General features: G+C 35.6%; 7 protein-coding genes, 2 long non-coding RNA genes and 4 pseudogenes across 12 annotated transcripts; 10 read left to right on the forward strand and 3 right to left on the reverse strand.

Moving 5' to 3' along the window:
* Positions 1-93: 93 nt before the first annotated feature.
* On the reverse strand, positions 94-1,532 carry LOC120128708 (clathrin light chain 2-like). Of its 3 annotated transcripts, none has more exons than XM_039146338.1 (4): positions 1,099-1,532; positions 801-954; positions 322-697; positions 94-240 (listed from the first exon to the last, which is right to left on the reverse strand). In XM_039146338.1, exons 1-3 carry the CDS (start codon positions 1,449-1,451, stop codon positions 347-349), a joined length of 858 nt encoding a protein of 285 aa, XP_039002269.1. In that variant the 5' UTR covers positions 1,452-1,532; the 3' UTR covers positions 94-240; positions 322-346. The 3 variants fall into 3 exon arrangements, with proteins under 3 accessions (XP_039002269.1, XP_039002270.1, XP_039002268.1); XM_039146339.1 differs by having other exon boundaries at positions 94-697; positions 801-975; positions 1,099-1,308; positions 1,342-1,519; XM_039146337.1 differs by having other exon boundaries at positions 94-697.
* A 920-nt stretch (positions 1,533-2,452) lies between these two features.
* LOC120128767 lies at positions 2,453-3,255 on the forward strand. Its single transcript, XM_039146400.1, has 3 exons — positions 2,453-2,530; positions 2,643-2,969; positions 3,080-3,255. The coding sequence occupies exons 1-3, from the start codon at positions 2,467-2,469 to the stop codon at positions 3,238-3,240; spliced, it is 552 nt and encodes a 183-aa protein (XP_039002331.1). The 5' UTR covers positions 2,453-2,466; the 3' UTR covers positions 3,241-3,255.
* A 1,606-nt stretch (positions 3,256-4,861) lies between these two features.
* LOC120128760 (laccase-7-like) lies at positions 4,862-7,399 on the reverse strand. The gene is made up of 5 exons (XM_039146391.1): positions 7,276-7,399; positions 7,012-7,163; positions 6,360-6,733; positions 5,314-6,270; positions 4,862-5,068 (listed from the first exon to the last, which is right to left on the reverse strand). The coding sequence occupies exons 1-5, from the start codon at positions 7,372-7,374 to the stop codon at positions 4,932-4,934; spliced, it is 1,719 nt and encodes a 572-aa protein (XP_039002322.1). The 5' UTR covers positions 7,375-7,399; the 3' UTR covers positions 4,862-4,931.
* Positions 7,400-30,012: 22,613 nt separating this feature from the next.
* LOC120128617 lies at positions 30,013-40,268 on the forward strand (annotated as a pseudogene).
* An 8,805-nt stretch (positions 40,269-49,073) lies between these two features.
* LOC120128948 (tropinone reductase homolog At2g29150-like) lies at positions 49,074-56,657 on the reverse strand. Its single transcript, XM_039146551.1, has 5 exons — positions 56,541-56,657; positions 56,169-56,376; positions 55,840-56,056; positions 55,562-55,668; positions 49,074-49,103 (listed from the first exon to the last, which is right to left on the reverse strand). Exons 1-4 carry the CDS (start codon positions 56,627-56,629, stop codon positions 55,655-55,657), a joined length of 528 nt encoding a protein of 175 aa, XP_039002482.1. The 5' UTR covers positions 56,630-56,657; the 3' UTR covers positions 49,074-49,103; positions 55,562-55,654.
* Positions 50,823-55,043, forward strand: LOC120128949. Its single transcript, XR_005516679.1, has 3 exons — positions 50,823-50,881; positions 50,958-51,079; positions 54,895-55,043. It is a non-coding gene; the product is annotated as an uncharacterized LOC120128949 (long non-coding RNA).
* A 1,612-nt stretch (positions 56,658-58,269) lies between the features above and the next one.
* LOC120128618 lies at positions 58,270-60,475 on the forward strand (annotated as a pseudogene).
* Positions 60,476-63,356: 2,881 nt separating this feature from the next.
* On the forward strand, positions 63,357-65,447 carry LOC120129027 (L-type lectin-domain containing receptor kinase S.4-like). The gene has a single exon (XM_039146626.1). The coding sequence runs from the start codon at positions 63,402-63,404 to the stop codon at positions 65,370-65,372; it is 1,971 nt and encodes a 656-aa protein (XP_039002557.1). The 5' UTR covers positions 63,357-63,401; the 3' UTR covers positions 65,373-65,447.
* A 573-nt stretch (positions 65,448-66,020) lies between these two features.
* On the forward strand, positions 66,021-67,540 carry LOC120128975 (annotated as a pseudogene).
* Positions 67,541-81,854: 14,314 nt separating this feature from the next.
* LOC120128783 lies at positions 81,855-82,385 on the forward strand. Its single transcript, XR_005516658.1, has 3 exons — positions 81,855-81,899; positions 81,994-82,089; positions 82,309-82,385. It is a non-coding gene; the product is annotated as an uncharacterized LOC120128783 (long non-coding RNA).
* Positions 82,386-84,556: 2,171 nt separating this feature from the next.
* On the forward strand, positions 84,557-86,352 carry LOC120128891 (protein FAR-RED-ELONGATED HYPOCOTYL 1-LIKE-like). Its single transcript, XM_039146500.1, has 3 exons — positions 84,557-84,701; positions 85,417-86,039; positions 86,138-86,352. Exons 1-3 carry the CDS (start codon positions 84,574-84,576, stop codon positions 86,209-86,211), a joined length of 825 nt encoding a protein of 274 aa, XP_039002431.1. The 5' UTR covers positions 84,557-84,573; the 3' UTR covers positions 86,212-86,352.
* Positions 86,353-92,540: 6,188 nt separating this feature from the next.
* LOC120128890 lies at positions 92,541-94,412 on the forward strand. 2 transcript variants are annotated; one of them, XM_039146498.1, is made up of 8 exons: positions 92,541-92,645; positions 92,911-92,992; positions 93,081-93,146; positions 93,230-93,327; positions 93,410-93,535; positions 93,630-93,965; positions 94,062-94,127; positions 94,221-94,411. In XM_039146498.1, exons 2-8 carry the CDS (start codon positions 92,932-92,934, stop codon positions 94,371-94,373), a joined length of 906 nt encoding a protein of 301 aa, XP_039002429.1. In that variant the 5' UTR covers positions 92,541-92,645; positions 92,911-92,931; the 3' UTR covers positions 94,374-94,411. The 2 variants fall into 2 exon arrangements, with proteins under 2 accessions (XP_039002429.1, XP_039002428.1); XM_039146497.1 differs by having other exon boundaries at positions 93,630-94,127; positions 94,221-94,412.
* Positions 94,413-96,381: 1,969 nt separating this feature from the next.
* LOC120128892 lies at positions 96,382-108,501 on the forward strand (annotated as a pseudogene).
* Positions 108,502-144,179: the final 35,678 nt, after the last annotated feature.

Raw genomic sequence — 144,179 nt, forward strand, 5'->3', positions numbered from 1 at the left:
ACTCTTCTAGTTTAGGGGGAGTGTTAACCAATCTCTTTCTAGTGTTTGGGGAATTATGTATTGCTAGACCAGACATTGACTTCCAGAGAAATGTCCAAAGTAAAGTATAGAGCATATATTCACATAGATTCATATGCCTAGTAACGAAATGTTTGGTTCACATGCCCAAAAGAAAAAGAAGGTTTAGTTCACAAGCACACAACCGCTCGATGCCTAATTTGAGATGATGCCCATAACTACCTGCAAACAGAACGCAAAGCAAGGATTATACAAACTAATTAACGTATATTACAATGATGTACTTGTCAAACTAGGATCCACCAATCAGCTGCTTCATTCTCAACCCTCAAGCAGAAGCAATCGACTCCGGATTAGCTGCAGCAGCCACCTGTGGTGGAGGAGGAGGTCCACCGGGAGCATCTTTCTTGGCCTCTGGTGTCGGTGGCGGTTTGGTCTTCATGTGGGGAGGGGGATTATACTTGAGCTTCACAAGTATCTTTCGCATCCTTGAGAGATCAGTTGGCTTTCCCGGCTTAGGTCCCTGGATAACAACAATGGAAGGTTGCTTTAATTCTTTATCCTTCTTTCCCTTCTTCTCTATAGTTGGCAACTCGTGCGGGACGCTTCTCCCGGCAATTGCATTCCAGTAATTTTTCTCCGCCTCGCCATGGAACTTCTCCCGGTTTTGTACATATATCTGCAATTATATCATCCGAAATATGTAATTGATGGGCAAAACATAGAGTAAATTCAGTGGAACAAACACATGGGAGTATAAGAATTGCGATTTTGATCATCACCTTCTCCTTATCTCTGTTGGACGCTTTGTTATTTTCAATACCTATAGTTATCTTCCTATAGAATTCAGCTTTATACTCATCTGCTTCCTTTATTATTTGCTCCACCATCTCCTTCTCCTCCTTCTCCTTCTCCAGCAGTCGGATCAGATTCTCTCTGTGAATCAATAAATCCAATCTCGGTAACGTCCTTTTGAAAATATAATAAAATGATAAAAAGTCTTCCATATTTATTATAGAAAGTTTGAGTTGACCAAATGAATAGAAACGAAGTTCAATTCAGTAGCTTATGTAAACTTACCTGCGCCACTCTCTCAAAGCAGAGCCTTCTTCTGGCACCATCTCAACAGGCGGAGGCAAGGTCGGCCCGTCCGATCCTCCAAAATGATATCCGTTGACTACCTCTCCGTTTTGCTCCGATGAGAAAGTAGAGTGTTCACCGCCGCTACCGTAGATCGGAGGTGGAGAAGGTGTTTCGGGTATTGATTGAGATGAGAAGACGTCATCTCCACCAGCACTCTGGGATTGATTGTTGAACATCGGAGCGGGATCGGCCACTGAGTCCTTGACCGAGTCGGTGTCGAAGGACTGGGATTGGTGGGAAGCGAGGCGAGGGTCGTAGCCTAAGTAGCCATCATCATCAAAAGACGACATCGATTTTTAGAAGGCTCTATTTGTCTCGACCAGATCCAGCCCGATAGCTGATGTTTCTGCGAATCTCTATCGCTCTGTATATGTTTCTTGTTCTTCTTCGCGGTCTCTCAAAAATGGCATTCAAGTTGATGACGAACTGACAGATGGCAATCCACAAATGGCTGTAATCTACGTTTTCAATAAGTGAACCGATGTCATGCAAGAAGAAATTCTTTGATGAAACCGACTCTATGTTTTTATGATCCAATTAATAATATATTGATTGTAAAATAATATTTGTTTAAGAAAATTAATTATTAATAATATATACACTTTGCATAAACAATTACTCGAACTATTCAACTCATATGCCAATATGCACGTATAAAACGATAGGATACAAATAAGATCTGTATTTGTAAACGTTACCTCTCTTAATCAATAAACGTTTGATTAGAAAGTTTATCAATGGAACTCAAGATCTACCTGCTTGAACCTTGAGTGCATGGATACATACATTGATTTTTGTTTGTGTGTGCAGGAAGGATACATGGTACCAAGAACCATAGGCAGAGGTGGAATCTCAGCTATTGAAGTTGCGAAGTGTGTGCTGTCTGAGACACTGAGATTCATTAGGAAGGACAAGGGCTGCTGCAACAGATGGTAGTGTTTAACGGGAGAATTGTGTTCATTTAAAAATGATCCCAACATCGAACATCAAAAAGAAGTTGACCCATCTAATCAAACTTCAATTAAAACTTCTAGGGGGGAAATACTTAATCATGCAAAAAAGAAGGAACACGTGTATCAAACAAATGGACGCGAACAAACCGCGAGACTGGTAAAAGGCCAAACGCGTGTTCAAAGGCAAACTAGAGGCTTTAAACAAAGACTGTTTTTACTTTCTATATATAGAAACTGTAACATTCCCCTTTTTGTTTCATACAGCACATTTCACATTCCCTCGACCAAAACATTCTCAACTATCTTCAAACTCAATTCCCAAAGAGAATTAGCCTACATCTCTAATTTTACTATGCCTTCCTTCAAATCCCCTTTCTTCCTCTTCCTTTCTTCTATCTTCCTCCATGCTTCTCTGGGTACGTGATTGTACACGGAAACATCTCTTTCACATCTATGTATATGTTCATGTATTGAGCCTTTTTTTTATACAGTTATACTATATCGTATTCATGTTGTGAATTCCTGCAGCTGAGATTGTCTGCGAAGATTTGCCCCATGATGTCTGTGCGTTTTCGATATCGTCTTCGGGGAAGAGATGTTTGTTGGAAACAGCGGTGGACGAAGATGATAAGGTAGAGTACCAATGCCGGACGTCGGAAGTGGTGGTGGAGCGAATGGCGGAGCATATCGAGAGCGACCAATGTGTGCGTGCTTGTGGTGTTGATAGAAACGCCGTTGGAATTTCATCCGATTCCCTTCTCGAGCCACAATTCACCAACAAGCTTTGTGCCCCTGCCTGCTCCCACAACTGCCCCAACATTGTCGATCTCTTTTTCAATTTGGCCTCCGGTGAAGGTACTGAATTAGGTCCTTCTGCTATGCTTTAATATGATATTTAGTCCCTACAGTGTTTTATTCAATCAATGGAATAAAAATGAATGGTATATCCCGATTGTTGGTTGCAGGAGTGTTTTTGCCAGATCTTTGTGAGGCTGTTCGCATCAACCCGCAGCGGTCCATGGCGGAGTTCATGTCGAGCTCTGGGGCTGCCGTTGGTCCCGGTCCCATCGGAGCAGAGTTATTGGAGGGTGATGCTTTAGCTCCAGCTCCAGATTCCATGGAATGATCAAATTCATTTGTGGTTTTTTGTTATCATTGAATAATCAGTTCCATCAGAATGGCATTGATTCGAGATGTGAATTGATTTGAGGAATAACTGCTGAGAAAAGAGAGAAATCGGGGTTTGTTTATAGGAGTGGAGTTTGCTCACAGGGTTACTGCGTATTGTTTCCCAGAGAGATTTTTTCGACCACAATGACATTTTCATGTCTTCCATTCCATTCATCGTAAATAAAACAGCTATTCTCTCTCAATAAACTGGAGTTTCATCCAATTCTCCCATCATTCATTTTATTGCATTCTTTTATACAAGTATGTAATCGATTCTAATTTAATTAGTCTAAATATATAAAGTTATGAATAATTTAAATACACAGATTTAAGATTGTTGTAGGATAGAAGTGAAAGGTTAAGATTAACTCTTTACTCTTTTTTTCGATGAATCTCTTCTCATTTTCTGATATGAATCTCAATCTTTTTAATTTCACTCTAACGATCCTAAATTTATGTAAAACTTTTTAATTTTTCACTGTGTCATGGATCCTAACTATTTGTGTAGATATATGTGTTCACATACTTCAATCTCGTGACTCTAAGACGTGATGTTTTTCTCTACTTAATCTTATGGTGTCTTTGTTATGTGTCATTAGGGATGGCAATGGGTCGGGTCGGGTTTTTGGGCCACCCGACCCGACCCGAGAAGAAAGGGTCCTCCACCTGTGACCCGACCTGATCCGAAAAAAATTAAGGTTTCACCCGACCTGGCCCGAATATATGATTTAGAAATCCGACCCGACCCGAAATAATAATAAAAAATATTTTTATTCAATAAAAATAGTGATTTAATTGAAAAAATTATATATAGAGGGGTATTATTGTAATTATCCTTAAATATATAGGGTAAAATTATATATATTTTTTGGGTCGGGTCGGGTCGTATTTTTCCACCCTAAACCCGACCCCGAATTGTTTTTAAAAAAATCCTACCCGATCGAGTCGGGTCGGAACCCTTCGGGTTCGGGTTGAGTTGCCATCCCTATGTGTCATAGTCATGGTTGTTCACATTCGATATCTCACACATTAGAATACTTAGTGTGAAATTATCTAATTAAATCGTTCAAATATCACTTATCACGAGATGATTATTTTCTTTCAAAAGATACATATGATATGATATATAACGTTATATTTTTAAATTATATCATCTTTCTTTCTTTTTTAATATGTGATTAATGTCGAAAATTGTTTCTAAGGCATAATGTTAACACTAACTATAATAAAATTACTAGCAAAATATTATATAATTAAGTCGTGAAACACTCAAATTACTCACTCGTTAACTAATAAATAATAATGAGAATAAAATAGAATCGTATTCCAAATTGATTGAGACTTAAAAAAACACGAACTAGTATCATGCTATTTGTGACATTTCTCCAAGGATAAACGACACAATTTTACTCCTATAGTTTTTTATTACAACAGGTTTTTGACGTTTGGCAACAGCCAACAGGTTAATGAATAGTAATGTATATATTATTACATCCACAATATCTTATCTTGTCTTGAAACGATGAAAGTGAAATTAAAAACTAAACCAAAATAATTTTTAATTAAAAAATCCATATTAAATGAAATGAAAAAAAAATGTATTGTCATAAAAAAACATTTCCAACAACGATTTTCGTTGTCAATTAATTATCTCCAGCATTGTGGTAGATCCGCCGGCGGAGGAGGCAAGATTGTTTCCGGCGTCGGTCCATTCTCAACTAGGAACGCAGTAGCAAGGCCCACCGGCAAGTGCGCGTCTAAGTGACAATGCAGTATCCATACACCTGCACAGTTTGAGATCATGTATTAGAAACCAGAATTTAAAGAAACCTCTTGGTCTAATTCTAGTTTAGTCCTTCCACTATATTAATGTTTGAGATATAATCCTTTTAAGATGACATGTAAATATTAACTAATTATTTCAGGAAAAAAAAAGGATTCGTTGAACTTTCATTTTCATCACCACTGTTACCCTACAATTAACAATTAGAGTTGACTAATCTAAGTTTAGAAATTAAGAGAAACTAACCTGGATTATTAGCAACGAATCTGATGACGGCCCATCCTCCTACTGGCACAGCAACTGTGTTGCGTATCTGTGGGTTAATCAAATTGAATTTCTTTCTATCGGTAATAGGGCTGTAGTTCCCGAATCCTTGAGCCAATATATGGAAATCAAAGCCATGGAGGTGCATGGGATGATTCTCTGGTCCGAGGATATTCGTGTTTTGAAATATTATCTCCACGGTCGAGTTGAATTTAAGCTCGGTGACCTTTGTACTTTTTGGAGCGAACAGCATCGGAAGGTTGTTGTTAACGGTATCGTTGGTGTAGTCGAATTTGATGGGGGGCTTGACGGGGAAATCAGTGGTGTAAACGCCTTTGACGTTTTGGTAAAAGGCTTGCAACAGGGAGATGCCAGTAGGTTCAACGAAGGATTCATTGTTCATGCTGGCCGACAGTTTTGGACCATTGCAACTTGTGTTTGCCGGGCAGGGAGCGAGCGCCAACCCGATGGTGACGAACATTTCGTGGTCTACCTTACGAGGGACCGGAACCCAGAAAGGCGCACCGACTAACGCTTTAAGGCCGGAGTAAAACTTGTTGGCAGTGGGGGTATCGTTGAATGCGGGGAGGGCTGGCATTAGCGGTGTGGCTTGTGACGGACAGCCATCGTAGATGAGGACACCCCTTGTGGTGGTATTAGCAAATGGTACAAGTGCACCGCCTACAACTGCAGTTGCATATGGTCTAGCAGCCATGTAATATGACCCAACCGACTGATCCGTGGTTAACAGAACATCGACCGTCTGACCGGGGGCGGCTACCACGACATCGGTAATGTAAGGCTCGGTATAGCTGGAGTCAACGGCAACGACCGTCAACTTATGATTGGCTATCTTGTAGAAGAGCTGGCTATTGAGTGCAGCATTTATAATTCGTAATAGATAGGTTTTCCCTTGCAACACCGTAAGCTCGTACATTTCTGATCCAAAAAACATGATTGAATCATACTAAAATAAGAATACTTTTACTTAAAGCAACTATATATAAATATAATCATCGTTGACTTACGTTGTTTAGAGCATGGGTAGAGGTCACCAGGCCATCCATTAATGGTAAAAGCATCAGAAAGGTTAGGGGAAGCGCCCGTAGCAGCTGCCAGTCTCTGCACATCAACGACATTAGCGTTCCACAACTCACCTAAAAGGACCGGAACTTCCCTGTAGGGCTTAGGGAATGGATAGGAGTGGCCGTCTCGGGGGCGGATGATGAGTGCACCGTAGACGGTGGCCCGGAGAAACGAGACGTGAGCATGCCACCAAAGGGTTCCCACTTGTTTTGTGACTGTGAATTTATACGTGTATTTGCTTCCGGGTTGAATCGGACATTGAGTGATCATGCTAGGTCCATCTGCCCAGTTGCTCAGAATCTGAAACACTCCATGCCTGCTCAAACAACAATCAGTAATTAATTACTCCATATAATTATTTTATGTGTATTAGCAGTGGTATTGAAAACCTATGAAAGTGACTGAATATTATACAAATAACTAAAAAATAATGGACAATAAAATTAGTTGTAGTAACATCAGTAGCAGCTGGACTTGTGCAATCATTTTTATACTAACAATCAAACTAAAATGGATGGACCACGTCGAATAAAATACAACCAAAATCAAACTAAGCTTTTTTAAAAAAAAAAAACTCATGAGAAACTAATTTACCAGTGAATGGTCATGTTGTAAGGCGAGAGATTAATGACATGAACAATTAGTGTGTCCCCCTCTTGAACGCGAATCGTTGGGCCAGGATAGCTACCATTTACTGCAGTAATCACGTGCCTTTTGCATAGCCTACTAATGGTCAAATTTTTCACCTGCCAATAAAATTAAAATAATAACTAATGTAAAAATCATATGAACGTACGTGCCATTAACACACTCCTTTTTGCTTCAAAAAACATGGGTTAAATTACGTAAAGAGATTACATAGAATGTGTGCTCCACTATTCCCGTAGCTGAAGCTGCGGAAGCAGCAAAAAGAAGAAAACTGCAGGCAAACAAGAAAACATGGCGCCCCATCTTCATGGGAGAGCGAAAAAAGAAGAGAGTCGGAGAATGAGATGGTAAGAAAAATGAGAGCTTCTATCTCTCTATATATACATGTCAACTACATCCAAAATAATAAATAAAAAAAGGATGGAGCTTTGGCAAACCGATTGCGTAACAGAACTAGCTAAATATTTTATGCTTTTAGAAATTTGACTATAAAAAGAATAAGCATGCATAAATCCATATATATAAAAAGAATTCATATATATGTGATTTGCACAAGATCCAAAAACCTTTAACTTCACCATCATGCCAATGCAATTATCCATATATTTAATTGGAATGAAACAAAAGAAATTTGTAGCAGAGTGAAATTATAAAGTGTTGAAAGTTCAAAATGCAAACTTCTAGAGAGATTAAATTGAATTTTTATCAAAAACCCTGGTGCCGCCCTGACATTAAATCAAACTACTTAGCCAACCTACCACGGTATGACTATATAAATATTGTTGGTTCTTTTAAGTTGAAATTAAATGACAAATGGAGATATCTTTGAGAAGTACAGTTACCCAATCCGCGTGAACTCCAATCAAAATACAGTCAACAATAATTAATTAGTATACAGCCATTAGCAGGAACAACATTCTTCCCTTCATCAAAATGCAAAAGTAATCAAATCAACTTTGAACTTAATTACTCGTTTTACAGCTGCAGGACATGGACGTCAATTAATTTTAAAAAAAGACTACTTAAAATGGCTAAACCATTTATTTGCAGGAGATGCTGTGCTCTTGGCATATACGATGGGCTAAGTTTGATTAAGTCCTGAACGGAAAACGAAAAGCTCAGTGGATTTTTGTGCAAGTTTCAAGGAAAATGTAACTTATTGCCGCTGGGACCTAAACATTCCTCCAAAGCCTGGATATTCCATTCTGATTCTGATATGGTACTAGGGCTACAGTTTCAGCATTGATTAATGTTAAAGTAGCTGAATTATTGAACCCATTAAATAATCTTAATGATAAAAATTATTGTTATTCTTCTTAGATAATACAATGTGTTATTAATGGTACATTTTTTAAAATATATTTTTTCTCTTGTAATTATCATGTACTAATAAAAATTATATGAATTATCAAAACAATATGGTAGAGTTTGGGGATGTTGAGATGTATTTTTCACAAAAAATATATTTAATGTATCGTGATGGGAATGTCTTAACCAAAACTGATGAGCTTTGGATTAAAATCCTGCACGCAAAGTACAAAGTTAAAGAGACCTACCAAACTCTATTCAAAGACAATACAGCTCACACCTTTGGAAGGGATTAAGCAAAATCCGGTCCACATTCAAAACAAATATCATTTGGAACCTCATGAACGGGAAAGAGATAGAATTTTGAAATGATGCTCGGATAATTGACCTAGGGCCTCTCTAGTACCATTGCATGTAACCGAACAATAATTTTGAAATACCCATGCATTGATCGAGGTGTGAAGACAGATTAAAACCAGTCTTCAAGTGGGAGATTGTTGAAAGTAAACAAAACATGGGCGGCTGATTTGTTTAAATCAAGTGGGGCGACTTGAATTCAAAGTTAGGCAGCCCATTTTTTTTGAATTTAAGCAATGATTAATTACATTTTAGTCATTGCACTTTATGATATTTTCAAATATTAGTCCCTAAACTTCAACTATAAATACCCTAGCTCATTTAACTTCAAAATCATCCCAAATCATTTCTTTATCCCAATACTAGAGAGCTTTCTTGTGATTAGTGAGTGTTTTGTTAACATCTGTAAATTTTCTCACTAGTAAAAGATCTGCAGCAGTCCAGAGACGTAGGCATAATTGGTTGAACTCCGTTATCAATTTTGGGTATTATTTTTTCGCTTTTATTTCGCATTCTCACTAATTTGATTATAGGGAAATTACTCGTTTTATTTCCCTATAACCAAATTAGTGAGAATGCGAAATAAAAGCGAAAAAATAATACCCGAAATTGATAATGGAGTTCAGCCAATTATGCTTACAACTCCGGACTGCTGCAGATCTTTTACTAGTGAGAAAATTTGCAGGTGTTAACAAAACACTCACTACTCACAAGAAAGCTCTCTAGTATTGGGAGAAAGAAATGATTTGGGATGATTTTGAAGTTAAATGAGCTAGGGTATTTATAGTTGAAGTTTAGAGACTAATCTTTGAAAATACCATAAAGTGCAATGACTAAAATGTAATTAACCATTGCTTAAATTCAAAAAAATGGGTTGCCTAACTTTGAATTCAAGTCGCTCTACTTGATTTAAACAAATCAGCCGCCCATGTTTTGTTTACTTTCAACAATCTCCCACTTGAAGACTGATTTTAATCTATCTTCACACCTCGATCAATGCAGTAGCATTTCTAATCTTGTTATTCTAGCATGTCCACTGAAGCTGAACACAACTTCAGTTTGTCCGTAGTCACTGTCTTTGTCAACATGTCTGCCGGATTTTGAGATCCACTAATCTTTTCAAGTCTCAAAATCACATCTTCCAGAAGAGACTGAATAAAATGATATCTCAATTGTATATGCTTCGTCCTGGAATGAAAAGACGGATTCTTCGCTAGATGGATAACACTTTGACTATCGTAATACAACACATTGTTTTCTTGTTTCCTGTCTAACTCTTCCAAGAAACTTTGGAGTCAAACCATCTCCTTGCTGGCTTCCGTAACAGCGACATATTCTGCTTCAATTGTGGAGAGAGCAATTATCTTCTGTAGTTGAGAAACCCAACTCACTGCGGTTCCTCCTAGAGTATAGATATACCATGTAGTGCTTCTTCTGATGTCAACATTTCCGACTAAGTCAGCATCTATATAGCCTGTCAGTATCGTATTTCCACCTTTGAAATAAAGTGTTTTGTTTGTGGTACCCCAGATATCTGAGTATCTATTTGACTGCTTCCCAGTGTAACTTGCCTGGATTATTCATGTACCTGCTAACAGCTCCCACTGCATGAGCAATATCTGGTCTAGTACAAACCATGGCATACATCAGACTTCCAATTGTTGAGGCATACGACACATTCACCATATGTGCATATTCTTCCTCTGTCTTTGGTGACTGTTCTTTGGAGAGTCTAAAATGAACACCTAAAGGTGTACTTACTGGTTTAGCATCTTGCATGTTGAACCTGGAGAGCACTTTGTTGATTTACTCAGCCTGTGATAACATCAAAGTCCTCGACTTTGTGTCTCTCTTGATCCTCATCCCAAGAATGAACTTTGATCCAAGCTCTTCTTGGCATACATCAGCTCCCTCTTGATGTAGCAACAATGAACTTCTTGGCATTTGGTAAAACCACTACTACTCATGAAGCTATCGAACTTCTTATACCATTGTCTAGGAGCTTGTTTTAAACCATACAAGCTCTTCTTCAACCTGCATACCAGATGTTTCTTTCCTGCCTCTATGAAGCCTTCTGGCTACCTCATATAGATTTCTTCCTCCAAATTACCATGAAGGAAAGTTGTCTTTATATCTAACTGCTCAAGATGTAAATTCTCTACAGCTACAATTTTCAACACCAGTCTAATTGTATACAGTTTTACGACTGGAGATAAAATTTCATTGTAGTCAATACCTTATTTTTGCTGAAAACCTTTGACAACCAATCTTGCTTTGTAGCGTTTGCTCCCATCGTGCTCTTCTTTGATCCTGTAAATCCACTTGTTATGGAGTACTTTCTTGCCTAGTGGTAATTCAGCTAATTCACATGTCTGATTTGACATAAGCGAGTCCATCTCATCTTTCATGGAAGACTCCCACTTAACTGAATCCTCCACCTGTATTGTTTCATCATAACAATCTGGTTCACCATTGTCAGTCAGCAACAAGTAGTGCAAATAAGGCGAGTAACGCTGGGTTGGTTTAGGAATTCTATAGGAGCGTCTTAGTTCCGGTGTGACTGGTTCTTCTTGAATTGCTTCAGGTCTGATCTGAACATCATTTCCAAAAATCTCCTCGAACTCAGCAAATTCCTTTGTTTCAACTTCAGTATTGGAGCTACTTGATTCTATGGTTGATTTGTCTTTGTACATCACATTATCATTGAAAATGACATCTCTGCTTCTGATGATCTTTCGATTTTCGTAGTCCCAAAACCGGTAACCAAACTCATCACCACCATAACCAACAAAGACACATTTATTGGACTTGGCATCAAGTTTATTTCTTTCAGCAGAATCTATGTGTACATAAGAAATACAACCAAACACTCTTAAGTGTGAAAGGTTTATTTCTTTCTTGCTCCAAAATTCTTCTGGTATTCCACCATCCAAGGGAACTGAGGGCCTACGGTTGATAAGGTAAGCTGCAGTGTTAATAGCTTCAGCCCATAGAAATTTGGGCAATCCGTCATGTATCCTCATGCTTCTGGCATGTTCATTAAGAGTTCTGTTCATGCGCTCTGCTACACCATTCTGCTGCGGTGTCATGGGAACTATTGTCTCCATCTTGATCCCATTGTTTTCGTAGAAATCTCTGAATCTACTGTTTCTGTACTCTCCTCATTGTCAAACCTCAACCGCTTGACTTTCAAACCAGTCTCATTTTCCACCATGGCCTTCTATTTTCTTAAGGTATCAAAGACTTCTGATTTCTTTTTCAGAAAATAAACTCACACATTCCTTGTTGAATCATCAATAAAGGTGACATAATATAGTGAGCCTGTAAGAGATGGAACTGGAGATGATCCCCAAACATCAGTATTAACCAACTCTAATTTTTCAGCCTTGGGTGTCTTGCCAATCTTTGCAAAACTGACTTTCTTTTGTTTGCCAAAGATGCAATCTTCACATAGTCCGGCATCTACATTCTTTAGATCTGACAGCTTCCCTTTTGACAAAATCATCTTTATCTTTTTCTCGCTCATATAGCCAAGCCTTTGGTGCTACAGGTTTGATTTTCCATCAGCATTTGCGGCTGCAATGATATTCTCTAAATTTAATGTTACATAGAGAGTACCAGTCTTCTTACCACGAGAAATGACGAGAGCTCCTTTGGTAATCTTCCATTTATAGCCTGAAAAGGTTGTGTTATATCCTTCTCCATCAAGCTGTCCTACAAAAATCAAATTTCTTTTGAGGCCAGGAATATGTCTTACTCCTTTCAGCGTCCAGGTGGTCTGGTTTGACAACTTTAATCGGATGTCTCCTTTTCTGACGATCTTCAAGGTTTCATCATCAACTAGATGAACCTTCCCAAAATCACCACCGACATAGTTCTCCATGATTTCTTGGCATAGGGTGGAGTGGAAAGATTCCCCTAAATCCAAGATCCATGATTCAATCAGACTATTGACGCTTAGAATCATGGCATCACCTGTCTCATCTGTCATGTTGGCTTCCCGTGCACTGATATCTTTCTTCAGTGCTCGACAATCTCTTTTCAAGTGACCCTTCTTGCCACAATTATAACAGGTAAAATCTTTCTTTCCCGTTCTTGATTTTCCCATTCTGGATTTAGATCTGCCACGATTTGAATTTCTTTCTGAAGTTCTCCCTCTAGACTCTATGTGCAAGGCTGAGGAGGTTGATGCTTCACCCGATTCTCTTCGTCTAATTTCTTCACTCAATACTAAATCCCGAACATCGTCAAATTTCAATTTACTGTTTCCCGATGAGCTGCTAACTGTTGTAACAATAGCATTCTAATTCTCTGGTAGAGATGATAAGAGAATTAAAGCTCGAATTTCATCATCGAATTCAATTTCCACGGAACTTAACTGGGTTGTGATTGTGTTGAGTTCATTTAGATGTTGAGCCATTTATGCCCCTTCTGCCATCCGTAAATTGAATAATTACCTCATTAAGTGAACATTATTTGAGGTCGATAGCTTCTCATACATACTAGAGAGAGTCGCCATAAGACCTACCGTGGTCTTTTCCTTTGCTATGTTGAAAGCAACATTGCGGGATAACGTCAGTCGGATAACTCCGATGGCTTGTATGTTGAGAAGAGCTCAGTCTTCATTCTTCATGCCCTCTGGTTGCTTTCCTAAGAGAGGTTGATATAGATTTTTCTGGTACAGAAAATATTCAATATACATGTAATACCCCCAACCCGTACCCGACCCGGATACGAGTCTGAGGTGTCACATTAACTTTTCAAACTTTGACTCTTGACAAAATTCAAAGAAAATTTAAATCTTTCATTAAAGTAAAAGCGGTTTAGTTACATAAATTGACCACAATACCCAAAATCAATCAGAGCATAACTAATTCAACCAATCATACCCAACAAAGACACATTTTTTGGACTTGGCATCAAGTTTATTTCTTTCAGCAGAATCTATGTGTACATAAGAAATACAATCAAACACTCTTAAGTGTGAAAGGTTTATTTCTTTCTTGCTCCAAAATTCTCTGGTATTCCACCATCCAAGGGAACTGAGGGCCTACAGTTGATAAGGTAAGCTGCAGTGTTAATAGCTTCAGCCCATAGAAATTTGGGCAACCCGTCTTGTATCCTCATGCTTCTGGCATGTTCATTAAGAGTTCTATTCATGCGCTCTGCTATGCCATTCTGCTGATGTGTCATGGGAACTATTGTCTCCATCTTGATCCCATTGTTTTCGTAGAAATCTCTGAATCTACTATTTATGTACTCTCCTCCATTCTCAAACCTCAACCGCTTGACTTTCAAACCAGTCTCATTTTCCACCATGGCCTTCTATTTTCTTAAGGTATCAAAGACTTCTGATTTCTTTTTCAGAAAATAAACTCACACATTCCTTGTTGAATCATCAATAAAGGTGACATAATATAGTGAGCCTGCAAGAGATGGAACTAGAGATGATCCCCAAACATCAGTATTAACCAACTCTAATTTTTCAGCCTTGGGTATCTTGCCAATCTTTGCAAAACTGACTTTCTTTTGTTTGCCAAAGATGCAATCTTCACATAGTCCGGCATCTACATTCTTTAGATCTGGCAGCTTCCCTTTTGACAAAATCATCTTCATCCTTTTCTCTCTCATATAGCCAAGCCTTTGGTGCTACAGGTTTGATTTTCCATCAGCATTTGCGGATGCAATGATATTCTCTAAATTTAAGGTTACATAGAGAGTACCAGTCTTCTTACCACGAGAAATGACGAGAGCTCCTTTGGTAATCTTCCATTCATAGCCTGAAAAGGTTGTGCTATATCCTTCTCCATCAAGCTGTCCTACAAAAATCAAATTTCTTTTGAGGCCAGGAATATGTCTTACTCCTTTCAGCATCCAGGTGGTCTGGTTTGACAACTTTAATCGGATGTCTCCTTTTCTGACGATCTTCAAGGTTTCATCATCAACTAGATGAACCTTCCCAAAATCACCACCGACATAGTTCTCCATGATTTCTTGGCATGGGGTGGAGTGGAAAGATTCCCCTGAATCCAAGATTCATGATTCAATCAGACTGTTGACGCTTAAATCATGACATCACCTGTCTCCTCTGTCATGTTGGCTTCCCATGCGCTGATATCTTTCTTCAGTGCTCGGCAATATCTTTTCAAGTGACCCTTCTTGCAACAATTATAACAGGTAAAATCTTTCTTTCACGTTCTTGATTTTCCTGTTCTAGATTTAGATCTGCCACGATTTGAATTTCTTTATGAAGTTCTCCCTCTAGACTCTGTGTGCAAGGTTGAGGAGGTTGATGCTTCACCCGATTCTCTTCGTCAAATTTCATCGCTCAATACCAAATCCCGAACATCGTCAAATTTCAATTTACTATTTCCCGACGAGCTGCTAACTGCTGTAATAATAGCATTCTAATTCTCTGGTAGAGATGATAAGAGAATTAAAGCTCGAATTTCATCATCGAATTCAATTTCCACGGAACTTAATTGGGTTGTGATTGTGTTGAGTTTATTTAGATATTGAGCCATTTATGCCCCTTCCACCATCCGCAAATTGAATAATTGCCTCATTAAGTGAACATTGTTTGAGGCCGATAACTTCTCATACATACTAGAGAGAGTCGCCATAAGACTCGCCATGGTCTTTTCCTTTGCTATGTTGAAAGCAACATTGCGGGATAACGTCAATCGGATAACTCCGATGGCTTGTCTGTTGAGAAGAGCTCAGTCTTCATTCTTCATGCCCTCTGGTTGCTTTCCTAAGAGAGGTTGATATAGATTTTTCTGGTACAGAAAATCTTCAATATGCATGTAACACCCCCAACCCGTACCCGACCCGGATACGAGTCTGAGGTGTCACATTGACTTTTCAAACTTTGACTCTTGACAAAATTCAAAGAAAATTTAAATATTTCATTAAATTAAAAGCGGTTTAGTTACATAAATTGACCACAATACCCAAAATCAATCAAGGCATAACTAATTCAACCAATTAGTACATGCCAACTATACTAAAAATAACCAAAAACATTTAAATCCTCTATTTTCTGATCTGAAATTTTGTAAGGGATGTGCTGACCTGTCTTACTCTTCTTCTCTTTTCTTCTCGCTTCTGTAACCTACGTGTGAAACAATCACGCGCTAAGTCGATGACTTAGTGAAGCATAAAAAAAACACATATAATGAAATTCATACCCACTAATCATGCATGACTGTTTTATGCTATCAAATCATATAGCTCATTTACATATACATCAACATAGATATACACTTGTACCATGTCACGAGAAACACACATATCATTATATCAAAACATACATATTTATGTACAATCATTTCTATTATTATCCATTTGTACATTAGTCCTTATAATTTTATACTCTTATCCATAATATCCTTAATTATCACATCATAGAACATATATCAGTTCACAACGAAATAAATATATAATCATACCAAGTTTATTTATCTTATTATTTTTATTAGCCCATGAACACATGTGAGAACTATAGATATGTGAGCCTATAGAGGTTGTGCACTAATGCTGTCACCACAGCTCGTATAAATGCACCGAAGTGCCACGTAGAATTGCACCGTAGTGCCGTGTAGAAATGCATATATAATAATATATCCACAAGAAAGTACCCGACCGTAGACCCTAGACCCTCGACTCTTGGCATGCCAACTATACCCCAAGCTCTCATGACACATAACATGGGCATTATCATTTATGTCATTTCACATGTTCACGTATTCATATTACCTGGGCACGTAGTCTCATAGTTTTTGAACTTAGCTCATTATCACATTTTCATATAATCAGATAGTCACATAGTTCACTTACACGTAGATCATTTCCATATAATTCACATGTTACATATCTCAGGTTCTTGTATTCATATAACATATAATCACATAGTTTACTTTCACATATACATGTTCTCATATAGTTTCTATCATTTCTCACACAATCACATTTATTCATGTTTAGTATTTCATCTAAACCGTATAATAATGGCATATACTCATATCACCGCATAACTTCTCCTGAATATATCTTTTGTTCATTTCAATGCTTAAATCATATAACACATAAGTTTTCCTTATGTCATTTATGCTACTTATTCATATAATCTTATGTTATCTCCTAGGTAAATACTACCTAACTTATCTCATTTTCCATTTATACCAGTTTAATCTATTTATTTAGTCAAATTTTACTTAAATCCTATATCATAATTCTCTTTAAATATACTTCTTCTCTATAACACTTATCTTATAGTTTGGCATCATCATTTATACTCAATTCCATTCACTAATATATTATTCTCATATTATTCTATAGTTTAATCTTATTTAACTCATCACCCTTCTCATGTAGTCATATAAATCTATTATATTGATTCTTATAATTGATCACATTTACTATGTAACATGTATGGTCACCTATCATATAACCTATTTCACATTCTATAATCATATAGATAATTCATATTAATTCCTATAACTTATCACACTGCATGCATTCACACAAATCATTTAATACATACTATAATATATATATCATATATACCCAAATCCAACATATGCATATAATCATACATTCAGGCCTTCTAATATAGGAAATAGACTTGTCGCAAGTCTTATTTCCATTAAACATCATAAACTAACTTGTATGCACTCACCTGGCCTCACTAGTTAATTTCAATCTCTTATCTTTCCCCTTGATCGATCTTACTTGTCAATGATTCCGGAACTTGATTAGGCTCTGAATCTACATAATTATACATTTTAAGACAATTATTAGATACATATACCTTGTAATTTGATAATAACAACTTAAACGAACTTATTAAACCAATATTCACAATTTTCCTTTAGGGGGAATCGGTTCCCTACTATGGGGGTATCGATTCCCTAATGACATTCTGGAAATTTTTGTTCGTTAGAAGGGGTATCGATTCCCCTTGAATAGGTATCGATTCCCCTTGCCCAGAAATCATATTTTTAGCTCAAAAATCGCTTCATTTTCAGATCAACACTTCATACTTCACTTCCTTTAATATTCCTAACTTTAATACACATACTTAAACTCATTTATACTCCATAATCACTTCTTTAAACTCAAAATTCTATCATTTACATGGCATTTAAGAATCACACTAAATTTCCAACATGTTCTAAAACTCATTCTATCACTTCATATCTCTTAATTTAACCCTTGACAAGTCAAATTAAACTTCAAAATCTATTAACTCCTTCTATTTCAAAAATTCACTTAAAAACTCATTTTTCTTAATTTCTCATAACTTGCTAATCTTTGAGTTTTAAGCCACCTAAAGCTTTCCTTAATCTTTTTAGAATCCCAAGAATCAAAACAAGCTTTAAAACGAAAGAATTAACCAACTGAAGACCCACTTACCTTATACAAGGCTTCACGGTGGAGAAGAGGAAGAAGAAGATTGGAGAATACTCTGGAGAAATTATCTCATTTCCCATGTTTTATATATCCCTTAAAAATAGAATAAAAAAATCTTCTCTTAGAAAAGACCATAATACCCTTGTTATTTCCAAACTTTACCATTAAATCCAACATCAACTTTCCTTAATTAAAATAAATGAACTTTTAACTTATTTCGAAATCGAGCACATAGTTTTTTTAAAATTTGCAATTTAGTCACTGACCCTGATTTAGGATGTTACAAATCTCCCCTCCTTAAAAGAAAATCTGTCCTCAAATATTCACTGCACACATTGATTAGAACATGTCTGATAATGTTCTCATGTTGTTTCTTTTACTTAATCTTTCTTTCCCTTAGTTCTTCAACTACTTTTTTTTACTTCCCTTATCATGTCACTTATCATATAACCAATATCATCAGTTCTTATCAATCAAAATCATTAATCAATCAAATTCCTTATCAATCTTTAATTACCTTGCAGTAATAATGAACTTTTATTCCATCAACGCTTAATTACTTCTTAAATTTCCTTAATACATATAAATTATTCTTTATTCCTCTGACTAAATCTCCTTGACCAAGAAACATAACCTTTATCACATCTGATTCTTTAAACTTTTTCCTTTCATTTCCTTATTCCATTATTCCTTTATTCATTCAAAAATCAAAATCTCCTTATACACAAATCATATATATTTTCTTTCATGCTCACATACTCTTTTCCTCTCACTTATGCTCATCTCCGATTACTAATCTTTATCATCTCTTCATAACTTTGATAATCAACACTCATTGCACATACCTTATTCTTCATAAAGTCCTTATTCAAATCATAATACACACATACTTGACTTCCTTCAAACATATTAATCCTTTACTCTTTCCAGTCGAACTAACTCAACATTAATTTATTTGACTCATTCAACTCAAATTCTTACTCATTCACAATGCAATTCCTAGGTTCAAACTCAGGCATTACAATTTCCGTTATCTTATAAATTAATCATCAATGCACCTATATCACTTGATCCTTTTTAAATAATTCGACTTTACCTATTTTTTACAGAACTTTTAATCCAGTCCATTACTTTCCCTTCTGAATTAACTTCATATTCATTCTTAACTCCTTATTTAATCTTCTAGTACCAGACTCTACTATTCAAGCGTATCTGTCTTTCATCAAGTTTTGATCTTTTGCTATGGAATACAACTAATTCAAATCGAGTCTGTAATTGACAATCATAATCTATGTCTCTCTTCGATAATGTCGATTTTTATGAGATACGAATTCTCTTAATTCTTCTGAGATCTCTCTAGATCTTTAATACAATTCATCACTTCTTGAAAAGAACAATTTTAACATCAATAATATTCTTTTCGTCTAGGCACAAACCCTCCATACCTCACTTACATACATCATTTTTCCTTCAAATAACTTAACAATAATTTCTTCGACTTATCAAACTACATTCATATCCCTACACGTTACGATTCCTCTGTTTCCAAACTCAAGCATTCTAACTTTCTATGTCTTATAAACTGATTGCTGATATATATTGATTCTTAAACTTTTCTATTACTTTATAAATTTCCTTAACCATACGAATCCTTATCTCCTTCACTACATCACAATTACATGATCGAGATACACAACTATATCCATATCCGTTTCATATTTGGTTAACTTATCCTAACAATATCTTCAAATCTTTTAACTCCAATACACTTTTCGTCACATAGTCTGGTTAGCCAATGCTAACCCTTTTCATCTATAATGCAAACCCTTATAATATCCACATTTTGGCTTATACACAGTACTATCTCTTTGTTTCAAATTCATCACATTGTTTGCATTTATCTTATAAACTGGTCACTGATTCACTTATTCTTGAACTTTTTCTACAATTCTAGCCACATCCTTAGATCTTTTAACTTTCTTATGGTGACACTTGTTCACCATATTCAATCGTATCCATGAAATAATAAGAATACTTCATATCACTTTTCCGATTTAGACCTGTGAAAACTTTCTATCACTATTCTAATATGATTTCAACTTTCTGAAATCAGTCTTTGATCTTATGAGGCACTTCCTGAACTGTCCGCTCTTCCCCCTGCCTGGCCAGGGCAGGTGAATTGCTATCACAATCAGGAATATTGCCTCTTACTTCACTTCGAAATTACTATAATCATACTTCTATTATAACTTAGCAATCTAATTCTATTAGCAAGACAACACACTCCTTACACTATCATATCAGAATTTTTTTCACCTTATGTTGTCATGTACACATTTTATGACACTTTAGACTTCGGTTTATGCCAAGAATCAGCTAAACCTTGGCTCTGATACCATTAAATGTAACACCTCAACCCGTACCCGACCCGGATACGAGTCTGAGGTGTCACATTGACTTTTCAAACTTTGACTCTTGACAAAATTTAAAGAAAATTTAAATCTTTCATTAAAGTAAAAGCGGTTTAGTTACATAAATTGACCACAATACCCAAAATCAATCAGAGCATAACTAATTCAACCAATTAGTACATGCCAACTATACTCAAAATAACCAATAACATTTAAATCCTCTATTTTCTGATCTGCAATTTTGTAAGGGAGGGTGATGATCTGTCTTACTCTTCTTCTCTTCTCTTCTCGCTTCTGTAACCTACGTGTGAAACAATCACACGCTAAGTCGATGACTTAGTGAGGCATAAAAAAACACATATAATGAAATTCATACCCACTAATCATGCATGACTGTTTTATGCTATCAAATCATATAGCTCATTTACGTATACATCAACATATATATACACTTGTACTATGTCACGAGAAACACACATATCATTATATCAAAACATACATATTTATGTACAATCATTTCTATTATTATCCATTTGTACATTAGTCCTTATAATTTTATACTCTTATCCATAATATCATTAATTATCACATCATAGCACATATATCAGTTCACAACGAAATAAACATATAATCATACCAAGTTTATTTATCTTATTATTTTTATTAGCCCATGAACACATGTGAGAACTATAGATATGTGAGTCTATAGAGGTTGTGCACTAATGCTGTCACCACAGCTCGTATAAATACACCGAAGTGCCACGTAGAATTACACCGTAGTGCCGTGTAGAAATGCACCGAAGTGTCATATAATAATATCCATAAGGACCACATATCATTCCTTAAGAATCATATACATATACTAGGGATCAAGTATGTGTCTCATAAGACTTCACACATGTTCCAAAGAATATATATATCCCGAAGGACCGCGTAGACCCTCGACTCTTGGCATGACAACTATACCCCTAGCTCTCATGACACATAACATGGGCATTATCATTTATGTCATTTCACATGTTCGCATATTCATATTACCTGGGCACGTAGTCTCATAGTTTTTGAACATAGCTCATTATCATATTTTCATATAATCACATAGTCACATAGTTCACTTACACGTAGATCATTTCCATATAATTCACATGTTACATATCTCAGGTTCTTGTATTCATATAACATATAATCACATAGTTTACTTTCACATATACATGTTCTCATATAGTTTCTATCATTTCTCACACAATCATATTTATTCATGTTTAGTATTTCATCTAAACTGTATAATAATGGCATATACTCATATCACTGAATAACTTCACCTGAATATATCTTTGTTCATTTCAATGCTTAAATCTATAACACATAAGTTTTCCTTATGTCATTTATGCTACTTATTCATATAATCTTATGTTATCTCCTAGGTAAATGCTACCTAACTTATCTCATTTTCCATTTATACCATTTTAACCTATTTATTTAGTCAAATTTTACTTAAATCCTATATCATAATTCTCTTTAAATATACTTCTTCTCTATAACACTTATCTTATAGTTTGGCATCATCATTTATACTCAATTCCCTTCACTAATATATTATTCTCATATTATTCTATAGTCTAATCTTATTTAACTCATCACCCTTCTCATGTAGTCATATAAATCTATTATATTGATTCTTATAATTGATCACATTTACTATGTAACACGTATGGTCACCTATCATATAACCTATTTCACATTCTCATGTAATCATATAGATAATTCATATTAATTCCTATAACTTATCACACTGCATGCATTCACACAAATCATTTAATACATACTATAATATATATATCACATATACCCAAATCAAACATATGCATATGATCATACATTCAGGCCTTCTAATATAGGAAATAGACTTGTCGCAAGTCTTATTTCCGTTAAACATCATAAACTAACTTGTATGCACTCACCTGGCCTCACTAGTCAATTCCAATCTCTTATCATTCCCCTTGATCGATCTTACTTGTCAATGATTCCGGAACTTGATTAGGCTCTGAATCTACATAATTATACATTTTAAGATAATTATTAGATACATATACCTTGTAATTTGATACTAACAACTTAAACGAACTTATTAAACCAATATTCACAATTTTCCTTTAGGGGGAATCGGTTCCCTACTATGGGGGTATCGATTCCCTCATAACATTCTGGAAATTTTTGTTCCCCTTGAATGGGTACCGATTCCCCTTGCCCAGAAATCATATTTTTAGCTCGAAAATCGCTTCATTTTCAGATCAACACTTCCTACTTCACTCCCTTTAATATTCCTAACTTTCATACACATACTTAAACTCATTTCTACTCCATAATCACTTCTTTAAACTCAAAATTCTATCATTTACATGGCATTCAAGAATCACACTAAATTTCCAACATGTTCTAAAACCCATTCTATCACTTCATATCTCTTAATTTAACCCTTGACAAGTCAAATTAAACTTAAAAATCTATTAACTCCTTCTATTTAAAAAATTCACTTAAAAACTCATTTTTCTTAATTTCTCATAACTTGCTGATCTTTGAGTTTTAAGCCACCTAAATCTTTCCTTAATCTTTCTTAGCATCCCAAGAATCAAAACAAGCTTTAAAACGAAAGAATTAACCAACTGAAGAACCACTTACCTTATACAAGGCTTCACGGTGGAGAGGAGGAAGAAGAAGACTGGAGAATACTCTGGAGAAATTATCTCATTTCCCACATTTTTTATATCCCTTAAAAAGAATAAAAAAATCTTCTCTTAGAAAAGACCATAATACCTTGTTATTTCCAAACTTTACCATTAAATCCAACATCAACTTTCCTCAATTAAATCCATGAATTTTTAACTTATTTCGAAATTGAGCACATAGTTTTTTTAAAATTTGTAATTTAGTCACTGACCCTGATTTAGGATGTTACAAATCTCTCCTCCTTAAAAGAAAATTCATCCTCGAATTTTCACTGAACACATTGATAAGAACATGTCTGATAATGTTCTCATGTTGTTTCCTTTACTTAATCTTTCTTTCCCTTAGTTTTTCAACTACTTTTTTTTTACATCCCTTATCATGTTACTTATCATATAACCAATATCATCAGTTCTTATCAATCAAAATCATTAATCAATCAAATTCCTTATCAATCTTTAATTACCTTGCATTAATAATGAACTTTTATTCCATCAACGCTTAATTACTTCTTAAATTTCCTTAATACATATAAATTATTCTTTATTCCTCTGACTAAATCTCCTTGACCAAGAAACATAACCTTTATCACATCTGATTCTTTAAACTTTTTCCTTTCATTTCCTTATTCAATTATTCCTTTATTCATTCAAAAATCAAAATCTCCTTATACACAAATCATATATATTTTCTTTCATGCTCACACACTCTTTTCCTCTCACTTATGCTCATCTCTGATTACTAATCTTTATCATCTCTTCATAACTTTGATAATCAACACTCCTTGCATACCTTATTCTTCATAAAGTCCTTATTCAAATCATAATACACACATACTTGACTTTCTTCAAACATATTAATCCTTTACTCTTTCCAATCGAACTAACTCATCATTAATTTATTTGACTCATTCAACTCACATTCTTACTCATTCACAATGCAATTCCTAGGTTCAAACTCAGGCATTACAATTTCCTTTATCTTATAAATCAATCATCAATGCACCTATATCACTTGATTCTTTTTAAATGATTCGACTTTACTTATTTTCTAGCAGAACTTTTAATCTAATCCATTACTTTCCCTTCTGAATTAACTTCATATTCATTCTTAACTTCTTTTTTAATCTTCCAGTACCAGACTCTACTATTCAAGCGTATATGTCTTTCATCAAGTTTTGATCTTTTGCTATGGAATACAACTAATTCAAATCGAGTCTGTTATTGACAATCATAATCTATGTCTCTCTTCGATAATGTCGATTTTTATGAGATACAAATTCTCTTAATTCTTCTGAGATCTCTCTAGATCTTTAATACAATTCATCACTTCTTGAAAAGAACAATTTTAACATCAATAATATTCTTTTCGTCTAGGCACAACCCCTCCATACCTCACTTACATACATCATTTTACCTTCAAATAACTTAACAATAATTTCTTCAACTTATCAAACTACATTCATATCCCTACACGTTATTATTCCTCTGTTTCCAAACTCAAGCATTCTAACTTTCTCTGTCTTATAAACTGATTGCTGATATATATTGATTCTTAAACTTTTCTATTACTTTATAAATTTCCTTAACCATACGCATCCTTATCTCCTTCACTACATCACAATTACATGATCGAGATACACAACTATATCCATATCCGTTTCATATTTGGTTAACTTATCATAATAATATCTTAAAATCTTTTAACTCCAATACACTTTTCGTCACATAGTCTGGTTAGCCAACGCTAACCCTTTTCATCTAAAATGCAAACCCTTATAATATCCACATTTTGGCTTATACACAGTATTATCTCCTTATTTCAAATTCATCACACTGTTTGCATTTATCTTATAAACTGGTCACTGATTCACTTATTCTTGAACTCTTCTACAATTCTAGCCACATCCTTAGATCTTTTAACTTTCTTATGGTGACACTTGTTCACCATATTCAATCGTATCCATGAAATAATAAGAATACTTCATATCACTTTTCCGATTCAGACCTGTGAAAACTTTCTATCACTATTCTAATATGATTTTAACTTTCTAAAATCAGTCTTTGATCTTATGAGGCACTTCCTGAAGTGTCCGCTCTTCCCCCTGCCTGGCCAGGACAGGTGAATTGCTATCACAATCAGGAATATTGCCTCTTACTTCACTTTGAAATTACTATAATAATACTTCTATTATAACTTAGCAATCTAATTCTATTAGCAAGACAACACACTCCTTACACTATCAGATCAGAATTTTTTTCACCTTATGTTGGCATGTACACATTTTATGATACTTTGGACTTCGGTTTATGCCGAGAATCAGCTAAACCTTGGCTATGATACCATTAAATGTAACACCCCCAACCCGTACCCGACCTGAATACGAGTCTGAGGTGTCAAATTGACTTTTCAAACTTTGACTCTTGACAAAATTTAAAGAAAATTTAAATCTTTCATTAAAGTAAAAGCGGTTTAGTTACATAAATTGACCACAATACCCAAAAATCAATCAGAGCATAACTAATTCAACCAATTAGTACATGCCAATTATACTCAAAATAACCAAAAACATTTAAATCCTCTATTTTCTGACCTGAAATTTTGTAAGGGAGGTGTTGACATGTCTTACTCTTCTTCTCTTCTCTTCTCGCTTCTGTAACCTACGTGTGAAACAATCATACGCTAAGTCGATGACTTAGTGAGGCATAAAAAAACACATTTTATGAAATTCATGCCCACTAATCATGCATGATTTTTTTATGCTATCAAAACATATAGCTCTTTTACATATCAACATATATACACTTGTACCATGTCACGAGAAACACACATATCATTATATCAAAGCATACATATTTATGTACAATCATTTCTATTATTATCCATTTGTACATTAGTCGTTATAATTTTATACTCTTATCCATAATATCCTTAATTATCACATCATAGCACATATATTAGTTCACAACGAAATAAACATATAATCATACCAAGTTTATTTATCTTATTATTTTTATTAGCCCATGAACACATGTGATAACTATAGATATGTGAGTCTATAGAGGTTGTGCACTAATGCTGTCACCACAGCTCGTATAAATGCACCGAAGTGCCACGTAGAATTGCACCGTAGTGCCGCGTAGAAATGCACCGAAGTGCCATATAATAATGTCCATAATGACCACATATCATTCCTTAAGAATCATATACATATACTAGGGATCAAGTATGTGTCCCACAAGACTTCACACATGTTCCAAAGAATATATATATGTCCCGAAGGACCGCGTAGACCTCGACTCTTGGCATGCCAACTATACCCTAGCTCTCATGACACATAACATGGGCATTATCATTTATGTCATTTCACATGTTCACATATCCATATTACATGGGAACGTAGTCTCATAGTTTTTGAACTTAGCTCATTATCACATTTTCATATAATCACATAGTCACATAGTTCACTTACACGTAGATCAGTTCCATATAATCCACATGTTACATATCTCAGGTTCTTGTATTTATATAACATATAATCACATAGTTTACTTTCACATATACATGTTCTCATATAGTTTCTATCATTTCTCACACAATCACATTTATTCATGTTTAGTATTTCATCTAAACCGTATAATAATGACATATACTCATATCACCGAATAACTTCACCTGAATATATCTTTTGTTCATTTCAATGCTTAAATCATATAACACATAAGTTTTCCTTATGTCATTTATGCTACTTATTCATATAATCTTATGTTATCTCCTAGGTAAATGCTACCTAACTTATCTCATTTTCCATTTATACAGTTTAATCTATTTATTTAGTCAATTTTACTTAAATCCTATATCATAATTCTCTTTAAATATGCTTCTTATCTATAACACTTATCTTATAGTTTGGCATCATCATTTATACTCAATTCCCTCCACTAATATATTATCTCATATTATTCTATAGTCTAATCGTATTTAACTCATCACCCTTCTCCTGTAGTCATATAAATCTATATATTGATTCTTATAATTGATCACATTTACTATGTAACATGTATGGTCACCTATCATATAACCTATTTCACATTCTCATGTAATCATATAGATAATTCATATTAATTCCTATAACTTATCACACTGCATGCATTCACACAAATCATTTAATACATACTATAATATATATCACATATACCAAATCAAACATATGCATATGATCATACATTCAGGCCTTCTAATATAGGAAATAAACTTGTCGCAAGTCTTATTTCCGTTAAACATCATAAACTAACTTGTATGCACTCACCTGGCCTCACTAGTCAATTCCAATCTCTTATCTTTCCCCTTGATTGATCTTACTTGTCAATGATTCTGAAACTTGATTAGGCTCTGAATCTATATAATTATATATTTTAAGACAATTATTAGATACCTATACCTTGTAATTTGATACTAACAACTTAAACGAACTTATTAAACCAATATTCACAATTTTCCTTTAGGGGGAATCAGTTCCTACTATGGGGGTATCGATTCCCTCATGACATTCTGGAAATTTTGTTCGTTTAAAGGGGTATCGGTTCCCCTTGAATGGGTACTGATTCCCCTTGCCCAGAAATCATATTTTTAGCTCGAAAATCGCTTCATTTTCAGATCAACACTTCATACTTAACTCCCTTTAATATTCTTAACTTTCATACACTACTTAAACTCATTTCTACTCCATAATCACTTCTTTAAACTCAAAATTCTATCATTACATGGCATTCAAGAATCACACTAAATTTCCAACATGTTCTAAACCCATTCTATCACTTCATATCTTAATTTAACCCTTGACAAGTCAAATTAAACTTCAAAATCTATTAACTCCTTATATTTCAAAAATTCACTTAAAAAATCATTTTTCTTAATTTCTCATAACTTGTTAATCTTTTAGTTTTAAGACACCTAAAGCTTTCCTTAATCTTTCTTAGCATCCCAAGAATCAAAACAAGCTTTAAAATGAAAGAATTAACCAACTGAAGACCCACTTACCTTATACAAGGCTTCACGGTGGAAAGGAGGAAGAAGAAGACTGGAGAATACTCTGGAGAAATTATCTCATTTCCCACGTTTTTTATATCCCTTAAAAAGAGAATAAAAAAATCTTCTCTTAGAAAAGACCATAATACCCTTTTTATTTCCAAACTTTACCATTAAATCCAACATCAACTTTCCTCAATTAAATCCATGAACTTTTAACTTATTTCGAAATCGAGCACATAGTTTTTTTAAAATTTACAATTTAGTCATTGGCCCTGATTTAGGATGTTACAATGCATCTTCCAAAAGCCAAAGTCCGCACTATCGAACTTTTCAATTTTCACGTTCCCTTCGTTTGCAGCAATCGCTCCCACTCGAATCTGGCTTCTTTGGATCGTTTCTGACAATTTCTGCGAACCGTCGTGTATTATAACACCTCTGTCGACAAACTCGTATCGCCGATGAAAATTACTATTCACGTGAATAGTAATGAATAGTAACCTCGCAAAAATTGACAAAATTCACAACCAAAAGCTCTGATTACCAGTTATAGGGAAATCTCGTACTCGTTTTATTTCCCAACAGGCCTCTCTAGTACCACTGTATGTAACCGAACAATATTAGTGATATCACATGCAGAGTAAAAGACATGATTACTCAAGATAATGATTGGAATTGAAGCTGCATCAGACATTTAATCTCCAGTAGAGCGTTGTAACACATTGAAGCCATTCCTCCCCTATTAGAAAAGACTTGAAGGATATGCCGGGATGGAAATGAGTTGAGAATAGATAATTCACAATGAAAGTGGTGTATAATTTCGTGACCATAACAGAAGCAAATCAGCATGAGAAAATATAGGTCACGATAGATAAAAGAAAAGTCCACCAAGAATCAAACCCTCGTCTGGATATCTGTTGGGCTTGAACCATCAATCGAAAACCACCAAGAGGGAGTGATTAGCTCTGATAGAATTTGGTAGAAACTTGAAGAAATAATTAAACTTTTGGCACAAATCGTTTTATACTGGTTCGACTCTCAATCAAATTACATCCACTACATTAGCTTTCTACCACTAAGAATTTCAACAAATTCATTAATTTATTTACCTTTAAGGATAAGGTAACCTTATATACTAATAAGATTTTCAAGGCTAGATAGTGGTAAACAAGAATACCTCACTAGATAGGTGTTTAAAGATTTAAGCTCACAAAAATTAATTAAAAGATATACAATAAGCTTAATACACTTATGTACAAGAGAAAGAATGAAATATGAAATGAAACTCTTTTCTCTTGATCTCTAAGCTTGGATAGGTGTAGTGTCCTTCTTTAAGTCCTTGGGTATTTTTTATTGGATGAAATGAGTTGCTATCCGTTTATAACCGTTGGGATGAGTTATAGCCATTGGAAGCTTTAAAAATATACAATTAAAGCACATCCACATGAAATTTCGAAACTTTGGGGAAAGTTTTAAAACTATTGCGAAGTATAGAAACATAATACATTGTTTTTTGCAAGTTTCAAAACTTTGATAAAAGTTTCAAAATTTTTACTTAAATAGGATCGTTGAAGAAAATCGGCCTTTGAAACAATTTCAGGAGGCAAAGTTTGAAAACTTTATAAAGAGTTTCGAAACTATGAACAATTTCAAGGGCTGTGTTTTTGTTTATTTTTTTTCTCAATGTTGGATTGACATTTCCACGATGATCAATGTGGAGCTTATTGTTATCATGATGGTCTTCCTGCTTTGGACTCTCGGATTGATTTGGATATGCGTTCGTGGATAGTTTTCTCACGTCGCTTGACTTTGATTTGTGATTTGTTGGTGATCCTTCAGTAGTTTCATCCTTTTTGTAGTTTGTTTATTGTACAGTCAGATTTGTTCGTATCTTTATTTATTCCATGTTTTTATTAAGTTTTTAATATTTCTTTCTTTAGTCCCTACGTAATCTAGGTAGCTAATTTTATCTCAAAAGTAATAAGAAAATTTATAATTATTTTAAGATTAAAGTTACACTTATAAATTTTTATTATAATTTTAAATATTTTTTATTTTAATAAAATTAAGTACTTTCTAAAAAAAATAATCTCAATCGAGTTTGTTCAATTATTCCAGGGCATACAACCAAAGGGCATACAACACCAAAAGGCTTTGAAAAACGACAAAACACTCCCTAAACTTTCTGCCAGAAATATCTGCAAACACAGTTAGTTCAATTATTCCAGGGAGTAGCCGGTCCTCCTCAGGTTTCCCCTCCCCTCCCTCCCCATGAACATATAAACAAAGAAATTTTGTCTGTGGAGTTTGAGGACCGAGATTAGTGACCGATAACTATGAGATGAATTTATTTTGTTCGTGCAAGAAAAATCAAAATATTTTAAAAGTTGGTGAAGTTACTTACTGTGCATCCCATACCGAAAATCTCAGTCTCTCGAACGTATCACCGCCACCTCCTTCCCTTTCTCCATCTTTCTCTGCATGTTTTCAGCTGCTGAAGAAAAAGATAATGATAACCTTTCATTTCATCTTTCTCAATAATCACCACCTTTCTCTTTCACTCTCTTTATATCACACAATCCAAAGTTCAAAATTCTAAAATTTGAAGCACTTTACCTCTCCTGTCTCTTTCTAATCGTTTGTTGTTGCAGTGCTCTTTTTTTGACTGGTTTTCATTTTTCTTCTTCTTTAAACTCCCTCCCTCCCTCTCCCTCTCTAGAGTTTTAGCTTTTTTTTAGTGGCTATGGCGGAGGGTTTGAGCCCTACCATGTCCCACAGCAAAGCAGAAGAGATAAGCTAAGAGTTGTGGCTCAGAACCACCCGGCTTGTGTTGAATCCACAGCTGTTGCTCTTTCAGGTTGCTCGGGTTTTCTTCCCTTTACGACCCTTCTCTTCTTTCTTCTGATTTGTTAACGGCCACTGCTGGCCACCAAACTGGTAAAAACGTCCCATTTGTGCTGTTAAAGAAGGAGGTGTGAATTTCATGGGCTTTGTTGCTGGGATCGTCAACGGTTCTACTTCTTCTTCTTCTTCGACTTCCTATCACCCTTATTTGAATTCATCGTCGTCTTTACCCTTGAACCCTAGTTCGATCCAAGACATGAATAATTACAACAACCCGTTTCTTTATGCCCCTCAAAGCCTTCAAAACCTAAGAGACTTGGACCAGTCGTCCTATACAACGGTGCCGAAGTCGTTGTATATAAACCCGAGCCTACTGCCACCGGTCAAGGCTTGTCTCTTTCTCTATCTTCACATAATACCCACCAAACAATCTGCCTATGGGGCTAAATCTACAAGGTACGAAGTTACTCCCACCGGATATGTCGCTTCCACTTCGAATGAGGTTTCCCGGAGCTCGACCCTCTCGGTCCTTTCACGGGCTACGCTTCGATTCTGCAGGGATCGAAGTTTCTGAGGCCGGCACAGCAGTTATTGAAGAGCTTTGCGATGTAGGTAAGGGAAGTTACGTCGAGAAAATCACTCCCGACTCTTCTATCATGGAATCTCCATCGCAGAACTTAAGTGCTACTGCAATTATGGATGATTCTGAGATATAGGAAGAAATCAGGCTAATTTCAATGCTTGACGAGGTATTACAACATTCAATTTATGTTTTCATGTGTTTTTTTCCTTCATCAATTTGCCCTTAGTGATATTTGGATCCGTGTCCCTTATCCTCTTCTAATCTTCCTTGAAGATTGTTCTTTGTGAAACCCGAGCATTGCTGTCAATCTCTGCTTTTTTTTAATTAAAATAAAAAATGTCAGATACTCCTAAATGGCGCTAGGTTTAGTTCAGATATGGAACCAACATTCATTTTTTGTGTGGTCTTGCTTGCATGCATTAATCAAAAAAAAAAAAAATCCTCCATATGTATACTATGAGTTGGATTCTTGTATTTGATGAATGGCCACGATGATAACAAAAATATATATTATTATGTCTTTATGAAAAGGTGAAAGGAGGCCGGAATATAGATCGGCGTTAATACAGTGTCTGACACAACCATAGGAGACGTGTAGTTTAGTGACAATGTCGCCACTTTGTGACTTAATATTCTCTAAAGTAATTTAAAGGAATCCATTTGAAAAGATTTATACTCCCAAAAAGTTTGTGGAAACCATAATTGGTTATTGCAAGCTGCCTACCCAAAGACAAGTAGCTTGCAATGTCTACTTTTTGCTGAATAGAGCTAAGCTGCATTGATTAATATAATGCTACTATCTAACAGGTGAATCTTGTGTTTTTGTGCTGAAAAATACAAATATGTGTGTGTGTGTGTCTGGACTGACTCATTACACTGTGTTTTGGTAAGTCCAATTTTAATCGTACTTAAGAAATGCGATGAATTCCATAAATTAATCAATTTTCAGGGGCTAATGCTTATTATTTGTCTGGAGTGATTACTTTTGATCTTTCTTATTGGATAAGTTTGATGTTTTATAATCTGTAAGCCAGGAGGAATGATATTCTAATGGGATAACTTCGGAACTACTATGGAATTTATTAGTAACTAGTGTTTAATCTGATAATCGATGTTTTTTTCTTTATCGGTTAGTTTCGATTTTACCTCGTGTAAGTGATTCCTTTGAAGCATGTGTTTGTTCTCAAAGCTAGTAACTGGTCTATCGGTTGGGTTATATAGAAGAATATACAGATGATTAGACAATATAAATGGGGGGCCAAATTCTGTCTGAATACGTTCAGACTACAAGTTCGTAAAGATAATTGTGTTGCATCTCAGGGAGAAGATATATGACGGTGTAATAAGGATGCACCACATTTCCTTCCCATAGGTGGTTGCTTTTGTTGGGGAAAACGGGTTATTTCCCACACGAACGTAGTTTTAAAATTGACCTAAAATGTCAAGATTAAAACCACCAAAGGTTGCACAGCGGATAAATCTGTCAAACTATGAATATTGAAACACAATGGAAAAGAACCGAATAAAAAACAATAAAGGAGAGAACACACCAAATTTACGAGGTTCGACGAGAATATCGTCTACTCCTCGGGCACCACACCAGATGATAACTTCACTATATCGCCAATATTACAACAAATGGAATTCTTTGGAATTCTCAAAGTGGGAGAATAAAGAATACAAGAGGAAGAGAGAACTTGTTTTTGGGATGATTTCTAATGGAAATACTTAGGCTTATTTATAGTGAGTTTCAAGAACAATATGTTCAAAGTTGACCACTACCAAAGAATTTTCCAATGTGTACAATTAGCAACCAAATATGAAATTCACAGTTCAAAGTTTGCCACCAACCAGATGAAATTTCCAACTTGTCAACTTAATTTCTAGACAAATCTAACAAATCTCCACCTTGGCTTGAATTACCAAGCTTACTCAACTTCTTCAACTCCCCAAATTTGTAGTGCCTCTAATTGCGCTCACAAGCGCCACAACCCGAAGGTGTTCATACTTTCAGGATGTTAATCAAGTTCAAACAATGATTGAACTTGATTACTGTTACCACCTTGGTCATCATATCGCAGGATTTTTGATGTCGTAATTTTTGAAGTAGAATCTTTCTTTCTTCAAAGATCTCGCACAAAGTGATACCTCACGTCGATATGCTTAGTCCTTGAATGGTAGACTTGATTTTTCGCTAAGTGAATAGCGCTATGACTGTCACAATAGAGACTATGTGATTTTGAACAACTCCCAAGTCCATCAACCGTTAAGCCAAATTGTCCTTTACAGCCTCTGAAACTGCCATGTATTCTGCTCTGTAGTAGACAAGGCCACTGTAGATTTTAATGTAGACTTCCAACTTACAGGGGCTTTAGCAAGAGTAAACAAATACCCAGTAGTTGATCGACGCTTATCCAAATCACCAGCATAATCGGAATCAACATATCCAACCATACCTGACCAAGTGCTTCATCCTGTTCAAAACTAAACCAACATCCACGGTTTTCTGTAGATTTAATGTAGACTTCCAACTTACAGGGGCTTTAGCAAGAGTAAACAAATACCCAGTAGTTGATCGACGCTTATCCAAATCACCAGCATAATCGGAATCAACATATCCAACCATACACTGACCAAGTGCTTCATCCTGTTCAAAAACTAAACCAACATCCACGGTTTGTTGGAGATACCGTAGAATCCATTTCACAACTTGTCAATGTCCTTCTCCAGGATCATGCATATACCTGCTCACAACTCCAACTGCTTGTGAAATGTCAGGACGCGTACACACCATTGCATACATCAAGCTCCCAACTGCATTAGCATATGGAACTTTTGCCATATACACTCGTTCTTCGTTAGTTTTAGGAGATAATTGAGAACTAAGTTTCAAATGAGAAGCCAATGGGATACTTACATGTTTGGTATTTTCATTCATGCCAAAACATTGTAATACCTTTCTCAGATACTGCTTCTGTGTTAAACAAAGCTTCTCTCTCTGCCTATCTCTGCTTATCTTCATACCAAGAATCTTCTTGGCCTCACCTAGATCTTTCATCTCAAACTCTTGATTCAACTGAGCCTTTAATTTGTCTATCTTCTTTTGACTCTTCGAAGCGATCAACATATCGTCAACGTACAAGAGAAGATAAATGAAAGATCCATCTTTGAGCTTTTGCAAATACACACAATGATCATATTTGCTTCTAGTATACTTTTGCCTCCTCATAAAGCTATCAAATCGCTTGTACCACTGCCTCGGAGATTGCTTCAATCCATATAGCGATTTGTTCAGCTTACAAACCCATTTCTTACAACTACCATCTTTGTATCCTTCTGGCTGTGTCATATAGATCTCCTCTTCTAAATCACCGTGCAAGAAAGCCGTCTTTACATCAAGTTGAGCTAGCTCCAAATTCAACTGTGCTACCAAGGCCAACAACTGTGCTACCAAGGCCAACAATATTCTAATGGAGGAATGCTTCACAACAGGGGAAAATACTTCATTGTAGTCGATTCCCTCCTTTTGAGCGTAGCCTTTAGCTACCAACTGTGCCTTGTAGCGAACATCTTTCTTGTTATGAGATCCATATTTCTTTACAAATACCCACTTGCATCCAATGGCTCTTTTACCTTTCGGTAATTGTGCCAGTTTCCAAGTGTCGTTCTTTTGGAGAGATTGCATTTCTTCATCCATGGCACTTTTCCACTCATCACTTTCCAAGCTTTGTATTGCTTCTTGGTAAGTGATAGGGATATCATCATCAACAACTGGAAGAGCATAGGCCACCATATCAACAAATCGAGCAGGTCTACAAATTTCTCTCCTTGGCCTTGTAACTGCAAGTGTTTCTGGTGTCTCCAATGGTTCTTGGGTTTGAACCTCTTCATCTTCTGATTCTTCTATTGGGGTTGAAGAATCAGTTGCATCAACTTCTGGGATCATCATCTGCTGAAACTCCACCTGTTTTGGAGTATGCTCCACCTGCTGCGGAGTACTACTTGTCTGGACAACTTCACTTGTTACCTTCTTTACTAGGGCAGATTCATCAAAGATAACATCTCTGCTACAAATTATCTTCTTGGTGTCTAAACACCAAAGGCGAAATCCCTTCACTCCATGGTGTCTAAACAGGTGGATTCCTTCACATGATAATAAGCAGTGGATCCAAATACATGTAAGGAATCATAATCAGTAGCAGGTTTTCCAGACCATACCTCCAATGGTGTTTTTCCTCCTATCGCTAATGACGGCAGACGATTAATGAGATGGCCAGCATATGTCACAGCCTCAGCCCAAAATGCCTTGCCTAACCCAGCATTAGAAAACATACATCGAACTTTCTCCAATAGTGTTCGATTCATACGCTCTGCCACCCCATTCTGTTGTGGTGTATGTCTAACAGTGAAGTGTCGAACAATACCATACTCATGGCAAACGTCAAAGAATGGGTCACTTTTATATTCCCCTCCATTGTCCGTCCTAAGACGTTTGATCTTTCTACCAGTATGGTTCTAGATCATATTTTTCCATTTCAGGAAAATTTGAAGCACTTCATCTTTAGACTTCATCGGATACACCCAAACTCTTCTGGAAAAGTCATCTACAAAAGTTACAAAATAATGGTTTCCTCCCAAAGACGATGTCTTTGAAGGACCCCATACATCTGAGTGAATATAATCTACAATACCTTTTGTATTATGTATAGTGGTATCAAACTTCACTCTCTTCTGCTTTCCCAGAACACAATACTCGCAAAAGTTCAATTTGCAAGCCTTTGCACCTTTCAACAATCATTTCTTTGCCAGAATTTGCAAGGATTTCTCTCCAGCATGTCCCAACCGCATATGCCACAACTGGGTTGCGTCCAAATCATCACCTCCGGAAGCTGCTGCAACTGCTCCAATAATTGTACTACCTTGGTAGTAATACAAATTATTTTTCCTGATGCCCTCCATCATCACAAGTGCGCCATATGTGACTTTTAAAACTCCATCTCTCATAGTGACTACTGAGCCTTTGGATTCTAAGGCTCCCAACGAGATGAGATTTTTCTTCAAACTGAGCACGTATCGGACATCCGTCAGAACTCTGGTTGATCCATCTTGATTCTTCAATCGAATTGAACCTATCCCAACAGTTTTACAGGCATTGTCATTGCCCATATAAACAACTCCTGCATTTAGTTCCATTAAATCGGAGAACCACTCCCGATTAGGGGACATATGATAGGTGCAACCCGAATCTAATATCCACTCATCGGAATGGAATGTTGTTGATGAAGCAACCAATGATATGTCAGAGTCATGTGCATCATGCTCTGCAACACATGCATCTGAAGCAGCTTTTCCTTTCTTCTTCAGCTTCGGACAATCTTTCTTCCAATGGCCTTTCTCATGACAAAAGGCACATTCATCTTTTCCCAGTCTGGACTTCGACTTTGATCTCCCTCTCCACTTTGGCTTTTGACTTTTCGAGCGACCTCTTGCCACCATGGCCTCTGCTGCTTCGTACTTGCTCTCCTTCTTGGTTTTCTTCCTGAGTTCATAACTATACAAAACAGCAGTTACATCTTTAAGGGTAACATTATCCTTACCATGAAGTAACGTTGTCTCAAGGTGCTCAAATTCATCTGGAAGAGATGACAACAACGTCAAAGTCAAATCTTCATCTTTGAAGGATTCATCCATGCCCAATAAGTCTTCCACTAGCTCATTGAACGCAGTGATGTGTTCATTCATACTGGTGCCTGGTTGATAATCAAATCTGAACAATCTTTTCTTCATGTGAAGATGATTCTGAGAGCTTTTCTTCAGGAATTTTTCCTCCAAAGCTTTCCACATCTTACTTGCAGAAGTCTCGTTCTTGTAGCCATACTTCTGCTCCCTGGAAAGACAAGATCGAATCGTGCTGCACGCCAAACGATTGATTGTTCCCCATTCTTTCTCCATATATTCGGGCTTTTCTTCCTCAATGGCGATGTCTAGACCTTGTTGGAATAAAGTGTCTAACACCTCGCCTTGCCACATGCCAAAATGACCGGATCAATCGAACAACTCCACCGAGAAATTTGCATTTGACATCACCCTCCTCACCGGTCCAGATGAAGAGCTTGATGTCTCAACTGATCCGTATTTTGGCATTTTAATTCTAACGAACAATATTCAATATCACGAACTGTATCTTTTCAGCAACGGAACCACCAGGATAACCTCAACCGAAGCTCTGATGCCAATTGTTGGGGAAAACAGATTATTTCCAACACGAACATAGTTTTAAAATTGATCTAAAATGTCAAGATTAAAACCACCAAAGGTTGCACAGCGGATAAACCTGTCAAACTATTGAATATTGAAACACAATGGAAAAGAACCGAATAAAAAACAATAAAGGAGAGAACACACTAAATTTACGAGGTTCGACGAGAATATCGTCTACTCCTCGGGCACCACACCGGATGATAACTTCACTATATCGCCAATATTACAACAAATGGAATTCTTTGGAATTCCCAAAGTGGGAGAATGAAGAATACAAGAGGAAGAGGAAACTTGTTTTTGGGATGATTTTTAATGGAAATATTTAGGCCTATTTATAGTTGAGTTTCAAGAACAATATGTTCAAAGTTTGACCACCTACCAAAGAATTTTCCAATGTGTACAAGTTAGCCACCAAATATGAAATTCACATGTTGAAAGTTTGGCCACCAACCAAGATGAAATTTCCAATAAGTTGACCACCAACCAAGATGAAATTTCCAACTTGTCAACTTAATTTCTAGACAAATCTAACAGCTTTGACTGCCTACCATAAAAAGATTAATGCAATAGATCTCACATGGGAAACGATATTAGGTCAAAATGTCCATTGTTTTACTTACTTGTAATGCATTGAGCACAGCCTTTAACAATGTCCTAATGAGGCAGAATCCTTATTTTCCTTGGATCTCTTAGTATGCTTCACTGATGATTTCTCTTTTCACTTCTTAAATTGCTTCGTGTATCACTCTTCAGTGCCTAAGGCTTCTAGCAATCTCCTGATATCCCAGGTTAGAGCAATGTTTTGTCTGAGCATGTAACTCGATCAAACTTGTAATGTTTTACAGTAATTTTAGGGTCAGTTTCTATATCCTTTTATTTTTAATGGGTTTATATTTGTCGGTATCATCAAACTTTCCTACTTGCTAACTGTATTTATCGTTCTTAGGCGTTCAGGAGGTACAAGCAATACTATCAGCAGATGCAAGCTGTAGTTGCATCGTTCGAATGTGTTTCTGGACTGAGCATTGCGGCTCCATATGCAAACTTGTCATTGAAAGCATTGTCTAAACATTTCAGTTTCTTGAAGAATGTAATAACCGACCAGCTTCAGTTCACTAACAAAGCTCATGGTCAGATAAGCCCTGGAAAAGATGAGGGTCTGAGGTTTGGAAGCTCCAACAGAAGCTTTTATGATCGACCGGTTCATAACTCTGGTTTCCCCGAGAACCAACAAGTTTGGCGGCCTCAACGAGGCCTTCCTGAGCGTGCTGTAACTGTACTAAGGGCATGGCTTTTTGAACACTTTCTACACCCGTAAGTACTCGAGTCACATAGATAAAATCCCTAATCTTGTTTACTTGATAACCTAATATGCATGCATTAGTTTATTAACATTTATATTTTATGTTTTAGCTATCCAACCGATACAGACAAACTAAAGTTGGCAAAACAAACCGGTCTATCACGTAGTCAGGTATGCTGTTAACTGTCATTCCTACACTCATTATATAGTCTTGCGAACAATTAGTTCTTTTAGTTAAGCCTCGAAAACATAAAACTTTTGAACCAGGTCTCAAATTGGTTTATAAATGCAAGAGTAAGACTGTGGAAGCCAATGGTGGAAGAAATACACATGCTGGAAACAAAACAAGCTCAAAAGGCATCCCAAAAGGACCGAAACACGAACAGGTCGAGTGATCATTTGTCTTCGGCGAACACTCTTGGATCTGAACATCCAGCTACATCAACCCAAAGGGTTCAAGATACTCCATTGAAGCGAACGAGAAGTGAACTTACCCATATACCTATGGAAAGTGAACCACTCAACTTGCCGTACAACAGCTTGTCGAGACACCCACAAGTTGGTGCCAGTGTCGGTGTCGGTATTAGCATGGCAGGTGGAAGTACTGCGGGTGTTTCCTTGACACTGGGTCTTCATCAGAACAATGGTATTGGATTACCAGAGCCCTTTCCTATAAACGCAGCTCAGCGTTTTGGCATCGGGGTTGAGGTAAACAATGAAAGGTATGTCATCGGTGGATATGAAGCGCAAAACCGACATTTCGGACGTGATGTCATTGGAGGGCAGCTTTTGCATGATTTTGTAGGTTGAGAGAAGATGGGAAAGAAGCTTCCTGGCCATATTGTTTAAATGATAGTGTATTTAGGTAGATGAAGCCAATATATGTTATCAGAATGCAAGGTGAAACAAAAGAATAGTAGGAATGACTTCCCTCTGGCATTTTCTTATAGAAATGTGTACCAAAAAAGTATTGGCGTAGAATTCTTCTGTAAATTTAGAATTTACAAGATGAAATTTTTTATATAATTTCGAGGCCATCAAATCATGGCCTAGGAATGTGCTGTTTATTGTATTCAAAGGTTGAAGTATGGAGCACGTAATGAAACAAACAGGTTTGGGAAATGATTTCGCTATTAAAATATAACGTAGTTGCATGGCCATGGATGATAAAGACAAGCGGTTTACTGGTGTTTTCTCAAATTGAAATAGATTCTTTCAACTTTACTTTGGGGGCGCAGGCCATAATTTCCCCAATTTTTATTTGGGCAGGGCTTTGGTTCAGAGCTTGAGGGGTGGTCCGAGAATACCAAGGGTCTATGAGTAAAACCCTTCACTCGTAACAAATCATGGTTTTCGTTTGAGGGGTTGCTGCACATCAATACGAGTCTTGACTTGCATAAATCGGTTATATCTCGGCGCAAGGACTAGTGAGCTACAAATCATGGTCAATAAACGAGCTGACAAAATCGTCAAATTATTTTGCAAGAGCCTTCCGCATAAAATCATATTCAAACGCTATTGATTGTTATACCAACAAAAGAGAAGAAAAGATAACTCTTAAACCCTAAAAAAATATTACAAAAGTGGAAGAAGAAAAGGTCACGAGTTAACATGCATCAAAAGCGTTTATATATACATATAAGCCATAAGAATTCAAGCTCTTTATTAATGTAACTGAAGACTTGATATAAATAGCATGTATGGAGATATGACGAGAGCAGGGGATTGCAATGGAGGAGTTTGGTTAGGCATCTAATCATGTTTATATTTGGTAATAATCAAAGGTTGGTAGAACTAAAGGGACTTACAAAAGTGGATTTCAAAAGTTCCAAGTCCATCACCGGACCCTCTTTCTGCTCATTTCTAAAAATAACATCATTCCATTTCCTTTATTTTACTTATATATATTTTAACGGCTTATATAACAAATAAGTACCTAAAGTATATCATCTTTTCATTTAAGTATCTAAAGTATTTTGGTCAAAATAAGTACCTAAAGTTATCTTTTTGGTCAAATAGGTACCTAAAGTATCAATTTTTTCATCCAGGTATCTAAAGTATTATTTAATTAATGCCACATGTTAACTTTCTTTAGAACTTAGATGAAAATGTTTGAATACTTTAGGTACCTATTTTGACTAAAAAGATAATTTTAGGTGTTTCTTTTGAGCAAAAAATAATTTAGGTACTTAAATGAAAAACAAAATATACTTTAGATACTTATTTGTGATATAAGCCTATTTTAAACTACTCATAGTATTCTAGTTCGGTTAAATTAGAGCAACAATGCCCTTTAAAAAACAGTGAAATGGTTATCTAGAAATTTAGTGTATTTACTACATTATTTTTAAATCATTTATTTATAATAAAATTGTTGTCTCTTCTTAATGAGTTTGCATTGTTTTTTTTTAATTATATGGAAAAGTTGTCCACACAGAATGGTGACTTTTCCCATTTATTGAATTAAGACCAAAATGGAAGGAAATGAGAAAAAGGTAGCTAAAATGAAAGCAAGAGAAAAGGAGTGTCAAAATGGAAAAAAGGAAAAAAGAGGGATCAAAACATTAAAATTATTACAAACTTTATCAAAAAGAAAATTTGACGTGTGTTTTCATGAGATAAGCCAAGTCAAGTGACAAATGACACATTTTTTAGCCTCGTCTTCAATCATCCCATAAATAAATATTTAAAATATTATATTTAAACTCTTAAAAAAGTTAATATCTAAATAAATGTGAGATTTGAGGAATTTTAAGCTAAAGTGGATGATTTTGAGCTATCAAAGTTGTAATTTGTGCGTTCGTTGTTAATAGATTACGAAAATTTTTAAATAAATAATATTTTGTGATCACTTCAGAATATTAATTCGTATGTTATAGATGATGTACAAGGATATAAAGAACTTCAAAGAAATATTTTCTTGCCGTTTGAATATCTATGATTTAAATTATAAAAATGAGTTTTAAAAATTATGGGATGATGAGATTCGACTAAAAACTAAAAAAAGAAATTATATATCAAAATTTAATTAATTAATCGATTTTAAATTAACAGATAAATATAATTTTTCCAAAATATCTATTAAATTTCTGATAAAAAATATTTAATGACGTATCAGTTAAGTGAATTGATTTAAGTTAAAATGGGAATATGGTCGATTGCAGAAATGGAAGCGACATGACATTGTAGCAGGTGTTGGGGCGAAGTTGTTAGGCATAAGATGCATGGCCATTGAATTTATTCCGAGCTCTGAACTCAGCATATTAGCAGAATGTTCCATTCCCTTGTCCGCTAGCCTGACATTGATGTTAACACAAACATGATTGATGATTCCTCATATTGTGCTTGCTTTGGTTGCATTAAACACCTATGCATCTAATTAGCCCAAACCCAGGGAGCTAGTAAGCATTAACCAATAGCCAAACAAGCCCTTTGTGAGTGGGACCACGAAAGCAGATATACTTCAATTGAGACCCCAAAAACTTATCAGAGCATGTGTTCATAAAGCTCAAGATTCTTCCATTCCAAGATGTAAGCTTTAAGCAGACTGCAAAGCCTTTCTGTTTCATAGTGATAGGTTTGGCGAAAGAATTTTTCTTTTTCTTCACTATTTTCACACATAATGAGGATAACCTTTTTTTATAAGAAGCCAGGAAAGATTTTTCAAGTCATGAGGAAGAAGCAGTCAAGATAGCAACACCGTCACTGTCTATGGAAAGTAGAGATATCATTGGTTTGTGAAGAACAGAATCAATGATGGTTGATACGCCATTGAAGCACCTTATTCCATTACAGTTTTGGTGGAATCAAACTTCACTATAAATTTGGGTATTCTCATGCACGAAGGCCTCAACCTGTTGACGAAAACGGGTAAAGAAAACGAAAGAACACGAGAATTTTACGAGGTTCGGCAATGTGCTTACGTCCTCGGTGCCTAGGCGGCGCTAGAAGTTTTATTCAATAATATTTTAGGTCTAGGTTACATCTCTATTTATAATAGAAAACCCTGGTACATAATTACAAAATCAACCATGTACCGTACCGCGGGGGCTACGCCCCCGCACCCCCAACCCACATAATTCGTAACCCCACAACGAGACTTTCTTTGTGAAGACAGTTGATGTTCGCTCACTCCGCTCCATCTCCTGTCCTCTTTACTGGTATATTTATGAGCCATACCTAACAAATCTCCACCTTGGCGAATATCCTGCCTCTTGAAAATTCAATGTGGGTTGGGTACCTTGATTCTTTAACAACTCGAAACATTCAACAAGTCCAAGCAAGCTTGAACTTGTCTGTCGTAACTGGCTTAGTGAACATATCAGCGGCATTTTCATCAGTATGTACCTTCTGAACAAAACCTCCAGATCAACCAACTCTGATCTTGTGGAACCTTACATCAATATGTTTAGTTCTAGCACGATACACCTGATTCTTAGCCAAGGAATAGCACTTGATTATCACAAGCAACTGAACTCCACCTTGTTGAACACCCAACTCCTTCACTAAACCAGTAAGCCATAAAGCTTCTTTGCAGCTTCAGCCGCTGCCATGTATTCAGCTTCAGTTGTAGATAGTGCCACGACAATTGAACAGTAGACTTCCAGCAAATAGCCCTCCACCAAGAGTAAACATACCCTGTCGTAGATCTTCTATTATCCAAGTCACCTGCATAATCTGAATCCCATATCCTACAACCAAAGGATTATCCCTGACTCCCAAAAACAATTCCATGTCCCACAGTACCCTTTAAGTACCGAAAGATCCACTTGACTGCATCCCAATGTTGCTTACCAGGTTTAGACATGTACTTACAAACTTGACTAAAGCATGAGCTAAATCAGGACGAGTACATACCATCGCATACATCAAGCAGCCAACAGCATTAGAATACGGAACCTTTGTCATATTTTCAGCTTCCTTATCTGTCTTAGGGCACTGTTCTGATGAGAGCTTAAAGTGATTCGCCAATGGAGTGCTAACTGGTTTCGCGCTGCTCATCGCAAACCTTTCTAGCATTTTTTCAACATAACCCGTTGAGATAGCCGCAGTTTCCTTGAGTCTCTGTCCCTGCAAATTTCCATTCCAAGAATTTCTTTGCAGCACCTAAATCTTTCATATCAAATTCCTGCTCAATAAAGTTTTCAAACCGAAACATCATCCATGTTCTTCGCAGCAATCACATATCATCAACATACAGTAATAGAAAAATAAAAGAACCATCATCAAGGCTCTTAACATAGACACAACAATCATACTCACATCGGTTGTAGCCAATCTTGATCATAGGAGTCAAACGTTTATACCACTGTCTCGGAGACTGTTTTAACCCGCTAAATGCAAATCCCAACTAGCCACCAATGCAAGTACTGCTCGGATTGAAGTGTGCCTGACCACAGGAGAAAGGAGTTCATCATATCAACTCCTTTCTGCTGTGAAAAACCCTTCGCTACCAAAGCCTTGAACTTCTCCCCCTCTTTTCTGTTACTGCTGGTTTCTTCTTATACACCCATTTGCAACCAATCGGCTTCTTACCTCAGGAAGGGGAACTAACTCCCATGTGCGATTGATTCAAAGACTCCATCTCCTCAACCATGGCTGCCATCACTTGTCGTTTTCCTGACTAGTAACGGCATCATGAAAGTAACTGGATCATCACGCTAACAGTAAGTGCAAAAGATACCAAGTCTTCAAAACCCAATCTGTTCGGAGGCTTTATATTCGTCCGTCTCACCCTGTCTCTGGCGAGACTATAATCCGCAAATCATCCGTAGTGGAACCACCAGAAGTCGGTGAGAAGTTTCTGGTTTCTCAACTGGAAACTGCTCGAATCTACCACTGTCGTGTCTTGCTTCTGCGCAACATAGATGTTCATCAAAAACGACATCTCTACTAATCACAACTTTCTTCGCAACTGGATCCCAAAACTTGAATCCTTTGACACCTTTCTGTAACCCAGAAAAATGCACTCCTTCGATTTTGCATCAAGTTTGGATCTCTCATCAGCAGGTACATGCACATAAGCAGGACAACCAAAATCCGTAAGTTATCAAACTAACATCATGACCAGTCCATACCTCTTCTGCAACTTTCCAGCCAGCGATTCCCTTGGCGATCTGTTGATAAGGTAACACGCCATGTTAACAGCCTCAGCCCAGATGTTTGGGAAGCCCCGCATTCAACCGCAACTCTGGCTCTTTCATTCAACGACCTGTTCATTCGTTCCGCAACACCATTCTGTTGTGGTGTCTTGCGCACTGTAAAATGCCTCTGAATCCATGCTCCTTACAGAATTGTAGGAACTGTGATTCTGTGTACCCGTACCATTGTCAGTGAACTTCTCAAAAACTTCAGATTTCTGTTTCAAAAAACACCCAAATTTTCCGTGAAAAATCATCAATAAAAGTAACATAGTACCTAGATCCATCCAAAGACGATGTGAATCCCTTGAGTTGTGTGCTTCGCAGTCTTGAAACGGACTTTAGTCTGTTTACCAAGAACACAATACTTGCAAAAATCGAGCTTACAACTTTTGACACCATGCAACAAGTTTCTCTTGTGTAATTCTGCCATACCACGTTCACTAAGATGAGCAAGGCGCATATGCCACAATTTTGTCGTATCATCACAGGACTCAACAGAGTGAACTCCACCTGCAACGGTACTCCCTAACAATCTGTAGATATTCCCTGCAGTCATCTTGCCTTTCATCACAGTCAATGCTCCTTTAACAATCCGAATGGTTTCCCTATCCTCGTCAGCCTTAGGGATAAAACCATTCTTGTGCAAAGTGCCCAAGGAAATCAAATTCTTCTCCAAGTCTGGGATATGTCGAACACCACTCAACGTCCGAACGGGTCATCGTGCATCTTAATTCTGACATCACCAATACCAACAATATTGCAACATCGATCATCACCCAAAACCGAACCAGAATTAACCGGCCTGTATGTCGAAAACCATTCCCTATTTGGCGTGATGTGATAAGAACATCCAGAATCAAGAATCCAAGCATCCGTCAATTGTGTCGTTGAAATAGAAAGCATATCACCCTCACTGCAATCAGAAGTATCATCCTCGACCACGTTCACAGACTTGGATGAGCCATCACGCTTCTCATCAGTCTGCTTTTTCAACTTCGGACAGTCTCGCTTCATATGTCCGCCTCCTTGCACTTGTAACAGTGAATCGTCTTCTTATCCCTGGATTTGGATCTGGAATTCCGCTTCCCGGACCCACCTTCTCTGGCTTCCGTCCATGATCTCGATTACCCTTGACATATAAGCTATCGGCTTGAGAGCTTTCCCTGCATTCTGCTTCCGCTGTTGTGAGCCAACAAGGCTGCGTCTCCTCAACGTTGATAGTCTCTTTCCCTATGTAAGTAGTCACCATGTTCGTAAGAGGAAGGCAACGAACACAACAGAATCATCGCTCTGTCTTCATCCTCAATTTCACATCAAGCCGAGCCAGATCAGAAACGATTTGATTGAAGACATTCAGTGTTGCGCCAAATCGTGTCCTGCATCTTCAGCCCATACAGTCGCTGCTTCAGATACAGTTTTGTCGTTAAGGATTTGGACATAACTGACTTTCCAACTTCCTCCAAATTTCGTTTGAGACGATAGATGCATGACGTGATACATGACCTCGTCCGCCAAGCATAATGGTTCCTGCCGCTCGCTGCTGCAATTCTTCCCAATCTTCCTCATCCATCGACGCCGGCTTTATAGGTCGCAAAGCCTTCAAGATCCCTTGCTGCGCCAATAGATCCTTCACCTCGTTTGCCATAATCCGAAGTTACCCTGACCATCGAATTTCGCGACTTCGAATTTTGCTCCTGACATCTGATACCAATTGTTGACGAAAACGGGTAAAGAAAACGAAAGAACACGAGAATTTTACGAGGTTCGGCAATGTGCTTACGTCCTCGGTGCCTAGGCGGCGCTAGAAGTTTTATTCAATAATATTTTAGGTCTAGGTTACATCTCTATTTATAATAGAAAACCCTGGTACATAATTACAAAATCAACCCTGTACCGTACCGGGGGGGCTACGCCCCCGCACCCCCAACCCTAATTCGTAACCCCACAACGAGACTTTCTTTGTGAGGACAGTTGATGTTCGCTTCGCTCACTCCGCTCCATCTCCTGTCCTCTTTACTGGTATATTTATGAGCCATACCTAACACAACCTCATCCTCTTTTGTCTATGCATTCATAGAGCTGGTAAGGACTGGGTAATCTGCATCCTGAGGTTTGGATCAGCATGTTCGTTTGCTTCATCTAGTCCTTGGGATGCAGATTACCTCTTCCTTTCTGGCAATCCAAAGCTTCTATTTTTGTTTCAATTTTCAACCCTACATGGAAGACTCCACTTAACCTTCAAACTATTTCTCCTTCTCTGATGTTTGTGTTGCTTCTGCTATTTATTAAGGCATCCTTTTTGTAGGTTCAAGTTCTCGAGCAGTGGAGTTTCTTCATATACCAGAAATATAACCTGGTGGCCACAGCCTGCACTACACAATAGGAATGTGGCTAACAATAAGAACCGGAGTGCATTCTTATTAGACTCGTTGTATTTCCTTTAAAACCTTACCATGTCTGACATGCTATAAACAGCCTTCAACTGATATCCTCGAAAGTCTCGTTACTATGATTTCAAGAGAAATTATTCTATCAACTCTTTCTGTTACGTAACTAAGCATGGGATCCAAATCCGACGGATTCTGATCGGGTCGGGTCGGATTTAAAAAAAAGTCGGGTTTGGGTTTGGTCGGTTCAGAATTTGGTTTAGGGTGAAAAATACCAGACATGAAAAAAATTATAATTTTACATTATATATTTAGAAATAATTACAATAATACCCCTCTATATATTATTTTTAATTAAATCGTTGTTTTATTGAATAAAATAATATTTTATTATTATTTCGGATCTGATCGGATCGAATTCGGATTTTATCTCAAAAAATTGAGTTGAATTTGTGTCGGGTGGAGTGTATATATTTTCGGGTCGGGTGAAAGATATAAAATTTTCGAGTCTAATCGAGTTGACGAAACCCGACCCATGCCTATCCCTAATCCCAACTCCACAATAATTTTCCCCATATCATTTACACATAAAATTTTTGTTTGTCAAATTAGTTTCTCCATTTCATTAATGCATATCAAAATTAAATTTATATTTCAAAATTATTTTTAGAATCTTCGTTAATAGATTAAAAAGTTTTTACCTTTGTTTATCCAAATTTTTTTCTTTATAATCATTGAAGTTGAAAATTTGAAAATAAGAGACTTGTATTCTTAAGAACTAAAATGGATAAACAAAGGGTTCAACTAAAAAACTAAAACAAAAGCACTCGACCATTCATCATTTGACGACCACCATTTAATCTGCAAGACTTCCTCTGATAAACTGACAAGATAGACGATCGAGAGAAAAAATGACCATCTCAGCTGTAAAACTGTTAAACTAACAACATAAACTGTTATGTTGCAATCATTGACTATCCATGAAAAAGTCATTAGAAAAAAGATTTCCACAGCACAGTTTCCACTAAATCAAAATCTTTTTCATCTTCTTTCCCCTGTCCATAATTAAGGGTTATATAAACAAATGAACTTCATTTTAATTGCAAAATGCGACCAATGAGATTGCAAAGGTTAAAAAACATGAAGAAAAGATGTTCAAAAAAAAAAGAAGAAAAGAAACGACAATTATTGTGGATAACTTCACCGACTTATATCAATTACACTGGACCATTAGCAGCCTTATTTATTTCTGCAATTATTTCCAAACTTATCTCTCTTTTCGGGGAAAAAACATTAGATTTCATTACTTCAAAAGGAAATCTCTTACAATCAAGGTTAAGGTACACAACGTTACAAGAATGAGGAAAAGTCTAAATTTTGTACACTTACCATGCCGGGCAGTGTCCAGTGTTATCATGTTTTGAGCCCCAGTTTTCATTATTCACTATGATAAGCACAAATTACAAAGTCGTTACACCCTAAGATCGCCTTTCTTTTAAATTTGAGAATAGAAACCATTTCCAGAACATCTGAAGCTATATAAGCACATAAAACTGACAATCAAAGAACATGGGTGATCTCAAGTTGTGGAACCAGCAACCAAAAAGTTTACTTGCAATGTTGCACATGTGGTCAAATTGACACATCCAAGGTTAATGCCAATGGCTAGGAGGATGGAAGCGTACATTTTCTTCACAAAGATTCCTTAATAAAAGATGTAAAATTAGAAGGGGGAAGAAAGCACCCTACAAGTAGGTGGGTCAATGTGATCATTTACCTTGCAATTCCAAAATCTGCAATCTTTAAAACTGCACTGCCGTCATTTGTTGAGAGAAGAAGGTTCTGTTCCAGAAACAACAACATTAGAAAGAGAACCTTTTGAAAGAAAACTTTTCAACATGAACAAGGCTAGTCTACACCAAAGGATATTTACGCAACTTCATCACATTCCATGATATGGTTGAAGTGCAAACCCGATTTAATGGGGGAAAAGGTATAATCTCTTACAACTAATTCCTATTTGATCACAGTAACAGTAAGGAAATAATGTTTCTTTACGAACAGGCTTGCCCTTTTCCTTAATAGGCATAAGTAGACATAAAGTTATATCCTAACTCAACTTGAACCACAGAGAATGAATTATACCTGAGGCTTTAGATCCCGATGTATAAGATTATTGTCACGGTGAACTTGCAAACCAGCCGCTACAAGAAGATAATTATAGAAGCGTAAGAGACCAGATTCAGTGGTTAAGGAAAATAAACGGCAAGACAAGGTCTGCAGCATACCTAGTTGCTGCATGAAATGCTTTGCAGTTGCCTCAGGGACATTTCCATGGCGTGTAATATACATGGAAAGGTCACCCCCCTTGCAGTACTCCAATACAAGGTGTATCTTCCCAGGAACCTATTTAAACCAAAAAAGATTTAAGATATATATCATATAATGGCTGATATATCAAGTAAAAAGAAGAAGAAAATGGCATATCAACATTATCTAACAACTTTAACTTCAAATCAAAATTATTTTACAAGTGACGTTTTCCAATCCATGGATCGAAGGGCACAACATAAAACTACTTCAGCAGAACGCAAAATATTTTAGATAGATATGAAAGCCGAAGCTTCACAAACAAATACATGAAAAATAGCGTCAGCTTCCCTTGACCACTGAAAATTTACCAATTGTTTCTCAATGATCTCGAACTTCAAAGCTTCTCTGTTAGTATTAGTTGTTGTGGAGTTAACGGAAAACACCATGAAATTCCATCTCATTTGGTCTTCCAAACAGGAAACTCTCTACTTAATAGAAGCTTAAGTAAAAACAATATATAGATTGACTGAACATTCCACCATTGTTAATCCATTCATTATCTGCTTCTACCAAATACAAATGTTGCTAAATAACACCCTTTTTAACGGAAAGTGAGCACGATTTTTCAATCAAAAATACATTCTTCTACCTAATACTCGTTAGGCTCCCACCAAAAACACCTTGGTATGTATCCTGTGGTCTCTTTACTGTGATATGGAAACTTGCCGTAGCACTTCTTGGTAAATCACCTTGTGTATTTCTTCTCATTTCCTACCTTAAGCTTGTTATTGTTAAATCTAAATCTCTCTCTTTCAGCCATTCTCCTTCATGTAAGTTTTAGAACACCAAACCTGAAGGCTCGTCTTAACACTTTTCGTGAGGAGTTTTGTGCAGTTTGGCGCAATTACAGTGAGCTATGAGCTCACAGTCTATATCATGTGAGTATGCATCCGATTTTTATGTTGGTTTAGTTTATATTTGATATTTATTAAGGTTTTCATTTGATTAAGAGTTTAGTGTTGTTACTCTTGTTTTACTTTTATACTTTTAAGCTGTTAACTTGTTCATGTTCACCTCTTTCTATTGATTATGGAATATTGTGTATATTCACATCACATGTTACTCATATATTCCATGATTGTGGACTTTTTAGTTCATTATCATGATATGCACATGGTGCATTAGCATCTCCTTCAAATTCTCTTATTTATTTGTGTTCTCTTTTCCATACATGCTTGATGTTACGACACCTCTGAATAATGTCACTAGTTGCCGCATCTCTTTAACCGTCATTTAGTGCTTGATTTCCATCCAAGTAAATCTGTTATTGAAATGGAACCTAGTATTCTATTTCTAGGGTTAATACAAGTTGATAAATGGTGTCTTGATTAATTGAAAAGGGGTACTCAAATGATTTGTCTTTAGCTATTGTTGATGTCTTTGGGCACATCCTCGACAAAAATATGGCTCTAGCAACCCCCATTCCTGTCCCAAGGTTAAAAAAGGAGAACAAGACATTGAGTTGAATATAGATACGCAAATGAGTCATCTTTAGCTGTTCTTGAATGCTTTGGTCGTCACTGCCACTGGGGTTCTACATTATGATAGTACTTGGCAACTCCTTGCATGTGGTAGAACAGTTTTACGGACTAGAAATCAAACTGGTTGTTGAATATTCAATATTGGCAGCCATAATTGTTGAAGTTTAGTGGCAGCCGACGGCTAAATGAAGAAAACATGAGCTGCTAATTTGTTCAAAATTATGCAACCACTTTATTTGAAATAAAAATGAGGAAAATGTAATTTTAGTCATTGCACTTTAGGGTATTTTCAAAGATTAGTCCATAAGCTTCAACTATAAATACCCTAGCTCATTTAGCTTTAAAATCATCTCAAACATCCCAAAATCCCAAATCATTTCTTTCTCCCAATACTAGAGAGTTTTTCTTGTGAGTAATGAGTGTTTTGTAAACACCTGTAAATTTTCTCTCTTAGTAAAAAATCTGCAGCAGTCCGGAGACGTAAGTAAATTGGCTGAACTCCATTATCAATTTCGGGTATTATTTTTCAGCTTTTATTTCGCATTCTCACTAATATAGTTATACGAAAATTACTCGTTCTCGGTTTATTTCCCAACAACTGGTATCAGAGCTTTTGGTTGTGAATTTTTCAGTTTTTCTGTGAGGTTACTATTTACGTGAATAGTAACCTCGTGAATAGCAAAAATTTTGTCGGCGATACGATTTTATCGACAGAGGTGTTCTAATACACGGTGGTTCGCGGAAATTATCAGAAATGATCCAAAGGAAGCCATATTCGAGTGGGAGCGATGGATTTGAGAAACGAAGTTGATGAGCTCAAGAGGGAGATGCTCAGATGCAAGGGAGCAATGAGTGAATGGGATGCGCTCAAGACCTTCTTGGAAGGACTTAGACTAGGGGCGATGCTCGGGGAAGAGCAAGGAAATGCCCAGAGACTTTCGGAGGCCATAGCTGTAGCTGGAAAGCTAACTGAGCTTGCAGGTGACAAGCCAAGTTGCGATGTGTCATCCAGACCCATGTCCAGAGATAGTGGCAACGATGGGGGAGACCGGGAAAAGGTGCAGCAGGGAAATGGTAGAGAAAGCTCTTCGAACGGCCATAGTGAGCCAACGACTGTTCGTAGCCAAGGAAAGCCATTGAGAAAGAATGGCAAGGTTAAGTCCGGTGTAAAGAAGAAGAGAGCAAGGAAAATTTGAAATGCTACTTCTGTGATGGTCCTCATTTGATTAGAGGATGTCCGAGAAGCGTCGCCTTACAACCATCATGAAGAGGATGGAAGAAGGAGAAGGAGAAGTAGCGGGAGTTAGCGCGGTCGCAAGTGTTAAAGATACCAAGCCAGGAAAAGGACTTGGTCAGTTTGAGGGGATCAATGCGGCCAAGCAAGGATCGAGACGAGACAAGGCTATTGATGTTGAAGCAGCCGAACCCGGAAGAAAATGTGACGAGACTGCGGGTGTCAAAGCAGTCAAGCACAAGAAGGGACCCAGTGCGATAACAAGAGATAAAGCTGTCAAGTTGAGGGTGCAAAGTGAGCAAGTCTACTCACAGTATGTCAGGATGGAGGCGTGGTCCAAGTTGAGGCGTCTCAGACATAAAGGGACCCTTAAAGAGTATGTGATCCGATTCAGAAGACTCATGCTCAAAGTCCCAAGTTTGACTGAAGAAGATGGGTTCTTCACCTTCATGTTCGGATTGAAGCCATAGGCGAAGAAAGTGTTGGAGCGAAGGGAAGTCAAGGAGCTGTCTAAAGCCTTGACAACCGCCGAGTCCATCAAATAATTTAGAGTCAAGAAGAACAAGACTTCCAAAGCAAAGCCCAAACCCAAGTGTAGCAGCAAGAGATTCCATGATGAAGGCAAGTCAGAGGATGATGATGTTGTTCCTCGAGTGGCAGAGAAAATCCACTCAATGATGAACCAGATGGTGAGTATGGGGAAGATGTGTGCAATCTTGGCACAAGTTCGAGTGTCAAAGATGCTAAGCCGAGGGTAAGAGTCGAGCAAACGAGGGGGCGCAGACTTAAGATGCCAGAAGTGTTGCAAAATTACTCGAGGGGAGCCGAGTCATCCAAGGTGATGGATGAGCCCAGGATCGAGTTGTCCAGAGAAGAGGACGAACCCAGGATCGAGGGAGCGTTGAGAGTTGGCTCAATACGGTTAATTTCTACCAAGGCAAGTAGAAGCCAAGTGCAAGAGGAGTTAGCCATGTCCAAGGAGTTTGCCGAGCATGTTCGTGTAGTGAACATGGCTTCAGAGACCATCCTAAGAGAATGATCGAAAGAGGGGCTTACCGAGGATGTTTAAGTGAGGAACAATCCTTCAAAGACTAGTAGACAAGAGTCGAAGGGGGCCAAGACGTTGAGGGACAACGCAACCGTGGAGAAACTACCCATTTGCAAGGTGGGAAGTAAACTCCAAACTTCGTGTTAGAATGGAGGAGGCAAGAAGATGCATCGGACTTTACCGTGAGAAAGCGTTGATGCATGATGGAGCAAAGAACTCCAATGAAAAGGGTTCAATGCGAGGAGTGTCAGACTTCAGGGAGTAAGAAGGTCTGACGCAGATCTAGAATAACAAGACCAGAAATACTGTTGCATCGATCGAGGTGTGAAGACAGATTAAAATCAGTCTTCAAGTGGGAGATTGTTGAATATTCAATATTGGCAGCCATAATTGTTGAAGTTTAGTGACAGCCGGCAGTTAAATAAAGAAAACATGAGCTGCTAATTTGTTCAAAATTAGGCAGCCACTTTGTTTGAAATAAAAATGAGGAAAATACAATTTTAGTCATTGCACTTTAGGGTATTTTCAAAGATTAGTCCCTAAGCTTTAACTATAAATACCCTAGCTCATTTAGCTTTAAAATCATCCCAAACATCCCAAAATCTCAAATCATTTCTTTCTCCCAATAATAGAGAGTTTTTATTGTGAGTAGTGAGTGTTTTGTAAACACCTGTAAATTTTCTCTCTTAGTAAAAGATATGTAGCAGTCCGGAGACGTAAGCAAATTGGCTGAACTCCGTTATCAATTTCACCATGGTCTAGTCAAAATACTTGGTCTCCATGTCAAATGATCGTCTGATCAAACCCTTCCAAGTTTAACCTACCTCTTTAACCACTGACGTAGTAAAACTTGGGAGAGCTACTTGTCCCAAAATTTGCTACAAATATCATTTCTGAACTCTGATATATTTCTTCTCTTATGACTTCTAGCTTCAACAGCCCTTCTCTAATTGATTTGTGTTAGTACAAGTTCATCGAGTTCCATTTTATGATCCTGATGGTCGATGTTCGATTTCATGCTGCTGTTGAAGATTCTGCGAAATAATTTCTTTAGCTGGGTTAAGATGAAGAAGGCTTCCAATCTTTTCATACAAGAGACAAGTTGTAAATTGCTGGGACCTCTTGTCTCTGTAAATCTGTTTTTAGTCCTTTTCGAAGAGACATGGAATGAGTATCTTAAAAGTTCCACTCAATCCATGACGATAACAAGTTAAAAACAAAGGTTTTAATCCACGCAAGGAAAGGTTCTGGACAAAGTTCATGTCGTTACAGGCAATGCTTACTTACAATTGAAATGATTAAATACATCAAAGCTGAAATTTTGAAATGGCCAACAGCCACCTGCTGTGTACCCTCCATCCGCGGAAATAACTTGTCCGGTAATGTACGAAGCAGCCGGTAGGCAAAGAAACGCCACTAAGGACGATATCTCTTCAGGTTCCGCCATTCTCGGCATTGCTGTTCCGGCGATGAGCCTGCAGAGTTTCTCATGATAATGTGCGTTTGTATTCAGAGTCTGAAATGTTAAAACCAAATCAGCATCAAAAAGATGTCTCTGCAATTCTAGATTAAGATAAAGATTAGAAGGTGAATTTACTGCTCTTTCGATCGGGGTTTTGACACCCCATGGTGAAACAGTGTTGGCCCGAATGTTATCCTTTGACCACTCGCATGCCAAGTTCTTTGTTAATTAGTTGATAGCTCCTGGAATCACAACACAATGGTTAATCTGCAAGATTCTAGCTAACATCTACATGGATCATTCGATTAGACTGGCCGGGTTGGCTTTGAGTCAGATTAGAATCGAACTCGAGTTATACAAGTTGAATTTCGGGGTCACATGGCTAGACTACATCCAATATGGAAAGTAAAAACCTTTAGATGCAGCATAGGCAGATAAACCAGGGAGGGCCAATGAACCAGCTACAGAGGAGATAAACACAATGCTTCCATATCCAGATGCTTTTAGGAAGGGATACGCAGGCTGAGAAAGATGATAAGGAGCGTCAAGGTTTGTACTCATCACTGTTGTGTAGTCTTCCAGATTATGTTCCTCGAAGGATTTGAGTTTTGTAATTCCTGCATTATTCACCTGAGGAGAAGCTAAGTGCTTTCAATTTGAATACAAAAACTCTAAAATCGAATCGATTCAACCCTTTGATCGGATCTAAAAGAACAAATTCTTAGAACTAAAAACTACTTACAAGGATGTTGAGTTTTCCGTGGAAAACAGAGGAGACAGTCTGCATAAGCTTCTCTCTGAGATCTCTAGATGAGAGATCACAAACAGAACCAGTCACTTTAAACCCTTTGGTCTGCCATTCTTGCAACCTTTCATTAAGCTCTGGCTGGTTCCTGGAACATGTGTGAACTACTGCCCCAAGTGCTGCCAGTTCTTCCACCACAGCAAATCTGAAATTATACAATTAAAAGATTAAAATCATTGTTCAATCACTGACTGCATAATTTTAACTCGTATATTTCTTAGTACCAGAATGAACTGAGGCTTCATATTATGCTTATGAAAAAATAAACACAAAGAAGAAGAAGAAGAAGAAGATAGATGGAGGTCGAACCCTATGCCTCTTGTTCCACCAGTCACAAGAGCCGTCATGCCCTGAAGAGACCATCTCTGATTCTTACAACCTGCTACTGCTCCAGCCATCTCAGCACTGCAACTTTATTTTCTTCTTTCTTCAGTTTTTTGAACGAATAGAAACAGTAATTAGAGACGAATTTTAGAAACTTAAACATAGAATGTGGATTAATAGTTTATTGTATTAAATTATTCATCGCCTACTGTCAACAGAAAAAGACAGCAGACAGGTCGAAAACATTGAGCTGCATGCTTTTTTTTTCTTTTTTAAATATGGAGGTCCTGGAATTCTATCTCAACACTTGATTCCAGAAACTTGATGGGGGTGAATTTGAGAAGAAAAACCCTTTTACCATGATTTGATTCGGAAGGATTCCAAGAACATAACATATTTTATTCTGAAATTGTATAAGATGACAAGATTGAAGATCTAATCATCACATTTCAGAAAGGCAACAGCATCTTTGACCTTGTAATTGGATCAAAATTTTAAATTACAATCACTTCTTTTTTTAATTTTTACCACTTACTTTTCTAAAATTATATATATTTATCAATTTACCATAAAATAGTCAAATAATTAAAAACGTACAACTTCTAAAAGCTGAATATCAAAATAACCAAATAAATAAAATTACTACAAATGTAGTTTATTAAAAAAAACTTTGTTAACGAGCACTGAATTTTTATCACTTTCAGAATACAACATATAATATATGCATAATTATTAAGTTATAATTAGATACTATGACATTTTACCTAATGGGGTTGACATCAGTGCATTTTTGTTTGATAAGGTTTTTTTTTTATCAAATATCTTCAGTTCTTTTTTTTTTTGAATTTAAAATGTCAACCATTTATTAGAAGATATGTCTGGTACATCTCATAAGCTAACCACTAGAAAACAAAATCAGCTGGACATCAGTAACCGAAACCAAAACACCTTTATAAGAAAACTAAATTAAAATCTATACTAAATGAACAGATGTTGGCCTTTTAGACTTCCCGCACACAACAGATAAGGCTGGAGAGAATCGTTTTGAGAAAGGAACAAATGTATAAATAGATCCTAGCAACTCACCACGCAACATGACTTATCTTTATCAAGGGGGTCTAACCAGCGACGATCCTCCGATGCTTATGACTCCACTCGCCAAGGAACTTCCTCCACCCAAAACAGATCAGTCAAACCCAACGACTTCTCAGTAGCTAGGATATGGGTTGCCATGTTTGCACTTCTTCGAACGAATCGGTATGTACACAAACGGAAACTTTCTACTTTGCCTTTTGCTTCCATGATTAAAACACTAACGACTGATGAATCTTCCTATCTTGTTTTTAATTTTTCAATGATGGTTTTGGAATCACCTTCGACGGCAATCTCGACCATAGTAAATGTCCTAGATCTTTAATTAAAATATGAGGATGCGTAAAACCCTAAATTTTTAATCTAAAAACCCTATTTGGAAGGAAAAAAAGCGGCCATATGAAAGCCAGTAATAAAGCCCATAATAAAGTTGACTGTATTTTGTCCAATAAGTAGACGACACATTATCCAAATGGAGGAACTTTCTGGGCTTATGCTCCGAAGTTGACCTTTCAGTTTTCCTTTCCATAATGTGACCAAATAAAACAAAAGTGTTCCTTTCCATAATGTCAAGAATCACCAAAACTCAGATTTAGAAGAAAGAAACGATCAGAGACTTTACAGGGATTCGATATCTTCCTTGTTCGTTCCAGGACCTCCAAAATCTACATCCAAACAATCATTTCTCTTCCATCAGAGGAAACGATGTTGGACCCTTTGAAAACCTGGAAATTCCTTGTTTCATCCATCACCATCAAACCTGTTGATCTCTTAGTTTTCTTGTTCAAAACAATTCTAGCTATTCTCACCCTTGCTTCCATTTCTCACTTTTTTCACTTTGCTTTCTCTAATCAATCTATTTGGTTCTCTTCTTCTATCTTCAATAATAACCAGCAACAAAATTTCTTTGCCGGTCAGTCTTACGCAACCACCAATTTGTCCCATGTCCTGTTCGGCATCGGTGGTTCAGCCAAGACCTGGAACGATCGACGCCGTTACTCCGAACTCTGGTGGAAGCCTAACGTTACCCGCGGATTCGTTTGGCTCGACGACAAGCCTCCTGGCGGTGAAAACTTGCCGATAACGTCCCCTCCTTACAAGATCTCCGAGGGTACTTCCAGATTCAAGTACACATGCTGGTACGGGTCACGGTCGGCCGTACGGATGGCTCGGACAGTGAAGGAAAGCTTCGAGCTTGGATTGGATAACGTGAGATGGTTCGTGATGGGAGATGACGATACGGTGTTTTTCCTGGAAAATCTGCTGACCGTTTTGAACAAATACGACCACAACCAAAAATGTATTACGTAGGTGGGAACTCGGAGAGCGTGGAGCAAGACGTGATACACTCTTACAACATGGCGTACTGCGGCGGCGGATTCGCCATAAGCTACGCTTTGGCAGCCGAGCTCGTTAAGGTCTTAGACGGCTGCATTGATCGGTACGCGTCGTTTTACGGATCGGGCCAGAAGGTTCAAGGTTGCATGAGCGAGATTGGAATTCCGGTCACTAAAGAGCTTGGTTTCCATCAGGTTAACGTTAATCATGAAAACAATGGTCTAATTCGGATTTTAGTCCCTTAAACAAATAATATGGATTGAATTATGCAAAATTAACATAAAAGATCTGATCTCAAATGTCACTGACTTGCGTAATTACAGGCTGAAATTAATAGGTGGACTAAAGCCGTAATTAGTTTAAAAGGAAACAAAGTCATTAACTTGCTGAATTACAGGTTGATATTCAAGGGAACCCGTACGGTTTATTAGCGGCACTTCCTTTGGCAACATTGGTGTCACTTCACCATCTCGAATACGTTGAACCCATATTTCCGGGTATGACCCGAATCGAATCAATTAAGAAGCTAATAACCGCTTACGAAAAGGATCCAAGTCGGGCCCTACAGCATAGTTTCTGTTACGACTTGAAGCGTAACCGGTCCATTTCAGTGTCGTGGGGCTACACCGTGCAGTTGTACCCGTATCTAGTGACAGCCAATAAGCTTGAAACGGCGTTTTCAACGCTCCAATCATGAAGGACATGGAAAAACGGCCCCTTCACTTTTAACACCCGACCCGAGAAAGACCCGTGTGACAGACCCGTCACGTATTTCTTGGATCATTCGGAGAGCGTCAATGGGGATAGGACCCTAACCAGATACGCAAGGCACGTTGAAGAATCGGTCAAAGAATGTGAGTGGCCGGACCATGCTCTGGCTTCGGGCGTGAAATTCATCGGCGTCTCGAGTGCCAAGTTGAACTCTCAATTTTTAGTTGGCTAAACACAATTGCGGTGGCATCTTGTTGTCGTGGAGTAGTTGGCTGCCATTTTAATTAACTTGTTAAATGGGGTTAGCACAAAAATGGGTGACCAATTTGGTCCACTCACCACACGACACCGGTCCACGGAATGCCAAAAAAAACAAATCTTGACTTTGTGTGGGCTGCCTTCCACTTTGTCGATCTTTTATTTATTTTATTAAAACACTTCGACGTCACGAGATGAATTTTGATAAAGTCTTAAAGCCTAAATGAGACTTTTCACCTCGATCGTGTAAAGAGGGTTAAAGTTTAGACAAGACGTGGTGCACGTACAAAGCAACAAGGGAACGTGTGCTTGATTTTATGCAATATTTGTGGTGTCCAACAGTTTATGCGCATAATATGTTGAAATTTTGATATGTGAATGACACTGACACATTTGGTTGAAATAAACAGGCACCACGTAGACAATGTTGTGAGGTCATCAACGGCGGAGAAGGGGCGGATCACCTGGTTCAGGTCAAGATCAGAGGCTGCCATAGGTTCGAGACGGTGATTCCTCCGTAGAACGTGCCAAATTAACATTGACCACAAAGGGGCATATGTCCAAGGGGTAATGCCAATTGCCTGCCTTGTAAATAAGAGATAATTCTGCAGTTGGACTATATCTCCCCAGTTTTACTTAACCACTTAACCCCGAAGCCATTTTTACGTTTTCAATAGTTATGTTGTTATTTTCATACTATAATTTTACAAACTTTATGAAAAGTAAATTATGAGAATTTCATTTATTTTGTTTATTAAATATAATGATGAGAACTTTTAACGTCCTGGGGGCTTATATATATATATATCATAAAAAGTATTGGTTTAAGATTCAAAAAGTCCTTAAAATTTAAAAATAATCTATCAAGTTATTGAATATTTTCACTCAATTAAATCCTTAAATTCAAAATTATTTAATGTGTTCATCTGATGAGATCTAAATCTAATAATATCTTAGGTCAATAGAAAAATCAACACATTTTGAGCAACCACGCTCAAAAGCAAATGAATACGATTCCTAAAGATTGTGTTTGACAAATATGGTTCAACACATATTTGTCACTTCTTCAAGCTTCTGGTTCGAATGAGATAATGATTTTTATTAAGGCAAGAACTTTCATAACAAGTGTTATAGAGACCCCATCATGATGAATGTAGAAAGGCATTTGGTGCATGCTTTCATGTGGTGCAAAGGACCATTACCTATAAGATTGTCCAAAACATAGACTAAATTTGTAGCTCCAAAGAAAATTTCATCAATATCAAGAGGTAGTAGACTCACTATAATACTTTTTTTTTCAAGATTCAAATGTTTTTTTAGTAGATTTTTGAAGTATGTGTGACATCCATCGATTTGCAATAAATTTTTAATTCGGGATTCAAATGTTTCTAAGGTATAATGTTCTCTTAAATAGAATCGGCTTTCAATTAATTTTTTAATGCATTTTGAAACACCTTAATCGAATATCGATGACTCAAAATATGATTATTTTAGCGAAGACATCACGTGTAGAATATTGAATACGAGTCTACTATGAGATTTTAAATTTATTACGATTTTTTAATTGTTTTATTAATTATTTATAATTAAAGTAAACCTATAAATGGATGTGTAATGGAGAGGAAGAAAAAAGAATAGGAGAAACACTAGAAAGAAAGAGATCAATAGAATTTTTATTTCAAAATTATTTCTTGATGATCTTTTTTATTCTAATATTTAGATCGATTTCTACTTCGATTCTTATAAATTTTTATTTTAGTGTTAATTTCATATAGATAAGTATTGATGCATCTTTTAATTCTTATCTCCTTTTATTTATTTTATATAGTATACTATTAATATATAAGACATTACATGCCCATTTTCTACTACTTTTTATATTTTTATATTATTATTAATATTCAGTTAAAAAGATTATTTTTGTCCCTGTAGTACACTCAATTTATCACTTTAGCACCTATCATATTTTCACTTCAATTTAACATTCGAAGTTACTCAATCGCATCATTCTATACTTTACCCTAACTTAAAACCCTAAATTATAAACCCTAAACCCTAAAACATAACCCCATAACCTCTAAATAGTGGCGGATGTACACTTGTGTGAGGTGGGCACGTACCCACCCTGAAATTTTATTGAGTTGAATTTTTTTCTTAAATTCAAAAAAAATTCTCTTAATATAAGTGTGCCTACCCTGAAAATTTGCGTGTCTACCTTGAAAATTTATCGTATCTATATAGATATAAAAATTTTAAATCAATTTTATCCTAATTTGAATTAATTAGATTTGTGACTCATATTTTATTATCCTAATTTGATTTTATTTTTTTAAATCAAGCTGAGTTGCATACATTTTTCTAGTTCAATTAAACGTAAATCAATTTTAAGCCTAGTAAAAGAATACTGTTAAATTCCAAGTTAGAGTACATACGTTTAAAATCATAAGTTTTTGAAAGCTCTTTTAAAATAGAATAAGATATTGTAGTATGTCAATCTTGATTTTATGATTTATTTATTTAATATCTCAAATTTATCAGTTTTGAAAATAAAATTATTATAATTTTATCTTAATTTATAGACATCTAAAGAGAATTTAATGTTTTTAATTTTTTATTAAAATTTTAGTGGAAACTTATTGATATTTTTTAGGTAGCGCTTTACATGATAAGTTAACAAATCCGATAAAGCGTCTAATAATAATAAATTCGGTAGAAATAATAATGTTTTAGGTAATTTTTATTAATTTTATTAAAAAAAATTAATAATAAAACCAATAATATTTTTTAACCGTATATTAGCCCGTAATATTTTTTTTAAGGTAGTAATTGTTAAAAAGAAGGTTCAAAAGAATATTGCAATAATTGATTTCACGTCCAATGTTTACAAGCCAAGTGGGGAATGGAAGAATCTGTGATTGCCAAACGACTTCTTTCAGAGAGTGCTAAGAACTCATCACTTCCGTTCGTTGACTCGGTCCACCCCGCAAACGTGGGTTACTCATCTTCATAGGGTACGTTGAAGTGTTGAACACTTCAACTACATATTTATGATTGTTATAGTAATCGACTAGATATTATCGATTGAACTATGATAGTTATGAAATTATATATTTTTCTAATAGTTTAAATTACTATAAGACGATATTTATTTAAAATATTTTTTTAATTTATTAATAATACATTTTATAACATTACATGTTTAATCATAAATCTTTTAAAGAAATTAATATTTTATTTTATAGCAAAAGTAATATGCTTTTTAATGTATTAAATGCGCAAAAGGAAAAAACTTTGAACCGTTTCCACACTCGTTACGTTGGCCATGTGACCATTGCTCAAATTGTCCCAATGTTACATGTTTCTTTGCTTATAAACCCACAAGACAACTTTATCATTACATTTCTTTCAAGTTCCACCAACCTTTTTCTAATTCAACAAAAGTCATTAATGGCACCTTTCCAACAAAAAAGCATCCTAAAATGCTCATATTTTTATCACCAAAATTATCCAACCATGGTTTACTTCCTTGCACTCTTCTTCCTCTTAGTCCAAGCTTCTACATCCCAACCCACCGAGCTATTCTTTCCCGGGTTTTCAGGCACGAAATCCGACAACTTAACACTAACGGGAGCTGCAAAGATTGAAGAAAATGGCATCCTGTGCTTAACCGATGACACCGGTCCTTCACTTGGTCACGCTTTTTACAGCTACCCATTTAGACTTAAGAGTTGGACAAAAAGCAAAGCTTTTTCCTTTTCTACCTCCTTTGCTTTCGCTATAGTTCCCGAGTATAAGGGGATAGGCGGTCACGGCCTTGCTTTCGTAATCGCCACTTCTAAAGATCTCAAAGCACTTCCGAGGCAGTATCTCGGAATCCAAAACGCGACCGAAGTCGAAGACAGCCCCTCGAACCATGATGTCGTGGCGGTCGAGTTTGACACGGCTCAGGATCTTGAGTTCCGAGACATCAACGACAACCATGTCGGCGTCGATATCAACAGCTTGAACTCGAATGCCTCGGTTCCTGCAAGTTACTACACGCATGGTTCCACGAAGCAAAATCTTACTCTCATGAGTGGAAAAGCAATCCAAGCTTGGGTCGATTATGATTCGGATGAAAACATGCTCAATGTGACGATCGCACCAAATTCAACAAGACCGAGATTCCCCATCTTGTCGTTTCATGTAGATCTTTCACCGTATTTTCACGAGTTTATGTACGTTGGTTTCTCGGCTTCGACCGGGTTGCTTGCTAGCTCGCATTATATCTTAGGTTGGAGCTTTAAAATCAACGGAGAAGCTCAGGGTCTTGATCTATCTTCTTTACCTTCACTTCCTGAACCGCCAAAGAAGCATACAACTTTAATTGTGGTTGTCTCGGTTTCATCAGCCATTCTAGTTATATTAGCCGTATCCGCTGCCATTTATTTCGTTATCAAAATCAAGAACGAAGATGTTATCGAAGATTGGGAGCTGGAGGTTGGACCAAAACGGTACTCTTACCAAGAACTCAAGCTAGCAACCAAAGGCTTCAGTGCCCAAAACTTACTCGGCCACGGTGGTTTCGGCAGTGTTTACAAAGGGAATCTTCGAGATTCAAGGACAATGACTCAAGTGGCTGTCAAACGAGTTTCTCATGAGTCGAAGCAGGGTTTACGTGAATTCCTATCGGAAATCGCTAGCATCGGACGACTCCGTCATCGGAACTTGGTTCAATTATTGGGTTGGTGTAGGAGAAGAGGTGATCTCCTTCTTGTTTATGACTTAATGGCTAATGGCAGCTTAGATAAGTTTTTGTTTGACGAGCCTAAAACGACCCTGAATTGGGAGCATAGATTCAGGGTTATAAAGGGAGTCGCTTATGGACTTCTCTACTTGCATGAAGGATATGAACAAAGTGTGATCCATAGAGATGTTAAGGCCAGTAATGTTCTACTAGACGATGAATTGAACGGAATATTAGGAGATTTTGGCCTAGCAAGGTTGTACGAACACGGTTCGAATCCTAAAACAACTCGGGTCGCCGGCACGTTGGGGTATTTAGCACCGGAGGTATCCCGGATGGGAAAGGCGACAACAAGCTCGGACGTATATGCCTATGGTGCACTCTTACTCGAGGTTGTGTGTGGACGTAGGCCGATTGAGCCTAAGGCATCACCTTTAGAATCAGGGTTGGTTGATTGGGTACGGGAGAAGTACAGAGAAGGCAGCGTCTTTGATGTGGTTGACACTAGGCTCAATGGCCAATACGGTGAAGATGAAATGTTGATGGTGCTTAAATTAGGCCTAATTTGCTCAAATGACGTGCCTGTTGCACGGCCTAGCATGAGGCAAGTAGTGAAATATCTTGATGGGGAATCCGAGTTACCGGACCATTCTGTTTCTGTCTCGCCATCGTCATATGGTATTAGAGTTTGAAATCTATTAGATTGTTTCCTTGTCTCCTTCTTGTTTTCACCAAATCTAATGTGGTTTCTCGTGTGCGCATTATTGTATTCAATGGAATTATAAATCAGTTGGCTTTTCTTTGAAAAAAGAAGGGTTTTTTATACCACATATTCCATAATATTTGAACAATTCAAACTTCCCCTTGAGGCTTTTGGACCATTCAATACTTTGACGATGAGATTTTGGGGACCACATTTCTTAGGTTATTTTCTTCAGACTTCTATGCCAATGGCATGATCGCTCACTGACATATTTTTAGGATACGTTATGGCATGTGAATGACATTAATATATTTTAAAAAAAGTTACCAATATTTTCATTATTTTTTTAATTATTTTTTAATAGTAAAGAAAAATATAATATAATATTAAGTATAATTTAAAATAATAATAATAAATAATTAATCAAAACAAAGTCAAGTGACTGCATAAAAAAAGGAAAGGGTAATTGTAATAAGCCAATGAGTAACAGTGCGGGGATGTTTTCAACGACTTCCAGTGCCGCTTCTCTGACGCCGTTAATAACCCATTAAGTAAATTATATTCTGTTAATTAATCCGTTTCCAAAAGTATTTAAAGCGCATAATCCACGCTTAATTAAACTCCACGCGCGCCTCCCTCCCATTTCATTTTATCATTTCTCTCACATTTCCCCCTTTTTCTTTTCCTTTCTAAGCTCAGACTCAAATCCTAGGGTTTAAAATTGTTTCGATTTCTCCAAGTTTTGATTTCTTCAGGTATTTTAGGCGTTTATCCTTCGATGGAATCAATTAGATCACCCTATTGGTGCTACAGATGTACCGGTTCATCCAGATCCGGGTCCAATTCCCCCAAGATTCGATCCTTTGCCCCGACTGCGGCAGCAGATTCATCGAAGAATTCGAAACGCCCTCCCGTTCTCCAATTCACCACCATTTCCCCGCCTCCGCTATGTACTCTGAGACGCCCAGCCCAGGTCTCAGCCCCAGTCCTACTGCTACACCTCGTTTCCGCCGAGCTCGAAGGAACGCTGGCGATCGATCCCATTTCAATCCCGTCGTCGTTCTCCGTGGGCCTACCTCCGAATACGACAGCGTAGTTACTGAAAGAGGAAATAACAATTTTTAGCTTTATTATGATGATGGATCAGGGTCGGGTCTTAGTCCCTTACCTCCTAGCATGTCTGACTTTATAATGGGTTCGGGTTTTGATCGGCTTCTTGATCAGTTATCTCAGTTAGAAGTAAACGGAGTTGGCCGTTTTGAGCAACCGCCTGCTTCCAAAGCGGCGATTGAATCAATGCCGGTGGTTAAGATCAGTGGCGGTCTTGTAAGCACGGAATCTCAATGTGCAGTTTGTAAAGAACAGTTCGAACTAGATTGTGAAGCTCGGGAAATGCCTTGTAAACACATTTACCATTCGGATTGTATTTTACCCTGGCTTTCGATTCGGAACTCTTGTCCAGTTTGCCGCCTTGAGTTGCCAAGGGAAAGTAATGGGAACAATTTAAGTGAAAATGAAGCAGCCGATGGACTGACAATATGGAGGTTACTTGGTGGTGGGTTTGCTGTGGGGAAGTTTCCCGGTGGGAGAAGAGCTGCGGAGAGTGAGTTTCCAGTAGTTTACACTGAGATGGATGGTGGGTTTAATAATGCAGCAGGTGCACCTAGAAGGATTTCATGGGCGCCAAGTGGGAGAAGATCACAAGAAAGTGGAGGATTGGGGCGAGTTTTTCGGGGTTTTCTTTCATTTTTTGGGAGGTTTAGGAGCTCCTCATCTCGTTCAGGTTCAGATTCTGGGTTTACGAGGAGAAGCAGAACAACTTCAGTGTTTGGTAGGTCATCTAGGAGAGAGAGCAATTGGAATTTCGAGGATTGAATGGTTGGACAATGGATTCTTTGTTCATTTTTAGGCTAACCTGTTTTCTTTTTATCTGATATTATAATGTGGCAATTTTCAAGAAGGAAGGGAATGTGTGTAGATTGTATGGTTTTACTCAACGTAAATACCGACACTTTGGTGAAGGAATGAAGAACTACTCGAGCTTAGATTTTGTTGAAAGAGAAAGAGGCTTTCATGAGTTGATATGTGCATCAACGAGGAAGAAGTGGAAGAAGAAGTTTTTGTGGTTGGTTAGAATGATCGTTTAGTGGTTCAGGGATTTTCTTGTTTATTTGCAACCCTTAATACAAATTATCGAGTTGTTGACATTGCTTCTTTTCGGTTTTACTTGAGTGGAAGCCAATCCGCACGCAACAACTGGTGTTAACAATCGTTATTGAAGTAATGAAATGTTAATATGCCAGGTTAAACCAGTTAACTTAACACGTTTGACCGACTGTTTTAATTAGTTACAAATCAGTTACTCATTGTTAATAGTCGTTATTGCAGTAATGGAATATTAATGTGCCACGTTAAATCAGCCGACTCAACATGTTAGACCGACCGTTTGACTCTTCTTAAAATGAAGCTCTAGAGTGTTCATGATCCATATCTAGTTGTAACATTTAGCATGTTTGCATTTGAAACTTAAAATCTACTATCTTTTCTAGTTATCCTTTGTTCAAGTTGCATGTTTCATCAAATGAAGTTCCAGAGTGTTCTTGATCCATATCTAGTGGTAACATATAGCATGTTTTTTGCATTTTAATCTTAAAATATGCAATCTTTTCTGGTTATCTTTTGTTCAAATTGCAATCTCAATTAAGCCAAAAGAGAGAGAGAGAGAGAGAGAGAATGAGATTTAGGTTTCATTTGGATACTTTGTAAATCATTGGAAGAACAACATTCAATACATTCAATTCAGTGGCACGAGGAGAGCAATTCATGGTTAATAAGTTCTAAAGACATGGGGCTATAGTAGGTGGAGATTTTAAACTTTAAAAATTTGTTTACACTTTCATAGTAGTATTATGTGTCTATTCAGTAATTAACCTAAAATTGTATTTTTTTTCTCCATTTCCTGACTAAGCTCGTTAGGGACAATTCCAACAACTTTTAAATTAAACTCTTTTATGTTTTTATTCTTTTTCTAGATTTTTTTTCTCGGGAGATTTTTAGAGGAAATTAGAATGGAAAATAACTATGAGTACCTGGTGGAAAGAAATTTTCTACTTCATAATGAACCCAAGAAATGAAGGGAAAAAGGGAACCCTTTTAAACTTTAAATGTATAAGATTTATTAGTAAGTTTAGATGAGATAATAAGACAACATGAATGCAGGGGAGTGAAAGAAGATTTACCCAAAAATAGAGGTTGATGGTGGACAACAACCATGATCAGTGGAGGTGAAGAAAGGGCTGCTCTAGTATTTGGAGTCTGTTGAGGAGGAGGAAATAAAAATTAAGTACTTCAATGGAAAAAACAAAAAATTAATCAAACATTAGTGACCATTTGTATAGTTTACCCTTAATTTTATCATATCAATTCAATTTAGTGGATTTTTTTTATCAATTTGATTAGTAAGCTCAATCTGAAAATAATAAGACCAAAAGGGGCATCGGGGAAAGAAAAAGGGCACGGCACCATCTACAATTTTAGATATATAAAATTATAGAGTTAATATACTAATTGAACTCTGAATTTGGTAATTTGTTTGGACTACTTTGACATTTAGCCTTGATAATTGTTTCCAAGGTGATACCTATACATATACTTTTGAAAGGCAATATATAATAAATTAAGAGCAATTTTATATTAAAATGATTTTAAAAAATTGCGTAATATTTTGAGAATAATGGTTAAATTCAGGTATCGAAATGGTCAAGAAAATAAATGCCATCAGCCATAGGTACCATATTGAGAATAATTCTCAAGTTTAGGCCTTAAAGTGGTAAATGAAGTACTAATTTGAGAAAGAGACTATAAAGTTTAAGGGCAATTGATATATTAAACCAAAATCATAATACAACAATTGTTTCCCAACAGAGACAATCCTCCAAATTAATAGCTTCAACTTTTCCGCAAAACATCATATTTTTTTCAAAAAAAAAAAAGATCAGCTATCAGCAGCAGCGTAAACGCCGACGTCTTTCACGCCGGCGCATCCCCCACTTGCCCGAACATTATATTGTAAGCATCTAAACCATGAGGGAAGGGTCCAGATTTTCCTTCCACGTAGCTGTAGTCGTTTCCATCATCGCTTCTGTTTACTTTTGTACGTTCTTCGTTTTCATTGACCGCTGGTTCGGTCTAATGACCTCCCCTGGTATGATTAACGCCCTCGTTTATACCGCTGTTGCCCTCATGTGTGTGTTTAATTACGCCGTTACCATCTTGGCTGATCCGGGTCGGGTGCCTTCTACTTACATGCCTGACATCGAATATTCCAAAGTTTCTATCCATGAGATCAAACGCAAGGTACGTTCAGCAAATTCCATGTTTTTCCTATGTCTTTTCAGGTTCCTTATTTTTCCTTTCTGATTTTGTGTCTGTATTTCTTTTTTATGTTTTTAACGAAATGATTAATGTTTGCCATTTGGATTTGCTGGAAATGATCAGAAAAATGTTGGGGTTGTTTCATTTTTGGTGATTATTGCATGCAAGTGTCCAGGGATGGTTTGTTTGAACATTTGAGAGGTTAATAGACTTATGTTTTCTGTAGGGAGGGGACTTGAGATATTGCCAAAAGTGTTGTCATTTTAAGCCTCCTCGTGCACATCACTGCCGTATCTGCAAGAGGTGCATTCTGAGATGGTATGTGCAATCTATGCTATTTATTCATGCATGTCTTGAATATCCCTGATAATGTATGTGCTAAACTGCTCTTCTCGGTTTTAAGGATCACCATTGTGTTTGGATTAATAATTGTGTTGGCCATGCCAACTACAAGACCTTCTTCGTCTTCGTCGTATATGCCGTAATCGCTTGCTTCTATTCTCTGGTACGTCCTATCATGATAACACATTTATCTTCACCCTGAGATCTTGAAACCATCATTGGCCGAGTTCTGATGAGGTGTTTTGGTCGTTTTTTCTCCTCTAACCGTCAGGTTTTACTCTTCGGTGGCTTTAATAGCGATTCCCGAATCGAAGAGCAACAGAGAGATTCTTTCATAATCATACATGTAATGTCAATGATTATTGACCTTGTAGACACTACAACAAAATTTTCAATTTATGACAAAATTTTTATATGACGTTACTTATATCGTCACAAAATATGCTATAATGTGACTTTTTTTATTTTCGTCATATTTTATTGATTAATGGTATATCTTTTATGATAATTTTAAAAATGGTCATTAATTTTTGTCACTATATATTTGGCGTCAAAATCTTCCTACTAAATTATTTGGTGGGAAACCTTTTAATGACATTTAGATAAAATAATGACGTTGTAAAATCGTCTCCAATGAAAAACAGGTATTAGTGACGATTTATTATAATGACGATTGAATTTGAAATAGCGGTGTTACACATTTGCCAGTAATAAATTTTATTCGTGCCAATTTAATTTGTCATATTTTATAAGACACTAAAAGTGATATTTTATTATTGTCACAAAAAATAGTTTTAGCACGACGAAATCAATTATTAGTCACTTGTTTTTATCTCTATTTTTTATATGACGATTTTAAAAGACATCATGAAATTATGTCAGTTAATGTTAAAAAGTAAGATAACCTAACAACTTTATTAAATTATACAATTTATAAATTTTTTATGTTTTTTTATTTTATTGACATTATTTTTATATTAAATTATCTCACATTCAAATTTTTTTTTAAATTAAAACATAAAATAATAAATCGTTAAATTTACTCATTTAAATTCGTCACTACAATTCCGAGAACAAAGTCTTACTTATTTATATTCTGCGTTCCCCAGTCCTACTCTTTCAATCGCTCCACGACTTTTACAATTTACAAAGGTCTTTGGAAACCCTAAAACATTAAATTTACTCATCAAGGAAGGACGAATGGCGGTCCATTGCAATTCCGCTCCTCTGTGTTGCAAACCATTGAGAAACAGAGGCCCCAGACCCGTATCCGCTCTCTTACCCGCTCGTCTATCCTTAATTCCTCGAACCCATTCAACTTCCGTTCAGATAGATTAAAGCTCTCAACCTGCAAGTATTCATTAACTTTTAAACCAAAACCTACGATTCTTTCTGTATGTTTTAGTCTTTATATGTATATGTTTTCGTTTTGGGTTGGTTTCACAGGTGGGATAAGGGGGTTTCTGCTGTTGTTTCTAAAGAGAGTGTTGTTGGGTCCAACTCTTCTGGGACTGATGTATTCAACCTCACTTACCTAGAGGTGGGTTTCTTTTTCTTTTTGATTTATCAGTTAATTTTCACCCTCTTTTTTGTTGTTGACATGGTTTAGTTTTTGGTTTTTAGGGGAATAGTTGGCTGTGGGATGTAAGTGGGGTTAAACTTTTGGTTGATCCAATTCTGGTTGGTAACTTGGACTTCGGCATTCCATTGCTATATGATGCTGCCAAGAAATTTATTAGGAATTTCAAGGTTTCTTTTTGTACCCATGTTATATATGTATAATTTGCTTTGTTGTTTAATAAGTGTGTTTGTTGTAATTGCGGTGTAACTTCCTTTGTGCAGCTTTCTGATCTTCCTCAAGTTGATTGCTTACTGATTACACAAAACCTTGATGATGACTTCCATTTAAGGACCATAAAACCGCTCTCGGAAATGTCCCCAAATCTTAGAGTCGTCTCAACTCCAAATGACAAGCCTTTGCTGGATCCTCTTTTCAGAAATGTGAGTTAAATCGTTAATTTAGTTTTCAGGGGTTCTACTAGGCATCTGTTACTGTTTATGGTTCACGCTCCACTGCATTTTTGTGGTTTGGTTCATTGAATATACCATCATAAATTGATGATAGTGTTAAATGTAATCAATTCAGGACAACTTGTCATTTTATTAATATATTTAGTTGTAGAGCATCTGGTTTTAAACTAATTTTCAACCGAATCATCTACCGTTCGATGTATCCATGCATATGGCTTTACTTCCGTTCACTGTTGCATTAGAATCTTTCAGGTCACATATCTAGAACCTGGTCAGGAGTCTGAAGTTGAACCAAGCAATGGTTCCAAAGTCAGAATTCAAGCTACTCCTGGGCCAGTTCTCAGTCCTCCATGGCAACTACCTGAGAATGGGTAAGGCTCTCCGAGCTTCAACTTGCGAATGTGACTTTAAGTATAACGCTTGTGAATAGTATATAAAAGAGATGAGATTTAGGAGTGAATTAAGAGAAGAAAGGATGGCAGTCTTGGATTGATTGCATGTGCATATTTGGTTGTGAACAGTACATGAAGATAGATGTAGAAATTCAGGAAAAGCATTAGAAAAGGAAGAGGAGTGTTCTTTTGTTCAAAAAACTGTTGAGGAATTTTCCAATCAAGTTCCTCTACGTTTTATCTCGATGTAAATAAATTTCCTAGGTCAAATAAAGATATGTAGTTTGAGCATTTTTAGAGGCGAGTCATGTGTTGTGCGTTTACATAAGATAGAAACAAATATTCCACAAACCATATTAATATTAGTAACTCCATTGATATTGGGAATTGGAATGTATATTGTTCATTTTCACTTTCATCTCTGTAAATACCTTGGCAACATTAATGCTATTATTGTTTAAGAAAAATCCTATGGTAAGTTGGACACTTTTGATATTTATTATAAAGTTTATTTTTTATTTTAAAGTCTAATTTTTATTTTTGAAATCATATAGCGCAAGGATGATGAAGAACCAAATAGGATGGATTTCTTCAAGGCAACTCATTATTCAAATGACAAAGGATGGACAACATCTGAGGCACAAACAAAATATGTAAGACCTCACAAAGTTAAGTATTAAATTGTAATTTTCATCTAAGAATTATTTTATTTATGAATGACAAAGAATTGTAATTTTTTTAGGAGCAGAACCTAAGAATATTGATGATATAATGGATGAGGTACTTGGTACTAGACCATGATACATTTCGGGGCTTGGATATGGGCCAAAGCCTAAAAAATTAAATTCAAGTGCAGATACAATCGAGTTAAAAAAGAGTTTGAAGAATAAAGAAGATGAACTTAATAACTATAAGTCAAATTTTGAATTGATTCAAACTCAAATGGAAACTATGAGATCTGCTTTGTTAGCTGTTGGAATTCAAGTGCCATTGCTTCAATTTTTAGTTAAACAATATGGTTAATCAAATAAAAATTATTATATAATATTAATTGTAGTAACTAATGATGATTATTTTAATTTGTAGCTTTAAATTATAACACGAACTCAAAATCAACATAATCGCAATCGACTCAAGGTTTGGATTGAGATTTCTACCACGAAATATTCCACAAGTCATATTATTATCATATTAATTTTATTTTATGTAAACATTTAAATATTTTTATATTTATAGAAATGAAATTATTATGTTTTTAGTGAAATATTTGTTTAAATCTTATTATTTTGCAATAAGTGAACTATTTTTTTAATTTAGATTTGTATAAATAATATTTTAATATATATTGTCATTAAAAATGTGATAATTTTAGTTTTGCCACTATGACCTTATATATGGTGACGTTATGCATAATCATCATTTAAAATATTATTAGGTAATTATATATTATGTCACTAAAAATGTGACAATATCTCTTTCATCATATATAAGTTAATTTTAATGCATTATTTGTAACGATATAAATTATAAATAACGAAATTATACATAATTTAGTGACATAATTATTTGTCATTGAATATTAATTATATAGTGACGTTATATATAAATGTCATTCATGCTACTATTAGGTGACGATATACTACGTTACTAATAATGTGGCATTTTCTTTTCGTCACGTATATAATGAAATTATTGTGTTATTGGTGAAAATATGATTTATTAATGATGGTGGGTGTCGAATCCAACAAATAATAATACTTGCTTTTGGAAATAGAAAATTGTAGTAGCGATAAGCAAGGTCGAATCCACAAGGATTGGGTAGATTTATTTTATTGAAAATTAAAGCAAAGAAAAGGGGTTTTAAAATTGAGAAAAATAAAAATAAAAAACAGATCTAATCAACTAAAAATTGAGAAATTAATATTAAGCAAATATCCAACTAAAGATATAATTTCAGAATTAGTTCAGAGAATTGATCATAGATGCAATGATTCTACTTTTCACTAAATTGGTTATGGTTATTGAGAAGCTCTAACAACTTGTCTCTCCTTAGTTTCTCGATAATCAAGAGAAGCTCTTTGATTATTTCCCTAGTTAATGAACAACCCTAAACAAGCTCTTAAGATTTTAATCCACCAACAACATTAATCACTAGAGGGAACACCAATTCTAGCCAACGAATGCACAAGCTCGATTCATTTAGACTAGGTTATATACCTTCATAACATAATCATAATCAACCATGTTACTTTACCACTAATATTAGAACGTTTAAACAATTACGGAATTAAAGTTCTAAATGGCAATTTATCAACTTGATAATTGAACAACGGATCCTTTGCACAATCAATCAAGACAATAATTCTTAATAAAAACAGAAGATATATAAATAGCAAAGAAGTAAAAGAGCAATGAAAATTATTTAGATCTCACAATCCTTGAAGAATCAAAGCTTCAATTATCCTCCAGTTGGAACAAAAGTATTTAGCTACTCATAATTAAAAGAAAACCAAAAGAAAATAAAGAAAACTTAATGTAAAACTTGATGTAAAACTAATGGCCCTAGCTCCCCTTTTATAAGGATTTTCCTATTCTAGATAAAGAAGTTTCCCTTAAAGAAAATCCCACAAAAATAGGAGTTTTAAATACCCTCATCTTTTTATAAAGATAAAAATAATTCAAAAGAGTCTTACAACCGTCATTAAACTCTTTTTCCCTTGTAAATTCGTAACCCTAATTTAGGATTGTACGGACTGATAAGGCGCGCCCACGCCTTAATTGAAGACTTCTTCTGCGGTTGTTCAGGATGAATAAGATGTGCCCACGCCTTACGCGAAAACCTCTTCTGGTCTTGATAGCTTCTTGAATTCTGATTTTTCCTCCTTAATTCGGGGATTTTGTGAAGATCATGCTAATCATAAGATTTTGAACTTGTTTTATCCAAATCTTCAACCTAATCCATAAAATACGAAATATAATCAAAATCCATAATTTAATCAATTTTAGTTATTCAAATATGAGGAAAATATCATAGAATATATGTCTAATATGCATCTTATCAAATTCCCCCACACTTAAACCAATGCTTGTCCTCAAGCATACAATAGTTCAAATTCATAACTCTTCTCAACATCAATCCTTCTTCTTCCTTTGTTCATCCTTCCACAATTAAAATTGTCATGCCTTAAAGACTCAAATCTAGACATAAGTAAGGAACGAGCAATTTGTAGAAGAAATTCTCATAAACCAACACACATGAATAATCACTCCATCAATCTTTTCGAAATCAAAATGCAATGGGATCTAATACCCTCACATTGGATTCACTCAATACGCTCAAAGTGTTTAAGGGTGTCAACAAACTCTCAAGCTAAAACATAGAAAATTTTTACCATAGGCTTGCTAACCTATCACATCCCCGCCACTAGTCAATGAATTGAATGGATAAAAACCTAAGGGTCTTAAACAGGGTGTAATGGGGCTTAGGTGAGGTTTGGTAAGAGAGGAAATTTGAGCTGTTTTATTGAATGAGTCATACAATCTTATCCACATGGAACTCAATCTTCAAATGTCTCTTCAAGCCATATAACTTTTTTTTTCATTACACAATCTCTCATTCTTTATTTCCTTTGTTCAATTTTTGCTTCTCTTTTTTTCTTTTTTTTCTTTTTTTTTCAATGAAAGAGATTGTAACTCGAATCACTATATTCCAACATCTTCCTATCTTCTTAAGATAATTTAAATTCTCATGTGAAGAAGCTCATACAATCCTTTAATTCAAGGTTTAAAAGAGGGGAAATTAACAAAAAAGATTTGATGTTTGCTTGTTCCATGGTTAATTTCAAACAAAAAGGCTCAGGCTCAAAATTGGCTTTCTAAGAATGATAATTAGGGTAGGCTCTTTACGAAAGCTAAAAGTGGTTTTACCTATATGCCCTTATCGTTCTTGATGCATACAATTCTAAAATGTGGTCTTCGACATGTATAGCAAAGCAAGTTTTAGAAAAAGTAACTATGTATGGCAATCACTCAATCAAGAAATGGAGCATGCTGAAAGTGAGTGCTCATTGGCCCAAAAACTCACAAAAATGTTAAACATATATTAACTCCCACACATTTTTCATTCAATCAGTCATCAAGAGTAATCAACCAGTGTGTAGCAAATAAGAATTCAACTACTCAAGCTAATCCCCTATTATGCTTCAACTTAATTCGATAAAAAAAAATTGAAGCAACATTATGTTCAGAGCAAAACCATGTATGAAATACTCTCCCTCACACTTAATCCATACATTGTCCTCAATGTATCAAAAGTAAATGCTCAAAAACCATAAAAGAATAATAGCAGAAAACTCCCCTGAAAATATTGAGCATCTATTTGTCATGAGCTGGGGGTGAAGGTGATGTGGTCGGCTAGGTTGATTCTCGGACTGAGTGGAGACGTGGGTCGGGTGGAGCGGGTAGGAAGGCTGGTGGCGCGCATTCTTCTGATGAAGCAAAGAAAACAAAGAAAAGATAAGGCACATTTATATTTTAAAAAAATCTTTGAATCTTGTTTCCTGAACTAGAAGTGGTGTTGAGTTTAGACGTGGGCACGTCTTATACAAAAAGAACTTCTGAATAGTGAGAGACTTTAAGAATAATTCTGCTATTGTAAGGCCTGCCCACAGGTTACAAAAATTCATCTTCTGACCTAAAGAGGAGAACAAGATTAATTGTACTCTGAAAAATCAAGGAAAAAATTAAAATAATATAAAAATAAAAAGAACGAAAATAAAAATTGAAAAAAAAGAAAAAGAAAAATTGGGTTGCCTCCCAATAGTGCCTTTCTTTAACGTCTTTGGCTAGACGTTATAGCTTCTTAATCATCCTAATTTGGGTATTCCAAAATGGTTTGACCAGCAGTATGTTCATAAAAAGGTTTCAAACGATGATCGTTGACCTTAAACGTTTGACTTGTATCCAAACTTTGTGTTTCAACAATAAAATTTTTTTTCTCTCCACCCAATAGCTTCCTTGTACTCTCTAAGCATTCGAATCAACTTTTCTTCTTCTAAGCGAGAGAGTTTGTTGGGAATGATCACCGGAATAGTTTCCGCTTCTCCTAAATATACATGTTTCAGATGATTTGGCAAATGCTTCATTTCCAATTTTGGTGCTTGCACAAGAGAAGGAAGAAGCTTGGTGTAAGAAAGAGGTGACTCAATATAAGATACATCATACCTCTTGGGTTTGAGTGATTCTAGTTCTTGGATTGTATCTTGCAAATCAAGATCCAACACATACTTTTTCATGATTCCCTGCAATCCTTCAGAAGTGAAATTCATGTTGAGTGTATCTTTCAACTTGTCATCTTCATTTTTATTAAAAGTTCCCTATGCTAAAGGGTCAATAAGATCCATGAAAAAAACAGAGGACACATCACTAGGACATCTCATGGCATCATAAATATTGAATTTAATAACTTCACCATCAAATTCCATGGTAAGTGTACCATCATCTACATCAATTTTTGTCCTAGCTGTTTTCAAAAATGGTCTTCCTAACAAAATTGATGTTGACTTAGAATAATCATCTTCTTGTATATCAAGCACATAAAAATCTGCAGGAAAAACCAATTCATTAACTTGCACCAAAACATCCTCTAAAACTCCCTCAGGATATACATTACATCTATCAGTAAGTTGAAGAATCACTCATGTTTCTTTCAAATGACCAACATTCAGAGATGAGTAAATAGAAAGAGGCATGATATTTACTGAAGCTCCTAGATCTAACATTTCTCTCTCAATCCTAACATTACCGAGTTTACAAGAGATAGTAAACATACCTGGATCTTTGTACTTGGGGGGTAGTTTTTTCTGGAGGACAGCTGAAACATTCTCCCCCATACTTACCTTTTCATTACCCTTGAGATTTCTCTTGTTGGTGCACAATTCTTTAAGAACTTTAGCATATCGAGGTACTTGTTTAATTACATCAAGTAAAGGAATATTTTATCTCGATCTTGCGAAACATCTCAAGAATTTCTTTCTCTTCTGCTTCTTTCTTGGATTTAGCGAATCTAGAGGGAAAATGAGGTTCTATGACAAATTTCTTTGGTTTTCCACTTTTGAGTCCTTTAGGTTGGTCTTTATGAGTTTGAGGAGCAACAACTTCCTTTTCAGTTTTTTCCTCTAAGGCTCTCCCATGTGCTAATGAACTAGGTTCCTTCAACTCCTTTCCACTTCTCAATATGATTGCACTAACATTTTACTTTGGATTAACAATGGTTTATGAAGGTAACTTACCTTGGGATTCTAACCGACTCACGGAAGATGCCAATTGACTCATTTGATTCTCCAAATTTTGTATGCTTGTTCTTGTCTCTTGCTGAAATTGTTGTGTATTAGTTGCAAGTGATTTGACAATTTATTCTAGGGACATACCTGGCTTTGAAGAAGACTGCTCATGTGGAAAATGCTGGAATTGTGATGGTCTTGGTCCATAGTTAAGGTTAGGATGATCCCTCCATCCTGGATTATAGGTATTTGAGTAAGGATCATACTTCCTTTGTGGTGGATCTGGAAACCTTCCAACTGCATTGGCGTACTCATGAGAATCATGTTGAAGTGTAGGGCACATGTCAGTTGGGTGACCTATCGTAGCACATATCCCACAGGCTTTCACTTGTTAAGTTTTTTCTACAACTAGTTGTTGAACAAGGGAGGTGAGATGTGATAGTTGATGTTTAATGGAGGACGAACCTACTTCATTCACCCTTCTTGAAGATGTGTCTTGCCTAAAGCCAAATTGTTATGAATTGGCAGCCATGATGGAGATCAATTCCCTAGCATCGTGAGGAGTCTTATTCACTATAGAGCCTCCACTAGCTGCGTCCATCATCTTCCTCTCCATGGGTAGTAATCCTTCATAGAAATATTGGATGAGAAGTTGCTCAGAAATCCCATATTGAGGGCAGCTGGCACATAGTCGTTTGAATCGTTCCCAATACTCATGAAGGTCTCAGTATCTTTTTGTTTTATTCCACATATCTCCCTTCGAATGCCAGCGGCTCTTGAAGTAGGGAAAAATTTATCAAGAAACATCCTCACCATCTCGGCCCAAGTAGTTACAAAACCAGGGGGTAAATAGAAGAGCCAATCTTTAGCTCTATCTGTTAGCGAGAACGGAAAAGCGCGCAGTTTTATCTGCTCTTCAGTCACTCCTTGCGATCTCATACTTGAACATACCACATGAAATTCCTTCAAATGCTTGTGAGGATCTTCATTCTCAAGTCCATGAAAAGTAGGCAACAAATGAATCAAACCAGATTTTAATTCAAAAGCTACCTCCAAAGCAGGGTAGTCAATGCAGAGCGGTTGTTGATTCACATTTGGTGCATCCAACTCTCTTAGAGTTCTTTCTTCGTTGGCCATTGTTCCTTCTATTTCAGAATCGCTGGATGAATCAACCAAGTTGACTGCAGATTCCGATTCAGGGGATGAAGAATAAGAAGCTTGTTTGTTGTGTAAGTTAGGTTCTTTTCTTAACCTGCGAGCGGTCTTCTCGATTTCAGGATCGTATTGGAGTTCACCTGCACGAAAAGAACGGGGAATCAAAATAAATCTAAATAACACCAATCCCCGGCAACAGTGGGTGTCGAATCCAACAAATAATAATACTTACTTTTGGAAATAGAAAATTGTAGTAGCGATAAGCAAGGTCGAATCCACAAGGATTGGGTAGATTTATTTTAATGAAAATTAAAGCAAAGAAAAGGGGTTTTTAAATTGAGAAAAGTAAAAATAAAAAGCAGATCTAATCAACTAAAAATTTAGAGAAATTAATATTAAGCAAATATCCAACTAAATGTATAATTTCAGAATTGGTTCAGAGAATTGATCATAGATGCAATGATAAAATCTTCTACTTTTCACTAAATTGGTTATGGTTATTGAGAAGCTCTAACAACTTGTCTCTCCTTAGTTTCTCGATAATCAAGAGAAGCTCTTTGATTATTTCCCTAGTTAATGAACAACCCTAGACAAGTTCTTAAGATTTAATCCACCAACAACATTAATCACTAGAGGGACCACCAATTCTAGCCAACGAATACACAAGCTCGATTCATTTAGACTAGGTTATATACCTTCATAACATAATCATAATCAACCATGTTACTTTACCACTAATATTAGAACGTTTAAACAATTACGGATTTAAAGTTCTAAATGGCAATTTATCAACTTGATAATTGAACAACGGATCCTTTGCACAATCAATCAAGACAATAATTCTTAATAAAAACAGAAGATATATAAATAGCAAAGAAGTAAAAGAACAATGAAAATTATTTAGATCTCACAATCCTTGAAGAACCAAAGCTTCAATTATCCTCCAATTGGAACAAAAGTATTTAGCTACTCATAATTGACAGAAAACCAAAAGAAAATAAAGAAAAACTTAATGTAAAACTTGATGTAAAACTAATGGCCCTAGCTCCCCTTTTATAAGGATTTTCCTATTCTAGATAAAGAAATTTCCCTTAAAGAAAATCCCACAAAAATAGGAGTTTTAAATGCCCTCATCCTTTTCTAAAGATAAGAATAATTCAAAAGAGTCTTCCAGCCGTCATTAAACTCTTTTTCCCTTGTACTAATTTAGGGTTGTACGGACTGGTAAGGCGCGCCCACGCCTTAATTGAAGACTTCTTCTACGGTAGTTAAGGATGAATAAGCCATGCCCACGCCTTACGCGAAAACCTCTTATGGTCTTGCTAGCTTCTTGAATTCCGATTTTTCCTCCTTAATTCGAGGATTTTGTGAAGATCATGCTAATCATAAGATTTTGAACTTGTTTTATCCAAATCTTCAACCTAATCCACAAAATACGAAATATAATCAAAATCCATAATTTAATCAATTTTAGTTATTCAAATATGAGGAAAATATCATAGAATATATGTCTAATATACATCTTATCAAATGACGAAAATGTACATCATTTAGTGACAAAAGCAATTGTCACTGAATGCAAATTAAACTGTGACGTTATCCATTAGCATCACTATATATTTAACAATACATGACGATAACACATACATCATCACTTTTGACATTTAGTGACATATTTAGGGTGACGATCGTCGTGACATTGACTTTTACGTCACAAAATACATCTAGTGACATAAATTGAAGTTTTAGTGACAATAACCTAGATGTCACTAATAAGAAATTTTTTGTAGTGAGAGCTACAACTCACCATAATAGAGCTATACTTATGACTTGGCATTTTCAGGTTATTTCTGGACTGTTGCTACTCCCATTAAGTGTGGCCTTGAGTGTTTTGCTGGGTTTCATATCTACCTCATTTTGCACCACAAGACGACGATCGAGGTAACAATAATTTTATATGAATTGCATTTTGTTTATTTCGATTTTGTTTATAAATTTTAAACATTTCCTTAACTTTTTTGTTCAGATTCGTTAGTATCATGAAGGGGTGAGAGCTTTGTGCCTTGCAGAGAAAGGAGGAACCGTGTACAAGCATCCGTATGATCTCGGGGCCTATGAAAATCTACCGTCGGTAATCACTAATAATGGAATTGTGATCTTGATGAATCCCAGAAGACCATATTCTTTTAATTGTTAGCTTTAGAGGCTTAAGTGGCCTCGATATGCCGAGTTTTATTATTCTAGCTGATCTAGACTAGATTGAACATCATGAACTTGGTGCATTCTTCGCGTTGTTTCCTTGTAAATATTTACGATGCTTGTTTCATCTGTTGTGACCTTATTGTTTCAGGTTTTGGGTCCAAGTGTCTTCTGCTGGATATGCCCCACAACGGGACACATAGGTGACGGCCTCCGCTTCCGAACACCATACGATACCATATCCGCCACATCAACATGAAAAATGAAGTCTCGGTTATATATATCGAAAGCTCTCGATGCTCGAGGGATTGATGAACGCCTACCTCGCGATCACATCAAAGTTACCATAGCACATAATCTATCTCCTTGCCGTCGTACGGTAAAGCGAAACTAGGAACACGGTTCATCGCTGTCTGGCAACAGTTGGAGAGCTTTTGAAGCTGTTGCTGCAAGTGGCAACATGGAGGAGGATATTGAGAGGTCCACTGCCCATAACTAGGTAATTCAAGTCTCTCCAAAGCAATTAGAATTAGAAATATTATTTGTGGGGTTTTACTTTTACCCTTGTTTTTCTTGTTTACTTTTTACTCATTGTCCATTAAAAAGGCATCAGTGTAGAAACTTGTATAAATCATGTACAAGGAAACTGTGAAATCCTTGTAACTCTAAAATACAAACAAAAGTATTGGTAATAATTGGCAAATATAAACACAGTTCATAAATTTAGACCTTTTGTTCTTGTTTTTTTTTCTTCATAAAAAGTTCTTTTTGTTGAAAAAGTTTTCAACAATAATAAAATAAAATAAAATGTTTTACAAGTTCACACTTTTCATCTTAAATATTTGTTTTCACCTTCTATAACTAAATTACTCGATTAATTAATTTTCAGTTCAACTGATTAATTTGAACTGAATTTTGTGTTCTTCATATTAAAAATTAGTTTTATCTATCTTATTTTTCTCTCAATATTTTTTTGTCGTCTTTTTTTAGTCGACAGCAGCACCCATCTTAATATTGGTTGCCGACCACAGGAGATTATTAGTTCTCTTGTTTTTTTTATATTACGTCCTTTATTTTTTTGAGTGTTTTTAATTTTGAATAAAAATATTTGTCATTGTAACACGTTTTTCTATGCTCTTATAGCATGCGTTTCATATGCTATTGTGGCATGATCCTTATGATTTTTGGTACGTTTTTCATATACCTTTGCAGTTGTTTTGATTCTCGCACAAAAATTATCACGACTGTTATTTTTTGATTGGTTTGTCGCTGGTCATGTATAGTATGATCTCATCTTTTGGTAAAAGGTTGTTTGCCGATGTAATCTAAATTGTATAGCGAAACAACCTACCATATTGTTTGGTTCGCACTGCACTCCTTTATCACTTCGTAAAGCGTCTCATTTGTCAAAGACAAGGTGTTTTTATTAAGATTATTGGATTTTGATTTGATCGTCATTCTCGATAGAATATTTTATATATTTTTTTCATATCTTTAGGATTAATATTTTTACTTTTCTACGAGTAATTTGGGGATTATTTTCTCTATATTTTAATGAGTTGTAATTTTGATTTCTTCTATTATTAATAAAATCAATTGTCATTGTTAAAAAAATAGCTTTATCTTGGTATAATATCAAAATCTACCCTTGGTGTTTGTTAAAGTATTTATTTTGGTCTCATTCTTTTTATAAAAAAAATAATTTATCCTTTAAACTTTGAATTTTGACCAAAATGATTTATTTGAAAGAAATAATTAGTTGAGTAAAGATCCATACTTCTTGTTTACGTGATACATCTAAATATACTTATTTATTGACGTGATATTTCTTTTTAAAATTAAAATCATCAACTTTAGAAAAAATATTTAATAAATTAATATCATCTAATAAGATCACGTCAATATTTTTATTAAAAATTAATATCATCCAATAAAATGATAACATATAATATCATCTTATTAATAAAAAAGTATATAAAATATGTAATACATAAGGGAAGCTCAAGCCAAAGACTCGTTGAACAAAAATCTTGCACCTAAGCACCAAACTAGAAGGAATTGATAATTTAGTGATCAACTTATAACAAATTAATAACTTAAGTGATTGAAATGTAATTTTTATTTTTAATGATCAAATTTGGATAAAATTAAAACATAAGCTAATAAGTAATATAAATAGTAATATTTGTGGATAGTGGTCAATTTAATGTATTGAACATCGAGCCACCTCCGAAAAACTCACGTGGCCTCAGCATGGTCCTTGTCTGAGTGATCAGCTCACTCGCTCCTTCGACGATGAAGAACGATAACAACGTGTCAAAATATAATTGGAGGATGTTTCCCACGCTCAAACACCGAGAATCGATGAAATTTTCAACTGTATGAGAAATGAAAAAATGGCGAATATTAACGAACAATGGAAAAAAGTAGTCCTTTAGTTAAAGTTTCCTCTTTATCCTCACCTGAGAGACGAAGATTTTGCCGGCGGTGCTGTCAGAAAATGGAAATAGATAATAAAAAACCCAACCCGTCTCAGATTAAGAGGTTCGGTTTTTGTGTCTCTAATTTTCTTGCCTTATTTGATTGCCAAGTACTAATTGTTAGATAATTTTCTTTCAAATCATGGGATCTTTGTTTTGATATCATAGCATGCTTTTCAAATTGTTTTCTTTTTGTTTGTGAATAAGCTAACAACTTGCTAATTCGAGAGGGGTTTGGTTATGAAAGTTATGATTTATGGGTGTCAGTTAACAGTTTGATCTTTTGCTGTTTATTTAGCTTTGCAACTGTCATTTACCAGCTATGGCTTCTCTATGCTTTTAACCTTTTAGTTTATCGGTTAGGCGGGTCGGATCGGTTTTGGGTTAGACGGGGTTTGCGCTAGTTTTTCCAGGTAAGGTCATCTCGGGTACGGCGATTTTAGGTTACTTATTTGGATCATTTCGGGTTTACTTTTGGAATCGGATTGTTTGGTTTTGCGATCGGATCAGAATTGGGGGGTTTATCCTTGATACATGTTTTGAGGTAGCAGTTGACTGTTTCTGTAAGTAAAAAAAAACTGTATAACTCTTGGATGGTATTATTTCTACGGGATTTTAATTACTCTAACTTGTTGATCTGGTTTGAATCGTGAATGAGGCAAAACGTAATCGTTAACTACTCTATGTTTTAACTTTTGGTTGGCAAATGAGAAAGAAAATCGATCTTCTATGTAGGGTACGTGCCGACTTCTTATTCCTATTTCTATTTTCATTTTCAGCTTTCTTGACAATTCGCTCATCGATGTTGACCTAAACAAGAAAAGGAAATTAAAGGCCGAGCAATTGGGCTTGCCATTACCGAAGCATCAATGTTGGAAGCAAAGCTTGTCGTTGAAGCCTCCTCCTACCTTAGGCAGCGTCACAAAAATAGAAGGGTTCAGTCCCTGCATTTTCAAAGGAAAAGGAGGGGATGACTATGATGTATCCGAAATTGAGTCAGCAAAAGATAGCAACAGCTTATCTGAAGATTCCGACACCTCAATGTCTATGCATGCCGATGCCAAGTATTCGCTATTCAACAGTGTTTCCTCCTGGTCACCCGATTGGGGATCCAGCTCCCGAGGTTCCCATTCTGATGGTACAACTGTTGCATCAAGCAGTGTCGGAAAAGATGTGCTATCTTCTCCTGGTGATGAGCTTGAAACTGCCGATGCCAGACTAGCTGAGAATCTTCAGGAGACGCTCGCTGAGTATGGAGACGATATAGATTACATCTACTCGGGATATGGAAATTATACCATAGAGCAATACCAAGATAAGGAAATTGAAGAAACTATTAAGTCTGACGGGGCAAATCCAAATGTTTATGTTCTTTCATCCGGACGATGGAGCGTCAACCAAGGTAGTTCCTAAGACTTTGTAAATACATACGCATTCCTTGTACAATCTGACCATGGCGTCTATTTAATTTGGGTTTCCTTCATATATACTTTACTGCAGAGGCCCCGGAAACCAAAAGGAAACCGACCATTGATCAAGAATTTGAGCAGTATTTTTCCACGCTTATGCTCTAGAGCTGAGTATTTAAATCTGAACATCTCTTCTGTTCATAGTAATGTGGCTTGAATGACATTAAAGTCGAAATGTAAAACGTGGCTTGCTTTTGGGATTATTTTGAGGGAACTCTACCTTTGTCTTTTCCCTTTGTATCTTCAAGTCGATCCAAGTTTGGTTGTATATATTATTTGATAGTTATAAAATATGGTATTATGCAGCTATTCTAATTGCTCCTTTTCATAGTTTTCCATGCATTTTTTTATTTTATTTTTCGTGTTAATCATTTTATTGTTTTTTTGCTGTTTGTTTGGGAATATGTTCAGAATCATGTGAAGTGATGAATATGTTTGATCGTTAAGCAAGTTTTCTAGAATGCATGCAACATTACAGCATGTGATTTCATGCACAGTCCCATGCAACGCATTTCTATATGTTTTGTTCGCTTATGCAGATTTTATTTATTTGCCGAAGGTTTCATTAGTTCTTGTTGCATATGCTTGATTATTAAGTCATTTCGATTATAGATAAGGAGATCGAGTTCGATTATAGATAAGGAGGCCGAGGTTGGCCAAAGCTTTTTCTTTAAAGCTGAGGTACTGAATCATATTATAAACCAAGGCCGTGGAAAGTGTAGGTGTCTTTGAACTTTGGAGTATGGGTTCATAACTTTTGATGGAACTCCCTGCATGATGGGATATATAGGGTAAGGCATGGATAATAATGTAAGTTTCTGAGTAGACCTGGACCATTTCAAAGTTTGATTTTTTTTGGGTTCGGCTCATTTAGGTTTGACATTTGAATTCGGGTCATTTCAAGTTACCTATTGCAATCATTTTAGGTTCGGGGTAAAAATTGATGGCTACCAGGACATGTGAAAGTGGACAACATTCTAGTGTTGCTTTAGAGCATCGAAGACTGGTACCAAAAGCTTTATACCATAAATCAACAAACTAATGTCCTCTTTGATCGAAACCGAAATGCCATTGCTATCCAGCAAGACATCACCCCAATCAATTATAGAAAATGACATCATAATCTAGCCCAATACCCTAAACAGCGCTAATTATAAGATTTATGTCGGAATTAACTTCAAATTATAAGATTGTTTTGAAATATAAAATGGGAAAAAGATGAGATTTCTAAGATGACTAAGGTTTCATGAGGTGTTTGATGCTTGATTGCATGACAGCAAATTGAATGATAATATATATTCCCTCTGATTAATTCAACTTAACTAAATGATATATCTGCCTTTGATTTTACCAATGTGTAGATGAATATTGTCGTAATCAAATTTGAATTGAAGTTCAATTTTAAAAAAAAACTTGGAGATTAACTCAAAGATTGGATCCAATCATTGAGAAAAATATATTTTTGGATTAATAAAAATTATTTAGTTTGACTGCTACAATCGTATGATTGTAAATCAATCATTCAATAAAAATGATTTCAAAACTTCCGAATAAAAACAAACAGTTTCGTTACGTGAAGACCCAAAGCATCCAATAACCGCAACGCAGTTGAAAAGGAAACATAAATCTATCTATGAACTTGAATTTCTAAGTCCAACTTCGTTTAATTTAGGGGTGAGCATTTGATCGAGTCGAGTCAAATTTTTTTGAGTTATTCAAGTTGATGAGTCGTATTTTACAACTCGAACTTAACTTGAAATTTTTTCAAGTTGAGTCGAGTTTAAGAAATTCGAATTGAGTTATTCGAGTTTATGTACTAATTTTATTATAATTATTTATAGTATTATGTCAATGATTTCTTCCAATTTTTTGACTTTATCTAACCATAATATATATATATATTATATTCTTTCATATTATAATGTTATTTAATATATCAAATACAATCTAAAATTATGAAATATATTCATAATATTATATTTTAAAGAAAGTATTTTGAGGGTAAAATATGAATGAGAGTATAAACGAGTCAAGGAAATTGATGAGAAGAAAACAAACAATTGTAGTCAAAAGATCAAATTGAGTAAAATGCAGAGTTGAGGGATTAAATAAAAAAGATAGTATATATTTAGTAAAAAAAATAAAAATTAAAGTTACATAGGTATTATATTGTGGTATATAAGCAGGTGGTTCAAATTTGATAAAAAAAAAGGACTTAAAATAAATCAAAAATTGAAGGAATAAGGAGGTTATGAAAATTGAATGATTAAATTGGAAAATAAAAATTTCTTATCAAAAAGAGGAATTGAAAGTACACATGTATTCTTCTATGGTTTAGGATCATGTGGCTCAAATTTAGTAAAAAAAAGACTTAAAATAAATGACGAATTGAAGAAATAAGAAGATTATGAAAAATTGAAGGACTAAATTGAAAATACAAAAAATGTTATCAAAAAGAGAAATTGAAAGCACACATGTATTCTATTATAGTTTAGGAGCATGTAGTTCAAATTTAGTAAAAATGGACTTAAAATGAAGGAGGAATTGAAGAAATTATGAAATCGGAGACTAAATCGTAAAACTGTCAAAGACTGGGTCAAATTTTTGGTTTTTCAAGTAACTCGAAAATTCAAATGTTCAACTCGACTCAAACTCGAAAACCGAATTTATAATTCGAGTTGACTCGAATAACTCAAAATTAAAAAAATTCGATTTTTTGAGTCGAGTCAAGTTTTACTAACCCTTAATTTAACTATATCATTTGCTTGAAATATTTGAACATTTAATCAGATTTGGTATGATTCTTTCCCTTTCCCAGTCAAACAAACCTCACCTAATCGAAGCTAACAATATTCCATTCACAATTCAAGTTAAATATTCAAAATACAATTAAAACTATATTTTAATTGATAATATCACTTTAATAAATTCCAAATATATTAGTCAAGGAAAATAGATATAGATCAATAGAGCAAATTGAGTTAATTTTGGATTAAATTAATTCGAATTTTTAGATTTTAAAACTTTACATGGGCAGAAAAAGAAACAATACATTAAACTAAAACCAAGGATTCTTTATTTCCCCATCATTTGAACATCTTAATCAGCTTAAACTTTATCACTTATATGTTATTTTTCTTTTATAATTGAAAGTACACATATATTCTTCTATGGTTTAGGATCATTTTTCTTGATCAGTCATGACGATGTCAAATCAACCCTTAGTAAAAGATAAATGAAAAAAAGGTCAAACAAACGAAAAATATTCCAAAAGACAAAAGAAGGCATGTCCCAAAAGCAGATGAAAGTATGTCATAAAAGCATATGAAAACGTGTCATAGAAACAGACTTATCGAAAAAAATAAAATAAAATAGAAATACGATATAAGAAAGGAAAAAGACAATAAAAAAAATACCGTCAGTCGGCAACTAAATTAAAGTTGATGCCGTCGTCGATCAACAAAGACGAAAAATAAAAGAGATAAGCGGCACACTAACGAGAGAAAACTAGTTAATGGTTGATTTATGATATTGATTAAATCGTTTCATGTTAATATATTTTTTGGTATAATTATCGGTATTTGATCTATTGATCAACTAATTCGAACCGAATACCACAGAGACAAGGACGACACTCCCAACTCAATTTATTCTATTCACATACATCAATATTCAAAATATTGACTTTGCTTAATAAAATTTGTCTGTGATCCAACTAAATCACATGTTAATGATAATATATATAATAGATAACAGATCAAAGTACTTAAAACATATTATATTTATATTAATTTTAATATACCAGTAATTCACATATAATTTAAAACATCTATATCATAGTTGTTATTCATTTATATATAATATTATATTTTAACATATTTTTATATTTCTAAATATCTTTCTCAATTCTCTCTCTTTACTATTACATTAAATTAAAACAAATTTGTTTGTAAGGTTTCTGTATTGGGCTACGTTAGGGTTAGTCATTGCCACTTAGTGACGGCATTACCTCCAATTATATGCACATACCAGACATGAATTATTTATTTATTTATTTCAATTATTATATCATCTACACATATTTTTTAATAATATTTTGTATGGACTTCCTTTCTGCAATAAGCTCAACTAGGAAACATTTTTGTTTGTGGAAAAATTAGAATTTTATTACCTAAAATAGTAAAGTTATGCTACAACCAAAACCAATCAGCAGACTAAATAAAATGAACAAGATACAAAAAATCAGTGATTGGTTATACAATTCTCCAAGCATTACAAAGGAAAAAATTAATACAATTTAGTCTATTAATAGGTTTCCCCCTAAGATGTATACTAACAACTTCGATAATTTCCTTAAGCAAATTGTCGGCAGTATACGATCGGCCTTGGTACATTCTACGATTTCGTTCTTGCCACAGAAAGTAAATAAAAGCATATAAGAATTCATCTTCATTTATATTCTGTATCATGGAAGCATTTTTCCAATATAAAAATATATAAGAATTCGTCTTCATTTAAATGTATTATTTAAATGTAAATTTTTATATATACAAATTATCTAATTTGATTTTAAATCTTAAATTTTAAATCATAAAATCTATTATCGTAATCATTCTATGTAAAAATAGACCTAGACAGGGCTATCGCCCCCTAAAAATTTTATTACGATCATTATTACTCGGTTCACACTTTTATAAAACCTAAAATTATTAGTAATTCTTTCTTTTTGTTGAAAATTTCAAACCAACGTCCCCATAGACTATAATTATATAAATAAGGAATACTCATCAACATTATTAATTTAATTTATAAAATTTTAAAATATTCAATATGTAATTATAAATTATTTAAAATCTAAACGTAAATTATTTAAAATAAAATATTGATTATATTATTTTTATAATCTTATTTTAAATAATAATTAGATCAAATATTAACCTTAAATTAAATAATTTTAATTTTTTTCTTGTTTTGACGCGGCGACAATAGCAGTGACGGCAACGATAGTAATAGTGATAGCATCAGCGACAGTGACAATGGTAACAACAGTAGCAGCACTGATGGTAACGTCGATCGTGACAACGACAGTAACGGCTACTTCAAAACAAAAAAAAACAAGGATCTAGGATTTTTTTAATTTAGAGTTTAATATTTGATCTAATTATTATTTAAAATAAAATTATAAAAATAATGTAATTAATATTTTAGTATAAATAATATATGTTTAGATTTTTAACTACGTTAAGTACTCTATAATTTTAAAATTTTATAAATTAATTAAATTAATGATACTAATCTTTAATGATGTTCATCGGTGCTCGTCAATGTAACATAATCATCCTATAAATAATACAGAGAGTTTTAAGTTCCGGGCTTTAAAAAATTTACATCAATTAATAAATAAATAAAAGTGAATACATTAGTGATTTGGATTAGTACATAATATTAATAATGATATAAAAATAAATTATATAAAATGAAATAAAATATAGAGACGAAAGCCGTAATTTAACAAAATAATATTAATAGTATTCTTATATTTGTGTATATATGGATTGTCAGTTGAATAAAAAACTGAGATGAATGAACAAATAATGGAAGCTCTTACTTAAAAGAATTCTCTAGATTGGATCCAGGTGGAATAAAAAACTGGCATCTTCCCTTTCTATCAATTATTACTTCATATTCATATATATATTGTTTGATTCCAACAGTGATAAAATTTGGTGATAGAGTTGGGAATAAACTTAAAATTTTAATTTTTTTAAAGGTTCAATTTATATTTTTCTGGAAAATTTAGGTTCTAACTAATTTTTTTGAAATTTGAAATTATGGGAGGGATTTAGTTAATAAACATAAAAAAATTAAAAACTTAATAAGAATTTCTAAAATTTTTGTGGGGGTATATTATTATTTTTAACTTGAATATAAATTATATTTTTTTAAAATTTTAGAAGAGCGTGACCCCACATGTTTATATTGTATTCCACCTCGAAGATTATAATCCAAATCTTTAAAAAAACGACATTTGAACTTAATTAATGTCACTTTCAAAAATTAGTTTACGAGGTTAGAATAACAAATTTTATTGATCTCATCACGTTAAATTTTGCAGCAAATTTAAGGGATTTTGCAGTAACAATAAGCAAATGAATAAATTTGGACCGTGGAAAACAAAACAACAAAAGGTAAAGATTAAGAAAGTCCCATAGGACAGCTAACTCTGCTTTCTTTTATTTTTTTGCAGTAGAGAGGATTTGATTTTTGGCTTTGGGTTGCTTCTTTTTACTTTCTACACATTTAATATAGCAAGAAAAATATTGATTTTTTTCAACACAAGTTAATTAAACGTGATTAACTTGAATAGCCAACTATCTTTCTTTGCCTATAAAAGCCCACTTCAGCCTCAGTTCTCCTTCCTCCTCTCCCTTCGATTTTCTCTTCTTCATTGAGAACAATATTACAATCCCTCTGCTTCCTCTGTTTCATAGCCTTTCAAAGACTCTTCCTTTCATTAGCTTGCCTTGTCTTTGAAACCGGTATGATAACTTATTCATTGCAGGGCCTTAAAATTTTTTCTTGCATTTTAATCCAATTCTTTGTCATGCTTTTACTAAAAAGCTCTCAGCTTTCTGGGTTTTTGTTCATGAAAATTATTTCAATTTCTTATTTGTTTGTAACATTTGAAAGTGCCTTTTCTTGCATTATCTAATACATGTTCTCGAAACTCGATATTCAAGTGGTGGTTGTGGTGTTTCCACTCGTGAGCTAATCAATGTCTCTCTTATCCATCGCTTAATTTAGGTCATTTGTTCAAGTTCAAAAATGGAATACGAGAATAGATACAGTCTAACTCAGAGGCCTAAATACGATTGCCTTTTGTTTGGTAAGCTCCTTTACTATAGAAATATGATGAATTTAGACTCATTCAATTGAAACTGCAAATATATTTAACAATTTGGTTGAATTTGCAGATCTTGATGATACCCTCTATCCAAAAAGTTCTGGCCTTGCAAGAGAATGTGGGAAGAATATTAGAGGTAAAGAAATGTGTTATGATGCATGGCTACTACCATTTTTACTATAAAGATTTCATGGTAATCTGAATTTATCTTTTTTGTAGATTACATGGTTGAAAAACTGGGTGTAGAAAGGGAGAAAGTTGTTGAATTGTCCAACCTCTTGTATGAGAATTATGGGACAACAATGGCTGGCCTTAGGGTATGATTTGCTTCCATTAAACCTTTCCTTTTCAGTAGGGGGAAAATATAATTTTAATATATATTTTTTCTCTTATTTGCAGGCTGTTGGTTATGACTTTGACTATGATGAGTACCATAGTTTTGTTCATGGAAGACTTCCATATGGGAACCTAAAACCAGATCCTTCATTGAAGAGTTTATTGCAGACTTTGCCTCTTCGAAAAATTGTTAGTTTGATTACTTGATGCACAAGCAAGTATTGATCATGCCTTTTTATTTAATTGTCTCCTGACAGAACTTGATGTCTCTTGTTGTTTTTAGATATTCACAAATGCAGACAGGGTCCATGCCGTTAAAGCCCTCAGTAAACTCGGATTGGAAGACTGTTTTGAAGGGATTATCTGCTTCGAGACACTCAATCCTACTCGTAAGAACACGGTTTTGGATGACGAGGATGACATCGAGTTCTTAGGATCCACCGCTGCTGCTGCTACTGCAACCGGTGCTCCTAGAAGCCGTCAAATTTTCAACATAATCGACCATTTCGCTCACCCCAACAATGGTGCAACATTACCCAAGACGCCCGTCGTTTGCAAGCCACAGGAATCTGCCATAGAGTGCGCCCTCAAGATTGCCAAAATTGACCCTCAGAGAACAGTAAGACGATCGATAATTCACCGTTTTGCATTACAAAACTCATTGCGTTTTTACAGTTTACTAATGTTTTCCTTCATTGGATTTTTGCTGTTTCAGTTGTTCTTCGACGATAGCGTCTGCAACATCCAGGCCGGAAAATGCGCCGGTCTTCACACTGTGATGGCAAGTCCTTGAAAACCTTGTTGTTTTACTTGGCATACATAATCCCTTAAAAACAACCATGAAACTAACTCATTGGATTAAAAATTTATGCAGATTGGCACTTCCCAGAGACCCAAAGGTGCAGATTATGCATTAGAAAGCATTCACAACATCAAGCAGGCAATACCAGAGCTGTGGGAAACTGGTCGGAAATCCGAAGTCAGTTATCCCGGTCAGGTTGCAGTTGAAACATCCGTCACAGCTTAGATCCCATGTTGTTGTCGCAATTGCTTGTTATTATTTAGCAGACGATGTATATTTATATAATCTAATAAAAAAAAAGGAAATTTTCCTTTTCTGAGTAAAAAGCGTTATCTTTCCCCTGTTTCAGATGGCTTAATCAGTGTTGTCTTAATCGATCTCAAAGGCCGTATTGAATATAATATATGAGAAGTAATTTAATAATTGTCTTCAAATAATGGAGGTATATATTTCAAGGGTCAGCTTGATGCATGAAAGTACAATGAACTTGACTTGTTACGTGATTAACGTATTAATTCAGACAATGTATGTGTTTTAAGCTTATCTCGAGGGATAAGCTCGAAGATGTGTAAAGTTGCAGCAAAACAATATTCAGATGCATCTGGTTTAAACAAGTAATGGGTAAAATTGCATTAAGATTAGCATCCGCAAGGACCCTAGCCATGTTACCTCATCTACGAGTTATAGGCCTCAAATGTTCGAAAATATATTAAAGTACATTCAAATTTAAAATCTACAATGTCAAATGGTTAAGAGTTATATTTAAACATATATTATGTTATATTTATCTCATGTTAATAAAAAATTATAATCTTCAAAAATATCAGCTAAACAAAAATTCAACTATTCATGTTATTTATTTTTTGCTTTTAAATCTTAAAAAGTTAAAAGTTTTCATTTTACCAAAGAATTTAATAACAATCCACACTCAAATGGGCTTGGAGAAGCAAATTATGTTGGTTGGGTCCGTGGTTGGAACCAACATTAATTAACATTTTTTATAGTGGTGTTCATAATTCGGTTAAAACCAAAATAACCGACCGAATTAAAATTTTGATTGACTAAACAGTTGGTTAATTTTAGGTTTGATCGGTTAATGATTAATGAATTTTTAAATTTTAGTTTTGGTTAATTAGGTTCGAAATCGATTAATTAATCTAATTAACCGAAATTATTAAATATTTAATATATTATTTAACTTTAGGGGTGTTTAAACTTCGGTTTTAACCGAATTAACTGCAAACTAAAAGATTAAATATTAATATTTAAAATATATTATTTATAAATTTTAGTTAATTTGATTAACCGACCAATTAACCATACTTAGTTCAATTCAGTTATTTTTTTAAAAAATTGGTTCGATTAAAATTTATAATAAAATAAAAGATAAAATACATAATATAAAAAAAGATATTTCTTTTCAATTGTCTATATTTCATAAGTTTATATATAGCCACTAAATCATCAATTGTTTAGGGTTATAAGAAAATAAAAAATTTGTTTCGCGAAAAATATAATTATCAAAGGCAATAGTCTTTTTTGGAATTATATATAATTTTATTAATTACATAATTCATTTTTAAATTATATTTTAAATTATTTTATATAAAAATTACGTAAAATATAAATAATAATATAATCATATTAATATTAATAATATACTTTAACTAAATTAACTTGTAATGAAAGAATAGGTTTTTTGAATTTAATACAAGACATAATGATAAATTTACTTCTCAATATTTTTTGTCGTTTTATTATTATTTTCATGTTTAATACTTAATTAAATTTGACTCTTAGTATTTTTCTAAAAAAATTGAATTTAAATAGTTATTTTTAAAATGAAAATATTAACTAGAATGATCAATTCTTATTGAGATTGACATAAAATCTCATATGTATGTATATTTTATCATTTTAAATATTTTTATAATTATAAATTATGTATCAATATAACACGAAACAAATAATTTTATATCAATATGAAATATATATATATAAATTATTATTTTAAAATCATAAAAAATAATATTTTTATTAAAAATGATTAAATTATCTTCTGATGAGTTAAAAGTCAAATTTAAATAAAGAAAAGAATAAGAATCAATTTCATAAGAAAAATATAAATATTAAAAACTGATTTTGTCGATGTGCATAAATGCAATAACGAAGAAGGTTTTAGAGAAGTGAGAAAGGAGATTAATATAATTATTATCCAAACAGACGACAGCAGGAACACGGTATCCCTCATATTATTCCAGACAACCTAGAACCACTGCCTTGAAGAAAAAGAAGTTAAGGGAAGAGTGAGATAAAAATTATTGATAAAAAATCAATAATTATATAAAGTATGAGAGAAACCGAAGGCCCTGTTTGGTTCATTGCTTTGCCCAGAGTGAACGACTAGTTGAATGAGTGGGAATCAATCGCCAGCGATTCAGGGACTTGATAAATATCTGGGTTTTCTTTGGATTATCTCAAATTAGATAAAGATTTCATCGAAGAAGTAAACATGGGGAGTGAAGGAGGCTCCAGATTAGGGCCATGCTTGTCTTGCGCAGATTGGCTGCTTCGTTACTGCCATTTAATTTTCCGTAAGAAAATGAAATCGCCTGCCGGTTCTTTGCCGAGTAAGCCCCGTGATCGAGTCCTACGGGTACGACCTTTATTTATTTATTTATTTATATTTAATTTCCAAATCATTCAATGAGGTGAAATGTGAAAAAGTTGAAGTTAAATTTTATTTTTAAATTTCGTACATTGCAAATTTGTTGATGCTGAAATGAATAAGCTGAAAAGAACTATTGATTTTGCAATCAGAGGTTAGCTGCTTTAGGGATTCCAATGGAGTACCTCGGAAGGTCTTATGAGGGGATAGTTGATTTTGTTAATGGTAATGACTTATTGTTGCCGGAAGTAGTTTCTGCAATCGTACCTGCAGACGAAGATGTGGCGGAGTCTATACAAGATAGTAGTGTAAGGTCTAAGAAATGGATGTGTTTGAATATGAAAAATCAGTTCCGAGAGAGTATGCTTTGGTTACAGTGGCTGATGTTTCAGGATAAACCTATGAATGCTTTGAAAAGCCTAGCGAATTCGGGTGTTGGTCAACGTGGTGTTTGTGGTGTGGTCTGGGGATCGAATGACATTGCATATAGGTGCCGGACATGTGAGCATGATCCGACTTGTGCTATTTGTGTTCCCTGTTTCCAGAATGGGAATCATAAGGATCATGACTACTTAATTATATATACGGGTGGTGGTTGCTGTGATTGTGGGGATGAAACAGCTTGGAAACAGGAGGGGTTTTGCTCGAAGCATAAAGGTTCAGAACAGATTCAACCACTTGATGATAGCATAGCAAATTCTGTAGGTCCAGTCCTTGATGCACTCTTTATTTGTTGGAAAGACAAGCTTTTTGCAGCAGAACGTGTATTTCATGAAAATATGAGAGCAACCGATCGTGGTGCTGAACAGAGGAAGGCTGCAAATGAACTTACTTATGTGGTCGTTGAGATGCTAATAGAATTTTGCAAGTATAGTGACAGTTTGATCAGTTTTGTGGCTAGGAGGGTAATTGCTCTAGATGGTTTATTGGATTTTCTGGTCAGAGCAGAGAAGTTTGTTGGTGATGGTGTTGCAAAGAAACTCCATGAATTGCTGCTGAAATTGCTGGCAGATCCTGTCTTCAAAAATGAATTTTCGAAAGCATTTTTAAGTTACTACCCAATTGTTATAAGAGAAGCCATAAAAGAGGGAAGTGACAGCATTTTCAAGAAGTACCCACTAATCTCAACTTTCTCTGTCCAAATATTCACAGTGCCAACACTAACTCCTCGTCTCGTGAAGGAGATGAACCTATTGGACATGCTACTGAAATGCTTGGGAGACATTTTTCTTTCTTGTGCTAGGGAAGATGGGCGTTTGCAGGTAATTTCTATTGTTCTTATTGAAATAGGTCATAATTTCAGGACATACAATTTTGGCATAAAAAATAACAGAGCCTGAGATTTTCACATTCTGTCATTTTGGTTATTGCTATAAAACATAACTCCTGAAAATGGTTATTGAAGAATTTATTTTACTAGTAGCGAGTTAGAATTTTGACGGTTTATATAAGTTTTTGTGTTTTTTTCTTTTGCAGGCTGCTAAGTGGGGAAGTTTATATGACACCACAAACCGTGTAATTGAAGATATTCGGATTGTCGTGAGCCATGATGTAGTCTCCAGATACGCAATACATGAGCAGAAGGACAATTTAAGAACTTGGCTCAAGATTTTGACTTTTGTACAAGGGATGAACCCTATAAAGAGGGAAACCGGCCTCCATATTGAAGAAGAAAATGAATCTATTTTGCTTTTTGTTTTAAGCTATTCTATTTCCAATATTCATTCCCTCCTGGTAGAGGGGGCGTTTGCTGTTGCCTCAAGTGAAGGCGAAAATATTATTTCTTATGCTTATAAGCAAGATGTGGATGATGGAGATAGCATAAGGCATGCAAAAGTAGGAAGGCTCTCCCAAGAGAGCTCTGTTTGCAGTGGAACAGGAAGGAGTGTTACAAAGAGTAGTGAAATTGGATCTGACTCCGTTTCTCATCTTTTAATTCCCTCCTCTGCCATCTGGTTAATACAGGAGTGCTTAAGGGCTATAGAGGCTTGGCTAGAAGTTGAACACTGTACTTCTGCTGCTCTTCAGAGTTTATCTTCTCCAAATAGTAGCGGCAGTTCTGATAGCAATTTTCTGGCAATAAAGAAAACATTGTATAATATTAAGAAAGGAAAATACTTTGGGAAGCTAACTGGTTCAAGTGAGAATCATAGCTCACAATGTTCTCCTGTATATAGTGGAAATCAAGCAAGTGATGATATGGACATTGCTAAAAGTAGAGGCTCAGACAGTAAAAGCATGCCAGCTGAAACTGATCCAGTTGCATGTGGTTACATAGGGGAGACAGAATGTGGCGTAGGACTACCTACTTTGCGTGTTTTGAGCTTGTGTGAATGGCCAGATATCGTTTTATGATGTTAGTTCGCAAGAGATATTTGTTCACATTCCATTATATCGATTATTTTCCTTGCTTCTGCAGAAGGCATTGAGAATTTATTATGGTGAGCCTTCACTGCCAAATATAACAAATGCTTGTTCAGCAAGTTCGTTATCAGTGCATGCAGATTTCTTTGGTCACATCCTCAGGGGCTGCAATCCTTTGGGGTTCTCTGCATCTGTTATGGAGCATCCCTTAAGGATTAGGGTATTTTGTGCTCAAGTTATTGCTGGAATGTGGCGGAAGAATGGGGATGCTGCCCTAGTATCTTGTGAGTGGTACCGCTCTGTTCGCTGGTAGGTTAAATTTGCTTTATTTGTTGTGCATAACTAGTGGGAAGAAGTCCCCTAAGTTTCCATTTCTTAGTTGTCAAGTTCTGATGTTCTATACTTGCAGGACTGAACAAGGTTTGGAGCTTGATCTATTTTTGCTGCAGTGCTGTGCGGCACTTGCTCCTCCTGATCTCTATGTTAAGAGAATTGTAGAGTGCTTTGGGCTTTCAAACTACCTTTCTCTGACTCTTGAAAGGTCAAATGAGTATGTATTTACACCTTCTTTTACATCATTTAAATACTATCCTAGGATGCTACTTTTGTTACTTGGTTGCCTCTCATAGGGTAAATACCTTTTGTAATTTGGTCTAAGTTTCTTGCTTTGGCTTCCTTTTACATTCTCAAATTTAGCTATTAAGTAAATTTAAATATCAAAAACCAAAATTATATCCCTGTTGTATAAGTTCATCAGGTGCATGTTGAATCCCTTTTGAAGTGAAAGCATTCTTTTGCATGCATGAAATGTCATTTTTTTTTGCTTTGGAAATGACATCAAGTAGCAAAGATGGTCCCGACATTCTCACTCCCTTGCGCCACCCATAAGGACACTTATAAGATTCTGAATTTATGTTTGATATTATGAGACATTATTAGTATGCTAAATGGTAATGTCTTTCAGGTATGAGCCAGTTCTTGTTCAGGAAATGCTCACTTTTATCATGCAAATTTTACTAGAAAGGCGATTTTGTGGACGCAACACAGCTGACAGTTTGAAAAGAGAACTGATTTATAAGTTAGCCATTGGAGATGCCACTCACAGTCAACTAGTGAAATCTCTACCATGTGACCTTTCTAAATCTGACCAGCTTCAAGAAATTTTAGATAGGGTTGCTGTATACTCTAATCCCATCAGGCTTTAATCAGGTTGGAGTTTGTGGTCTTATATATCCTTTCAGTGTTATGGGTTGTCAAAATACTTTTGACCTGTTAATATTTCATGATGTTGATGTTATGCTAGGGAATGTATTCATTGCATTGGGCCTACTGGAAGGAGCTGGATTTATATCACCCTCGTTGGAACTCGAGGGATTTGCAAGTCGCAGAAGAAAGATACTTGCGTTTCTGTGGTGTTCCAGCGATGACTACTCAGCTTCCTAAGTGGGCAAACATATATCCTCCTCTTGAGGGGGTTGCTAGGATTGCAACATGCAGAGAGACCCTTAAGATTATTCGTGCAGTGATGTTTTATTCTGGTTTCACTGATAAATTTGCTGACTCACGTGCTCCTGATGGTATCCTTATGACAGCACTGCACTTGCTTTCATTAGCATTAGACATTTATTTGCAGCAGGATAGATCTGTTGGTGTAGAACGTCCTATTGGAGATTTAAAATCTATTCTAGCTTTCGCTAGTGAAGAAATTACTGAGTCATTAAACTATGGTGCTGGCAAACAGAGTTTGTTATCACTACTTGTTGCACTAATGAGAATGCATCGGAAAGACAATGTAAACAGCTATACTGAATCCAGCAACTGCAGTTTCTCTCCTGTGATTGAAAGTTTATTGAAAAAGTTTGCTGGAGTTGATTCCCAATGCATGACCATACTGCAACAACTTGCACCTGAAGTGGTCAGCCACCTATCCAAATCTACTTCTAATACTGAGAGAAGTACATCAGGTTCAGCCTCTGATAGTGAGATGCGCAAGGCGAAAGCTCGTGAAAGACAAGCAGCCATAATGGTGAGTGAAGCAATCTTGAAAAAAGTCTGATAGGATGCTGGTGAAAGATCTAAACAATCTTGATTTTAGCAATATGCTTCTCTATTAACATAAACTTTAATGTTTCATACTTGGCCGTATAAAAAAATCATCTGTGATTCTTCTAAAATAAGGATTAATTAAACCAGAGTCCAATATCTCTTTTCTGAATCTTGTACTTTTGTGGAAGTGATCTGGGTTTCACCTCAGAATGGGGGATTGCTACCTGGCCTGGTGAGAAAGCTTGTAGTAAATGCTAAATGGACATTTTCCTGCATTTTAAGTGTTAGGTGTGTTGCATGACTGTTAATTAAACAAACTGAATAGATTCTTTAAATGTGCCAGTTCCTCACTGCTATCTTTGGGTAACAGTGGAGTCAATCAGAATGTGGAAGTTGAAGAAAAATGAAACATAATCTCGGTGTTAGTTTGTGGTTTTGAATCTGTAATTCTTCTTGCAGGCAAAAATGAAAGCAGAGCAGTCTAAATTTTTGTCAAGCATCACTTCAACTGTGGCTGATGATACAAAATCTGAAGCAGAAGTTTCTGATTCTGACACGAAAAATGAATCAGAAGGTGCTGTGCAACAGAGTTGCTCCCTGTGCCATGATCCTACTTCCAAAGATCCAGTTTCTTTCTTGATTCTTCTCCAAGTAAGTGTCTAGACTTTAGTCTTCAGGTTACCCATCACTTTGAGACAAACAGTATCTTCTTTTTTCCTTAAAGAATTAATATTTTATTATTTCTTGAAAAAAGAAATCTAGGCTTTTGAGCTTTTTTGATAGAGGACCTCCATCATGGGATCAATGTTCAGACAAGCAGCAAGGATATATTCCCACAAATAGGTTGATCAATCAGTCGGGATCAAATTCCTCTGCCAGCAGTTCAGGATTGGCTTCTTTTTCAGTGCGGTTGACTAAAATTTAGTTGTTGAGTCTAACAATAATGAGCAGGGGCAAGATAAGGAAGTAAATGCCATTCTTGAGTTTTTCAAGTCTCGATTTCCTTCAGTGAGGAGCATTCAAGCACCTTTCACGTCTACTGATGCGTGGGACAGTGGTGTATATAGTTTAGGGAAGGTGGAGGAAGATATGTACATAGCTATTCGTAACGAAATGCATGACATTTCGTTAAACTCAAGGTTTAGAACAGATGAAGTATCTTCTGCTGTTGAATGTTCCCCAGAAAACCGCAGGGATGCTGAATCTGACATACTTGGAAAATACATTGTTGCACTCTCAAATGAGACAATTGAAAACTCTCTGGGAACTGAGAATACTGATATCGATAGAGAGTTGACGGAATCTACTTCACATCCTCTTGTTTATGATGGATTTGGCCCATTAGATTGTGATGGAATTTATCTGTCTTCCTGTGGGCATGCTGTACATCAGGGTTGTCTTGATCGCTATTTATCATCACTGAAGGAACGGTTAGTCTTCTAAAAAAAATATCATTTTAGTTCTTATTAGATAGATTTGCGTTTTTATTTTAACATTATTCTGAATGTAAATAATAGAGTGAGAAGTCAATGGCTCATGCAACCATATTCCACTGATCTTTCTCAAAGCAATTATGAGAAGAGGTGGCAAACGGTTCATTCGGATCGGATTTGATTCGGGTCATTTTGATTTAGACTTAATTCGGGTCAGATCAGATCACTTCGGGTTTCGGATTTATTCGGTTCTATAGTAAGTCGGGTCAGGTCGAGTTCGGGTTTCGGTTTTATTCGGTTTATAGTAAGTCGGGTCGGTTTGGGTATCGGGTAGGATCAAATTGGATCAGTTGATTTTGTGTAAGATTAAACCGAATCGATTGATTTTTGGGTCAGATCAATATCCGATCAATTATTTTCGATTTGGGTCAACTTTGGATCTTCAGATAAATTCAGGTTGAGTTAGATATAAGTCAAATCAAGTGTATATAAAATTATTGATATATTTTTGTAAATTTTTTTTTTAAAATCTTATCATTTGTGTTCAATGTGATTCAAATTCAATTATCATTTATGAATTTCATCTTTAAATTTTAAATCTTCCAATTTCATCCTTAAATTATGATTCTCATTCTAAATTAGTTCTTAAACTTTCGAACATTCAAAATTTATCCCCAACTATGAATCTTATTCTAAATTGATCCCTAAAATTTTAAATCTTTCAATTTCATCCTCAAGAAATTAGGGAAATTGAAATATTCAAAAAGTTTGGGGACCAATTTAGGATGAATATCATAGCTTGGGAATGAAATTGAAATGTTCAAAAGTTTGAGGACTAATTTAGAATAATAGTCATAGTTTAATGATGAAATTGAAGTGTTTAAAAGTTTAGGGACTAATTTGAAATGAGGTCATAGATTGGGGACATGATGCAATTAACTCATTAATAATTATTCATAATTTGATTTAAATAAATTGAAAACTAGGTTAAAATAAGTTATTTTAGTATTTTTATACACTTTAACTCAATTATTGGGTTAAAATCAGGTCAATGTTTTGTTCAAATCGTGTTTAGATAAATTAAATTCTGGTTACTTTCGGTTCGGGTTACTTTCGTTTTAACTAAAATTCGGGTGGGTTTTGGTTCAGTTTGGGTTACTTCCGGGTCGGTTTCGATTCGGTTTTTTCGGGTCTAGTTCGGGTATCGGTTCGGTTACGGGTCAAATTTTTCAGGTCTAATTTATGTGGTGTTAACTTAAACTTTAATTCATTGTTTGGACTTCATATTGTCCTTTTGGTGAAGCGTGCTCTACTGAAAAAGTATAGATTTGGAGCTTAAATCACATTGTGCCTTTAAATCCTCAAGCTTCTCTTTCCTACCTATGGGTTAATTTCGACCTTATCATGCCTTTTATATTTGTGAGTCTGTTAGTTGAGACCTGAGGACGCCTTGAGGAATCTTGAGTTTATTATTTGGATAGGTTTTGAAATTTTTTTGTAATTTCATTTATCAAGGAACCAGAAGGTACAGAAATGCCTTTAGCTTGGAGACTTTAAATGATGCCTGCCTAGAAGTGATCTGGCATAAAAATGCATAAGATATCTTGCCCTGTGGTTGCAGATTTGCACGGAGGAGTTTCTTTGAGGGAGTACATATTGTGGATCCTAATCAGGTACTAGCTTCACAAAAAAATATTCTTTTGCAAAACCTTATCTTACATTTGATGTTGAACTTGTACTTGTTTACTTTTTACAGGGAGAGTTTTTGTGTCCTGTGTGTCGTAGACTAGTAAATTCTGTCTTGTCTGTAGTGAGTGGGACTTTACAAAAGGCCGGAAGGAAGCCTACGATTTCAACTGTTGATCAAATGCCTTCTTTTGGTTCTCAATCTTCAGTAAGCAAAGAATTTGGTCCCCTTCTGCTTGAGCCAGGTTTATGCCTTCTAAATACTGCTGCCAAGATGGTTGGGAGATCTCATTTCCTTGAAGCTCTTTCTCTTCAAAGAAAAGGAAGTTTAAGTCAGGATCTGGAGCCAGTATCTCGTGTGCTGTCTAAAATGTATTTTTCAAAAAAGCGGGATAGATTCTTAGGATCTCCAAGGTTAAGCCTCCCAATAATTTTGTGGGATACTCTCAAGTATTCCCTTGTGTCAACAGAAATTGCTGCTCGCAGTGGAAAGATGTCTATGGCCACAAATTATACTCTTACTTCTTTGTGTAAGGAGTTTAAATCTTCTAGTGAATTTATATTTTCCTTGTTGCTAAGGGTTGTCCGGAACCTGAGCAGTACAAATTCCCTTCTTGCTCTTCAAAGATATAGAGGTCTTCAACTGTTTTCAGTCTCTATTTGCTCTGGGGTTGTCCCTGATAACCACAACACCACAAATAAACAAGGAGGTATGATTTTAACTAATTATTGCTTTGAGATTCACTTGAAATGTCGAACATTTATGAAGAATTTTTTTATACGAAGTTATTGATGCTGTAGATATATTTAACAAATAGAAATCATGGTTTATCCGAGTTTGATGCTGCTTATTTATTTTGAAGGATCTCTAGTTTTTTTATGGTTTGAGTCACAAAAAATTGAAATAGGACATTGCTAAAACTGAAGCATGATGATAAAACTTCCCATTCATTCTAAGGAGATGACCTTTTTCTTCTTAACCAATAGCAGGGATAAAGGGACCAAAGAGGGAAGAATGTTCTTAAAAAGTGAATGAGAGGACCACAATTATCTTGTGTGTTCTTCTTAACCAATAGCAGGGATAAAGGGACCAAAGAGGGAAGAATGTTCTTAAAAAGTGAATGAGAGGACCACAATTATCTTGTGTGTGTGTGTCGGGCATCTGATCCTGTTCTTGCTCGTGACCCTTTCTCATCATTGATTTGGGTTCTCTTCTGTCTTCCCTGCCCGTTTTTCTCATGTGAGGAGTCCTTGTTACCCCTTATGCATCTCTTCTATGTTGTCTCTGTGATTCAGGTTTGCTACTATCTCCCTTCATGTAGGTTCCTTTACTATATTAGGATGATTTTCTTTTCTGAAATTTCTGATGTCCAACATGAACAAGAAATTTTGATTACAGACAATGTTTCTGGTCAAATGAAATAGTATGAAGAAACATTGACGCTTCTAAACTTCTTGGGAAATATTTGTATGATTTGTTCTAAGAAACATGTTAAGCATCTTACCTAAACCTATTGGCAGTGGGCGAAGAGACCCAATTTGAATATAAGGACCACTGGAAATTGAAAACTTAATCTATTTGATTCAGACCACTTTAATGGGCACCAGCACAGGTAAGTGAAGATGGAGAACCTACCGCGTGACAGTTGGAAGGGGTATTAGGCAGAACTACATGCAATAACAACGTAACAGAACCTGGGGTTTGATATGATAAGCATCCAACCTAAAACAAATTGGCAAGTGGGGAGGCCGAACTTGAATATAAAAACCATAGGAAATCCAAGACTTTATTGCAGTGTAATATTTTTCCTTCAGGGATTTGTTTCAAAGGACATCATTGACCATTTGAAAATTTCCTTAAAGCAGTCATGTTCTATGAATGAAATTATTAGTCACTATAACTTGGCACTGCAATAAAATTTATGAATTTGATTTGCTCATTTCAGGCTTTAATTGTATGTTGTCGGAGACCTGGTTGTAAGATCAATGGATTAGATTCTCATCATCGCCTAATTACTCATATCTGCGGTGTTCTTGGAGAATCTGACTCTGCTCACTGGTATTTTGTGTCAAATGGTGTTGACCGCTCTTGTGATATTAGAGAAATGATTCGAAGATTGAGTTTCCCATACTTGCGAAGATGTGCATTGTTGTGGAAATTGCTCAACTCTTCTGCCCTGGAACCATTCTGTGATAGGGATAATGTGTGGGAGTCGTCTCATGTGACAACTGATATGATGGATACAATTGAAAGTACTTCAGTGGAGCTTGGTGAAATACAAGAACTAGAGAAGATGTTTAAGATTCCTCCCATAGATGTTGTTCTTGAGGATGAAGTCTTGCAATCATTTGCATTAAAATGGTTTCATCACTTCAAAAAGGTATATGGAAACCGCAGTTTCCAAAATGTTTTCTACTGCAATCCGGCAGTTCCATTTAAGTTGATGAACCTGCCTCATGTATATCAAGACCTATTGCAAAGGTTTGTTCCAATATCCATTCTTAGACATGCAGATATTGTTCCTCTTCCAAGAATATGAAGTTCATGAGAATATATCCGTTCCAACAGGTACATAAAGCATTCTTGCCCTGATTGCAAGGCTACACTTGTTGAACCTGCATTATGCCTTCTGTGTGGTAGATTATGCTCTCAAAGTTGGAAATCATGCTGCAGGTTAATTTTCAACTTCCTTTTCTTTTGCTAATTCTGTGCTTAACATGTGCATTTATCCATTATTCTCCGGTATTTTGATTATTTAGATTCTTTAGTAAGTCTACAGTACTGATCTCTTTATTTAATATTTGCCTTACTAGGGAAAGTGGATGCATGGCTCATGCAACGAACTGTGGTGCTGGTATCGGTGTATTTCTGTTGATAAGGGTATTGATCTCCTAGTTTTTGCTTTTGGAAGTTTCACCTTTTTTTTTTTTTTTGAAGTGGCTAATAGTTTTTTATTGTTGTAACAGAGAACAACGATCCTGCTGCAAAGATGTGCACGTCAAGCTCCTTGGCCTTCTCCATATTTGGATGCTTTTGGTGAAGAGGTAAAGCATTCTTTTTATTAGCAAAGTTTGTAACAATCATGTATTTGGTAACTTGAAGTTGAAGCGGATAAAATATCGGTTAGTGTTAAGTGTAATAGAAACAGACATGTTGCACTTTCATCCTCTTCTACTGTAACCGGCGAAGTGTGGTTATGATTGTGTTATCCCCTTATCAGTATCGGCCACACTAAGTTTAGTTATTCATGAGCCATGGGAAATTTTGCACCTTGGATCTACTTCGTTTGCAATTCAATGTGAATCGACTTAGGAAATTTGAAGGATTTATTAAGAAAGGTTAATCTACTTGATCGAACGTTACAAAATTTTAAGAGATTCTTGAGCTGATATATTTTCGTTTCTGTAAAATCATATATAGGTGTAAGTATCCCTTGGAATTATTCATTTTGTTGAAACTTATCTGAGATACCAGAATTCTTAATTGTGTCATGGAACTGAATCTTAAACTTTAAATTTGTACATGTTCATTTTAAATTTGTACTTGCATTCATATCATATGGAAAGGTTTTCTTACGATCTATTTGTGATATTCTACGTCACTTCCATATTTTAGGATATTGAAATGCAGAGAGGAAAACCACTGTACTTGAACGAGGAACGTTTTGCTGCTCTAACTTGCATGGTAATTTCTAAATCCTTTGTTTCCCTTATATATTTGTTGTCCATGACACTAGAGTTGGTTTTATATTTTCCAATGACCATGCTTGTAATAATATGTTCACTCATTAATAGGTTGCTTCTCATGGTCTTGATCGGAGTACAAAGGTTCTAGGCCAAACAACCATTGGTACCTTCTTCATGGTTTAGCTTGGTTTCATGATCAAGGTGTCGGTTTATATTTGGCTTCTTTTCTATTTCTCTATTCTCTAGCAAGACATCAAATTGCTTAGAAAATGGTTCTACAAAATTGAAGGTTACCGGTATCTGTAAGTGGCTGCACAAACTTAAGGGTATCAGACAACGATAATGGTGTGTGCCTGTTTTGGCTAGACATATCGGTAATCAGGTCAGTTTAGCTGATTGAGTGCTTTTTTTTCTTCTTTTGCCGTTTGTGTATTTTTACTCTTTGTTAATGAAAATGATTATTGAATCACTGGATTTTATGGGAGACGGTCTCTGTCGGATGCCCATTAATAATAAAAATATAAGGTTATTACTTTTTTAAAAATATAGATAATAATATTAGTTAATTTATTTATTTTTTGAATAATCTACAGTAATTATAAGGTAATCTGTTCAGAATCTTTCTAAACTATTGACAACGCACGCAAGCACTGTAGATGCAACTGTTTAGATTTAAGCTCTCTAGAGAAAAAAATACTCTATTTAATCACTGAGACCACTTGATGTGTCTCAGTTTATCTAAAATCTGGTGGATATTCACGTTGATGTTAACAAACAAACAATTTAATTAAACTAAATTTTGCATGCTAACCAAAGTAGTTAAAGAAATCGATGTTATTCTTACAGGTCACGGGTTCGAGCATCAACGATTGCAGTAGGGTGATTGAACATTCATTGTCAAATGGTTGAGAATATTTAGAACAAATATTATTTGTAATCACCCTAGCTTAATTAAAAAAAAAATTTTTAAAGAAAAAGGTATAGATTATATGTTTAGTATCTAAATTATTACTTTTGTATTCAATATTTAACGTTTAGATTATGTTTAATTTTGATATCCAACCATTGTAAATTTAAAGGTGATATTGACATGTCATCATAAGATAATGTCACATCATTATTGAAATTTTTTGAAAATATCAAGTCAACAATCTGTTATTTTTTAACGGTAAAATAGTAAATTGAAACCTAAACTAAACGTTAGATATGTTTTAAAAAATATTGGGTATCAAAAACGGAACAAAAATAATAGTTTAAACACTAAATGTGCAGTTTATCCATAAAATCCACCCTACCTCTTTAACATAAGTAGTTCTTATGGGTGTTTGTAAATAAATTTAAGGTTAACATTTTAACGACAATTGTTTTTTTTGGTAGACGAGAACGACAACGTTTCACATTACCATCTTAAAACTTTTAACTCTAATATATCTGTTTGAAGCAAACCCTTTACCGCCTCCGGTGGGTTTGTTAACAAATGCACTCTTTCTTCTTATTCCAACGTTAAGTTTGTTAGACAATCGACGCACCGATTTTCTTCCCTCCAGGTATGCCTTATTTTCATGATTCAACCTTCTTTCTTTAATTCTTCGCAGTCGCGAAAGATAGCTTCCTCATAAGCATCATCCAATCTCTCTTTGTTTAAGGTTTCAGCCAACCATTTGGCATCAGTTTCCACTATTAGTTTTCTTGCACCCGACTTTTTGGCTACCAATAACCCTTAACGGATCCCCAGATTTCACCTAAAGTACTTGTTACTTTTTCGATATTGATCATATAGGCCTTAAAAACAGAATTTTACCTTGCATATCATGACTATAACAACAATTTACAAAGGTCGAATGGCCAAAAGCACAATTTCCCTAAATTTTTTAAAAACATGGGCTAAGAAAAGTCCAATACAGTGTCGTTTTATTTGATATATACCCTATTATGACAAAAAACCTTAGCTTCCCCACTTTTTTGTTTCAGCTGTTTTTCATAGAGAAATAAGATTTTTCTCTCAACCTCTCTTCATCAACTCCCCTTATTCCTAGAATCCTACGAACTCCTGTCGTCCCAACCGATGCCAAACGCCTTTCGCCAGCGCCAAAAAACCAAAAACTACCCACTAAACGACAAGCCTCGACCCTCGTTCTAAATCTAAGGCTCCTTTTGTTCAAAAACTAGTAAATCAACCTAGATCTAAAGGCTTTACCTTTGATTTTTTAGAATATTCTGCTTCGACGAGTGAAACACCATGTTCTTCAAAGGAAAAGGGAAGTCTTATTCCTTCTCAATTTTTATTTAGTCTTTTTCTTTTCGAACGTATTTTCTGCACTCTTTTGATCTCCATTTTTTTCGGATCTCTTTTGTTCGAAAAGCCTTTTTGAAATGGTTCCACTCTTCTCCTTATATATGGCTCCAGTAATGCATGTCATCATTTCTCTGTATTTTCACTACCGATGAGACGGGATGAATTGTTCTTGGTGTCAGCTTCGAATCTGATACTTGGGATTTCATTTTGTTTTCACGCAGATAAAAAGTTTATAAAAAAATTATTCATTTTTTGCCCCTTAGAAAAAGGATCGATCCCTTTGACCAAATGATCGATACCTTGGACAACAGTGTCGATCCCTTCACCAAAAGGATTGATCCCTCGAAGAAAAAGATCGATCCCTTTTTTACAACGGTCGAAATGTTTGAAAAAGGATCAATCCCTTTTAAAAAAGAATTAATCCCTTGTGCATTAAATGTTGTTTTTGGTTGTAGGTAACAACTATAATGAACCCCAACGACTCCAAACGACTAGAATTAATGGAGAAGGTAGAAATTGAAGGTAAAAGCTTCCTAAAGTTATCAAGAATCATATTGAATCAGTCTACCAACATCAAAGCTTAGTTTTGTTTTTAATTTGTAAAATTCTTTGTTGTAAAGACACTTATGAGCTACATTGTTTATTTTGCTCAAGTGTGATTTGGATGAGAGCTTAATTAGTGCAAACTTATTTGCCTTTATGATGTTTTTCTTTAGTTTGCTAAATTTGTAATTACTCTTTGGGAAAGAGTGTATTAAAAGTTTTGGGGTATAAACCTTGAAGTGTTTGTAAGGTTACACATTGTCCTAAAAGGTAAGCAAATATAGTGGATTTGAGAAATCCTTAGTGTGGATGCTAAGGTAGTGAATCTAGACTTAGTTTAAAAGTCGAACCACTCTAAGTCGTTGTGCAAAAAGTTTATTTTCGATTGCTTCCACCAAACATTTTAAAAGGTCAATTCACCCCCTCTTGGCATCTTCGATTGTTCGTACAAGCTCAACAATTGGTATCAGAGTGGGTCTCTATTAGTTTAACAACCTTGAAAATGTCCTTGGAGAGCTCTATCAACTTTTTCAATCAACCGATAAAGACGACTTCAACCTCCAACTCTTACTACCTTGAAGATTCTTAACCGATCAACAAGTCATCTTATTTCAATGGAGCAAACTATGCCTACTGGAAGAATATGATGATGCTCTTCATTCAAACAAATGATCTAGATGCTTGGGACTCTATAATGATGGGACACTCTACTTCGGCCAATAAGATAGAAGATTGGAGTGAAGAAGAGAAGAACAAGTTCCAACAAAATGCCAAGGCCATGCACATTCTATTTTGTGCATTAGGGCCGGATGAATATGGAAAAGTCTCCTGTTGTTCAAAGCCAATGAGATATGAGATAAACTCCAAGTCACTCATAAAGGAACCGATGAAGTGAGAGAAATAAAAATTGGTCTTCTAAATCATAGCTATGAAAATTTCAAGATGAAATCGGATGAAGACATCAAGCTCTGACGGATAGATTTTTCGTGATTATCAATGATATCAAGGGATATGAAGAGATCATCCTAAATGAAAAATTTGTGAGGAAGATGATTTATTCTCTTCCAAAGTCTTGGCAATCGAAGAAGACGATGATAATCGAAGCAAAGAACTTAAAGTCTCTCAATCTTGATGAGCTTATTGGTTCCTTGCTCACTCATGAGTTGTGTAACACCCCCAACCCGTATCCAACCCTGATACGAGTCCGAAGTGTCACATTGACTTTTCAAACCTTGACTCTTAAGAAAAATCCCGGGAAATTTAAAACTTTATTTAAAATAAAATACAGACTTTATCAGAGTGCTTGTACTTAATGACTTATTACATGCCAACACTTTATACATAACCAAATACATACTTTGTCAAATATTTCTGATCTAATCTTTTAGTAAGGAAAACTGACATGTCTTGCTCCGCATTACTCTTTACTCTTCTCGAAACCTACGTGTGAAACAATCACACGCTAAGTCGAAGATTTAGTGAGGCATAACAACTTATAATGCACCTTATAACATATACCGATACATGCATGTTCTGTTCTATCATGTTATAGAAATTCCATGCATTTTTCATATCGTATAAAATCATATCAGATTAATTATAGTAAATCCAACATACACATACATCATTAACAGTTTATCATGTAATCACATACTTTTTCAATCAAAACTCTATACACACAAACATATCATTTCTATAGCATTATCATACCACTAACATATATTGTTCATATCTAGATTAGCCCATGTACATATGTGAGAACTATCGATATGTGAGTCTATAGAGGTTGTGCACTAATGCTGTCACCACAGCTCGTATAATTGCACCGAAGTGCCGCGTAGAATTGCACCGTAGTGCCATATAATGATGTCCATAAGGACCACATAGAATTCCTTAAGAATCATATACATATGCTAGGGATCAAGTATGTGTCTTTCCAGACTTCACACATGTTCCAAATATACATATGTCCCGAAGGACGCGTAGAATTGCACCGTAGTGCCATATAATAATGTTCATAAGGACACATAGAATTCCTTAAGATCATACATATGCTAGAGATCATATAGTGTCTTTCAAGACTTCACACATGTTCCAAAGAATATACATATGTCCCGAAGGACCGCGTAGACCCTCGCTCTTGGCATGCCAACTATACCCCTAGCTCTCATGACACATAACATGGGTTATCATTTATTTCATTTCAAATATTCACATAAACTTGTAATTCACTTTCACATATCACGTATCACATAGCTCTTTTCATATTATCACATAGTCACGTAGTCACTTACACGTAGATCATTTCCATATAATTCACATGTCACATATCATGTTTTCATATAATTTCTATCATTTCTCATCCAATCACCTTTATTCATGTAACATAATCATATCTTGTTCACATAAGATCATATACTTCATATAATTTATCAAAACACCTAGAACACTTTCACGTAGCTTATAGTCATAGGTCTATCTCATAACATATACTTGTTTTCACATATATATTTATATTTTTATACCATCACATAATTCATTTAACATACATAATATTATGTAACATAATAGAAATACCTATAAGTCATATCACTTAGAGCACAAATATACTTATAGTCACATTGCTTATTCTTAATCTTATGCCTTCTCTTAGACATATATTCACATGTTCAGGTAATCCACCATTCATCACATAATTATGTATTCATATAACTCATTTCATTGCATTTCATATCTATCTATATATATATCCTCAAGATTTATCCTATAAATCATATAGCACTCTTATAATTCATATTCATATTCATCTAGGGCAGACTATAAACATATCACTTCTATTATTTCTATATATATATAATCTAATCTGTTACTTAATTCAATTTCATATAACTCCTATATCTTCTATAACTTCATAAATTTCTATCATACAACCCATGTGTTATAGTTTTATTTAAACATATGAATTCCCATCTAGCTTATCTTATATGATCATCTTATCATTTATGTTCAAATCTCATAGTTAGTGTACTATTCTCACTTCATCCTATAGATCAATATTATCCAGCTTATTTCACTTATCATATAATAATAATTATTTTACTATGATCACATAGTTTATATCATATATTCATAACCTTTCTTATGTAATTACTTATACTTTATCATCTACACATAAAAGAACATATCAATCCATATAATCAAGCATACATGCATATTCACTCATGCCTTTAATCATGCATTCATGTGTAACACTTCAGGAAATAGACTCATCGCAAGTCTTATTCCCATCGCACATCATATACTATTGAATATGCACTCACCTGGCCTCACTAGTCAATTCAAATCTCTATCTTTCCCTTGATCGATCTTACTTGCCAAACGTTCCGGAATTTCTTTATGCGTAGAATCTACATAAATGTACATTTCGAGGTAATCATAGATACCTACACCTTGTAATTGATACTAGCAACTTAAACGAACTTATTAAACCAATATGCATTTTCCTTTAGGGGGAATCGGTTCCCTACTATGGGGGTATCGATTCCTAATGACATTCTGGAAATTGTTCGTTTGAAGGGGTATCGGTTCCCCTTGAATGGGTACCGATTCCCTTGCCCAGAAATCTATTTTCAACCCGAAAATTACTTCATTTCCACTCAAACACTTCATATATCATCCTATTTTATTCTTAACTCTAGTACACATACTTAAACCAATCTATTCATTTATTTCATCTTGAACCTCAAAATACTCTCTTCCATAGATTCAAAAATCATACAAATTTTCAATGTGTTCTAATTCCAATCTAACACTTCATACTTCTTAATTAGATTTATGACAAGTCAATTCATCCATAAAACTTCAACACCATACCATATCAAAATTTCATCTTAAAACTCATATTGCAAATTCCTTCAATTCCTTTATCTTATTGTTTAAATCCCATATAAGCTTTCCTAAGCTTATTTAATACCCAAAGAATCAAACTAAACTTAAAACTCCAGAATTAACCAACTAAAATTAAACTTACCTTTGCCTTGCTCTCCCACGTATGAAGAAGAAAGGAGCAGAGAATCTGGATACTTCTCAAATTTCCCACGTTTATATTACCTTAAAAAAAATTATAAAAATCTTTTTGTCAAATGACCATAATACCCTTAATTTCCTTTAATAATTACCAAATAACCTTCAATATATTCAAAAATCATTGAATTCTTTCCTTCTTCTACTTTAGTCACCAATTCTGAAACTTTACAATTTGGTCACTAACCCGGTATTGCGGATGTTACAAGTTGATGGTAAAAGAAGATGGGCAAGAATAAGAAAAGAAAGATAATAAGATAAAGGATGTTGACATCGCTTTCTAGTCCACCAATTAAGAAAAAGAGGATTCAAGTGAAGAGGAGGATGAAAAAGATGAATAGATGACCAAATTCTTCAAAAGATTTAAACGATTCACACATCCAAAGAAAAAAAGAAAATGATGAATCGAAGAAGAAAAAGGAACCCATCATATACTATTATTGCCAAAAATTGGGACACATCAAGTATGATTGTCCTCACTTAAAGAATAAGAGATATAGCAAGCCAAAGAAAAAGGCTTTTGTAGCTACTTGGAGTGATGAGGACATCTCTGATGATGAAGAAAATGAAGTAGCCAGTATTTGCCTAATGGCCATCCAAGAAGATTCAAATGTTTTCTAACTCAAATGAATTAAATTCATATTCTTTTGATGAGTTACAAGATGCTTATGATGAATTGGTTTTGGAATTTGAAACCATGAATTCCAAATACAAGAAAATAATTTCTAAATTCAAAAACGAAAATGATATTTTTTAAGATTAAATTAGATTTGAAAGAAAAAAAATGAAATTTTGGAAAATGATTTGGAGCTTTCAAACTTGAAAAGCGAAAATTTTGACAAAGAGATTTTTTATTTGAAAATTAAGCTTGATAGCTTAATAAAAGAGAAAGAAATTATTTCTCACAATTCATCAATGTCAATAATAGCAAAATGTTCACATGGCCATTATTATGGTCATAATTCCAATACTTGTCCTATAAAGAAAATATTATAAAATAAGGCATGTGTGTTACTAAGGGAACTAGAGGCATTGAAACTAACAATCAAGGACCCAAAGCAATTTGGGTACCAAAATCAAGTAAATGATGATAATTTTGGCCTTAAATTTGCAATGTTTGATTGTTGTGGTGAAATCATGTTCTCGATGCTTTTTATTGATTACATATGTTACTTATGAGAATATGAAGTTTAAATGCAGCAAAAATTGAAAATATGCATGTTTAGGATCTTTAGAGACATTGTATGTTTGTGTGACTTGATTTGGACTTTATTTATGCAAATTATGGACTATATTGATTAATAATAAAATTTGCATAATTTGATGTACCTTAGTATCATCTAAGTCATTAAAATTAATCTTCTATCAATAATGTGACTTAGGTTGCATCCATTTAGTGTCTCATGTCATCAATTTGATCCTTGAAATAAAAGCTACAATTTTAAAGGAAAAGGATCGATCCATTTGATAAAATGATCGATCTCTTGCATATTCCTGAAAAAGGATCGATCCCTTTTTGCGAATCATCGATCCCTTCAGGCCACTTTTGTGGAGAAAAGTTATTTTAAACCTGTTTAGGCGCATTTCAATCCCCGCCCCTTATATTTCGAAACATATACTCCCAAAATCTCCCAAACTCCAATTTTTACTAAAAGTCTTCAATCTGAATCAATTGCAACTGGGTTTTGTGTAAAAATCATCCTTCAAAATTCCTTTCAACGTTTCTTATCATTAATTTGAAGGAATCAACATTTTGGGTAAAATTTTTCAAAAACCATATTTAAAAAAAAATAATTTCGGTAAAATTGGATTGAACTAGGTGGTTAGAGAACACTTATTTATTGTAAAAATTATTGTTTAATTGCATAGAGTTTTACCCATATTCAATTTCTTTGAAAATCCCAAATCTTTATCTAACACCCACTAGATGTTCGATAAAATTCCCCAACCAAAAACCACCCTTTATCCCATTCGACCATATCTCATTTTTAAGCCCAAAATTCATTTTAAATCTTCCAAAATTCCTTTTTGGTCTTAAACACTTCTTAGTTCAAAAATATTTTTCATTTTTCTAATATGTCGAAAAGAAAAAGTATGGTTTCAAAGGGGCATCCTCGAGCAATCCTACAAGTGATTCTCGATAAAATTCCCCAACCAAAAACCACCCTTTATCCCATTCGACCATATCTCATTTTTAAGCCCAAAATTCATTTTTAAATCTTCCAAAATTCCTTTTTGGGATCCTTAAACACTTCTTTTAGTTCAAAAATATATTTTTATCATTTTTCTAATATGTCGAAAAGAAAAAGTATGGTTTCAAAGGGGACATCCTCGAGCAATCCTACAAGTGATTCTTAGATGAACCAATGTTTTTGAAATTCCAAAGCTCGTGAGCGTTTTAACTCATTCTTTGCGTCTCGACATATTAAAGAAACCCGAAAAATCGATTTTGATTTTTTAACCAACTTGAGTTTTCCTTACGAGCAAAACTTGAAAGATATGAAGCTTTTTACTTTTCTAAACTCAAATACTTTTGTGTTATCCGCTTCTTGTGATGGCACCATCTACCAGACCATAGTTTCATATCTTATTGGTCAGTCCATCACTATCACTGTTGATTCATCGCCCTGTCTTTTGACCTTCCTCTTAACGGCGATGATAATGAAAAAGACCCTTTTCATGTCTCGATGCGCCTTAGAAATAATAGAGCGACCATATTCTCCCTACATGACCATTTTCTCCATCTCATCGTCGAACATTGCATCCGTGCTCGAGGCACAAAATTCTCGACCGTTCGTGAGAGTGACTATTGGTGGATGTTTTGCATCCAACAAAGTCGCAAGCTTCATCTTGCGAGCATGATCTTCAACGACATAGTGAGTGTCATCAAATTAAAGGCTTGATTGAGCCTAGTCTATGACATATACCTTAGCCACTTATTCGAGCTTCTTGATGTGGACACATCTCGCGAGCCCGACATGTACCCTTCAGACAATAGGACCATTGGTCGAGGATGAGCATGACGGAGATGAGCACATAGACGATGCTCATGACGACGTTGGCGAGGAGCCCTAGAGAGTGCCTCATGTTGACCCGGCACATCATGTGGATTTCTTTCGAGGGTTTGAAGAGAGGATATTTCAGTCGATTGATTCTCTCTGAGCTCATTTCAATTCCTTCCTTAACAAGATAGTGTGTCGACAGGATGCTACGACCGAGGAGGTTTGAGCTATTTAGCGTCAGATTGACAGATTTTCTTTTTCTCCTTCGTCACGATCTTAGGCCATGCATATCATATCATTGTTATTGCATTTTTCCAGAGCCCCTCTGTCAGTACCTTTACTCTATCATTGACACTTTAGAATTTCACAGCATAAAACCCGTTGCCAAGATCAATGCAGTCGAAGTCACTTTCAAGATTCCACATCTTTGTTATCCTACTTATTAAGGCTACGTAGGCTATTGTCTTTCCCAACAACTTGATTATTAGAGCTTTTTCCAGGGCTTTCTGATTTTCTTTTTAAAATCTTGTGAAATCTTGACGGTAGGTATGTCATCTTCCAATGTTTCCTCATCCTCTTCTGATTCATATTCTTCTTCCTCGATTCTACTCGAGTTATGAAAGATGCCTGTAAAAATGGGTGAATCGGCTACAGTGTCACTCCAAGATTTCGTCCATACTCTCTTCAACAGTTGCTTCTTCACCTGTAGTTCTAAATCTTTTATTGCTAATAATTTAAACTAAATAAGAACATAGTTAAAATATAATAGTTAAATTATATCAGCATCAGTTATATATATTAGAGAAAATAACCTCAGTGACCAAAAATCCCATATAATATACGATTTTAACCAACTTTTTCCGGATTTGCCAAAATGACCAACAAAATCGCAATGCGATCGCTAATTCGCAACGCGATCTCCATTATTGCAAATCAGTTTCCAGATTTGCAACGTGATTATGACTATCGCAATGCGATTTTCCAATTTCGCGTTGCGATTTTCCCAATTCGCAATGCGAATATGTAAATCGCAATGCGAATTTGGAAAATCGCAACGCGATACTGACTATCGCAACACGATAATACAAAATCGCAATGCGATACTGACTTTCGCAACTCGATACTTAATTTTGCAACTCAATACTGACTTTCGCAACGAGATAATACATAATCGCAATGCGATTTTCAAAGCGCCATTAGTATCGCAAAGCGTATTTTATTTTCAAATTCCAAACACGAATATTAATATATTGGAACACTGAACCGTCCACAGTATATCCCGTAATCGCAACTCATAACCTAAAACCTAAAATCACAACTCAGTCCCATCTCCATCTCCATCTCTCACTCTCTCACCCATCTCCGACGAAATCCGTCCCCATCTCCGACGAAATCCGTCTATCTCCATCTCTCAGAGCCACCCTCACAATCAGAAATGGAAAATCAACCAAATCAACCACCGAGGGTTAGTTTTTTTTAATTATTTTCTTTTTGAAATTTTTGAATTATTATTAGGGTTTTCATATTGAAATTGATGATAAGTTTACTGGTAATTTCAATAATAGATTAACCATTTCACTTAGATTGCTTATTAAATCAACCGAGAATCGCAACGCGAAATGAAAATCGCAACGACAAAATCGCAACGCGATTTTATTCTCTCGTTGCGATAGTCAAATTCGCGTTGCGATTGTCATTTTCGTGTTGCGATTTTCATTTTCAGAAACTATTCTTCTTCTGCAAATTGAAACATGAATGAATTGCATTACTTCAACCAAAAAACAAAGACAAATAAGAAATTCACAGTGTTGCAAATTTAAGTTTGAAGAATAAACTACTACTCTTTATGTTTACTATTGTTTTTGGTATATCTTCACAATTGCGTCGAAGCTTTCACTGCACAAAGAAAATGTTTGAGGATACTTGCTTCGGGCCATGGCTGAAAGTACAACATCCCGGTGGAGATGCGATGTTGACACACCTGTTTCTTCAAACCATGATAGGGATCTACCAGATACTATACAACGTCGTGATGAAGAGATATGGTTTGATTTCCACCGGCGTATACGTGTTTGGGCGGGAGGAGTTTTGCTTAATCACCGGTCTACGCTTCACACGATGTAGGTTGGTACACTAGACACATTACCCGCCCATCATGGTTATCCTGGGTTTTTCCTGAGCTGGAGAGGCCGAATCTACACGTGGAAGACCAGACGATATATTGAATAAGAAAGATGGTTTTACTCGGATGGATGACGTCGATGTTGTCCGAGTATGCCTCTAATACTTTTGCATGCCGGCTTTTTAGGCAGAGGCCAGACAACCTATTCCGAATGATCTAATCAAATTGGTAGAAGACCTAAATGCGTGGAACCTGTTTCCATGGGGCTCGTATTTATGGAAAGCTACATGGAAAAGTTATCGTCTGCCTTGGATGATCGAAAAGTTTGCATGGCGATGGTTCCAAATACACTTTGACAGGCTTTATTTGGGCCTTTAAGGTAAGAATTTTTATATAAGTTTCCAAAATTATAAGTAATTATTTAACAATTACTAATGTTTGTTATTATATTGTTTGTAGATTTGGATATTGAGGCCTTTCCCGCCATGAAGACATAGTAATAAAACTTCAAATGATATTCCCAGGGTTATTTCCTGGAAGAGGAAACGGACCTGCAATGGGAAGATTTACTACGGTATACGACAATAAATAATGTAAGTTAACATAAATACTACCATATGTTTATAAACAGTTATTACTAGTACACGTTTAACTTTGTTTGAGCTTTTATATTGTTAGGAGGCCAACACTTCATTACAGAGGCTGACACCCACGGAAGCTGAGCTTGCCACTGATTAGTGGCAAGCTAGTATGCGCTTTTTTGAAGGCACGGATGATGAGCAGCCTCCACTTCGGGAGCCATCACCTCACCCAGAGCTATCACCTCACCCAGAGCCATCACCTGATCGACCCGACTATTCACCTCCACAACGACAGCCATCACCTATTCTATCACATCATCGAGCCTCTTCTCCACCATCACCGCAAGATAGACGACCGACAAAGATGCCACGACGTTTATCTCCCTGTTCTCCACCTCCACCTCCACGGGATGAGTTAGGATAGTTACGTGATGAGGTCAATGCCTTGCGTGAGGAGGTCGGTACTTTACGCAAAGACGATGGTGCATGGCGTGTTAAGGCGTCTACTTTACACGATGAGGTAGCCGCTCTACATGAGATGGTAACATCGTTGCAGAATGAGGTTCATACTCTACGCAACGAGGTAAGTTTAAGATTTTTCATATTTAACTTGATGATAAATTTACTCGTAATTTCACTTATATTAACCATTTCACTTAGATTAACCATTTCACTTAGATTGCTTAATAAATTCATTCGGTTGCTGCCAATACTGCTAAATTGTTTTTGTTAGTATTTGTTTTTTGTTTTGTTTTTGTCTTTTGGTTGAAGTAATACAATCCATTCAAGTTTCAATTTGCAAAAGAAGAATAGTTTACTTTCGCAACATGAAAATGACTATCGCAACGCGGAAATGGCTATCTCAATGCGAAATGAAAATCGCAACGACAAATCGCAATGCAAATGAAATCGCAACGACAAAATCGCAACGCGAAATGAAAATCGCAATGCGATTTTGTTTCGCGTTGCGATTTTGTCGTTGCGATTTCATTTCGCATTGCGATAGCCATTTCCGCGTTGCGATAGTCATTCCGCGTTGCGATAGTCATTTTCGCGTTGCGAAAGTAAGTTTCGTGTTGCGAAAGTAAACTATTCTTCTTCTTGAATGTTTATATATGTTGTCCTTTTAAATGTTTATATAAGTGCTTACTTCTGGAATGTTATCTGATGCATTTTGTGAACTATGATAGAATAATGACTTGGGTGAATACAATGCAAGTTTGAAACATATTTGTCTTTGTTTAATATCATGTCTGTTATTTACTGATTTATGTATTAATTTTTTTAGCGGCCCGATAAGGTGGATGCTTTACGTCGGTTTTCCTTGCACGACGGAGTTCACGCATCAGACGACGTGCACGTGCTATTACGTCTCCGTTCACCTCAATGGTACGAAGACTCCGCAAAAGAAGCCCGACTCACTTGTCATTCCTCAAGAGTCCCCTCCAATCATTCAAGAGGCCCCTATCATCCTCAAGAGTCCCCCCCACCGTTCAAGAGGCCACTGTCATCGTTGAAGAGGTCCCTCCCACCATTCCAGAGCCCGATTCACATGGGGTAATATATCGAATTATTGAGAAACCCCCACCGTTGCCGGACATGATGAGAGTTGGCTCTCGTATGAGTTACCGGCTATACCCTTCCAGTATCTGAAGTGGAGAGGAGACAACTACCGGAAACAATTCTGGATAATACCCTTTGGGCTAAGACCGCAGTTGATTTTTATCTACATGAGCGGAGCCAAGGGTGTACACTGACATAAGCAAATCAACGATGAGATGTATTTGTTGCTTAATCGGTCTTGTGGGGTGTGTTATTAGGGTTGAAGACAGTGGCTATTTCGATAGGTAGTAAGTCTTATATTTGACTTATATATGATTTTGATTAATTTTTTAAAATTAATGTAATTCACTAATATATGTCTTTTTTTTGTAAACAGCATATCGATGTGTGGGTGTCACGTCTTCTAATAATAAGGAAGCTTAGGAAAAAAAAAAATTCGCGATATACAATAATGCGGCGGCTTTTCACGCAGTTCACTTAAAGAATCAACGAGATGAATCTTTTCGTTGGGCAATGGACAAGCTAAACTTTATCCTGCATGGTGGGAGGTCGATAAGGTTAGTGTTTATTTTAAAATTTTTAAGGTGTTCATAATAAGTGCGCAAATAAATGAATTATTTCTTCTGATTGCAGGTGTTTATCCCTGTTTTGGAACGTCTTCATTGGCTTCTCGTCCAACTTCATCTCCCATCCCTGAAGATAATAGTATACAGCATGATAATTACATATCACTGTCTGATTTGAGAGATATATCAAGGGATGGAGCTCTCATTTGGCTAAATTCTTGGATGGGATTAATTATTGGACTCATTCTGGACACAAGAAGCCAAAGAAGTTCAATGTCACAGTTGTCAGAGACGAGACCGTGCCACAACAATCGCCGGGAGCCAGAGGATTGTGTTCCTCTCGTATGCATGTGCTTGGCGTTTGACGACGGGAAGCACAGAGTTTCTACCTCCCACCGATAGAGATAGAGCTGCAGTAGGCATGTGGTTCGGCATTATATGGCTAGAGCGATATATTCTAGACGCTGCCTACCTGCATCCGCGTTATGAAAGTTCCATTGTTAATGGTAAGTCAAATGCAAGTTTGTTAACATATATACTCCTTTTGGTTTGAAAAGTTTGGTTAGTACTATAATTTAATAATTTGTGTTTGTAGGTTTTAGATGTGTAGGAAGTCTTGTTGAGCAAATGTTGGTTTTTGCAGGTTAATCCTTAAGTGAGCTGCGTGAAATGGATGTACGGGTGCAAAAGTTGATTCATTGATTCATAATTGATGAGGAAATAAGAATTATTATTATTTTTGTTTAATTGATTTGTAAAAAATGATTTCTAAATGTTGATTGTTTAATTGGTGTGTACATAATTCTTATTTGTGCTTGTTAATTGATTTAAATGTAATAGTTGATTTGTTGATTTCAATATGCATTATGTTGAAGGCAAAACAGACTATCGCAACACGAAATGACTATCGCAACGAGAAAATCGCAATGCGAAATGAAAATCGCAACGAGAAAATTGCAATGCGATTCATTTCGCATTGCGATTTTCTAGTTGCGATAGCCATTTTCGCGTTGCGATTTCCCCGTTGCGATAGTCATGAATCTAATAAGTGATAACAACTGAACAAATCAGCAAGTTCAAACTCAAGTTACTAATACATGCCTAACTGAAAATTTTAAAAGTGTACACATAAATACACATAATACAACGTTTCATTGCGATTTTGTATTATCTCGTTGCGATAGTCAGTATCGCATTGCGATTTTCCAAATTCGCATTGCGATTTACTTATTAGCATTGCGAATTAGGAAATCGCAACACGATACTTACTTTCGCAACGTGATAATACAGAATCGCAATGCGATTTTCAAAGTTCGCAATAGGTTTAGTTTCGCAACACAAATTTTTTGTGTTATCTAGCAGCAGTAACAACTCATAACCTAAATCCCTAAATCGCAACTCATTCCATCTCCTATCACTCTCTCCGGCGACATCCGTTCCTATATTCGTTCCTACATCCTTCCCATCCGGTAACAGGTCTTAGTTTCGCAGCTCGTTATTTAGTAAATTAATTTACAACAATGAAATCATCTAATGTTGATCATGTTTGGATAGATTTGTGTTTTGGAGGGTCATGGGAGAATGTTCATGGTGTTTTACAATATGCCTTTACCCATGAATCTTCAACTAAAACTGTCATTAAAAAAGTTAACTTATGAAACTCTAATGTTACGTTTCAAAGAAATTGAATTTAGAGCTCCTAAGTGGATTTAGGCTATCTTATCAGAGAAATGGTAAAGTTTATTTGTAACCGACAATGAAGATGTTGAACGATCATTGCTTACATTAGTGTTTCAAGTGATGATTTACATTGTATGTTGTTGAACCTAGAAGTAGTATTGTTGGGTCAGTAGCGGGTAGTAATCAATAAGTTTTTCTCAAAACCCAAACCTTTCTCTAATCCAAATCCCAATCAACTTTCAGCACCAAATTCCGGTTTTCGTATTGACCAATTAGACGATGATGAGCCAACAGAAAAAATTGTGAGTACTAGTCAGTATTCGAAATTTGATCTTGGTCAATACCCGGACTTTGATATGGTCATTACTCGGATTTTGATGATGTTTTAGAAGAAGAAACAGACCATGCGTGTAATGATTTTGATATTGGTCAATACCCGAATTTTGATGATGAACAACCGTTGCCGAGGAAGATGTTGTTGATGATAATGAGGAGGAAGTTACGACTATGAATGAACATGTTGAACATCCATTCTGTAATTCATATAATCCTGAAGAAGAAAAAGAAGAAGAAAAAGTCTCCGAAGAAAAGAAAATGCCACGGGAGTATAACTGGAATATGCCAGAATTACTTCAGATACCGGAAGAATAGTTGGTAAAGAAAGCAGTTGATTGTTACACAAAAGTTATTCGTATCAAGAAAGATGATTGTTTTGATACAAAGGAAGACTTGAAGATAGCTTTGTATACGAAATGTGTGGAAGATGGATATCAACTAAAAGTTAACAAATCAAGCAAAGATCATTTCGAAACAAGGTGTATGATTGACAAAAACTGTACGTGGCGTATGATTGCAAAGAGGATAAAAGATTGCGAAATCTTTCAAGTTAGGACTTTTATTGATAAACATACATGTTTAAGAACCCAAGTTTTTCCTCACCATAGACAGGCAAACAAAAAGGTGTTGGGTGGTTTTCTGGCTGAGTTAATGTTTTTGAATAGCAGGGTATATCGGGGACATGAAATTATGACTGACATGAATGCTCGGTTCAAGATTAGTATATCGTATTCTCAAGCTTGGAGAGCCAAATGTTATGCCTTGGAATTGTTGAGGGGGTCGCCAGAAGCATCGTTTGCCCAACTGCCAGCTTATTGTCACAATTTAAAGCTAAAAAATCATGGGTCGGTAACTCATATCAAAACAGATAGAGATGGACGCTTTGAGTTGTTGTTTATCGCCATTGGTGCTGCGGCTAGTAAATCAATATAATTATGTTGACTCATTTTTGTTAGTTACATGCATTTCACATTTAAAAGATTATATTTCCTGTGTATATTATTTTGTAGATTCGTTCGTTTATTACTTGCATGCGCCCAGTTATTATAGTTGACGGAGCACATTTGAAAGGTCGATACCTTGGAGTAAACTTATTAGCAGTAGCCATGGATGGTAACAATGGGATATTGCCAATAGCTTACGGGGTTGGCAAATCTGAAACCTCTGATTCATGGACATGGTTTATGGGGCATCTTAGGGATTGCATAGGTCCTATTAGCAATCTGACAATCATATCCGATAGGGCAAACTCAATTGACAACGTTGTTAGAAGGTGTTTCCCAGATGCTTTTCATGGACTTTGTGGTGTTCATTTGTATAGAAATCTAAAATCAAGGTCTGCTGGTATAAAAAAACACAAATGGACATACTGGAAGGCTGTAAAAGCTTATCAGGAAGTGGATTTCAATAAGCATATAAACTGTTTAAGACGTGTTTTGCCTCAGTGTGCTCAAACACTAGAAGATGTCGGGTTTGAAAGATGGTCAAGAGTACATCAACTTGGAGCAAGATATGGTTTTATGACGTCTAATAGTGTAGAATCAATCAACGCTCTAAGTCGTCATTCCCGGAAATTACCCATTACTATGTTAATGGAGTTTTTTCGAGCCTCTATTCAACAGTGGTACTACAAGAAAAGAAACCATGCAGGTATTATTTCTTTGAATTCGTAACTTATCATATATTTTACTAAGTATTATTTATTTAAATTTACAGGAACATTGGAACATCGTGTTACACCATGGACTGAAAAAATGATAACGAAACGTGTTGTGAAGTCAACGTCATGGAGAGTTGAACCATGTTCAAACACTTTGTTTGAAGTACTGGATAATAACTTAAATGGGCTTGTCGATCTAAATGCAAGGACGTGTAGTTGTATGAAATGGCAAACATCTGGTTATCCATATGGCCATGTTATAAAAGTTGCTCTTCATCTAAACCAATATGATTCAAGCACATACGCTATGGATTGCTACACTACAGAAGTATATCGACAGACTTATGCCGAGATTATCTACCCTATTCCACATCCTTCTGAGTGGGACATACCAGATGACTTACAAATAGTTTTGCCACCAGCCATGGACAGAAGGCTACCTGGCCGACCAAAAAGTCACGATCGTATACCGTCTAAGGGTGAAGAGAAGAAGAGATCGACATGTAGTCGGTGCAAGGAAAGTGGTCATACAAGGTTGACATGTGGATCACCAGTGCCATCACAATCATCTTTTTCTCTACCAAAATATGGATCATCATCAAAATCCAAAGCTCATATGGTGTCAAGAAAAAGGCAATCAAAATCGCAATCATCTTTAAAATCTCAATCACAACTGGCTTCACTTTTTGGGACTGTTAACTTAGGTGATTTTTAAATGCAAACGTTGTATTATGTAGATTTTATGTGTGAACTTTTAACATTTTCAGTTAGGCATGTATTAGTAACTTGAGTTTGAAAATTGCTATGATCTGTTCAGTTGTTATCACTTAATAGGCAATCATTTGACTATCGCAACACGGAAATGACATTCGCAATCATCTTAATGTCTATCGCAACGCGGAAATTACTATCGCAATGCGAAATGAAAATCACAACGAGATAATCGCAATGCGAAATGAAAATCGCAACGAGAGAATCGCAATGCGAAATGAAAATCGCAACGAGGGAATCGCAAAGCGAAATGAAAATCGCAACGTAAATTTAGTTTCGTGTTGCGATTTTAGTTTCGCGTTGCGATTTTGTCGTTGCGATTTTCATTTCGCATTGCGATTCTCTCGTTGCGATTTTCATTTCGCATTGCGATTATATCGTTGCGCTTTTCATTTCGCATTGCGACAGTAATTTTTGCCTTCAACATAATGCAGATTGAAATCAACAAAATCAACCATTACATTTCAATCAATTAAACAAGCACAAATAAGAATTATGTTAACATCAATTAAAGAAATCAACTTTTACAAATCACCTTTTACAAATCAATTAAACAATCAAAAAATAAGCAATAATTCTTATTTCCTCATCTATTATTGAATCAACTTTTGCAGCCATACATCATTTTCACGCAACTCACTTATGAGATTAACCTGCATAAACCAAAAATTTGCTCAAACAACACTTTCTACACATCTAAAACCTACAAACAACAAATTATTAAATTCTAGGTACTTAACCAAACATTTTCAAACCACAAGCCTATAAACATACCAATTGTTTATGGACATTTTTATAACGCGGATGCAGGTAGGCAATGTCTCGTATATATCGATCTAGCCATATAATGCCGAAACCACAAGCCTACTGCAGCTCTATCTCTATCGGTGGGAGGTAGATACTTTATACTTCCTGTGATCAAACGGTCCAACGCCAAGCATACGAGATGACCACAATCCCCTCTGGGTCCTTTCGTTTGTTGTGGTGCGGTCTCGTCTCTGCTAACTGTAATATTGAGCTTCTTTGGCTTCTTGTTTCCAGAACGAGTCCAATAATTTATCGCATCCAAGAATTTAGCCAAATGAGAGCTCCATCCCTTAATAATATCTCTTAAATCAGCCAATGATATGTAATTTATCATGCTGTCATATACTATTGCCTTAAGGGATGGGATCTGAAGCTCGACGAGAAGCTAATGTTTACGTTCCAAAACAGGGATAAACACCTGCAATCATAAGTAATAATTCATTCATTTGCGCACTTATTTATGAATACCTTTAAACTCAATCTAAAATAAAACTAACCTTATCGACCTCCCACCATGCAGGATAAAGTTTAGCTTGTCCATTGCCCAACGCAAATGATTCATCTCGTTGATTCTTCAAGTGAACGGCGTTAAAAGACGTCGGCATAATTGTATATCGTGTATTTCTTTTATTTTCCTTAAGTTTCCTAATTATTAGAAGACGTGACACCCACGCATCGATATGCTGTTTTACAAAAAAAGACATATATCAGTAACTTACATAAATTTAAAAAAAAATCAAATTAAAATATAAGAAAAATATAAGACTTACCCCTCCATCGAAATAGCCATTGTCTTCGACCCCTAATAATACGCCCCACCAAGACCGATCAAGCAACAAATAGATATCATCGTTGAGCTTGCATATGTCAGTGAAACACCCCTGGCTCCGCTCATGTAGATAAAAATCAACTGCGGTCTTAGCCCAAAGGGTATTATCCAGAATTGTGTCCGGTAGTTGTTTCCTCTCCACTTCAGATACCGGTATGGTACTAGCCGGTAACTCATACGAGAGCCAACTTGAATCCATCATGTCCGGCACGTCAGAGGGTTTCTCAAGAATCCTACATATGATGCCATGTGAATCGGGTTCTTGAATGGTGGGAGGGACCTCTTCAACGATGACAGTGGCCTCTTGAACGGTGGGAGGGGACTCTCGAGGAATGATAGGGGCCTCTTCAACGATAGGAGTGGACTCTTGAGGGATGACAGGCGAGTCGGGCTTCTTCTTACAGTGTCTTCGCACTATTGGGGTATACGAAGACTTAATAGCACGTGCACGCCGTCTGATGCGTGAACTCTGTCGTGCAAGAAAAATCCGACGTAAAGCATCCACCTTATCGGTCCGCTAAATAATTAAATATAAATATCAGTAAATAAACAGACATGATATTTAAACAGTGAAAACAAAGAATAATATATTTCAAACTTTCAACCAAAAGACAAAACAAAGACAAATACTAACTTCACAGTGTTAAAGAATACACAGTTTAGCAGAATTGGCAGCAACCGAATAAATTTACTTCAACCAAAAGACAAAACAAAAAGACAAATACTAACTTCACAGTGTTAATAAACAGTTTAGCAGTATTGGCAGCAACCGAATAAATTTACTAAGCAATCTAAGTGAAATGATTAATTTAAGTGAAATTACGAGTAATTTATCATCAAGTTAAATATGGAAAATATTAAACTTAACCTCGTTGCGTAGAGTATGAACCTCATTCTGCAACGATACTACCATCTCACGTAGAGCGGCAACCTCACCACGTAAAGTAGACACCTCCACACGCCATGTACCATCGTTATCGCGTAGAGTACCGATCTCCTCACGCAAGGCATTGACCTCATCACGTAACTCCCTTGACTCATCCCGTGGAGGTGGAGGTGGAGAACAGGGAGATAGAAGTCGTGGCATCTTTGTCGGTCGCCTATCATGAGGTGATGGTGGAGAAGAGGCTCGATGATGTGACGGGATAGGTGATGGCTCTCGTTGTAGAGGTGTATAGTCGGGTCGATCAGGTGATGACTCTCGAAGTGGAGGAAGTGAAGGCTGCTCATCATTCGTGCCATCAAGAAAACGTTGACTAGCTTGCCACCAATCAGTGGCAAGCTCAGCCTCCATGGGTGTCAGTCTCATTAATGGAATGTTGGCATCCTAAAAATATAAAAACTCAAACAAAGTTAAACGTCTACTATTAATAACTTGTTTATATATGATAGTATTTGTGTTAACTTACATTATTTATTGTCGCATATGGTATTAAGTCTTCCCAATCCAACAGACGTTTCCTCTTCCAGGAAATAGCCCTAGGAATATCATTTGAGGTTTTTAATGCATATGTCCGCATGCTGGGGAAAGCCTCGAATATCCAAATCTACAAACAATATAATAACAAACATTAGTAATAAATAATTAATTATAATTTTGAAAACATTATATAGAAATTCTTACCTTAAAGGCCCAAACAAAGCCTGACAAAGTGTATTTCGACCCATCGCCTCGCAAACTTTTGCGGTCATCAAAGGCAGACGACAACTTAGTCCAGGTAGCTTTCCATATATACGAACCCCACGGAAATAGATTCCATGCATTTAGGTCCTCTACCAATAATATTAGCTCATGAGGAATAGGTTGTCTGGCCTCTCTGTCTAAAAAGCCGGCATACAAAAGTAGTAGAAGGCATACTCGGACAACATCGACGTCATTCATCCGAGTAAAACCATCTTTCTTTTTAAACAATTTCTTCATATCGTCGACGTGTAAGTTCGGCTTCTCTATTGACTCATCAGGAAAAACCCTGGATAACCATGATGGGCGGGTGATATGACGAGTGTACCGGCCTACATCATCGTGTCCGAATCGTAGACCAGTGATTAAGCAGAACTCCTTCCGCCCAAAACAAGTATACGCCGGTGGAAAATGAAACCATATCTCTTCCTCACCACGTTGTATACTATCGGGTAGATCGCTAGTCATGGTCTGAAGCCACAAATGTGTCAAATTAGCATCTCCACCCGGATGCTGTACTCTCAGCCATAGCCCGAAGCAGGTTTCCTCAAACAATTTTCTTTGTGAAGGTGAAAGCTTTGAAGCAATTGTAGTGGCTAGGCTAACTTTATTCCTTAATGTCAATGAAGCCGAAAAAAATTTCTACAAAAACAATAAACATACCAAGTTAGATATACCAAAAACTACACTGTGAAGATATACCAAAAACAATAAACATAAATAGTAGTTTATTCTTGAAACTAAAATTTGCAACATTGTTTTGCCTTTTGGTTGAAATAAAAATCGCAAATAATGAAAATCTCAACGCGGAAATGACTATCGCAACGAGAGAATCGCAACGCGAAATGACTATCGCAACGAGAGAATCGCAACGTGAAATGAAAATCGCAACGCGAAATGAAAATCGCAACGAGAGAATCGCAACGCAAAATGAAAATCGCAATGCGATTTTGGTTTCGCGTTGCGATTCTCTCGTTGCGATAGTTATTTCCGCTTTGCGATTTTCATTCTCGAAACTATTCTTCTTCTGCATTACTTCAACCAAAAGACAAAACAAAGACAAATACTAACTTCACAGGCTAAATAGTTTAGCAGTATTGGCATCAATCAAATGAATTTAATAAGAAATCTAAGTGAAATGGTTAATCTATTATTGAAATTACCAGTAAACTTATCATCAATCTCAATATGAAAAACCTAAAATAATGAAAAAATTTCAAAATAAAAAAAAAATCTAACCCTCGGAGGTTGATTTTTCATTTCTGAATGATTGTGAGTGACTTCTGACTGTGAATGGTTGTGAGGGATTTCGCCGGCGATGGGGACGGAAATCTTTGGAGATGGGGACGGATTTCGCCGTAGAGAGTGAGAGATGGAGATGAGACTGAGTGTTGTGATTTTAGGTTTGAGGTTATGAGTTGCGATTACTGTGGACGGTTCAGTTTCCGATATATTAAGAAAAAATTCGTGTTTGGAATTTGAAAAAAAATACGCGTTAATACGAATGGCGCTATGTAACATCCTCCATGCCGGGTTAGTGATTAATTTGCAAAGTTTTAACATTTGGTGATTTAAGTAAAATGATGGAAGAGTTCAATGACCTATTTGAATTATTTGGTGTAGGATTGAATTATAAAGAAGGAGAATTAAGAGGGCAAAAGAGTAATTTAGTAAGTGAAATAATTAAATATTCCTTATGGTGATTTTATAAATCACGTAGGCATTTGAGATAAACATTCCAGACTTTTCTCTTCCTCTCTTCCTTCTCCAACCGTGAAGCTTACAAGCAAAGGTGAGTTGTCTTCTTTTGGATTAATTCTTATGAGTTAAGCATGGGTTTGGTTAATGAAGATGTAGGAAATATGATGGAGAGAAACAAGGATCCTAGAACTCAAAGAATTGTAAGTTAAGGGAGATTAAAGGTTGAGAGCCATTGAATGAAATCTTAGATTAAAGGTCATAATAAGAATTAGAAGCTGGATTTGATTTGTCATCAAGCTAATTAAGAAGTATGAGGTGATAGAATTAAAATTAGAACAAGTTGGAATTTGAGTAAGATTCTTAAATTCTATATGGATGATTAGTTTTTTTAGTTTTAGAGGTATTGAATGGATAATAATTAGTTTAAGTAAGTGTATGAAAGCTAAGAGTATTAAAGGGAGTGAAAAATGAATGTTTGAGCTGAAATGAGATGATTTTCGAGCTCAAAATAGGATTTCTGTGCTAGGGGAATCGGTACCCATTCAAGGGGAATCGATACCCCCTCAACGAATATGAATTTCCAGAATGCTAGAGGGGAATCGATACCCCCAGGGGGGGAACCGATTCCCCCATTTATAAAAAAAAGAGAAAGACTAAACTATTAATTCCTTAAATTGGTAGGCTATTAAAGATTAATTTCAAGACATAGACATCTGATAATCATCTTGAAAATTATGTTTATGTAGATACTGAGCCTACACGAGTTCTGGAACAATCTACAAGTAGGATCGATCGAGGAAAAGGCAAAGAAATATAGGTGAGTGCATATGCATAGCATAATTATAGAAATATACTCAATTCTAGACTTGTGATAAGTCTAGATTTTATATCTTGGCACATGAGCATATTTTGTATTATGAGACATGACATGAATTCATATAAAATGCATTATATGACATGAATATGCAGGAAAAGTTATGAGCTATGCGAAAAGGTAAGAATTTACATGTCTACGCGATATAGACTACGTGAAATGTAAAAGCCCATGTTATGTAGATGAGAACTATAGGTATAGTTGGCATGCCAAGGGTAGAGGGTCTACGCGGTCCTTCGGGACAAAATTCTACGCGGTCCTTCGGGATATATATATATTCTTTGGAACATGTGTGAAGTCTGGTGAGACACATATGTGATCCCTAGCATATGTATATGATTCTTAAGGAATTCTATGTGGTCCTTATGGACATTATTATATGGCACTACGGTGCAATTCTACGCGGCACTTCGGTGCATTTATACGAGCTGTGGTGACAGTATAGTGCACAACCTCACATTACTCAGATACCTTAGGTTCTCAATATAATATCTTGGGCCAATAAACTCATTAATATAAATTCATGAATGTTAAAGTAATATGCTTACAGGTAAGGATAATGGTGATGTAAACTACCTTGATTAAGTATAAGCTTTCATTTCATTTCATATCATTATGACATTTTCATTACATTGCCTTGTTATTATTATTACATTGCCTCACTAAGTCGATGACTTAGCGTGTGAGTGTTTCACACGTAGGATCCGAGAAAGTAGATGAGACAGGTGAAGCAGCTTGACAGCATTACTCCTGCAATCACCAGATCAGAAACAACTTAATCAGTAGGTCATTTTGTTATGTAAATGGCAGTTGGCATGTAATTAAAGGGTTAAGTTGTGTATGCTCTGAATATTTTGGTAAACTTATATTACAATATGTATATTATCGTATTTTCTTAATATAAGTTTAAATATTTTGCTATTATTGGTTAAGAGTTATGTTTTAAAAGCCAATGTAGTATCTCTGACTCATATCCGGGTCGGGTACGGGTTGGGGGTGTTACATTTAATGGTATCAGAGCTATGGTTTAGCCGATTCTAGGCATGAACCAGAGTCTATATAGTCTTTAAATGGAATACATGCCAACAAATAGTGAGAAGTTCTGATCTGGTATAGTATGAGTATGTTGTTTTGCTAATAGAATAATGTGTTTATTCTTATTAGATGTCTGGACATAATAGCTCCCGAAGTGAAGCGGGAGAAGATAGGCATGCTGAAAGCAGTAATTCACCTGCCCTGGCCAGGCAAGGTGAAGAACAGGCATCTCAAGGAGTGCCTGTGCAAGATCAAGATACGTTCTTCAGAACGTTAGACGCTATTCTGACGCGTCTTCAATCTTCTGCTCCACTAACTCAAAGAATTAATGTAGCAAAAGAGTTGAGAGGTTTAGGAGCTCCCGAATTTAAGGGAGAAGCTGAGGAAGGTCCAGTGTCAGCGGATCTTTGGTTGAATGATTTGAAAATCATGTTAGATGGTCTCCACTGTTCCGAAGTGGAGAAATTAGATGGAGTTGTATCTTTATTGAGGGGTCAGGCGAGGATATGGTGGACGAATGTCACCATGAGGATGTCAACCGACCAGTTGACTTGGTCTTTGTTTTTAGAAGAATTTAAAAACAAGTATATTGGAGATCAGTTTATCCGACAAATGAAGCAGGAGTTTATGAATTTGAAGCAGATGAGCCGCTCTGTATATGAGTACGAATGTGAGTTTAATAAGCTGAGCAGGTTTGCAGCTGAGCTTGTGCCTACTGAAAAAGATGCTTGCGAATGGTTCGTGGAGGGCTTGCGCCCTAGACTTAAAGAATTGTTGATAGTGTTGAACTTGTCCTCATTCCAGGAGATGATCAATCGTGCAAAAGCTCTTGAAAGGGCTCAGAATGAAAGATTTGGGGACTCAAGAGTTCAGACATCAAAGAGAACGGGTGCTTCTTCTAGCTCAGTACCATCAAAAAGGGGAAGAGACTCGGGATTTCGATCACAAGCTAGATCAGAATCAGTTGCATCGTCTGCTAGGGGAGCAAGTCAGGCAAGACCTAGACAGACGCAGTCAGTGGAATCTGGTGCTGGGAGATCTACTCCGAGTCAAGGGAGACAGTGTCAGCACTGTGGGAAAAACCATTATGGGGCTTGTCGGATGGCTGCTGGGACTTGTTTTCGATACGGAGATGCCGGACATTTTATCCGGGATTGTCCATTGATTGTTGGTGAGCCTGCACCATCTGGGAGAGTTGGTTCTTCCTCACAAAGAGGACAAGGAAGAGGCAGAGGAAGGAACCCGTCTGAATTCTCTGTTCAACCTGAAGTTCGATCAACCGCACGAGTGTACAATCTAAAGACAAGTGAAGACCGTGATGACCCTGATATTATAGCAGGTACTTTTCAGTTGTATGATAAATTAGTATTGGTACTGATTGATCCGGGTTCTAATTATTCTTATATTACAAGCAAGTTAGTAAAGGAGTTGAGGATTCCCTTAGAAGCTACGAGTAATGAGATTATAGTAACAACTCCGTTAGGCCTTAGTGCCCGGGTGAATAAAGTCTGTAAGGGGTGTCCCATAAAGGTTCAGGGAATTGAATTCCCTGCTAATCTGATGGAATTACCCTTTGACGAGTTTGAAGTGATTCTGGGAATGGATTGGTTGTTTCATTATTATGGGAATGTCGACTGTAGATTGAAAAAGGTAACCCTGAAGAGTCCCGAAGGAATAGAAGTTAATGTGATCAGTGAAATGTGTAATCCTTTAGCAAATGTAATATCCGTGATGTCTCCCAAGAAATTATTGCTACAAGGATGTCAGGGTTTTCTTGCAAATGTGATTGATTCAAGAGCTCAAGAGAAAAGGTTAAAGGAGATTCCAATTGTTCAAGAATTCCCTGAAGTTTTCCCGGCTGAGTTGCCAGGATTACCTCCGGATAGAGAGGTAGAATTCAAATTGAAGTAATGCCAGGAACAACTCCGATCGCAATGGCACCTTATAGAATGGCTCCAAAAGAATTGCAAGAGTTAAAGAATCAATTACAAGAGCTGCTAGAGAAGAGATTTATCCGACCAAGTGTATCGCCTTGGGGAGCTCCGGTGTTCTTTGTTAAAAAGAATGATGGATCAATGTGTCTTTGCATTGATTATCGACAGCTCAATAAGGTGACAATCAAGAATAAGTATCCCCTTCCACGTATTGACGATTTGTTTGATCAGTTAAAAGGAGCTTCAGTATTCTCGAAGATTGACTTACGTTTCGGTTATCACCAATTGAAGATTCAGGAGAAAGATATTCCGAAGACAGCTTTCAGAACGAGATATGGTCACTATGAATTCATTGTAATGCCATTTGGAGTAACGAATGCACCTGCTGCTTTCATGGATCTTATGAACAGGATTTTTCAGCCCTACTTTGACCAGTTTGTTGTTGTCTTTATTGATGACATACTGGTGTACTCGAAATCCCATGAAGAGCATAGCACACATCTGAGGATCGTCTTGCAAATTTTAAGAGATAAAAAGTTGTATGCAAAATTGTCCAAATGTGAGTTCTGGTTAAAGGAAGTAATTTTCTTGGGGCATGTGATCTCGGCAGTTGGGATTAGAGTAGACCCTCAGAAGGTTAAAGCTATAATGGATTGGGAAGTTCCTAAGAATGTGTCTGAAGTTCGGAGTTTTCTTGGACTTGCCAGTTACTATCGAAGATTCGTTAAGAATTTTTCGATGATTATGTTGCCTCTAACAAAGTTAATGAGAAAGAACGTACCATTTGTTTGGACTTCAGAATGTCAAGAAAGTTTCGAAGCTTTAAAGAGAATTCTGACGGAAACTCCGATATTGGTTCAACCGGAATCTGGTAAGAATTTTGTAGTATACAGTGACGTATCCCATAACGGGTTGGGGTGTGTATTAATGCAAGAAGGAAAGGTGGTAGCGTATGCATCGAGACAGTTGAAACCACATGAAAGGAATTACCCCACTCATGATTTAGAAATGGTTGTTGTAGTATTCGCTCTCAGGATTTGACGTCATTATCTTTATGGGGAACGTTGTTACTTATATACGGATCATAAGAGCCTGAAGTACCTGATGACTCAAAAAGAATTGAATTTGAGGCAACGTAGATGGGTAGAGTTCTTAAAGGATTATGATGTGATAATTGACTATCATCCCGGAAAGGCTAATGTGGTAGCAGATGCTTTGAGTAGAAAGACGTTTGCAGCTTTACGAGCTATGGATGCAAGATTATCTTTAACGGGAGACGGTGGTCTTTGTGCAGAATTAACCCTTAAACCAGCATGGTTAGAACGAATAGGAGAATTGCAAAGTAAAGATGAAGTGTGTTTGAAAAGAATTGAACAAGTAAAGAACAAAGAGTTTAAAAACTTTGAGATTAAGTCAGATGCAAATCTATATTGTAAAGGAAGAATTGTAATACCCGACAATGATGAATTGAAGAAAGATATTTTATTAGAGGCTCATTGCAGTCCGTTAACGATGCACTCGGGTGGAACCAAGATGTATATGGATTTGAAGGATCGATTTTGGTGGTCAGGGATGAAGCGAAGCATCACCGAATTTGTGTCTAAGTGTTTGATATGTCAACAAGTCAAAGCCGAGCATCAAGTTCCATCAGGATTATTGCAACCGCTTTTCATTCCTCAATGGAAATGGGAAAATGTTACGATGGATTTTGTTTCGGGGTTACCCTTGACTCCGAACAAAAGAGAATCAATCTGGGTAATTGTTGATCGATTAACTAAGTCAGCGCATTTCCTTCCGGTTAGAACAGATTTCTCTATGGAAAAATATGCAGAGCTGTATATTAGAGAAGTTATTAGATTGCTTGGAGTACCTGTTTCCATAGTCTCTGATCGAGACCCTCGATTCACTTCTAGATTCTGGAAATCTTTGCATGGAGCGTTGGGGACTCGTTTAAACTTTAGTACGGTTTTTCATCCTCAGACTGATGGGCAATCAGAGAGAACTATTCAGATATTGGAAGATATGTTGAGAGCATGCGTAATGGAATTTAAAGGATCATGGGAAAAGTATTTACCGCTGGCAGAGTTCGCTTACAACAATAGCTATCAGTCGAGTATTAAAATGGCTCCCTATGAAGCTCTTTATGGAAGGAAATGTCGTACGCCTTTGAACTGGTACGAGCTCAAAGATAAAGAAGTGCTTGGTCCTGAGTTGATTCAGGAGGTAGAAGAAAATGTCCAAATAATTCAGAGTAATCTCAAAGCTGCAGCAGACATACAGAAATCATATGCAGATCTAAAAAGAAAAGAAATTGAATTTCAAGTTGGAGATAAAGTGTTTTTAAAAGTGTCTCCATGGAAGAAGGTGTTGAGATTTGGTCGAAAAGGAAAATTGAGTCCTCGGTTTATTGGACCATATGAGATTGTAAAAAGGGTGGGACCCGTAGCATACCAATTGACTTTACCACCAGAAATGGAAAAGATTCACAATGTATTCCATGTCTCAATGCTTCGAAGATATCGATCAGATCCCTCCCATATCGTAAATCCAGAAGAGATCGAGGTACAACCGGATATGACTTATGAGGAAGAACCGATTCAAATTTTAGCTCATGAGGTTAAGCAATTGAGGAATAAGACTATTCCATTGGTTAAAGTTTTATGGAAGAATCACAAAGTAGAGGAAGCAACATGGGAGCGTGAGGAGGATATGAGGAATCAGTATCCCCATCTCTTTTCTTATTGAAAATTCGAGGACGAATTTTCTTAAGGGAGGGAGATTTGTAACATCCTCCATGCCGGGTTAGTGATTAATTTGCAAAGTTTCAACATTTGGTGATTTAAGTAAAATGATGGAAGAGTTCAATGTCCTATTTGAATTATTTGGTGTAGGATTGAATTATAAAGAAGGAGAATTAAGAGGGCAAAAGAGTAATTTAGTAAGTGAAATAATTAAATATTCCTTAGGGTGATTTTATAAATCACGTGGGCATTTGAGATAAACATTCCAGACTTTTCTCTTCCTCTCTTCCTTCTCCAACCGTGAAGCTTGCAAGCAAAGGTGAGTTGTCTTCTTTTGGATTAATTCTTATGAGTTAAGCATGGGTTTGGTTAATGAAGATGTAGGAAATATGATGGAGAGAAACAAGGATCCTAGAACTCAAAGAATTGCAAGTTAAGGGAGATTAAAGGTTGAGAGCCATTGAATGAAATCTTAGATTAAAGGTCATAATAAGAATTAGAAGCTGGATTTGATTTGTCATCAAGCTAATTAAGAAGTATGAGGTGATAGAATTAAAATTAGAACAAGTTGGAATTTGAGTAAGATTCTTAAATTCTATATGGATGATTAGTTTTTTTAGTTTTAGAGGTATTGAATGGATAATAATTAGTTTAAGTAAGTGTATGAAAGCTAAGAGTATTAAAGGGAGTGAAAAATGAATGTTTGAGCTGAAATGAGATGATTTTCGAGCTCAAAATAGGATTTCTGGGCTAGGGGAATCGGTACCCATTCAAGGGGAATCGATACCCCCTCAACGAATATGAATTTCCAGAATGCTAGAGGGGAATCGATACCACCAGGGGGGGAACCGATTCCCCCATTTATAAAAAAAAGAGAAAGACTAAACTATTAATTCCTTAAATTGGTAGGCTATTAAAGATTAATTTCAAGACATAGATATCTGATAATCATCTTGAAAATTATGTTTATGTAGATACTGAGCCTACACGAGTTCTGGAACAATCTACAAGTAGGATCGATCGAGGAAAAGGCAAAGAAATATAGGTGAGTGCATATGCATAGCATAATTATAGAAATATACTCAATTCTAGACTTGTGATAAGTCTAGATTTTATATCTTGGCACATGAGCATATTCTGTATTATGAGACATGACATGAATTCATATAAAATGAATTATATGACATGAATATGCAGGAAAAGTTATGAGCTATGCGAAAAGGTAAGAATTTACATGTCTACGCGATATAGACTACGTGAAATGTAAAAGCCCATGTTATGTAGATGAGAACTATAGGTATAGTTGGCATGCCAAGGGTAGAGGGTCTACGCGGTCCTTCGGGACAAAATTCTACGCGATCCTTCGGGATATATATATATTCTTTGGAACATGTGTGAAGTTTGGTGAGACACATATGTGATCCCTAGCATATGTATATGATTCTTAAGGAATTCTATGTGGTCCTTATGGACATTATTATATGGCACTACGGTGTAATTCTACGCGGCACTTCGGTGCATTTATACGAGCTGTGGTGACAGCATAGTGCACAACCTCACATTACTCAGATACCTTAGGTTCTCAATATAATATCATGGGCCAATAAACTTATTAATATAAATTCATGAATGTTAAAGTAATATGCTTACAGGTAAGGATAATGGTGATGTAAACTACCTTGATTAAGTATAAGCTTTCATTTCATTTCATATCATTATGACATTTTCATTACATTGCCTTGTTATTATTATTACATTGCCTCACTAAGTCGGTGACTTAGCGTGTGAGTGTTTCACACGTAAGATCCGAGAAAGTAGACGAGACAGGTGAAGCAGCTTGACAGCATTACTCCTGCAACCACCAGATCAGAAGCAACTTAATCAGTAGGTCATTTTGTTATGTAAATGGCAGTTGGCATGTAATTAAAGGGTTAAGTTGTGTATGCTCTGAATATTTTGGTAAACTTATATTACAATATGTATATTATCGTATTTTTTTTAATATAAGTTTAAATATTTTGCTATTATTGGTTAAGAGTTGTGTTTTAAAAGTCAATGTAGTATCTCTGACTCATATCCAGGTCGGGTACGGGTTGGGGGTGTTACACGCTATGTAAATCGCATTGCGATAGTAAGATTCGCATTGCGATTTACGTATTCGCATTGCGATTTTCCTAATTCGCATTGCGATTTACGTATTCGCATTGCGAAATATGAAAATCGCAACGCGAATACGTAAATCGCAATGCGAATTAGGAAAATTGCATTGCGATAGTCAGTATCGCATTGCGATTTTCCAAATTCGCATTGCGATTTACTTATTCGCATTGCGAATTGGGAAAATCGCATTGCGATTGTCATAATCGCGTTGCAAATCTGGAAACTGATTTGCGATAATGGAGATCGCGTTGCGAATTAGCGATCGCATTGCGATTTTGTTGGTCATTTTGGCAAATCCGAAAAAAATTGGTTAAAATCGTATATTATATGGAATTTTTGGTCACTGATGTTATTTTCTCTATATATTATATGTTTTGGCTACTAAACAACAGTTATATAATAGTTAAATTATATCAACACCAGTTATATAAACAACAGTGAATCATAACTGAACAAAAAGCCAAAAAAATAAAGAAAGTTGGTCAAATTACATTACAGAGTAGTGCTAATCAACATCAGTTATATGTTTTGGCCACTAAAGAGTGTGAAGATTTGTTGCTGAAATGATGCATGAAAATTCCAACGTGATATGAAGTTGGATTAGTTTGGTAAAAATCAAAATGTTGTAGATTTTTCTTTCTTTTGGACGTTATATTCCTTAATGCACATATTTGGCAGGGCTTACTTCACAGCAAAGGCAACTCCTTGGAAGATAAATTCTAATATGTCTTCATGGTGGACCATAAAGTAGGAAATAACATTATAATATCATGGGTGGGTCTTCACAATTTATCCTGTGTTGTTGGCAGGCAACAAAAATTAATTTTAAGGTTGGTTCAAACTTATTCTATTTTCAATATATATATATATATATATATATATATATATATATATATATATGTTTGTGTGTGTGTGAATTCAGTTTGATCTTACAATTAGTTTCATTGCACGAAGATATGTATAAAATATAAAAACAATATATAATTTCATAATTAAATTTAATTAAAAATATTTTTATTATTTAACTAAAATTTAGATTAGACCGATCCAAATTAAATGGCTACCCAACTCACGGTCCGGTTTGGTTCAATTGAGATTACGTATATTTGTCATCCTTTTCATACATTTCTAATTACTAGGATCATTTTTTATAATTGGTTTAAAACATTCAATTAATTAAAAACTAACCTTCTCAATGATTTACTTTTTAAATATATTTGGTAATTTAAAATGAAAATTATTTTTTATATTTTTTTAAAAATTAAAAGTGTTATATAAAAACTCTTATCCCTTGATATCGTCCCTAATGATATGTAATATAAAAAATTATAACTTAAATTAAATATTTAATTTTTTAATTTATCAAATAACACAAAACCTGAGTATTGGTTATTGCATCTCAACGAATTGATTAGATATCGTTAATATCTAATGCAATTCTAGATAAATATATATTTATCATTTAAGAGATATATCTTATGAATATTTTAGATTAATATAGAAATATATATATTGAAAAATATTTTTAAATAATTTGGATATTCTTAATAATTAATATTAGATTTAGAATTATCTGTTAGAATAATATAGATATTTATAATATTAAATTACAAAGATCTTGACATGTATCAATAATTCAATTGTCACTAAAATCTATAAATAGAAGAGAGTTTTACCATTGTAATAAGAGTGAAAAAGAGAAAATGAGTGTTAAAAGTGTGAGTTATAGAAAGAGAATTTAGAGGTAGAGAAGAGTAGGGGTGTTCATTCGGTTAAAACGGTGGCCGAACGAACCGAATTACTATTAATCGAATTAACTGAACTTTTTTTTTCTTTAACCGTTAACCGAACCGAACTTTTTTTTGAAAATATTAACCGAACAGAATAAATTTCGGTTAATTTTCGAATTAACCAACAAAATTTAAAATTTTCTAAATTATTTAAAAATTGAATATTTTTTAATTTAAAAAAACAATTTAAAATTAATTTAAATAATATATAATTTTAAAATAAAAATTTTATATGGAATTTTTAATTAATTAATATTGATTTAGGTTTAAAAGTTATTGGATCCTAAATTATTAATTGGGTTTTAAATAGTTTGGGTTGAGTTCATATGTTATATATAATATGTTAATATTTAAAATCTAATTTCGGTTAATTAACCGATTTCGAACCGAATTAACCGTTAACCGAATTCTAAAAAAAATATTAACCGTTCCCCGACCGAACTAATTAGGCGGCCGACCGAATTAACCGAATTAATTCGGTTAAAACCGAAAAATGAACACCCTTAGAGAATAGAAAAGTAGTGGAGTAAAGGTACAATATTTTAATTGAGTTTCTATTAATATAAATTTTCTATTCTCTTAAGTTTCTAGGTTAAGTCTTAGTTGTTTTAAGTTTGTAGACAATCATTGAGGATTAACATGAAAGCTTATTTTTGAATTTTGAGCCTATTTTAACATTAATTACATAATAATGGTGTTACGAACATACATTATCTATATTAAATAAGCACTTAACATAATAATTTTATTTGATTTCAGGTTAAATAAAAACAAATTCAATTAAAGTCCACTATTACAAGTCAACCCCATAAATAGAAGTCCGGCAAATTTATTGACCCAGTCAGTTGGCCCAAGCATTTAGGGTTTTTTGAAACCTATGAATTCAACTGTTCCAACGCCTCCAAAACTTTCTAGAACAAAAACTGGATCTCACGCATTGTCGATTCGACTTCCACGCGCGGTGCATCAACAACAAACTCTCTAACTACCGTGCACGATGGTGGTCCCCTTCGCACTCCAGCCACGTCAACATGGATCACAAGTTTCCCTCGTGTTGTAATCACGGTTCCCCTTCTACGTGCCTTCACCAACGAATAAGGGGACCACTACCCATAGCAGATGTCAAAGGACAGGCTCTCCAATAGCCTCACACGGATAACGATTTTCGTTAATTTTTTAAGAAGATAGACATCATTTTCAAATAAAATCGAGTTAATCAAATTCGTTTTTGAGTCAAATATTTTATAAAGAGATTCATTAATTTTTTAATTCATTTGAAACTAAAGGATCATAATTTAAATTTGGATTTGAATATGTAAAATTTCACTAATTAAACAACGTATAATCGAGATACCAATTTTTTAGTGTCGTGGGAGTGCTTATCATTCCCCA

The sequence above is a fragment of the Hibiscus syriacus genome, unplaced genomic scaffold (assembly GCF_006381635.1).
Source record: "Hibiscus syriacus cultivar Baekdansim isolate YM2019G1 unplaced genomic scaffold, ASM638163v2 tig00110482_pilon, whole genome shotgun sequence".
Taxonomy (NCBI): domain Eukaryota; kingdom Viridiplantae; phylum Streptophyta; class Magnoliopsida; order Malvales; family Malvaceae; genus Hibiscus; species Hibiscus syriacus.

Excerpts from the sequence above, each read along its gene's own strand:
- LOC120128708 (XM_039146338.1), bottom strand. The coding sequence starts at position 1,451 with ATGTCGTCTTTTGATGATGATGGCTACTTAGGCTACGACCCTCGCCTC. Across the intron at positions 955-1,098 it reads GCTTTGAGAGAGTGGCGCAG|AGAGAATCTGATCCGACTGC; the intron begins GTAAGTTTACAT and ends ATTGATTCACAG. Across the intron at positions 698-800 it reads CCAACAGAGATAAGGAGAAG|ATATATGTACAAAACCGGGA; the intron begins GTGATGATCAAA and ends ATATAATTGCAG.
- LOC120128767 (XM_039146400.1), top strand. The coding sequence starts at position 2,467 with ATGCCTTCCTTCAAATCCCCTTTCTTCCTCTTCCTTTCTTCTATCTTC. Across the intron at positions 2,531-2,642 it reads CTTCCTCCATGCTTCTCTGG|CTGAGATTGTCTGCGAAGAT; the intron begins GTACGTGATTGT and ends GAATTCCTGCAG. Across the intron at positions 2,970-3,079 it reads CAATTTGGCCTCCGGTGAAG|GAGTGTTTTTGCCAGATCTT; the intron begins GTACTGAATTAG and ends TGTTGGTTGCAG.
- LOC120128760 (XM_039146391.1), bottom strand. The coding sequence starts at position 7,374 with ATGAAGATGGGGCGCCATGTTTTCTTGTTTGCCTGCAGTTTTCTTCTT. Across the intron at positions 6,734-7,011 it reads TACAACATGACCATTCACTG|GCATGGAGTGTTTCAGATTC; the intron begins GTAAATTAGTTT and ends TTGTTTGAGCAG. Across the intron at positions 6,271-6,359 it reads CTACCCATGCTCTAAACAAC|AAATGTACGAGCTTACGGTG; the intron begins GTAAGTCAACGA and ends TTTTTGGATCAG.
- LOC120128948 (XM_039146551.1), bottom strand. The coding sequence starts at position 56,629 with ATGGCTGGAGCAGTAGCAGGTTGTAAGAATCAGAGATGGTCTCTTCAG. Across the intron at positions 56,377-56,540 it reads GGTGGAACAAGAGGCATAGG|ATTTGCTGTGGTGGAAGAAC; the intron begins GTTCGACCTCCA and ends GTATAATTTCAG. Across the intron at positions 56,057-56,168 it reads ACGGAAAACTCAACATCCTT|GTGAATAATGCAGGAATTAC; the intron begins GTAAGTAGTTTT and ends GCTTCTCCTCAG.
- LOC120129027 (XM_039146626.1), top strand. The coding sequence starts at position 63,402 with ATGGCACCTTTCCAACAAAAAAGCATCCTAAAATGCTCATATTTTTAT.
- LOC120128891 (XM_039146500.1), top strand. The coding sequence starts at position 84,574 with ATGGAAAAAAGTAGTCCTTTAGTTAAAGTTTCCTCTTTATCCTCACCT. Across the intron at positions 84,702-85,416 it reads AACCCGTCTCAGATTAAGAG|CTTTCTTGACAATTCGCTCA; the intron begins GTTCGGTTTTTG and ends TTTCATTTTCAG. Across the intron at positions 86,040-86,137 it reads ACGATGGAGCGTCAACCAAG|AGGCCCCGGAAACCAAAAGG; the intron begins GTAGTTCCTAAG and ends ACTTTACTGCAG.
- LOC120128890 (XM_039146497.1), top strand. The coding sequence starts at position 92,932 with ATGGAATACGAGAATAGATACAGTCTAACTCAGAGGCCTAAATACGAT. Across the intron at positions 93,147-93,229 it reads ATGTGGGAAGAATATTAGAG|ATTACATGGTTGAAAAACTG; the intron begins GTAAAGAAATGT and ends TCTTTTTTGTAG. Across the intron at positions 93,328-93,409 it reads CAACAATGGCTGGCCTTAGG|GCTGTTGGTTATGACTTTGA; the intron begins GTATGATTTGCT and ends TCTTATTTGCAG.